The 144,179-nt window shown below is 49.0% G+C and overlaps 1 protein-coding gene across 1 annotated transcript; it reads right to left on the reverse strand.

Moving 5' to 3' along the window:
* Window positions 1–29,783: 29,783 nt before the first annotated feature.
* Window positions 29,784–92,739, reverse strand: LOC137381045 (probable G-protein coupled receptor 139). The gene is made up of 2 exons (XM_068053438.1): window positions 92,559–92,739; window positions 29,784–30,691 (listed from the first exon to the last, which is right to left on the reverse strand). Exons 1-2 carry the CDS (start codon window positions 92,737–92,739, stop codon window positions 29,784–29,786), a joined length of 1,089 nt encoding a protein of 362 aa, XP_067909539.1.
* Between the last annotated feature and the right edge of the window lie 51,440 nt (window positions 92,740–144,179).

Below are 144,179 nucleotides of genomic sequence, written 5' to 3' on the forward strand. Positions count from 1 at the left end.
CACAAACGCTCTCTCTCAAACAGACGCACACACACACACTCTAACACACATGCGCTCTCTCTCTCACATACACACACGCTCTCCATCTCACACACATACACACGCTTATACAGACACACACGCTCTCTCTCTCTCTCTTTCTCTCTCGCACGCACGCTCTCTCTCTCTCTCACACGCACACACACATACATTCTCTTTCACACACACATATACATTCTCTCTCACACATACACACACACGCTGTCTCTCACACGCACCACTCTCTTTCTCAGACTCTCACCCACTCTCTCATTCAGAAACTCACATGGTCTCTCTCACACCCACCTACTCTCTCAGACACACACACACTCTCTCACACACATACACACGCTCTCTCTCTCTCTCACACGCACACACATACATTTTCTCTCTCACACACACACACACACACACACGCTCTCTCTCTCACACTCATTTTCTAACACACCTACACTTTCTGAGACACACACAAGCATGCTCCCTTTCTAACACACACACGCTCTCTCTCACACACACACGCTCTCCCTCTCTCTCACACACACGCACACACACTCTCTCACACACGCACACTCTCTCTCTCACACTCACACGCTCGCTCACTCACACACCCACTCTCTCTTGCACAGACACACATACGATCTCTCTCTTAAACCCACACTATCTCACTCACAAGCACATAATCCGTCTCTCTCTCTCACACACACACACACACACACATACACACTCTCTCTCTCTCACACACATGCACATACATGCTCTCTCTCACACACACCCAATCTCTTTCTCAGACACACCCCCACTCTTCTTTCAGACACACACATGCTCTCTCACACACACACACTCTGTCTCTCAGACAAACACACATACTCTCTCCAGACACAGAAACACTCTCTTTCACACACACACACACGCTCTCTCTCTAACAAACACACACTCTCTCTCGCACACACTCTCACTCTCTCGCACGCACATGCTAGCTCTCTCACCGACCCACTCTCTCTTTCGCAGACACACACACAAGGTCTCTCACACTCACACACGCACACACGCTTGCTCTCTCACAAACTTTCTAACACACAAACACTCTCTGAGACAAACACACTCTCTCTCTATAACACACACACATATGTCTGACTCAAACACACACACACACTCTTTCGCAGACAAACAATACACACACACGCACTGTCCCTCTTGCACACACGCTCTCTCTCACACACACGCATACTCTGTCTCTGACACACACACGCTCTCTTTCTCTCTGACGCAGACACATACACACATGCTCTCTCTCTCACACTCACTCTCTCTCTCTCACACAAACACACACGCTCTCTCACACTCATGCACACACATGCTCTTTATCTCACACACACACGCTTTCTCTCAAACGCACACACATACACATACTCTATTACACATACACACACATACACACACATATGCTCTCTCTGTCTCACACGCCCACACATGCTCTCTCTCTCTCTCACACACACACATAGATACACACACACACACACACACATAAACACACAGACAAACACATTCTTTCCCAAACGTACACACAATCACACGCACACACTGTCTCTCTCACATGCAGACACATGCGTTTTCTCACACACACATGCTCACTCTAAAACGCACTAACAGACACAGTCTCTGTCAGACACACACACTCTTTTTCACACACAAACACACGCAGACACCCTCACAAACACACACACACACGCGCTCACTCACACAGACGCACACACTCTCTCTCACACACACACATGCTCTTGCCCTTACACACACAAACACACACACTCTCTCTCACACACTCTCCCTCTCTGTCTTGCACAGACACACATGCACTCTTTCTCTTAAACACACACTATCTCACTCATACCCACATATTCCGTCTCTCTCTCTCACACACACACACGCTCTCTCTCAAACACACAGACATACACGCATGTCCTCTCATTCTCACACAGACACACGGACTCTCTAACATGCACACGTACACATTCTCTGTCTCTCTCTCACTCACACGCACACTCTCTTACACACGCACTCTCACATACACACACACACACGATCTCTCTGAAACACACACACAGACACACGCTCTCTCTCACACACAGACTCACACACACACACGCACACACTGTCTCTCTTACACACTCACACACACTCTCATATAAACACACACGCTCTTTCTCAAGCAGACGCACGTACACACACACTCTCTCTCACACACACACGCTCTCTCTCTCTCTCTCTCTCTCACGCTCTCTCTCATACACACCCAATCTCCTTCTTAGACACACAGCCACTCTCTCTTTCAGAGACACAAATGCACTCTCTCACATACACACGCTCTCTATCTCACACACACACGCTCTCTCTCTCATTCACCCACTCTTGCTATCGCAGACACACATACACTCTGTCTCTCTCACACACACACACGCTTTCTCTGTCGCACTCTGTCTCTGTCTCTCTTTCTAATTCACACCCACATGTCTTTCTCTCATACACACACACACACCTTTTCAGGCACAATCACACACGCACTGTCCTCACACACACACACGTGCTTTCTCTCTCTCTCTCACACTCACTCTCTCTCTCCCTCACAAACACACACGCTTTCTCACACTCATACACACATATGCTCTCTCTCTTACACACGTGTGCTCTCTCAAACACACACACATACACACACACACACACACAAATGCACATACTCTCTCTCTCTCTCTATAACTCACACCCGCACATCACACACACACACAAGCACACACTTTTTCACACACACATACACGCACAGTCCCTCACACACACACATGCTCTTTCTGTCACACACACACGCTCTCTGTCTCTCACACACTCACACTCTCTCTCCCTCAGACACACACATGCTCTCTCACATTCATACACACACATGCTCTCTCTCTCACACACACGCGCTCTATCTGAAACGCGCACACATACACACACTCTCACACACACACACTCTCTCACATACATACACACACATATGCTCTCTCTCACAGATACACACACACGCACACACACGCACTGTCTCCCTCTCTCTCACACACACAGATACACACACAAACTCACACACAATCACATTCTTTCCCAAACACAAACGCTCTCTCTCTCAAACAGATGCACATACACACACTCTCTCTCTCTCTCTCACACACAAACACTCCAACACACATGCGCTCTCTCTCTCTCACACACACACGCTCTCCATCTCACACACATACACACACATACTCACACGCTCTCTCTGAAGCACACACAAATACACACACGCTCTCTCCCACACACACACACACACGCTTATACAGACACACACGCTCTCTCTCTCTCTCTCTTTCCCTCTCGCACGCAGGCTCTCTCCCTCTCACACGCACACACACATACATTGTCTTTCACACACACACACATACATTCTCTCACACACTCACAAATACACACAGACGCTGTCTCTCACACGCACCACTCTCTTTCTCTGACTCTCACCCACTCTCTCATTCAAAGACTCACATGGTCACTCTCACACCCACCCACTCTCTCAGACACACACACTCTCACACACATACACACGCTCTCTCTCTCTCTCTCACACACACACACATACATTCTCTCTCTCACACGCACACACACACACACGCTCTCTCTCACACTCATTTTCTAACACACCTACACTTTCTGAGACACACACACGCATGCTCTCTTTCTAACACACACGCTCTCCCTCTCTCTCACACACACGCACACACACTCTCACACACACACACACTCTCTCTCACACACACACACGCTCGCTCACTCACACACCCACTCTCTCTTGCACAGACACACATACGATCTCTCTCTTAACCCCACACTATCTCACTCACAAGCACATACTCCGTCTCTCTCTCTCTCACACACACACATACACACTCTCTCTCTCTCACACATGCACATACACGCTCTCTCTCAGACACACCCAATCTGTTTCTCAGACACACCCCCACTCTTCTTTCAGACACACACATGCTCTCTCACACACACACACACTCTGTCTCTCAGACAAACACACACACTCTCTCCAGACACATGAACACTCTCTTTCACACACACACACACACACTCTCTCTAACAAACACACTCTCTCTCTCACACACACTCTCACTCTCTCGCACGCACATGCTAGCTCTCTCACAGAACCTCCCTCTCTTTCGCAGACAAACACACAAGGTCTCTCACACTCACACACGCACACACGCTTGCTCTCTCACAAACGTTCTAACACACAAACACTCTCTGAGACAAACACACTCACTCTCTCTAACACACACACATATGTCTGACTCAAACACACACACACTCTTTCGCAGACAAACAATACACACACACGCACTGTCCCTCTCACACACATGCTCTCTCTCACACACACGCATACTATGTCTCTGACACACACACGCTCTCTCTCTCTGACACAGACACATACACACATGCTCTCTCTCTCTCACACTCACTCTCTCTCTCTCTCTCACGCAAACACACACGCACTCTCACACTCATGCACACACATGCTCTCTCTCTCACACACACACGCTTTCTCTCAAACACACACACATACACATACTCTATTACACACACAGACATACTCTATTACACACACACACACTCTCTCACCCTTACACACACAAACACACACACACACACACTGTCACTCGCGCACACACTCTCTCTCTCACACACTCTCCCTCTCTCTCACACACTCTCGCTCTCTCACTTGCACAGACACACATACACTCTCTCTCTCTCGCACACACACACTCTCTCTAACGCATGCACACACGCTCTCTCTCACACACACTTTCTAACACACAAACATTCTCTGGGACCCCCACACACTCGATCTCTCTCTCACACGCAAACACTCTCTCTCTCACACACCCACTCTCTCTTTCATAGACTCACACACACGCCCGCACACATGCACACACACACACGCTCTCTCTCACATACACTTTCTAACACACAAATACTCTCTGAGACTCCCATACGCACGCTCTCTCTCACACACATCCACACACGCTGTCTCTCACACGTGCACACACGCACGCTCTCTTTCTCTCTCTCTCTCTCTCTCTCTGTCTCTCTCTCTCTCTCACGCACACACGCTCTTTCTCTCTCTCTCTCACATACACACACTCACTCTCACACACACTCTCACATACACACACACACGCGCACTCTCCATCTCTCTCACAAACACACACTCTCACTCTTACACACGCACACACTCTCTCTCTCTCTCACACACACACGCACTTTCACTCACACACACACACTCTCTCACAAGCACTACACTCTCTCACACTTACACACACGCCCACTCTCTCACACACACGCACATGCCCTCTCTCTCTCACACACACAGACACTCTCTGAGACACACACACACACGCTATCTCTCTAACACACACGCACACACACACAGCCACTCTCTCACACACACAAACTCACACACAATCACATTATTTCCCAAACACAAACGCTCTCTCTCAAACAGACGCACACAGACACACTCTCTCTCTCACACACACACACTCTAACACACATGCGCTCTCTCTCTCACATACACACACGCTCTCCATCTCACACACATACACACGCTTATACAGACACACACGCTCTCTCTCTCTCTCTTTCTCTCTCGCACGCACGCTCTCTCTCTCTCTCACACGCACACACACATACATTCTCTTTCACACACACATATACATTCTCTCTCACACATACACACACACGCTGTCTCTCACACGCACCACTCTCTTTCTCAGACTCTCACCCACTCTCTCATTCAGAAACTCACATGGTCTCTCTCACACCCACCTACTCTCTCAGACACACACACACTCTCTCACACACATACACACGCTCTCTCTCTCTCTCACACGCACACACATACATTTTCTCTCTCTCACACACACACACACACACACGCTCTCTCTCTCACACTCATTTTCTAACACACCTACACTTTCTGAGACACACACAAGCATGCTCCCTTTCTAACACACACACGCTCTCTCTCACACACACACGCTCTCCCTCTCTCTCACACACACGCACACACACTCTCTCACACACGCACACTCTCTCTCTCACACTCACACGCTCGCTCACTCACACACCCACTCTCTCTTACACAGACACACATACGATCTCTCTCTTAAACCCACACTATCTCACTCACAAGCACATAATCCGTCTCTCTCTCTCTCACACACACACACACACATACACACTCTCTCTCTCTCACACACATGCACATACATGCTCTCTCTCACACACACCCAATCTCTTTCTCAGACACACCCCCACTCTTCTTTCAGACACACACATGCTCTCTCACACACACACACTCTGTCTCTCAGACAAACACACATACTCTCTCCAGACACAGAAACACTCTCTTTCACACACACACACACGCTCTCTCTCTAACAAACACACACTCTCTCTCGCACACACTCTCACTCTCTCGCACGCACATGCTAGCTCTCTCACCGACCCACTCTCTCTTTCGCAGACACACACACAAGGTCTCTCACACTCACACACGCACACACGCTTGCTCTCTCACAAACTTTCTAACACACAAACACTCTCTGAGACAAACACACTCTCTCTCTATAACACACACACATATGTCTGACTCAAACACACACACACACTCTTTCGCAGACAAACAATACACACACACGCACTGTCCCTCTTGCACACACGCTCTCTCTCACACACACGCATACTCTGTCTCTGACACACACACGCTCTCTTTCTCTCTGACGCAGACACATACACACATGCTCTCTCTCTCACACTCACTCTCTCTCTCTCACACAAACACACACGCTCTCTCACACTCATGCACACACATGCTCTTTATCTCACACACACACGCTTTCTCTCAAACGCACACACATACACATACTCTATTACACATACACACACATACACACGCATATGCTCTCTCTGTCTCACACGCCCACACATGCTCTCTCTCTCTCTCTCACACACACATAGATACACACACACACACACACACACATAAACACACAGACAAACACATTCTTTCCCAAACGTACACACAATCACGCACACACTGTCTCTCTCACATGCAGACACATGCGTTTTCTCACACACACATGCTCACTCTAAAACGCACTAACAGACACAGTCTCTGTCAGACACACACACTCTTTTTCACACACAAACACACGCAGACACCCTCACAAACACACACACACACGCGCTCACTCACACAGACGCACACACTCTCTCTCACACACACACATGCTCTTGCCCTTACACACACAAACACACACACTCTCTCTCACACACTCTCCCTCTCTGTCTTGCACAGACACACATGCACTCTTTCTCTTAAACACACACTATCTCACTCTTACCCACATATTCCGTCTCTCTCTCTCACACACACACACGCTCTCTCTCAAACACACAGACATACACGCATGTCCTCTCATTCTCACACAGACACACGGACTCTCTAACATGCACACGTACACATTCTCTGTCTCTCTCTCACTCACACGCACACTCTCTTACACACGCACTCTCACATACACACACACACACGATCTCTCTGAAACACACACACAGACACACGCTCTCTCTCACACACAGACTCACACACACACACGCACACACTGTCTCTCTTACACACTCACACACACTCTCATATAAACACACACGCTCTTTCTCAAGCAGACGCACGTACACACACACTCTCTCTCACACACACACGCTCTCTCTCTCTCTCTCTCTCTCTCACGCTCTCTCTCATACACACCCAATCTCCTTCTTAGACACACAGCCACTCTCTCTTTCAGAGACACAAATGCACTCTCTCACATACACACGCTCTCTATCTCACACACACACGCTCTCTCTCTCATTCACCCACTCTTGCTATCGCAGACACACATACACTCTGTCTCTCTCACACACACACACGCTTTCTCTGTCGCACTCTGTCTCTGTCTCTCTTTCTAATTCACACCCACATGTCTTTCTCTCATACACACACACACACCTTTTCAGGCACAATCACACACGCACTGTCCTCACACACACACACGTGCTTTCTCTCTCTCTCTCACACTCACTCTCTCTCTCCCTCACAAACACACACGCTTTCTCACACTCATACACACATATGCTCTCTCTCTTACACACGTATGCTCTCTCAAACACACACACATACACACACACACACACACAAATGCACATACTCTCTCTCTCTCTCTATAACTCACACCCGCACATCACACACACACACAAGCACACACTTTTTCACACACACATACACGCACAGTCCCTCACACACACACATGCTCTTTCTGTCACACACACACGCTCTCTGTCTCTCACACACTCACACTCTCTCTCCCTCAGACACACACATGCTCTCTCACATTCATACACACACATGCTCTCTCTCTCACACACACGCGCTCTATCTGAAACGCGCACACATACACACACTCTCACACACACACACTCTCTCACATACATACACACACATATGCTCTCTCTCACAGATACACACACACGCACACACACGCACTGTCTCCCTCTCTCTCACACACACAGATACACACACAAACTCACACACAATCACATTCTTTCCCAAACACAAACGCTCTCTCTCTCAAACAGATGCACATACACACACTCTCTCTCTCTCTCTCACACACAAACACTCCAACACACATGCGCTCTCTCTCTCACACACACACGCTCTCCATCTCACACACATACACACACATACTCACACGCTCTCTCTGAAGCACACACAAATACACACACGCTCTCTCCCACACACACACACACACGCTTATACAGACACACACGCTCTCTCTCTCTCTCTCTTTCCCTCTCGCACGCAGGCTCTCTCCCTCTCACACGCACACACACATACATTGTCTTTCACACACACACACATACATTCTCTCACACACTCACAAATACACACAGACGCTGTCTCTCACACGCACCACTCTCTTTCTCTGACTCTCACCCACTCTCTCATTCAAAGACTCACATGGTCTCTCTCACACCCACCCACTCTCTCAGACACACACACTCTCACACACATACACACGCTCTCTCTCTCTCTCTCACACACACACACATACATTCTCTCTCTCACACGCACACACACACACACGCTCTCTCTCACACTCATTTTCTAACACACCTACACTTTCTGAGACACACACACGCATGCTCTCTTTCTAACACACATGCTCTCCCTCTCTCTCACACACACGCACACACACTCTCTCACACACACACACTCTCTCTCACACACACACACGCTCGCTCACTCACACACCCACTCTCTCTTGCACAGACACACATACGATCTCTCTCTTAACCCCACACTATCTCACTCACAAGCACATACTCCGTCTCTCTCTCTCTCACACACACACATACACACTCTCTCTCTCACACATGCACATACACGCTCTCTCTCAGACACACCCAATCTGTTTCTCAGACACACCCCCACTCTTCTTTCAGACACACACATGCTCTCTCACACACACACACACTCTGTCTCTCAGACAAACACACACACTCTCTCCAGACACATGAACACTCTCTTTCACACACACACACACACACTCTCTCTAACAAACACACTCTCTCTCTCACACACACTCTCACTCTCTCGCACGCACATGCTAGCTCTCTCACAGAACCTCCCTCTCTTTCGCAGACAAACACACAAGGTCTCTCACACTCACACACGCACACACGCTTGCTCTCTCACAAACGTTCTAACACACAAACACTCTCTGAGACAAACACACTCACTCTCTCTAACACACACACATATGTCTGACTCAAACACACACACACTCTTTCGCAGACAAACAATACACACACACGCACTGTCCCTCTCACACACATGCTCTCTCTCACACACACGCATACTATGTCTCTGACACACACACGCTCTCTCTCTCTGACACAGACACATACACACATGCTCTCTCTCTCTCACACTCACTCTCTCTCTCTCTCTCACGCAAACACACACGCACTCTCACACTCATGCACACACATGCTCTCTCTCTCACACACACACGCTTTCTCTCAAACACACACACATACACATACTCTATTACACACACAGACATACTCTATTACACACACACACACTCTCTCACCCTTACACACACAAACACACACACACACACTGTCACTCGCGCACACACTCTCTCTCTCACACACTCTCCCTCTCTCTCACACACTCTCGCTCTCTCACTTGCACAGACACACATACACTCTCTCTCTCTCGCACACACACACTCTCTCTAACGCATGCACACACGCTCTCTCTCACACACACTTTCTAACACACAAACATTCTCTGGGACCCCCACACACTCGATCTCTCTCTCACACGCAAACACTCTCTCTCTCACACACCCACTCTCTCTTTCATAGACTCACACACACGCCCGCACACATGCACACACACACACGCTCTCTCTCACATACACTTTCTAACACACAAATACTCTCTGAGACTCCCATACGCACGCTCTCTCTCTAACACACACACACTCTCTCTCAGGCACACACACACGCACCCTCTCTCTCTCTCCTTCTCTCTCTCTCGCTGTCTCTCTCTCTCACACACATCCACACACGCTGTCTCTCACACGTGCACACACGCACGCTCTCTTTCTCTCTCTCTCTCTCGCTCTCTGTCTCTCTCTCTCTCTCACGCACACACGCTCTTTCTCTCTCTCTCTCACATACACACACTCACTCTCACACACACTCTCACATACACACACACACGCGCACTCTCCATCTCTCTCACAAACACACGCACTTTCACTCACACACACACTCTCTCACAAGCACTACACTCTCTCACACTTACACACACGCCCACTCTCTCACACACACGCACATGCCCTCTCTCTCTCACACACACAGACACTCTCTGAGACACACACACACACGCTATCTCTCTAACACACACGCACACACACACAGCCACTCTCTCACACACACACTCTCTCACACATACACGCTCTCTCTCTTACACAGCAACTCTCTCTCTCAGACACACACACTCTCTCTCGCACACATACACATGCGTTCACTCTCACACACTTTCGAACAGACAAACACTCTTTGAGACACACACACACACGCTCTCTCTCGAGCACACACTCTCTCTCTCCCTAACACACACGAGTCACACACACATACACACACTCTCCCTCACACACTTTCTAACATACAAACACTATCTGATACACGCATCCACACTCTCTCTCAAACACACAAACATGTCTCACACACACATACACCCACTCTCTCTCAGATACACACACACACACAAACACACGCACTTTCCCTCTCACACACTCACAGACATGTACTCTCTCTCTGACACACACGCGGTCTCTCTCTGACACACACACATGCACAAATGCTCTCTCTCTCTCTCACACACACACACACTCTCCCTCTCACAAACACGCAGGCTCTCTCTCAAACACAAACATACACTCACATTCAAACACACTGTCTCTCTCTTACACACACACACTCAGGTACACATTCTCTCTTTATCTGTCTCTCTCTCTCTTTCTCACACACACACACACTCTCTCTATCTCTCTCTCACACACTCTCTCACACATACACACACACACACTCTCTCTCTCAGACAGAGACACACGTGCTCTCTCACACACGCACACCCTCTCTTTCTCTCACGCACACACACATCCTCTCACTCTCACAAACGCACACACACTCTCTCACACACATACACACACACACTCTCTCTCTCAGACACACACACACGTGCTCTCTCTCTCACACACACGCACACTCTCTCTCACACATACACACACACACTATCTCTCAGACACACACACACGTGCTCTCTCTCACACACACACACTCTCTTTCTCTCACACACACACATATCCTCTCACTCTCACAAACGCACACACGCTCCCTCTCACACACACTCACTCTCTCTTTCAGACACACACACGCTCTCTCTCTGACACACACACACACGGACACGCTCTCTCTCCCTCACACTCACACACACGTGCACACCCACACACACACTCCCTTTCTCTGTGTCAATCTCTCTCTCTCACAAACACATGCGATCTCTCACACTCATATACACACATGCCCTCTCTCACACAGACACCCGCTCTCTCTCAAACACACACACGCACACACACACACCCAAACACTCTCTCTCGCACAGACACTCTCTCACACACATACACACACATATGCACTCTCTGTCACACACACACACAGACACAAAATCACACACTCTGACACAAAGAACAAAGAACAATGAACAGTACAGCACAGGAACAGACCATTCGGCCCTCCAAGCCTGTGCCGACCTTGATGTCTGCCTAAACTAAAACCTTCTGCACTTCCGGGGTCCGTATCCCTCTATTCCCATCCTATTCATGTATTTGTCAAGATGCCTCTTAAAAGTCTCTATGGTACCTGCTTCCACCACTTCCCCGGCAACAAGTTCCATGCACTCACCACCCTCTGTGTAAAGAACTTGCCTCGCACATCCCCTCTAAACTTTGCCCCTCGCACCTTAAACCTATGTTCCCTAGTAACAGACGCTTCCACCCTGGGAAAAAGCGTCTGACTATCCACTCTGTCCATGCCGCTTATAACTTTGTAAACCTCTATCATGTCGCCCCTCCACCTCCGTCGTTCCAGTGAAAACAATCCGAGTTTTTCCAACCTCTCCTCATAGCTAATGCCCTCCAGGCCAGGCAACATCCTTGTCAACCTTCCCTGTACCCTCTCCAAAGCCTCCACGTCCTTCTGGTAGTGTGGCGACCAGAATTTACAGACAATATTCTAAATGTGGCCTAGCTAAGGTTCTGCACAGCTGCAACATGACTTGTCTATTTTTTATACTCTATGCCCCAACCGATGAAGGCAAGCATGCCGTATGCCTTCTTGACTACGTTATCCACCTGCGTTGCCACTTTCAGTGACCTGTGGACCTGTACGCCCAGATCTCTCTGCCTGTCAATACTGCTAAGGGTTCTGCCATTTTCTGTATACGTCCCCCCTGCATTAGACCTTCCAAATGCATTACCTCACATTCGTCCGAATTAAACTCCATCTGCCATTTCTCTGCCCAAGTCTCCAACCGATCTATATCCTGCTGTATCCTCTGACAATCCTCATCACTATCCACAACTACATCAACCTTTGTGTCGTCCGCAAACTTACTGATCAGACCAGCTACATTTTCCTCCAAATCATTTATATATACTGCAAAGAGCAAAGGCCCCAGCACTGATCCCTGCGGAACACCACTAGCCACATCCGTCCATTCAGAAAACACCCATCCACTGATACACTCTGTCTTCTATGACAGAGGTAGTTCTGTATCCATCGTGCCAGCTCACCTCTAATCCCGTGTGACTTCACCTTTTGTATCAGTCTGCCTTGAGGGACCTTGTCAAAGGCTTTACTGCAATCCATATAGATAACATCCACTGCCCTTCCCTCATCAATCATCTTCGTCACTTCCTCACAAAACGCAATCACACACACACCTGTACACATGCACTCTCTCTCTCACACACACACACTCAATTGCACACCCACGCACACACAGTCTGTCTCTCTGAGACACACACACACTCTCTTTCTCTCACACACACATGCTCACACTCTCTCTTTCACAAACACTCTTTCTCTCTCTCACACACACTCTCTCACACACACAGGCAAACGCACACTCTCGCTCTTTAACACAAACACACACAGTCTATCTACACACACACAATCACGCTCTTTGTCTCTCATAGAAACACACACACACATACTCTTTCTCTCTCTCACACACACTCCCACTCCCACACATGCAAACGCACACTCTCTCTCAGACACGCATGCACTCTCCCTTTCAAACACACACACGCTCTCTCTGTGACACACACATGCACATAGGTTCTCTATCACACACACACGCACACGCTCTCTCTCTCACACTCACACACACACGCACACACACTCTCTCTCTCTCTCTCTGCCAATCTTTCCCTCTCACAAACACACGTGCTCTCTCCACACACACTCACACACACACACACACATGCTCACTCCTTCTCTCTCTCTGTCACATGCACACACTTTCTCTCTCACACGCACACTCACACACACAAACACGCGCGCTCTCTCTCTCACACACACATTCTTTCTCCCTCTCACACACACACACTCTCTCTCTCTCTCACTCACACACACACACACACACACACGCTCTCGCTCTCTCTCTCTCTGCCAATCTTTCCCTCTCACACACACTCTCTCTCTCTCAAACACACACACTCTCACACACACACGCATGCTCTCTCTCACTCTCACTCACACACACATTCTTTCTCTCACACGCACACACTCTCTCTCACATGCACACGCACTCTCTCTCTCTCTCTCTCTCTCTCTTTCTCTTCTATCATGCACACACACACACGCTCTCTCTCTCACACACACACACTCTCTCTCAGCCACACAACCACGCTCTCTATCAGACACACACCCGCTCTCTCTCATGCACACCCACGCTTTCTCAGACACACACACACACTCTCTCTCTCGCTCTCTCTCTCACACACATACACACACACTCTCTCTCTCAGATGCACACGCACACCCACTCGCTCTCAGACACACACGCTCCCTCTCACACACACCCACTTTCTCTCTCAGACACGCACCCACTCTCTCTTTCAGACACACACTCGCTCTCCCTCTGACACACTCACATGCACACATGCTCTTTCTCACAAACACACACACTCTCCCTCTCTCTCTCTTCCCATCTCTCTCTCACACAAACACATGCTCTCTCTCACACACACACCCGCTCTCTCTCAAACACACACACACACACGCATACGCACACACACACACTCTCTCTGTCACACGCACACTCTCTTATGCACATACACAATCATATGCTCTCTCTCACACACATGCACACACAGAAATACGTTCTGAAAAACATACACACAGGTACACACGCACTCTCTCTCATGCACACACACACTCAATCACACACACACGCACACAAAAACACACACGCGCTCTCTGTCACACACATACATGCACGCAGACTCTCAGACGCACTTACACACAACGTCTCTCTCAGACACACACACGCTGTCTCGCTCGCACACTCTCTCACGCACACGCTCTCTCTCACATGCACAGTCTCTCACACACACAATCTCTTGCTCACACTCTCTTTCTCAAAGACAGACTCTCTCTCTAGTACACACGCATACACACACTCTTTCACATACAAACACTCTATTACACATATGCACACACATGCTTTCTCTCTCACACATACACAAACCCATACAGATATATTCACATGCTCGCTGTCTCACACACACACTCTCTCTCACACACGCACACACTTTGTCTCTTTCCCACACACACTCACGCTTTCCCTCTCTCACACACAGACACTCTCTCTCTCTCACACACACAGGCACTCTCTTTCAGCCACACACACGCACGATCTCTCACTCTCACACACACACACACTCTCTCTCACTCACACACACTCTCTCTCACACACACCCACTCTCTCTTTCAGGCACACACACACTCTCTCTCACATGCACCCACTCTGTCTCAAACCCACACACAGAATCTCTCTCACACATACACACACGCACGCTCTCTCTCTCTCTCTCTCTCACACACCCATTCTCTCTCATAGACGCACACGCATTCTCTCTCTCACACCCACACACACACGCTCTCCCACACATACACACACGCAAGATCTCTCTCTCTCTCTCTCTCTGTCTCTCTCTCTCTCCCTCACACACACACACATACGCTCTCTCTCCAGCAGACACACACACTCTCTCTATCACACACATACACACTCACACACACACATGTGCACGCTCTCTCTCTCTCACACATACACTCTCTCTCTCAAACACACACACTCTCACTCCCACAGACGCACATGAACACTCTCTCTCTCTCACCGCTCTCTCTCACACCAACTCACTCTCTCTCGCACACACACACACAATCTCTCTCAGACACATACACACTCTCTCTCAGAGACACATATGCTTTCTCTCTCACACACTTTCTAACACGCAAACACTCTCTGAGACACACACACAAACTCTCTCTCTCACACACACACGCTCTCACTCAGACACCTACACACTCTCTCTCAGAGACACATATGCTTTCTCTCTCACACACGTTCTAACACACAAATACACTCTGAGACACACACACACGCTCTCTCTCTCTAACACACACACATGTCTCACACACATACACACACTCTCTCTCAGACACAGACACACACGCGCGCGCACTGTCCCTCTCACACACACACAAATACATGCTCTGTCTCTCACAATCGCACATACACACATGCTCTCTCTCTCTCACTCAAACACACACACGCTCTCTCTCTGCTAATATCTCTCTCTCACAAACAGACAAGCTCTCTCACACTCGTACACACACATGCTCTCTCTCTCACACACACACGCTCTCTCTCAAACACACGTACACGCACTCTCACACACACAGACATACACGCTCTGTCTCTCACACACACACACACACTCTCTCTCTCTCACACACATACACACTCTCCCCAGCACACACACATACACACATTCTTTCACACACACACAATCTATTGCACATGTGCACACACATGCTTTCACTCTCACACATACACACACCCTCACAGATACACACAAAAGCTCGCTGTCATAAAGACACAGGCTTTCACTCACACACAAACACACACAGACGCTCTCACACGCAAACAGGTTAGAACACACAGACAAACACACAAGCTCTCTCTCTCTCACACACACACACACACACACACACACTCTCTCTCTATCTCTCTCTCTCTCTCACAACCATACAATCTCTCTCTCTCACACACACGGACGCTCTCCCTCTCTCACACAGACAGTACCACTTCAGATGGAGTTAATAGAGGCCTGGATTGAAATGGCACTTTCCTGGTGTGTGAGTTGGATTCAGTGCCAGTCCCGCCGATACTAATGGATGCCTAGATTGAAATGGCTCTTTCCTGGTGTGTGAGTGGGTCTCAGTACCACTCCAGCTGGCATTATTGGAAGCCTGGATTGAATTGGCTCTTTTCCGGAGTGTGAGTGGGACACAGTACCAATCCAGCTGGTATTATTGGAGGCCTGGATTGAATTGGCTCTTTTCTGGAGTGTGAGTGGGAATCAATACCACGCCAGCTGGTAGTCATGGAGGCCTGGATCGAATTAGCTCTTTTCCTGGTTTTGTAAGTGGTGTTCAGTACCACTCCAGCTGGTATTAATAGAAGCCTGGATTGAATTGGCTATTTCCTGCTGTTAGTATGGGACTCAGTACCACTCCAGCTGGTATTAACAAAGGCCTGGATTAAATTGGTTCTTTGCTATTGTGTGAGTGGGGTTCAGTACCACTCCAGCTGGTATTAATGGAGAACTGGATTGAATTCGCTCTTTCCTGCTTTGTTAGCGGAGCTCTATACCACTCCAGCTGGTATTAATGGCGGCCTGGTTTGAATTAGTTCTTTCCTGCCATTGTCAGTGGGACTCAGAGCCACTCCAGCTGGTATTAATGGCGGCCTGGGTTGAATTGGCTCTATCCTTGTGTGTGAAAGAGACTCAGTACCACTACAGTTCATATTAATAGAGGCCGTGATTGAATTGGCGCTTTGCTGGTGAATGAGTGGAGCTCAGTATCACTCCAGCTGGAGTTAATGGAGACCTGCAGGCAATTGGCTCTTTCCCGGTTTGTGAATGTGACTCAGTACCATTCCAGCTGGTATTTGCAGAGGCCTGGATTGAATTGGCTCTCGTCTGGTGTGTGAGTGTAGTTCAGTACAGCTCCAGCTGATACTAATAGAGGCGTGGATTGAATGGGCTCTTTCCTGGTGTTTGCGTGGGACTCAGTACCACTCCAGCTGGTATTAATGGTGTCCTGTTTTGAATTATCTCTTTCCTGATATGTGCTTGGGACAAAGTACCACTACAGCTGGGATTAATATAGACCTGGATCGAATTGCCTCTTTCCTGGTGCGTGAGAGGAGCTCAGTTCCACTCTAGATGGTTGCAATAGAGGCCTGAATAGAATTGATTCTTATCTGGTGTGTGAATGGGACCCAGTACCACTCCAGCTGGTATTAATAGAGGCCGTGATTGAATTGGCTCTTTCCTGTTTTGTGAGTGGAGCTCAGTACCAGTCCAGTTGGTATTAATGGAGACCTGGATGGAAATGGCTCTTTGCTGGTGCGTGAGTGGAGCTCAGTACCACTCCAGCTGGAGTTAATGGAGACCTGCAGGGAATTGCCTCTTTCCCGGTTAGTGAATGTGACTCAGTGCCATTCCAGCTGGTATTAGCATAGGCCTGGATTGAATTGGCTCGCGCCTGGTGCGTGACTGGAGCTCAGTACAGCTCCAGCCGATATTAATAGAGGCCTGAATTGAATTGGCTCTTTACTAGTGTGTCAGTGGGACTCAGTCCCACTCCAGCTGGTATTAATAGAGGCCTGGGTTGAATGGGCTCTTTCCTGGTGTTTGCGCGGGACTCAGTTCCACTCCAGCTGGTATTAATGGTGTCCTGTTTTGAATTATCTCTTTCCTGATATGTGCATGGGACTAAGTACCACTACAGGTGGGATTAATATAGGCCTGGATGGAATTGCCTCTTTCCCGGTGATTGAGTGGAGCTCAGTTCCCCTCTTGCTGGTTGCAGTGTACGCCTGGATAGAATTGACTCTTTCCTGGTGTGTGAATGGGACTCAGTACCAGTCCAGCTGGTTGCAATAGAGGCCTGGATAGAATTGGTTCTTTCCTTGAAGTGTGAATGGGACTTAGTACCACTCCAGGTGGTATTAATAGAGGCCTGGATTGAACTGGCTCTTTCCTGGTGTGTAAGTGGAGCTCAGTACCACTCCAGCTGGTATTAATAGAGGCCTGGATTGAAGTGGCTCTTTCCTAGCGGATGATCGGGACTCAGTACCACTCCAACGGTTTTAAATAGAGCACAGGATTGAATTGGATCTTTGCTGGTGTGTGAATTGGGTTCAGTATCATTGCAGATGGTATTAATAGAGGCCTGGATTGAATTGTCTCTTCGCTGGTGTGCGAGTGGAGCTCAGTACCACTCCAACTGGTATTAATAGCGGCCTGAATGGAATGGGCTATTTTCTGGTGTGTGAGCGGGATTCAGTTCCACTTCAGCTGGTATTACTGGAGGCTTGGATTTAATTGCGTCTTTCCTGAGTGCGAGTGGGACTCAGTACCACTCCAGCTGGTATTAAAAGAGGCATGGATTGAATGGGCTCTTCCTTGTGTGTGAGTGGGATTCAGTACCTCTCTGGCTGGTATTAATGGAGGCCTGGATAGAATTGGATCTTTTCCGGTGTATGAGCGGAGCTCAATAACACTCCAGCTGGTATTAATGGAGGCCTGGTTCGAAATAGCTTTTTCCTGCTTGTGTCAGTGGGACTCAGTACTACACAAGCTGGTATTAATCAAGGCCTGGGTTGAATTGGCTCTTCCCTTGTGTGTGAGTGGGGCCTCAGTACCACTCCAAGTGATATTAATAGAGGCCTGGATTGATTTGGCTCTTTCCTGCCGTGTGAATGGGACTCAGTAACACTCCTGCTGGTATTAATAGAGATCCGGATTGAAATGGCTACATGCTGGTGTGTTAGTGGAGCTCAGTACCACTCCAGATGGAGTTAATGGAGACCTGGAGTGAATTGGTTCTTTCCTGGTTGGTGAATGTGACTGAGTACCTCTCCAGCTAGTATTAGTAGAGGCTTGCATTGAATTGGCTCGCGTCCGATATGTGAGTGGGTTTCAGTACCCCTCCAGCTGGTATCAAAAAAGGGTTGGATTGAATTGACTCTTTCCTGGTGTGTGAGTGGGATTTGGTACCACTCCAGCTGTTATTAATAGAGGCTTGGATTGTATTTGCTCTTTCCGGTTGTGTGAGTGGGTTTCAGTTCCGCTCAGGTGCTGTTAACAGAGGCCTGGATTGAATTGGCGCTTCCCTGGTGTGTGAGAGGGACTCAGTTCCTCTCCAGCTGGTATTTCTGGAGGCCTCGATTAAATTGGCTCTTTTCTGGTGTGTGAGTGGGACTCAGTAGCAATCCAGCTGGTATTAATAGAGGCCTTGATTAAATTGGTTATTTCCTATTGCGTGAATGGTGTTCAGTACTACTCAGCTGGTATTAATAAAGGCATGTTTTGAATTGGCTCTTTCCTGTTGTGTGAGTGGACTCAGTACACTCCAGCTGGTATTTGAAGATTCCTGGATTAAATTAGCTCATTCCTGATTTGTGAGTGGGACTCTGTACCACTCCAGCTGGCATTTAAAGAGGCCTAGATTGAATTGGCTCTTCCCTGGTGTGTGGGTGGGACTCAGTACCACACCAGCTGGTATTAATGGAGACATGGATTGAATTGGTTCTTTCCTGGTGTGTGAGTGGGTCTCAGTACCACTCCAGCTGCTATTAATGGAGACCTGGATTGAATAGGGTCTTTCTTGTAGTGTGGGCGCAGCTCAATACCACTCCAGCTGGTATTAATGGTGGGTGGTTTGAATTGGCTCTATCCTTGTGTGTGAAAGAGACTCAGTACCACTCCAGTTCATATTAATAGAGGCCGTGACTGAATTGGCGCTTTGCTGGTGAATGAGTGGATCTCAGTACCAGTCCAGTTGGTATTAATGGAGACCTGGATTGAATTGGCTCTTTGCTGGTGCGTGAGTGGAGCTCAGTACCACTCCAGCTGGAGTTAATGGAGACCTGTAGGGAATTGGCTCTTTCCCGGTTTGTGAATGTGACTCAGTACCATTCCAGCTGGTATTAATAGAGGCCTAGATTGAATTGGCTCTCGTCTGGTGTGAGAGTGTAGCTCAGTGCAGCTCCATCTGATACTAATAGAGGCCTGGATTGAATGGGCTCTTTCCTGGTGATTGCGTGGGACTCAGTACCACTCCAGCTGGTATTAATGGTGTCCTGTTTTGAATTATCCCTTTCCTGATATGTGCATGGGACAAAGTACCACTACAGCTGGGATTAATATAGGCCTTGATCGAATTGCCTCTTTCCTGGTGCGTGGGTGGAGCTCAGTTCCACTCTAGATGGAACGCGTTGCCAGCGGAGGTGGTAGACGTGGGTACGATAGCGTCTTTTACGATGTATCTGGACAGATACATGAATGGGCAGGAAGCAAAGAGATGCAGATCCTTAGAAAATAGGCGACATGTTTAGATAGAGGATCTGGATCGGCGCAGGCTTGGAGGGCCGAAGGGCCTGTTCCTGTGCTGTAATTTTCTTTGTTCTTTGTTCTAGTACAGCACAGTACAGGCCCTTCGGCCCACGATGTTGTGCCGACCCTTTAACCAACTCTAAGATCAAACTACCTACATACCCTTCATACTACTATCATTCATGTACCTATCCAAGAGTCCCTGAAATATGCCCAATGTTTCTGCTTCAACTACCACCGCTGGCAGTGCATTCCACGCACCCACCACTATCTGTGCAAAGATCCTACCTCTGACATCTCCCCTAAACCTTCCTCCAGTCACCTTAAAATTATGCCTCCTGGTGATAGCCCTTTCCGCCCTGTGAAGAAGTCTCTGGCTATCCACTCTGTCGATGCCTCTCATCATCTTGTAAACCTCTATCAAGTCAACTCTCATCCTTCTTCACTCCAATGAGAAAAGCCCTCGCTCCCTCAATCTTTCTTCATAAGACATGCCCTCCAGTCCAGGCAGCATCCTAGTAAATCTCCTTTGCACCCTCTCGAAAGCTTCCACATCCTTCCTGCAATGAGGCGACCAGAACTGAACATAATATTCCAAGTGTGGTCTAACCAGGGCCTTATAGAGCTGCAGCATAACCTCGCGGCTCTTAAACTCAATCCCCCTGTTAATGAAAGCCAACACACCATACGCCTTCTTAACAACTCTATCAACTTGGGTGGCAACTTTGAGGGATCGATGGACGTGGACCCCAAGATCCCTCTGTTCCTCCACACTGCCAAGAATCCTGTCTTTGAGCCTGTATTCCGCATTCAAATTCGACTTTCCAAATTGATTCACTTCACACTTTTCCAGGTTGAACTCCATCTGCCACTTCTCAGCCCAGCTCTGCATCCTGTCAATGTCCCGCTGCAACCAACAAAAGCCCTCCACACTATCCACAACTCCAGCAATCTTCGTGTCATCGGCAAACTTACTAACCCAGCCTTCCACTTCCTCATCCAAGTCATTTATAAAAATCACAAAGAGCAGAGGTCCCAGAACAGATCTCTGCGGAACGCCACTGGTCACCGAGCTCCAGGCGGAATACTTTCCATCTACTACCACCCTCTGTCTTCTATGGGCCAGCCAATTCTGTATTGGCCAACCTTCCCTGTATCCCATGCGTCCTTACTTTCTGAATGAGCCTACCATGGGGAAACTTATCAAACGCATTGCTAAAATCCATATACACCACATCCACTGCTCTTCCTTCATCAATGTGTTTTGTCACATCCTCAAAGAATTCAATAAGGATTGTGAGGCATGACCTGCCCCTGACAAAGCCATGCTGACTGTTTCTAATCAAACTATGCTTTTCCAAGTAATCGTAAATCCTGTCTCTCAGAATCCTCTCCAATAATTTGCCCACCACCGACGTAAGACTGACTGGGCTATAATTCCCAGGGTTATCCGTATCCCCTTTCTTGAACAAGGTAACAACTTTTGCCACCCTCCAACCATCTGGTACTACTCCAGTAGACGCAAAGATCATCGCCAAAGGCGCGGAAATCTCTTCCCTCACTTCCCATAAAGGGGAAAACCCGTGTGAGTGGGTTTCAGTACCACTCCAGCTGGTATTAATGGAGGCCTGGATTGAATTGACAGCTCCTTGTGTGCGAGTGTGGTTCAGTACCACGGCAGCTTGTGTTAATAGTGACCTGGATTGAATTGCCTCTTTTCTGTTGTGCGATTGAAGCTCAGTACCATGCCAACTGGGGTTAATGGTCGCCTGTTTTGAATTAGCTCTTTCCTGGTATGCGGGTGGCACTAAGTACCTCTCCAGCAGGGATTAATGAGGCCTGGATTGAATTGGCTATATTCTGGTCTGTGAGTGGGACTCAGTAGCACTCCAGCTGGTGTTAATAGAGGCCTGGATGAAATGGGCTCTTTCCGGCTGTGTGACTGGGACTCAGTACCACTCCAGCTGTTATTAATGGAGGCCTGGATTGAATGGGCTCTTTTCCGGTGTGTGAGTGGGTCTCCGTAGCACTCCAGCTTGTACGAAAAGCGGCCTGGATTGAACTGGCTCTTTCCTGCCGTGTGAATGGGACTCAGTAACACTCCTGCTGGTATAAATATAGGACTGGATTGAATGAGCTCTTTTCCGCTGTGTGAGTGGGTCTCCGTACCACTTCAGCTGGTAGTCATAGAGGCCTGGATTGAATTGGTTCTTTCCTGTTGTGTAAGTGGAACTCAGTACCACTCCAGATGGTATTAATAGAGGCCTGGATATACTGGGCTCTTTCCTAGTGTGTGAGTGCGAGTCAGTACCACTCCAGCTGATTTTAATAGAGGCCTGGATTGAATTGGGTCTTTTCCGCTGAGTGAGTGGGTCTCAGTACCACTTCAGCTGGTAGTAATAGAGGCCTGGATTGAAATTGCCCTTTTCGGCAGTGTCACTGGGACTCAGTACCGTTCCATCTGGCATTAATAGAGGCCTGGATTGAAATTGCCCTTTTCGGCAGTGTCACTGGGACTCAGTACCGTTCCATCTGGCATTAATAGAGGCCTGGAGTGAATTGGTTCTTTCCTGGAATGTGAGTGGGACTCAGTGCCACTCGAGCTGGTATTAAAGGAGGCCTGGATTCAATTAGCACTTTCCTGATGTGTCAGTGGAGCACATTTCCACTCGAAATGTTATTATTAGTGCCCTGGATTGAATTGGCTCTTTCTGTTGAGTGAGTGGGACTCAGTACCAGTCCACCTGCTGTTAGTAGAGGCTTGGATTGTATTGGCTCCTTCCTGCTGTGTGAGTGGGACTCCGAACCAATCCAGCTGGGATTAATATCGGCCTGGATTGAATAAGTTGTTTCTTTTTATTTATTTTATTTATTTAGAGATACAGCACTGAAACAGACCCTTCGGCCCACCGAGTCTGTGCCGACCAACAGCCACCCATTTATACTAACCCTACATAATCCCATATTCCTTATCACCTACCTACACTGGGGGCAATTTACAGCGGCCAATTTACCTATCACCTGCAAGTCTTTTGGCTGTGGGAGGAAATCGGAGCACCCGGGGAAAACCCACGCAGACACAGGGAGAACTTGCAAACTCCACGCTGGCAGTACCCAGAATCGAACCCGGGTCCCTGGAGGTGTGAGGCTGCGGTGCCAACCACTGCGCCACTGTGCCGCCCTATTGCGTTGTGTAAGTGGAATTCAGTGCCACTCCAGCTGTTATTAGTAAAGACCTGGATTGAGTTGACTCTTTCCTCGTGTGTGAGTGGGGTTCAGTACCACTCCAGCTGGTATTAAAGGAGGTGTGGATTGTCCTGGCTCTTTCCTGGTGTGCGAGTGGGACTCAGCACCACTCCAGCAGGGATTAATGAGGCCTGGATTGAATTGGCTATATTCTGGTGTGTGAGTGGAACTCAGTAGCACTCCAGCTGGTATTAATAGAGGCCTGGATGAAATGGACTCTTTCCTGCTGTGTGACTGGGACTTAGTACCACTACAGCTGGTATTAATTGAGGCCTGGATTGAATTGGCTATATTCTGGTGTGTGAGTGGGACTCAGTAGCACTCCAGCTGGTAATAATAGAGGCCTGGATGAAATGGACTCTTTCCTGCTGTGTGACTGGGACTTAGTACCACTCCAGCTGGTATTAATTGAAGCCTGGATTGAAGTGGCTCTTTGCTTGTGCGTGAGTAGGACTCAGAACCATTCCAGCTGGTATTAATAGAGGCCTGGAATGAACTGTCTCTTCCCTGGCGTGTGAGTGGGACTCAGTACATCTCCAGATGGTATTGATAGAGGCCTGGATTTAATTGATAATTTCCTGGTTTGTGCGTGGGGCACAGTTCGACTCCAAATGTTATTAATAGAGGCCTGGATTGAATTGGATCTTTCCTGGTGGGTGAGTGGGGCTCAGTACCATTCCAGCTGGTTTTAATAGCGGCCTGGATTGAATTGGCTCTTTCCTGCTGTGTGAGTGGGGCTCTGTACCACTCAAACTGGGACTAATAGAGCCCTGGAATGAATTTGCTCTTCCTGGTGTGTGAGTGGGGCTCAGTAGCACTCCAGCTGGTATTATTGGAAGCCTGGATTGAATTGTCTCTTTCCTGGTATGTGAATGAGACTCAGTACCACTCCGGCTGGCATTAAAAGAGGCCTGGATGGAATTGGCTCTTTCCTGGTGTGTGGGTGAGACTCAGGATCATTCCAGCTGGTATTAATAGAGGCCTCGATTCAATTGGCTCCTTCCTGGTGTGCGAGTGGGGCTCAGTATCATTCCAGCTGGTATTAATAGAGGCCTAGAAGGAACTGTCCCTTTCCTGATGTGTGAGTGGGACTCAGTGCCAGTCCTGCTTCTGTTAATAGAGGCGTGGAATGAACTGTCTCTTCCTTGGTATGTGAGTGGGACTCAATGCCAGACCACCTGATGCTAATAGAGGCCTGGAATGAACTGTCTCTTCTCTGGTTTGTGAGTGGGACTCAGTACCATTCCAGCTGGTATTAATAGAGGCCTGGAATGAACTGTCTATTCCCTGCTATGTGAGTGGGACTGAGTACCACTCCAGCTGGTCTGAATGGAGGCCTGAATTCAATTGGCACTTTCCTGATGCGTGAGTGGGGCACAGGTCCTCTCCAAATGTTATGAATAGACGCCTGGATTGAATTGGCTCTTTCTGGTGTGTGAGTAGGGCTCGGTACCACTCTACCTGGCATTCATAGAGGCCTAGAATGAACTGTCTCTTCCCTGGTGTGTGAGTGGGTCTCAGTACCAGTCCACCTGGTGTCAGTAGAAGCCTGGATTGAATTGGCTCTTTCCTGCTGTGTGAGTGGGGCTCGATACCACTCAAACTGGGATTAATAGAGCCCTGGAATGAATTGGCTCTTCCTGGTGTGTGAGTGGGGCTCAGTAGCACTCCAGCTGGTTTTATTGGAAGCCTGGATTGAATTGGCACTTTCCTGGTGTGTGAGTAGGACTCAGTACCACTCCAGCTGGTATTAATAGAGGCCTGGAATGAACTGTCTCTTCCCTGGCGTGTGAGTGGGGCTCAGTACCATTCCAGCTGGTATTAATAGAGGCCTGGATTGAATCGGCACTTTACTGGTTTGTGAGTGGGGCACAGTTCGACCCCAAATGTTATTAATAGAGGCCTGGAATGATTTGGATCTTTCTTGGTGTGTGGGTGGGGCTCAGTACCATTCCAGCTGTTATTAATATAGGCCTGGATTGAACTGGCTCTTTTCTGGTGTTTGTGTGGGACTCAGTCGCAGTCCAGCTGGTATTATTGGAAGCCTGGATTGAACTGGCTCTTTCCTCGTGTGTTAATGCGTATCAGTACCACTCCAGCTGGTATTCATGGAGGCCTGGATTGAATTGGCTCTTTCAAGGTTCGTGAGTGGAGCTCAGTACCATTCCAGCTGGTATTAATAGAGGCCTATAAAGAACTGCCCCTTTCCTGGTGCTTGAGTGGAACTCAGTGCCAGTCCTGCCTCTGTTACTAGAGGCCTGGAATGAACTGCCTCTTCCCTGGTATGTGAGTGGGTCTCAATGCCAGACCACCTGATGTTAATAGAGGCCTGGAATGAACAGTCTCTTCTCTGGTGTGTGAGTTGGAATAAGTACCACTCCAGCTGGTATTAATAGAGGTCTAGATTGAATTGGCTCTTTCCTGGTTTGTGAGTGGGACTCAGTCGCACTCCAGCTGGTATTACTGGAAGCCGGGAATGAGTTGGTTCTTTCCTGGTGTGAGCGTGGGAGTCAGTACCATTCCAGCTGGTATTAATAGAGGCCTGGAATGAACTGTCTCTTCCCTGGAATGTGAGTGGGACTCAGTACCTCATCCGCTGGTATTAATGGAGGCCTGGATTCAATTGACACTTTCCTGATATGTGAGTGGAGCACATTTACCTATCACTTGCAAGTCTTTTGGATGTGGGAGGAAACGGCAGCACCCGGCGAAAACCCATGCAGACACAGGGAGAACTTGCAAATAGAGGTCTGGATTGAATTGGCTCTTTCCTGGTGTGAGAGTGGGACTCAGTACCACTCCAGCTGGTATTAATAGAGGCCTAGATTCAATTGGCTCTTTCCGGGTGCGCGAGTGAGACTCAGTACCATTCCAGCTGTTCATAATAGAGACCTGGATTGAATTGGCTCTTCCCTGGTGTGTGAGCGGCACTCAGTACCACTCCAGCTGGTATTAAGAGAAGCCTGGAATGAATTGGCTCTTTCCTGGTGTGTGAGTGGGTCTCCGTAGCACTTCAGCTGGCATTAATGGAGGTCTGGATTGAATTGGCTCTTTCCTGGTTTGTGAGTGGGACTCATTACCTATCCAGGTGGAATTAGTAGAGGTCTGGATTGAATTGTCTCTTTCCTGGTTTGTGAGTGGGACTCAATACCACTCCAGCTGGTATTTAGAGAAGCCCAGAAAGAATTGACACTTTCATGGTGTGTGAGCGGTGTTCAGTAACACTCCAGCTGATATTAATGTAGGACTGGATTGAATTGGCTCTTTCCTGGAGCGTGACTGGTGTTCAGTAGCAATCCAGCTGGTATTAATAGAGCAGTGGAATGAACTGACTCTTCGCTGGTGTGTGAGTGGGACTCAGTACCATTCCAGCTGGTATTAATAGTGGCCTGGATCGAACTGGCTCTTTCCTGGCTTGTGAGTGGGACTCAGTCGCACTCCAGCTGGTATTAATGGAAGCCTGGATTGAATTGGCTCTTTTCTGGTGTGTGAGTTGGACTGAGTACCACTCCAACTGGGTTTTTAACATGGTTGATTTGAACTGGGCCTTTCCTGGTCTGTGAGTGTGAGTATGTACCATTTAACAGGGATTAAAGGAGTGCTGCTTCAAATATCCCTTGCACCGTAGGCATCTTAAATCTTACGTCTTGCGGCCATTTCATGTGACATGCACTGCAGCGATTTTAAGCGACATTCTGTGCAGCTGTTTGAGGTCATCTGCACAGTGGCCATTTCAAGTGACATTTGCTACGGCCTTTTTAAATGCCTTTCCATGTGATTGCTTGATATCATCTTCACTGCAGCCATTTTAAGCGACATTTGCTGTGGCCATTTTAAATGCCATTTCGTGAGGCTTTTTCATGTCACCTGCACTTTGGCCATTTTAAGTGACATGCGCTGCTGCAATTTTAATTGACATACCGTGCGGCTGTTTGATGTCACTTGCACTTCGGCCATTTTAAGCGACATGTGCTGTGGCCATTTTAAATGATATGCACTGTGGTCTGTTTGAATTGAGAGCAATACACGGCGATAATTAGTAGTGTTTTCTGCCAACGGCAGTGAATGTAATAGGTTATAAATGACAGTAAAGGCTCATAAAGGATAATAAATCATAAACAATCATAAAGGATTCTAAAAATTAACAAAGTGTTAGGAAGAATTGTAAACAGTTTGTAAAGGTTATAAAGTTCAGTCAATGTTTATAAATGATTATGAAAGATTATAAATAATTAAAAGGATTCTTTTATAATAAAGGAATTAAAAGATTATTAAAAATTCAGAAGCAATATGACCCCGCCCCCACTCCCGTCACCCTTTAAACAGACCACGCCCCCACTCCCGTCACTGGGGAAACAGACCCCGCCCCCACTCCCGTCACTGTAGAAACAGACCCCGCCCTCACTCATCCGTCACCCTGGAAACAGACCATGCCCCACTCCTCCATCAACCTGGATACAGACCCAGCCCAAACTCCTCCATAATAAAAACAAGAAATGCTGGAACCACTCAGCAGGTCTGGTAGCATCTGTGGAAAAAGAAGCAGAGTTAATGTTTCAGGTCGATGACCCTTCTTCGGAACACTCCTCCATCACTGGGTAACAGTCCCCACGCCAATCCCTGTCACCCTGGAAACAGGCCCCGCCCCCACTACACCATCACCCTGGAAACAGACCCCGCCTCCACACCCCTGTCACCCTGGAAACAGGTCCCGCCCCCATTCCTCCGTCACCAGGAGCCAGACCTCGCCCCCACTCCTCCATTACCCTGGAAACAGACCCCGCCCCAACTCCCCATCATTCTGGAAACAAACCGCGCCCCGACTCGCTGTTTCCCTGGAAACAGACCCCGCCCCTACTCCTCCATCACCAGGGAAACAGACCCCGCCTCCCCTCCTCTGTCACCCTGGAAACAGACCGCGCCTCCACTCCTCTATCACCCTGGAGGCAGAGTCCGCCCCTACTCCCCGATAGTGGGTAAACAGAACCATCCCCTACTCTGTCTCCATGGTGATAGGCCCTGCCCCCTGCTTGTCTCCATGGTGACAGGCCTCGTTCCCTTCTCTGATCATTGAATGCATTTAACAATTGTCGTAAAGGGATATTTCAGCACATTCTTCAACTGCTCTCTAAACTGAGTCTGGGTCACAGCGTAAATCGCAGTGTTTGTGCAGCAACTCAGGAGCTGCAGCATGAAGGCCAAATCGTGGAAAAGCACAGGGAGAGAAACAGACATAGTCTCCAAATACCCCAAACCCAGCATCCGGTTATGTATTGAAAACACCATTAACATCATCCACAACAGGATGAAATTCCCCGAGATAACGAACAGTAAAATTATAGATTTCCTTCGAATCGCCAACTCGGGGTCTCTGCGACTCCCCCCACTGATGTGAGCCCGGAGTCTCCTGCGTCCTCTGCTGTTCACTAAAATGTGTCTGACGGTGAGAGCGTTGAGCAGCAAAATCAGCACAAATGGGAGCCCCGGGGTTAGAATGTAATGGAGCAACTCGATTGTTGTCCAGACACGAGAGAGCAGAACATCTAATGTTACAAAACAAAACCAGGGGCTGTTCACCAGCGAATACTCACCTATTAATATAAAATACCAGAAGATGTTCTTTAAGCAGCTCAGCACAGTCACTGTTCCCACAACCACAGCCGACGTTTTCTCACTGCAATATTTACTTTTCAGCTTCTGGCAACAAATGGCCACAAATCGATCAAAGGTGAAAGTGACGGTGAACCAGACAGAACAGTCTGTGGCTGTGTAAAGCAGGACGGCGTGGATATTACACACGGGGATGGACTCCAGGAACTGAAACTGTTCCCAATAAACAATGGGAATGTGTCTCAATATCAGGTCCAGGATAATGACCAGTAGATCCGCCGCTGACATGGCCACCAGGTAGCAAGTGACACATTTGGAGAGACCGCACTTTCCCCGAGACAGGATCCCAATCGTCAGCAAGTTAACTGTGAGTAAGGGAAATAAACAGGGAAATTATACATCAGGCTGGAGCAAAGTTACCAGTTTGATTGAGGACTTATTGAGATTTATAAATGTGTTCCTGTATCCAGTGATGTATTAAAATGATTGGACCTAAATGAACAAATGGGAAGGTCTGTGATACGGTGGAAGACAGGAGAGATTAAATAATAAAAGGATGATACTGAAATTGTTAAATTGAATGTTGATCACAATCCTCCTTCTCCCTCCTTTCCCCGTCTGGTTTGAAAACTGCTCCATCTCTTATCTCTCCCAGTTCTGATGAAGGGTCACCGACCTGAAACATTAAACTATTTTTCTCTCTCAAAAGGTCCTGCCTGACCTGCTGAGTATTTCCAGCATTTTCTGTTCTTATTTCAGATTTCCAGCATCTGCAGCACTGTGGTCTTGTATAGATAGTTAAATGTTGAACTGACTGACTCTGTCTGAATGCCTGTGGTGTGATCTGTGTGTGTGTGTGTGAGTATAGATGTGTGTGCGTTTATATGCCTGGCTCAGTGCTGCGGTGTGACCTGTGTGTGTGTGTGTTTGAGCGAGAGTGTGTGTGTGTTAGGAACAGCGTGTGTATGTGTGTGCGTGTGAGGGTGAGAGTGCGTGTGATTGTGTGTGTGTATGAGAGTGTGTGTGTGTATGTGTGTGTGTTTGAGAGAGAGCGCGCTTGTGAGTGTGAGCGGGAAAGCGTGTGTGCTTGGGTGTGTGAGAGACTTTGTGTGAGAGAGAGGGAGAGAGAGAGAATGTGTGTGTGACAGAGACTGTATGCATGTGAGAGAAAGTGAGAGACTTTGTGTGAGAGAGAGAGAGCGTGGGTGTGTGTGTGTCTGAGAGAAAGAGAGAGACTGTGTGTGTGAGTGAGAGAGTGTGTGTATGTGTGTGCGTGCGTGCGTGTGAGAATATGGGTGAGAGAGCCAGCTTGTGTATGTCAGAGATTGTACGTGTGTTAGTGCATCTGAGAGAGAATGTGTGTGTGTGAGAGACAGAGAAAGTGTGTTTGTGTGAGAGAGAGACAGTGTGTGAGAGAGAGTGCGTGTGTGTGAGAGAGAGTTTGCGTGTGTGTGAGAGAGAGAGAGAGAGTGAAAGAAGCAACGTGTGTGAGAGAGAGCATGTGCGTGTGTTGCGTGTGAGAGAGAGAGAGTGTGTGCGTGTGAGAGAGAGAGAGAGTGCACGTGTGTGTCTGAGAGAGAGTGAGAGAATCTGTGTGCGTGAGATAGAGCGTGTGTGTGAGAGAGAGAGGGTGTGTGTGGCCGTGTGAGAGAGTGTGTGTGTGTGAGAGAGAGCGTGTGTGTGAGAGAGAACATGTGTGTGAGAAAGAGTGGGTGAGTATGAGAGAGACCGTGTGTGTGTGTGTGGGTGAGAGAGTGTGTGTGTGAGAGAGACAGTCTGTGTGTGTGTGCATGTGAGCGCATGTGTGAGAGAGACAGCGTGTGCGAGTTTCAGAGAGCGTGTGTGTGAGTGCGTCTGAGAGAGAGCATGTACGTGTGTACATGTCTGTGTTTGTGGGTGTGTGAGTGTGTGTGAGAGAGAGTGAGTGTGTGTGATTGTGTGTGTGTATGAGAATGTGTGTGTGAGAGAGGCTATGTGTGTGAGAAAGATTGGGTGTGTATGAGAGAGAGCGTGTGTGTGTGTGTGTGTGTGTGTAGGTGGGTGTGTGTGTGTGTGTGAGAGAGAAGGACAGAGAGCGTGTGCGTGTGTGTGGGAGAGGACATGTGTAAGAGAGTGTGTGTGTGTATGTGTGACAGAGAGTGAGAGAGAGAGTGCGTGTGTGTGTGAGAGAGAGTGAGTATGTGTGGTGTATGTGCAGTGAGAGTGTGGGGTGTGTGTGAGAGAGAGGGAGAATGTTTGTTTGTGTGTGAGTGTCTGTTTGTCTGCGTGTGACAGCGTGTGTGAGTGTGTGCGATAGAGGCAGTGTGCGTGTGTGGTGTATGTGGGGTGTATGTGTGCGTTCTGTGTGAGAGAGAGGGAGTGGGTATGTTTGTGTGTGAGAGAGAGATTGTGTGTGTGTGTGTCGGAGAGAGAGAGAGAGCGTGTGTGTGTGTGTGTGTGTGTGAGAGAGAGAGAGAGTGCACGTGTGTGTCTGAGAGAGAGTGTGCGTGTGTTTGTGTGAGTGCTTGAGAGAGAGTGTGTGTGTGAGATAGTGTGTGTGTGTTAGAGAGTGTGTGATAGAGGGAGTGTGTGTGTGTTAGAGAGTGTGTGATAGAGGGAGTGTGTGTGTGAGAGAGAGACTGTGTGTTTGTGTCTGAAAGTGTGTGTGTGGGAGGAGAGTGAGTGTGTCTGAGACTGAGAACGTGTGTGTGACTGAGAGAGTGGGTGTGTGTGCGAGAGAGCGTTTGTGTGTGTATGTGTGTATATGCGTGTAGGTAAGACAGTGTGTATGTGTGGGTGAGAGAGAATGTATGTTTGTGAGTGATTGTGTGTGTGAGAGAGAGAGAGCCTGCGTGTGTGAGTGAGAGAGAGTGTGTTTTTGTGTGTGAGAGTGAGAGCGCGCGTGTGTGTGAGAGAGAGAGCGTGTGTGAGGGAGTGTGCGTGTGTATGTGTGAGAGAGAGAGAGAGAGAGAGGCAGTGTGTGTGTGGGACAGAGCGTGTGTGTCTGGGTGTCTGAGAATGTGTGAGTGTGTGTGTGTGTGTGTCTGAGAGAGAGATCGTGTGTGACTGGGACAGCGTGTGTGCGTGTGTGAGAGAGTGAGAGAGCATGTGTGTGTGTGTGTGTGTGTGTGTGTCTGTGTGTGTGGTAGAGAGCGTATGTGCGTTTGTGAGAGAGAACGTGCGTGCATGTGTGCGTGTGTGAGAGAAGGACAGAGAGCGTGTGTGTGTGTGTGGGAGAGGACATGTGTGAGAGAGTGTGTGTGTGCATGTGTGATAGAGAGAGAGAGAGAGACAGTGTGTGTGTGGGAGAGAAAGTGTGTGTCTGGGTGTCTGAGAATGTGTGTGTGTGTGTCTTCGAGAGAGAGCGTGTGTGACTGGGACAGCGTGTGTCTGTGTGTGTGTGTGCGTGTGACAGCGTGTGTGAGTATGTGTGATAGAGGGAGTGTGCATGTGTGGTGTATGTGGGGTGTATGTGTGGGGTCTGTGTGAGAGAGAGGGAGATGGTATGTTAGTATGTGAGAGAGAGTGTGTGTGTGTGTCGGAGAGAGAGAGAGAGCGTGTGTGTGTGTGAGAGAGAGAGAGAGGGAGTGCACGTATGTGTCTGAGAAGTGTGCGTGTGTGTGAGTCTGAGAGAGAGTGTACGCGCATGTGTGAGATAGTGGGTGTTTGTGTGTAAGAGAGACAGTGTGTGCGTGAGACAGAGCGCATTTGTACGTGTTTTTGTGTTAGCGTGTGTGTGTGAGAGAGCTTGTGTGTGTTTATGTGTGTGTGTTTGAGAGAGAGCTTGTCGGTATCTGAGAGAGGGATAGAGTGTGTATGCCCGTCGGAGCGAGTGTGTGTGCGTACGTCTGAGCGAGTGTACGATTGTCTGAGAGAGTGTACGTGTGAGTGTGACACAGTGTGCGTGTGGTTCTGTGTGTGGGTGTGTGTAAGAGAGGCAGTGTGTGTGAGAGAGCGTTTGTACGTGTCTGTGAGAGAGTGCATGCATGTGTGTTTAAGAGACATAGTGTGAGTGAGAGCACGTGTACGTGTGTGTGTGAGAGAGAGGGTGTGTGTGTTTCAGAGACAGCATGTGTGTGAGTGTGAGAGAGATAGTGTGTGTGTCAGAGAGGGAGAGTGGTGTGTGTGTGTAAGGAAGAGAGAGTGTGTGCTTGTGAGTTGGCATCTGTGTGTGTGTTTGTGTGTGAGAAAGCATGTGTGTGTCTGAGAGAGACTGTGTGTGGGTGCATCTGAGAGTGAGCGTGTGTGAGATAGAGCGTGAGTGTGCGCGTGCGAAAGAGAGAGTGCGTGTGTGTGATTATGCGTGTGTGTATGTGTGTGTGTGAGAGAGAGAACGTTCTTGTGTGCGTATGTGTGTGCGTGTGATTGTGAGAGAGTGTGTGTGTATGTGTGTCTGTTTGAGAGAGAACGAGTTTAGTTTAGCTTAGAGATACAGCACTGAAACAGGCCCTTCGGCCCACCGAGTCTGTGCCGACCATCAACCACCCATTTATACTAATCCTACACTAATTCCATATACCTACCACATCCCCACCTGTCCCTATATTTCCCTACCACCTACCTATACTAGGGGCAATTTATAATGGCTAATTTACCTATCAACCTGCAAGGCTTTGGCATGTGGGAGGAAACTGGAGCACCCGGAGGAAACCCACGCAAACACATGGAGAACTTGCAAACTCCACACAGGCAGAACCCAGAATTGAACCCGGGTCACTGGAGCTGTGAGTGTGTGTGTAAGAGAGACAGTGCGTGTGTGAGAGAATGATCATGCGTGCGTGCGTGCATATATGTGTGAGAGAGCTGTGAGTGTGTGTGGAAGAGAGACAGTGCGTGTGTGAGAGAGAGATAATGCGTGCGTGCATGCATGTGTGAGAGAGAGCACGCGTGTGAGAGAGTGTGAATGTGTGTATGTGTGTGAGAGTGTGTGTGTGAGTGTGTGAGAGAGTGTGTGTGTGTTTGTGTCTGAGAGAGTAACTTTGTGTGCATGAGAGGGAGAGAGTGTGTGTGTGTGAGAGAGAAAGAGAGCATGTGTGGTTTGTATGTGTGTGTGACTGTGAGTGCGTGTATGTGTGAGAGGGAGCGTGTGTGTGTTATAGCGAGAGCGTGTGTGTATGTCTGAGAGAGAGAGTGTGTGTGTCAGAGAGCGTGTGTGTGTCGGAGAGAGTGTGTGCGCTAGAGAGTGTGTGTTTGTGCATCTGTGTGTGTGTGTGTGTGCTCGAGAGAGAGAGTGCGTGTGTGTCAGAGAGTGTGTGTGTGAGAGAGAGCATGTGTGTGTGAGAGACAGAGAGAATGGGTGTCTGTCAGTTCGAACGTGTGTGTGTCTGTGTGTGTGTGTGCGTGTATGTGAGCGTGTGTGTGAGAGACAGCGTGTGTTTCTCTGAGAGAGTGTGTGTGTGTGAGTGCATCAGAGAGAGTGTGTGTGTGTGTGAGAGAGAGAGACAGACTGTTTGTGTGTGAGAGAGAGAGAGAGAGAGGGAGAGAGAGAGCGTGTGTGTAAGTGTGTGTGTTTGAGAGAGAGTGTGTGTGTGAGAGAGAGACTGTGTGTGTATGGCAGAGAGAGAAGGGGCGTGTGTGTATATGTGTGTGTGCGAGAGAGAGTGTGTGTGTGTGAGAGACAGTGTGTGGATGAGGGAGAGTGTGTGTGAGAGAGCGTGTATCTGTCTGTGAACGAGAGACAGCGTGTGTTTGTGTGTGTGAGAGAGAGAGAGAGAGAGGGTCTGTGCGCGTGAGAGGGACAGCGTGTGTGTGAGGGAGAACGTGTGTGAGAGAGCGTGTATCTGTCTGTGAAAGAGAGACAGCGTGTGTTTATGTGTGCCTCTGTTTGTGTGTGCGTGAGAGAGAGAGAGATTGAGCATGTGTGTGAGAGAGAGTGTGTGTGTGCGCGTGTGATAGCGAAAGTGTGTGTGTCTGATTGTGATTGTGTGTGTATGAGAGAGAATGTGATTGTGGGCGTGTGTGTGTGAGAGAGAGACCATGTGTGTGTCTGTGTGTGGATGTGTGTGTGAGAGATGGCGTGTGTGTGTAATGTGTGTGCGATAGAGTGTGTGTGTGTGTGAGAGAAAGACAGACAGCACGCGTGTGTGTGTGTTTGTGAGAGAGAGAGAGGGAGATCTTGTGTTTATGTGTGTGTGAGAGAGAGAGAGCATGTTTTTACGTGCGTTGTGTGAGAGAGAAAGCGTGTGTCTGCGTGAGAGAGAGAGACAGAGCGTGTGTGCGTGTGTGTGTGCCAGAGAAAGAGCATGTATGCGTGTGTTTGTCAGAGAGCGAGCGTGTGTGTGTGTGTGAGAGAGGGACAATGTGTGTGTGTGTGTGTGTGTGAGTGTGTTTCTGAGAGAGCGTGTGTGTGTGAGACAACATGTGTGTGTGTGTGTTAGAGAGAGAGAGAGAGTGCGTGTGTTTGTGTGAGTGCTTCAGAGAGAGAGTGTGTGTGAGTGAGGTAGTGTGTGTGTGTTAGAGAGTTTGTGATAGAGGGAGTGTGTGTGTGAGGGAGAGAGTGTGTGTTTGTGTCTGAGAGTGTGTGTGTGTGGGAGGGAGAGTGTGTGTGTGTGAGACTGAGAGCGTGTGTGTGGCTGAGAGTGTGTGTGTGTGTGCGAGAGAGCGTGTGTGTGTGTATGTGTGTATATGAGTGTAGTTAAGACAGTTTGTATTTGTGGGTGAGAGTGAATGTATGTTTGTGAGTGATTGTGTTTGTGTGAGAGAGAGAGCGTGCGTGTGTGAGTGAGAGAGAGTGTGTGTTTGGTGTGAGAGTGAGAGTGTGTCTGTGTGTGTGAGATAGAGAGTGTGTGTGTGTGTGAGAGAGAGTGTGTGTGTGAGAGAGAGAGCGTGTGGGTGTGTGAGAGAGAGGGAGAGAGAGAGAGAGAGAGCGTGTGTGTGTGAGAGAGAGAGCATGTGTGTGAGATAGAGAGTGCGCATGTAAGATAGAAAGAGCATGTGTGTGTATGTGTCTGTGTGTATCTGAGAGAGTGGGTGCGTGTCTGAGAGAGTGAGAGTGTGTGTCTGTGTGTGTGTATCGGTGCTTGAGTTGTGCTGTGTGTGTGTGTGTGTGTGTGTGTGTGTTAGTTTGTACCTCACTCAGTGACCTGTGTGTAAAGAGTATTTGTGTCTGTGTTTGTGTGTCTCAGAACCTGGGTTGTGTGCGTGTCTGTTTGTGTGTGTGTATTTGTGTATTTGTGTGTGTGGGTGGGGGTGGGGGTGCATGAGTGTCTCAGGGCCTGGGTTGTGCTTTGCGTCTTCATGTATGTGCATGCGCACATCTATGTCTGTATCTGTTGGTGTCAGTTTGTGAGTTTCTCTCAGTGCATGGGTTGTGCTGCATGTTTGAGAGTCTCTGTGAGTTCCTCAGTGCTTGTCTTGTGTCTGTGCATGTGTTTCCCAGGGCATGGGCTGTGTTTTGTGTGTGTGTGTGTGTATGAGTGTGCTTGTGCGTGTGTGCATCTGTGTTTTTCTGTGGGTGAGTGTGTGTGTATGTGTCTGTGTGTGGGTGAGTGTCTGTGTGTGTGTCTCAATATTTGTGATGTACTATGTGAGTGTGTGTGTTTGTATGTGTGTCTCAAGACTGGGTTGTGCTTTGTGTCTTTGTGTGTGTGTGTCAGTGTTTGCGCTGTGCCTTGTATGTGTGAGTTTGTATATGTGTCTCAGGGCCTGTGTACTGTGTGTGTACGTGTGTGTATGTGTGCATGTACGTGTGTGTGTGTCTCGGGGCTGGGTTCTGCTTGATGTCTTTGTGTATCTGTGTGTGTATGTGTGTGTGTTTGCGTGTGTGCCTTGACCTCGTCCTCACCAACCTGCCTGCCGCAGATGCACCTCTCCATGACAGTATTGGTAGGAGAGACCACCGCACAGTCCTTGTGGAGATGAAGTCCCACCTTCACATTGAGGATACTCTCCATAGTGTTGTGTGGCACGGTGACCATGCTAAATGGGATAGATTTCGAACAGTTCGAGCAATGCAAAACTGGGCATCCATGAGGCGTTGTGGGCCATCAGCAGCCGCAGAACTGTACTCAGCCACAATCTGTAACCTCATGGCCTGGCATATCCCCCAGTCTACCATTACCATCAAGCCAGGAGACCAACCCCGGTTCAATGAAGAGTGCATGAGAGCCTGTCAGGAGCAGCACTAGGCATACCTCAAAATGAGGTGTCAACCTGGTGAAGCTACAACACAGCACTATTTGCATGCCAAGCTGTGAAAGCCGCATGCGACAGACAGAGCTAAGCATTCCCATAACCAAAGGATCAGATCTAAGCTCTGCTGTCCTGGCACATCCAGTCGTGAATGGTGGTGGACTATTAAACGACGAACTGGAGGAGGTGGCTCCACAAATATCCCCATCCTCAGTGATGGGGGAGCTCATCACATCAGTGCGAAAGAGAAGGCTGAAGCATTTGTAACAACCTTCAAAGATCAAAGAAGAAGAACAAAGAAAATTTACAGCACAGGAACAGGACCTTCGTCCCTCCAAGCCTGCGCCGATCCAGATCCTCTATCCAAACATGTCGCCTATTTTCTAAGGGTCTGTATCTCTTTGCTTCCTGCCCATTTATGTATCTGTCTAGATACATCTTAAAAGACGCTATCGTGCCCGCGTCTACCACCTCCGCTGGCAGCACGATCCAGGCACCCACCACCCTCTGCGTAAAGAACTTTCCACGCATATCCCCCCGAAACATTTCCCTCTCACTTTGAACTCGTGACCCCTAGTATTTGAATCCCGCACTCTGGGAAAAAGCTTCTTGCTATCCACCCTGTCTTTACCTCTCATGATTTTGCACACCTCAATCAGGTCCCTCCTCAACCTTCGTCTTTCTAATGAAAATAATCCCAATCTGCTCAACCTTTCATCATAGCTAGCGCCCTCCATACCAGGCAACATCCTGGTGAACCTCCAATGCACCCTCTCCAAAGCATCTACAGCCTTTTGGTAAAGTGGCGACCAGAACTGCACGCAGTATTCCTAATGTGGCCGAACCAAAGTCCTATACAACTGTAATATGACCTGCCAACTCTTGTACTCAATACCCCGTCCGATGAAGGAAAGCACGCCGTATGCCTTCTTGACCACTCTATTGACCTGCGCTGCCACCTTCAGGGAACAATGGACCTGAACTCCCAAGTCTCTCTGTACATCAATTTTCCCCAGGACTTTTCCATTTACTGTATAATTCACTCTTGAATTGGATCTTCCAAAATGCATCACCTCGAATTTGCCCTGATTGAACTCCATCTGCCATTTTTCTGCCCAACTCTCCAATCTATTTATATTCTGCTTCAGCCAGAAGTTTTGTGTTGGTGATCCATCTCGACCTCCTCCTGAAGACCCCAGCATTACAGATGCTAGACTTCAGCTAAATCGATTCACTCCACGTGATATCATGAAACGACTGAAAGCACTGGATACTGCAAAGGCTCGGGACCTGACAATATAGCGGCAACAGTACTGAAGGCCTGTGCCACAGAATGTGTCGCTGTTCAAGCTATTCAAGCTATTTAAGTCAAGCTCTTCTGGTACAGCTACAACACTGGCATATAACCTGCAATGTGGAAAATCGTCCAGGTATGCCCTGCATACAAAAAGCAGGACAAGTCCGACCCGGCCAATTACCGCCCCGTCAGTCTACTCTCAATCATCAGTAAAGTGATGGAAGGTGTCATCAACAGTATCATCAAGCGGCACTTGCTTAGTAATGACCTGCTCAGTGACGCTCAGTTTAGTTTCCGCCAGGGTCACTCAGCTCCTGACCTCATTACAGCCTTGGTTTAAAATGGACAAATGAGCTGAACTCAAGAGGTGAGGTGAGAGTGACTGCCCTTGACATCAAGGCAGCATTTGACTGAGTATGGCATCAAGGAACCCTAGCAAAACTGGAATCAATGGGAATCAGGAAAATGTTCCACAGCAGTATGTTTCCAGTCCAATAGGAAAGGAGACACTGCTGAATCTGGTTCCTGGGAATGAGCTGGGCCAAGCGGATCAAGTGTTAGTAGGAGAGCATTTAGGGGACAGTGATTATTGTATCATAAGGTTAAGGCTGTCTATGGAAAAGGACAAAGAACAATCCAGAGTAAGAGTAATTAACTGGCGGAAAGTCAACTTCAATGGAGTTAGATTGCTAACTGCCCTCTGAAATGGCCGAGCAAGATACTCATTTCAAGGGCATTTAGGGATGGGCAATAAATACTGGCCTACTCAGTGACGCCTACATCTCACAAAATGAATTAAACAGAGAATCGATCAGGGCTGAATAATTTGGAATCAAAGGTTAACAAGAAATAATTGCATGTGGATAATGGGCTGCCTCAAAGGAGAGATGTTTCAGGCACAGACAGGTTGTGTTCCTTCGAAGGGGAAAGGTCGTGCAAACAAATCCTGAGCTCCCTGAATGACAAAAGCGAAACAGATGATGATGAAGAAGAAAAATTGTCCTTTTTACAGATGTCAGGTGGTTAATACAATGGAAAACCAGGCTGAATATAGAAAGTTCACAGGGGAAGTGAAAAGCAAACAAGAGAAGCAAAGAGAGAATATGAAACGAGACTGGCAGCGAACACAAAAGGAATTCCCAAAGTCATCTGTGGGCATAGAAATAGTAAAAGGGAGTGACATAGCAAGGAAAAGGGATGAGGACCTGAAAAGCGAATATAGGCAGTTAGGTTGGAAGCAAAATGGCAGGACGATCAGGAAAGTAATCTCAGTGCAACGTGCTAGTGAGGCTAGAAACAGAGAGCGAGTGCAGCTGAACACGTGGCTACAGAGGGTGCAGGAGGGAGGGCTTCAGATATGTGGATCATTGGGATTCCTTCTGGGGAAGGTGGGACATGTACAAGAAGGACGGGTTGCATCTGAACTGGAGGGGCACCAATATCCTGGGCGGGAGGTTTGCGAGAGCTCTTCAGGAGGGTTTAAACTAGTTTGGCAGGGGGATGGGAACCGGAGCTACGGATCAGTGGATAGGATAGCTGTTGAACAGGCAGATACAGAGTGCAGAGAGTCTGTGAGGAATGTTAGACAGGTGATAGGGCAATGTTGCAGCCAGTATGATGGGTTGAAGTGTGTCTATTTTAATGCAAGAAGTGTCAGGAATAAGGGTGATGAACTTAGAGCATGGATCAGTACTTGGAGCTACGATGTTGTGGACATTACGGACACGTGGATATCACAGGGGCAGGAATGGATGTTGGATGTTCCGGGGTTGAGATGTTTCAAAAGGAATAGGGAGGGAGGTAAAAGAGGTGAGGGAGTGGCATTGCTAATCAGGGATAGTATCACAGCTGTAGAAAGGGAGATCGTCGAGGAGGGTTTGTCTACTGAGTCATTATGGGTGGGAGTCAGAAACAGGAAAGGAGCAGTCACTTTATTGGGAGTTTACTATAGACCCCCCAATAGCAACAGAGACACGGAGGAACAGATTGGGAGGCAGATTTTGGAAAGGTGCCGAAGTAACAGGGTTGTTGTCATAGGTGACTTCAACTTCCCTAATATTGATTGGAACCTCCTTAGTGCAAATAGTTTGGATGGAGCAGTTTTTGTCAGGTGTCTCCATGAAGGCTTCCTGACTCAATATGTAGATAGGCCGACTAGAGGTGAGGCTATGTTGGATTTGGTGCTTGGCAACGAACCAGGCCAGGTGGCAGATCTCTCGGTGGGAGAGCATTTCGATGATAGTGATCACAACTGCCTGACCTTTACTATAGTCATGGAGAGGGACAGGAGCAGACGGGATGGGAAAATATTTAATTGGGGGAGGGGAAATTACAATGCTATTAGGCAGGAACTGGGGAACATTAATTGGGAACATATGTTCTCAGGGAAATGCACGACAGAAATGTGGAGGTTGTTTTGGGAGCACTTGCTGCGACTGATGGATCGGCTTGTCCCGATGGGGCAAGGAAGGGATGGTAGGGTGAAGGAACCTTGGATGACAAGGGATGTGGGACAGCTTGTCAAGAGGAAGAAGGAAGCTTACTTAAGGTTGAGGAAGCAAGGATCAGACAGGGCTCTAGAGGGTTACAAGGTAGCCAGGAAGGAAATGAAGAATGGACTTAGGAGAGCTAGAAGGGGACATGAAAGTCTTGGCGGGTAGGAATAAGGAAAATCCCAAGGCGTTCTACACGTATGTGAGGAACAGGAGAATGGCCAGAGTGAGGGTAGGACCGGTCAGGGATAGTGGAGAGAACTTGTGCCTGGAGTTGGAGGAGGTAGGGGAGGTCCTAAATGAATACGTTGCTTCAGTATTCACTAGTGAGAGGGACCTGGTCGTTTGTGAGGACAGCGTGGAACAGGCTGATATTCTCGAACAGGTTGATGTTAAGAGGGAGGATGTGCTGGAAATTTCGAATGATATGAGGACAGATAAGTCCCCGGGACCAGACGGGATATACCCAAGGATATTACGGGAAGCGAGGGAAGAGATTGCCGCACCTTTGGCGATGATTTTTGCGTCTTCACTATCCACTGGAGTAGTACCAGATGGTTGGAGGGTGGCAAATGTTGTTACCTTGCTTAGGAAAGGGGATATGGATAACCCTGGGAATTATAGACGAGTCAGTCTTACGTCGGTCGTGGGCAAATTAATGGAGAGGACTCTGACAGACAGGATTTATGATTATTTGGGAAAGCATAGTTTGATTAGAGACAGTCAGCATGGCTTTGTGAGCGGCAGGTCATGCCTCACAAGCCTTATTGAATTCTTTGAAGATGTGACAAAACACGTTGATGAAGGAAGAGCAGTGGATGTGGTCTATATGGATTTTAGCAAGGCGTTTGATAAGGTTCGCCATGGTAGGCTCATTCAGAAAGTAAGGAGGCATGGGATACAGGGAACGTTGGCTGTCTGGATACAGAATTGGCTGGCCCAGAGAAGACAGAGGGTGGTAGTAGATGGAACGTGTTCAGCCTGGTGCTCGGTGACCAGTGGTGTTCCACAAGGATCTGTTCTGGTACCTCTGCTCTTTGTGATTTTTATAAATGACTTGGATGAGGAAGTGGAAGGCTGGGTTAGAATGTTTGCCGATGCCACGAAGGTTGCTGGAGTTGTGGATAGTGTGGAAGGCTGTTGTCGGTTGCAACGGGACATTGACAGGATGCAGAGCTGGGCTGAGAAGTGGCAAATGGAGTTCAACCTGTAAAAGTGTGAAGTGATTCATTTTGGAAAGTCGAATTTGAATGCAGAATACACGCTTAAAGATAGGATTCTTGGTTGTGTGGAGGAACAGAGGGATCTTGGGGTCCATGTCCTTAGATCGCTCCATGTTGCCACCGAATTTGATAGGGTTGTTAAGATGGCGTATGGTGTGTTGGCTTTCATTAGCAGGGGGATTGAGTTTAAGAGCCGCGAGCTTATGCTGCAGCTCTTTAAAGCCCTGGTTGGACCACACTTGGAATATTGTGTTCAGTTCTGGTCGCCTTGTTATAGGAAGGATGTGGAGGCTTTAGAGAGGGTGCAGAGGAGATTTACCAGCATACTGCCTGGACTGGAGGGCATGTCTTACGAAGAAAGGTTGAGGGAGCTAGGGCTTTTCTCATTGGAGCGAAGAAGAATGAGAGGTGACTTGACAGAGGGGTACAAGATGATGAGAGGCATAGATAGAGTGGATAGCCAGAGACTTTTTCCCAGGGTGGAAACGGCTATCACCAGGGGGCATAATTTTAAGGTGATTGGAGGAAGGTTTCGGGGAGATGTCAGAGGTCGGTTCTTTACACAGAGAGTGGTGGGTGCGTGGAATGCACTGCCAGCGGTGGTAGTGGAAGCAGATACATTAGGGACATTTAAGCGACTCCTGGATAAGTACATGCATGATAGTAGTAAGAAGGGTATGTCGGTAGTTTGATCCTAGAGTATGTTAAAGGTTCGGCACAGCATCGTGGGCCGAAGGGCATGTCCTGTACTGTTATATGTTCGATGTTCTAAAGATTGAATAGGACCAATTAGGGACTAAAATGGGGAATTACACATGGAGGAAGGTGGGAAGAGTTGAGGTATTAAATGAATACATCTGTCCGCACCAAGGAAGACGGTGCTGCACAGGCCACAGTGAAAGAGGAGGGAACTAAAACACTAGAAAGATTTAACATTGATAAAGTTGAATTATTAGATAGGCTTTCTGTACTTAAAGATGATAAAGTGCCAGAGCCGGATGAGATGCATCCATGGATACTGAGGGAAATGAGACTGGAAATTGCAGAGGTACTGGCCATGATTTTACAATCTTCCTTGCACACGGGGGTGGTTCCAGGCGACTCGAGAATTACAAATGTTACATCCTTATTTAAAAAAAAGTATGCGAAGATAAGCCGAGCAACTATAGGCCAGCAGTATATCTTCAGTTGAGCGCGAAGCAGAATTAACATTTCAGGTATGTGACCTGTCATCAGATCTGGCACATATTAGATAAGAATTAGGTTTTAGGTATGTTAAGGGGTGGGTGGAGAATAGTGGGGAAGAGAACAAAAGGGAAACTGTCTGATAGGCCAGAGGAAGGAGAGATTAAATAACAAAACTGACCTGAGACAAAGGCTAAGAATGTGTTAATGCTTGTGTTGAAAGACAAAGCATTAGTCCAAAGAGGGTGTTAATAGCAGAATGGTGAGTATATCTGTCTACATGAAAAACAGGCACAATGTTAAAAAAAATGAAATCGAGTCATAGAGTTATACAGCACAGAAACAGGCCCTTCGGTCCATCGTGTCTGTGCCGGCCACACAGCACTCAACTATTCTAATTCCATATTCTTACACTTGGCCCGTACGTATGCTATGGCCTTTCACGTGGTCATATAAATACTTCCTGAAATGAAAATATTAAAATATGAAAAAGGCCAGTCATGCCCTGAAATTATTGAGCTCAATGTTCAGTTCACATAGCTGTAGAGTGCCTAATCAAAAGATTAGGTGCTGTTCCTCGAGCTTGTGTTGATTTTCACTGGAACACTGGAGCAGGCCAAAGTCGGAAATGTTGCTTTGAGAGTGGGTGGGGGGAGGGGCGGGGCGTGAAGGTGGGTGTTGAAATGGCAAGCAACCAGAAGCTTGGGGTCAGACTTATGGTGAGTGGAGGTCTTCCACAAAGCGGTCACTCAGTCTGTGCTTGGTCTCCCGGTGTAGAGGAGACCACATTGTGAGCAGCGAATACAATATACTAAACTGAAAGAAGTACAAGTAAATCACTGCTTCACCTGAGAGGAGTGTTCATCTCCAACGGGACCTGGGTGCCCTTGTTCATAAGTCACCAAAGCAAACATTTTGGTGCAGCAAGCAATTAGGAAGGCAAATGATGTTGGCCTTTTTTGCAAGAGAATTTGAGGACAGGAGTAAAGAAGTCTTGCTGCAATTGTATAGCGCCTTGGTGAGACCACACCTGGAGTATTGTGTAGAGTTTTGGTCTCCTGACCGAAGGAAGGATACATTTCCAAAGAGGAAGTGCAACAAAGTACTGATCAGTCATCAGACTGATTCTATGATGGCAGTATTGTCCTCTGGGGAGAGATTGAGGAGACTGCCCCTTTATTCCCTGGAGTTCAGTCGAATGAGAGGAGATGTCATTGAAGCAAACAAAATTCTTACAGGGCTCGACAGGATAGATGCAGGAAGGATGTTTCCCCTGGCTGTGAGGTCTCATAGAAACAGAAAATAGGAGCAGTAGTAGGCCATTCACCCCTTCGAGCCTACTCCACCATTCATTTTGATCATGGCTGATCATCTAACTCAGTAAACTGTTCCCGCTTTCCCCCCATATCCTTTGATACCTTTCGCCCCAAGAGCGATATCTAACTCCTTCTTGAAAACATACAATATTTTAACCTCAACTGTTCTCTGCAGTAGTGAATTCCACAGGTTCACCACTCTCTGGGTGAAAAAATTTCTCCTCATCTTAGTCCTGAAAGGTTTACCCCGTATCTTTAGACTACGAAAATAATAAAAGCAAAATACTGCCGATGCTGGTAATCAGAAAGAAAAATCCTGAGATTATGACCCCTGGTTCTGGACTCCTCCACCATCTGGATCATCCTTCCTGCATCTACCCTGTCAAGTCCTGTTAGATCTTTATAGGTTTCTATGAGATTCCCCCCCCCCCCCGCAACTCTTCAGAACTCCAGCCATTATAATGCTAACCGACTCAATCTCTCCTCATACGTCAGTCCCGCCATCCCAGGAATCAGTCTGGTAAACCTTTGCTGCACTCCCTCTATAGCACGAACATCCTCCCTCCGATAAGGACACCAAAACTGCACAAAATCCCGAACCAGGAGACAGTCTCAGAGTGGGAGCTGGAACATTTAGTACTGAAATGAGGAGGGATATCTTCATACAGAGGCTCGTGAATCTTTGCAATTCTTTGCCGCAAAGGGCTGTGGAGGCTCAGTCATTGGGTATATTCTGGACAGAGATAGACAGATTTCTAAATATAAAAAATATCAAGGTTTATGGAGTTAGTGTGGGAAAACGCATCGAGAAAGATGATCAGCCATGATACTGACGAATGGAAGAGCAGGCTTGAGGGGTTGAATGGCCTAGTCCAGCCCCGATTTCCAATGTTCCAATGGCTGTGGATCTCCGTGCTCAAAGGCTCACACAGCAGATGCTTTAACTAAATACCAGGTTTGCTGAGGTGTCACCCAGTGGGAGTGGCAATGCCTCAGTGGAGAACCAACCTGCTGTCCAGTTTCAGTGTGATAACATTTGTACTGCATTCAATCCCACTTCACCAGAGCACTTGCTGACACCAATCAAGCAGCCCAGGATACGGATCACCATGCCGAACTAATACAGTGTGAATATTGGTCAAAGAGCCCAGGATACCGATAGCAATGCCGATCTGGCACAGTGGGAATATGGGACAACCAGCTCAGGATACTGATCGCCATGCCGAGCTGTTACAGTGTGAATATTGGTCAACCAGACCAGGATGCTGATCGCCATGCTGAGCTGGTACAGTGTGAATATGGGTGAACCAGCCCAGGGTACTGATCACCTTGCCGAACTGGTGCGGTGTGAATATGGGTCAACCAGCTCAGGATACTGATCGCCATGCGAGCTGGTACAGTGTGAATATGGGTCAACCAGCTCAGGATGCTGATCGCCATGCCGAGCTAGTACAGAGTGAATATGGGTCAACCAGCTCAGGAAACTAATCGCCATGCCAAGCTGGTGCAGTCCGAATATGAGACAACCAGCAAAGGATACTAACCGCCATGCTGAGCTGGTGCAGTGTGAATATGGGTCAAAGAGCCCATGATACTAATCGACATTCTGAGCTGCCACAGTGTGAATATGTGTCAACCAGCCTAGGATACTGATCACCATGCTGAGCTGGTACAGTGTGAATATGGGTCAACAAATTCACGATACTGATCACCATGCCGAGCTGGTACAGCGTGAATATGGGTCAACAAATTCAGGATACTGATCACCATGCTGAGCTGGTACGGTGTGAATAAGGGTCAAGCCGCCCAGGATACTGATCACCATGCTGAGCTGGAACAGTGTGAATATGGGTCAGCCAGCCCAGGGTACTGATCACTATGCCGAGCTGATACAGTGTGAATATGGGTCAAACAGCCCAGGATACTGATCACCATGCGGAGCTGTTACAGTGTGAATATGGGGCAGTCAGCCCAGGATACTGATCACCATGCTGATCTGGTACAGTGTGAATATGGTTCAGCCAGACCAGGATACTGATCAGCATGCTGAGCTGGTACAGTGTGAATATGGGTCAACCAGCCCAGGATACTGATCGCCATGCTGAGCTGGTACAGTGTGAATATTGGTCAACCAGCCCAGGATGCTGATCGCTGTGCCGATCTGGCACAGTGTGAACATGGGTCAACCAGCTCAGGATACTGATCGCCATACTGAGCTGGTACAGTGTGAATATGTGTCAAGCAGCCCAAAAAACCGAACACCATGCCGAGCTGGTACAGAGTGAATATTGGTCAACCAGCCCAGGATACTGATCACCATGCTGAGCTGGTACAATGTGAATATGAGTCGAATAGCCCAGTATGCTGATCACCATGCTGAGCTGGCCAGTGTGAATATGGGTCAAACAGCCCAGGGTACTGATCACCTTGCCGAACTGGTACGGTGTGAATATGGGTCAACCAGCTCAGGATACTGATCGCCATGCGAGCTGGTACAGTGTGAATATTGGTCAACCAGCTCAGGATGCTGATCACCATGCCGAGCTGGTACAGAGTGAATATTGGTCAACCAGCTCAGGAAACTAATCGCCATGCCAAGCTGGTGCAGTCCGAATATGAGACAACCAGCCCAGGATACAAATCGTCATGCTGAGCTGGTGCAGTGTGAATATGGGTCAAAGAGCCCATGATACTAATCGTCATTCTGAGCTGCCACAGTGTGAATATGGGTCAACCAGCCCAGGATGCTGATCACCATGCCGAGCTGGTACAGTGTGAATATGTGTCAACCAGCCCAGGACACTGATCACCATGCTGAGCTGGTACGGTGTGAATAAGGATCAAGCAGCCCAGTATACTGAACACCATGCTGAGCTGGTAAAGTGTGAATATAGGTCAACCAGCTCAGGATACTGATCGCCATACCGAGCTGGTGCAGTCCGAATATGAGACAATAAGCCCAGGATACTAACCACCATGCTGAGCTGGCAAAGTGTGAATATGGGTAAGCCAGCCCAGGATACTGATCACAATGCTGAGCTGTTACAGTGTGAATATGGGTCAGCCAGCCCAGGATACTAACCGCCATGCAGAGCTGGTGCAGTGTGAATATGGGTCAAAGAGCCCATGATACTAATCGACATTCTGAGCTGTCACAGTGTGAATATGTGTCAACCAGCCTAGGATACTGATCACCATGCTGAGCTTGTACAGTGTGAATATGGGTCAACAAATTCACGATACTGATCACCATGCTGAGCTGGTACAGCGTGAATATGGGTCAACAAATTCAGGATACTGATCACAATGCTGAGCTGGAACAGTGTGAATATGGGTCAGCCAGCCGAGGATACTGATCACCATGCTGAGCTGTTACAGTGTGAATTTGGGTCAGCCAGCCCAGGATACTGATCACAATGCTGAGCTGGAACAGTGTGAATATGGGTCAGCCAGCCCAGGGTACTGATCACCATGCCGAGCTGATACAGTGTGAATATGGGTCAAACAGCCCAGGATACTGATCACCATGCTGAGCTGGTACAGTGTGAATATGGGTCAGCCAGCCCAGGACACTGATCAGCATGCTGAGCTGGTACAGCGTGAATATGGGTCAACCAGCCCAGGATACTGATCGCCATGCTGAGCTGGTACAGTGTGAATATTGGTCAACCAGCCCAGGATGCTGATCGCTATGCCGATCTGGCACAGTGTGAATATGTGTCAAGCAGCCCAGGAAACCGAACACCATGACGAGCTGGTACAGAGTGAATATTGGACAACTAGCCCAGGATACTGATCACCATGCTGAGCTGGTACAGAGTGAATATTGGTCAACCAGCCCAGGATACTGATAACCATGCTGAGCTGGTACAGTGTGAATATTGGTCAACCAGTCCAGGATACTGATCGCCTCGCCGAGCTGGTACAAAGTGAATATTGGTCAACCAGCCCAGGATACTGATCACCATGCCGAGCTGGTGCAGTGTGAATATCGGTCAACCAGTCCAGGATACTGATCGCCACACCGAGCTAGTACAGAGTGAATATGGGTCAACCAGCTCAGGAAACTAATCGCCATGCCAAGCTGGTGCAGTCCGAATATGAGACAACCAGCAAAGGATACTAACCGCCATGCTGAGCTGGTGCAGTGTGAATATGGGTCAAAGAGCCCATGATACTAATCGACATTCTGAGCTGCCACAGTGTGAATATGTGTCAACCAGCCTAGGATACTGATCACCATGCTGAGCTGGTACAGTGTGAATATGGGTCAACAAATTCACGATACTGATCACCATGCCGAGCTGGTACAGCGTGAATATGGGTCAACAAATTCAGGATACTGATCACCATGCTGAGCTGGTACGGTGTGAATAAGGGTCAAGCCGCCCAGGATACTGATCACCATGCTGAGCTGGAACAGTGTGAATATGGGTCAGCCAGCCCAGGGTACTGATCACTATGCCGAGCTGATACAGTGTGAATATGGGTCAAACAGCCCAGGATACTGATCACCATGCGGAGCTGTTACAGTGTGAATATGGGGCAGTCAGCCCAGGATACTGATCACCATGCTGATCTGGTACAGTGTGAATATGGTTCAGCCAGACCAGGATACTGATCAGCATGCTGAGCTGGTACAGTGTGAATATGGGTCAACCAGCCCAGGATACTGATCGCCATGCTGAGCTGGTACAGTGTGAATATTGGTCAACCAGCCCAGGATGCTGATCGCTGTGCCGATCTGGCACAGTGTGAACATGGGTCAACCAGCTCAGGATACTGATCGCCATACTTAGCTGGTACAGTGTGAATATGTGTCAAGCAGCCCAAAAAACCGAACACCATGCCGAGCTGGTACAGAGTGAATATTGGTCAACCAGCCCAGGATACTGATCACCATGCTGAGCTGGTACAATGTGAATATGAGTCGAATAGCCCAGTATGCTGATCACCATGCTGAGCTGGCCAGTGTGAATATGGGTCAAACAGCCCAGGGTACTGATCACCTTGCCGAACTGGTACGGTGTGAATATGGGTCAACCAGCTCAGGATACTGATCGCCATGCGAGCTGGTACAGTGTGAATATTGGTCAACCAGCTCAGGATGCTGATCACCATGCCGAGCTGGTACAGAGTGAATATTGGTCAACCAGCTCAGGAAACTAATCGCCATGCCAAGCTGGTGCAGTCCGAATATGAGACAACCAGCCCAGGATACAAATCGTCATGCTGAGCTGGTGCAGTGTGAATATGGGTCAAAGAGCCCATGATACTAATCGTCATTCTGAGCTGCCACAGTGTGAATATGGGTCAACCAGCCCAGGATGCTGATCACCATGCCGAGCTGGTACAGTGTGAATATGTGTCAACCAGCCCAGGACACTGATCACCATGCTGAGCTGGTACGGTGTGAATAAGGATCAAGCAGCCCAGTATACTGAACACCATGCTGAGCTGGTAAAGTGTGAATATAGGTCAACCAGCTCAGGATACTGATCGCCATACCGAGCTGGTGCAGTCCGAATATGAGACAATAAGCCCAGGATACTAACCACCATGCTGAGCTGGCAAAGTGTGAATATGGGTAAGCCAGCCCAGGATACTGATCACAATGCTGAGCTGTTACAGTGTGAATATGGGTCAGCCAGCCCAGGATACTAACCGCCATGCAGAGCTGGTGCAGTGTGAATATGGGTCAAAGAGCCCATGATACTAATCGACATTCTGAGCTGTCACAGTGTGAATATGTGTCAACCAGCCTAGGATACTGATCACCATGCTGAGCTTGTACAGTGTGAATATGGGTCAACAAATTCACGATACTGATCACCATGCTGAGCTGGTACAGCGTGAATATGGGTCAACAAATTCAGGATACTGATCACAATGCTGAGCTGGAACAGTGTGAATATGGGTCAGCCAGCCGAGGATATTGATCACCATGCTGAGCTGTTACAGTGTGAATTTGGGTCAGCCAGCCCAGGATACTGATCACAATGCTGAGCTGGAACAGTGTGAATATGGGTCAGCCAGCCCAGGGTACTGATCACCATGCCGAGCTGATACAGTGTGAATATGGGTCAAACAGCCCAGGATACTGATCACCATGCTGAGCTGGTACAGTGTGAATATGGGTCAGCCAGCCCAGGACACTGATCAGCATGCTGAGCTGGTACAGCGTGAATATGGGTCAACCAGCCCAGGATACTGATCGCCATGCTGAGCTGGTACAGTGTGAATATTGGTCAACCAGCCCAGGATGCTGATCGCTATGCCGATCTGGCACAGTGTGAATATGTGTCAAGCAGCCCAGGAAACCGAACACCATGACGAGCTGGTACAGAGTGAATATTGGACAACTAGCCCAGGATACTGATCACCATGCTGAGCTGGTACAGAGTGAATATTGGTCAACCAGCCCAGGATACTGATAACCATGCTGAGCTGGTACAGTGTGAATATTGGTCAACCAGTCCAGGATACTGATCGCCTCGCCGAGCTGGTACAAAGTGAATATTGGTCAACCAGCCCAGGATACTGATCACCATGCCGAGCTGGTGCAGTGTGAATATCGGTCAACCAGTCCAGGATACTGATCGCCACACCGAGCTGGTACAGAGTGAATATTGGTCAAACAGCCCAGGATACTGATCACCATGCCAAGCTGGTACAGTGTGAAAATGGGTCAACCAGCACAGTATACCGATTACCTTGGCGAGCTGGTACAGTGTGAATATGGGGAAAATAGTCAACGATAATGATCACCATGCTGAGCTGGTACAGGGTGAATATGGGTCAAGCAGCCCAGGATACCGATCACCATGCAGAGCTGGTACAGTGTGAATGTGGGTCAACCAGCCGAGGATACCGATCACATTACCGAGCTGTTACAATGTGAATATGGGAAAAACAGTCAACGACAATGACCACCATATGCTGAGCTTGTACAGTGTGAATATTGTTCATACTGCCCAGGATAAAGATCACCACGCCGAGCTGGTACAGTGTGAATATGGGTCAACCAGCCGAGGATAGTGAACAACATGCCGAGCTTGTATTGTGTGAATGTGGGTCAAACAGCCCATGATACAGATCACCATGCCGAGCTGGAACAGTGTGAATATGCGTCAACGAGCCCAGGATAATGATCTCCTTGCCGAGCTGGTACAGTGTGAATATGGGTCAACCAGACCAGGATACTGATCACCATGCCGAGCTGGTACAGTGTGAATGTGGGTCACACAGCCCAGGAATGCAGATCACCATGCCGAGCTGGAACAGTGTGAAAATGGGTCAACCAGCACAGTATACCGATTACCTTGGCGAGCTGGTACAGTGTGAATATGGGGAAAATAGTCAACGATAATGATCACCATGCTGAGCTGGTACAGGGTGAATATGGGTCAAGCAGCCCAGGATACCGATCACCATGCAGAGCTGGTACAGTGTGAATGTGGGTCAACCAGCCGAGGATACCGATCACATTACCGAGCTGTTACAATGTGAATATGGGAAAAACAGTCAACGATAATGACCACCATATGCTGAGCTTGTACAGTGTGAATATTGTTCATACTGCCCAGGATAAAGATCACCACGCCGAGCTGGTACAGTGTGAATATGGGTCAACCAGCCGAGGATAGTGAACAACATGCCGAGCTTGTATTGTGTGAATGTGGGTCAAACAGCCCAGGATACAGATCACCATGCCGAGCTGGAACAGTGTGAATATGCGTCAACGAGCCCAGGATAATGATCTCCTTGCCGAGCTGGTACAGTGTGAATATGGGTCAACCAGACCAGGATACTGATCACCATGCCGAGCTGGTACAGTGTGAATGTGGGTCACACAGCCCAGGAATGCAGATCACCATGCCGAGCTGGAACAGTGTGAATATGGTCAACCAGCCCTGGATAATGATCACCATGCCGAGCTGGTGCAGCGTCTACATCGGAAAAAAGTTAAAAGATACAGATCACCATGCTGAGCTGGTACAGTGTGAATATGGGTCAAACAGCCCAGGATACTGATCACCATGCTGAGATGGTACTGTGTGAATATGAGTCAACTTGCCCAGGATTCTGATCCCCATGCCCAGCTGGAACCGTGTGAATATGCGTCAACCAGCCCAGGATAATGATCGCCTTGCCCAGCTGGTACAGTGTGAATATGGGTCAACCAGACCAGGATACTGATCACCATGCCGAGCTGGTGCAGTGTGAATGTGGGTCACACAGCCCAGGAATGCAGATCACCATGCCGAGCTGGAACAGTGTGAATATGTGTCAAGCAGCCCAGGAAACCGAACACCATGCCGAGCTGGTACAGAGTGAATATTGGTCAACCAGCCCAGGATACTGATAACCATGCTGAGCTGGTACAGTGTGAATATTGGTCAACCAGTCCAGGATACTGATCGCCTCGCCGAGCTGGTACGAAGTGAATATTGGTCAACCAGCCCAGGATACTGATCACCATGCCGAGCTGGTGCAGTGTGAATATCGGTCAGCCAGTCCAGGATACTGATCGCCACACCGAGCTGGTACAGAGTGAATATTGGTCAACCAGCCCAGGATACTGATCACCGTGCCGAGCTGATGCAGAGTGAATATGGGTCAACCAGCTCAGGACACTGATCACCATGCTGAGCTGGTACAGTGTGAAAATGGGTCAACCAGCCCAGGATACTGATCACCTTGCCGAGCTGGTACAGTGCGAATATCATTCAACCAGCCCAGGATACTGATAACCATGCCGAGCTGGTACAGTGTGAATATGGGCCAACCAGCCCAGGATGCTAATCACCATGCCGAGCTGGTACAGTGTGAATTTGGGTCAAACAGCGCAGTATACTGATCACCATGCCCAGCTGCTACAGTGTAAATATGTGTCAACAAGTCTAGGATACTGGTCACCATGCCGAGCTGGTCCAGTGTGAATATTGGTCAAACAGCCCTGATCCTGATCACCATGCCGAGCTGGGACAGTGTGAAAGTGATTCAAATAGCCCAGGATACTGATCACCATCCCGAGCTGGTGCAGTGTGTATTTGGGTCAAACAGCACATGATGCTGATCACCATGCTGAGCTGGTACAGTGTGATCATGGGTCAAACAGCCCAGGATACTGTACACCATGCCGAGCTGGAACAGTGTCAATATGTGTCAACCAGCCCAGGATAATGATCGCAATGCCGAGCTGGTACAGTGTGAATATGGGTCAACCAGACCAGGATACTGATCACCATGGTGAGTTCGGACAGTGTGAATATGTGTCAACAAGCCGAGGATTGTGATCAACATGCCGAGCTTGCACAGTGTGAATGTGGGTCACACAGCCCAGGATGCAGATCACCACGCCGAGCTGGAACAGTGTGAATATGCGTCAAACAGCCCTCTATAATGATTGACATGCCGAACTGGTACACTGAGATTCTGGGTCAAACAACCCAGGATACTGATCACCGTGCCGATCTGATGCAGAGTGAATATGTGTCAACCAGCTCAGGACACTGATCACCATGCCGAACTGGTACAGTGCGAATATGGGTCAACCATCCCAGGATACTGATCACCATGCTGAGCTGGTACAGTGTGAATATGGGTCAAACAGCCCAGGGTACTGATCACCTTGCCGAACTGGTACGGTGTGAATTTGGGTCAACCAGCTCAGGATACTGATCGCCATGCGAGCTGGTACAGAGTGAATATTGGTCAACCAGCTCAGGAAACTAATCGCCATGCCAAGCTGGTGCAGTCCGAATATGAGACAACCAGCCCAGGATACAAATCGTCATGCTGAGCTGGTGCAGTGTGAATATGGGTCAAAGAGCCCATGATACTAATCGTCATTCTGAGCTGCCACAGTGTGAATATGGGTCAACCAGCCTAGGATGCTGATCACCATGCCGAGCTGGTACAGTGTGAATATGTGTCAACCAGCCCAGGACACTGATCACCATGCTGAGCTGGGACGGTGTGAATAAGGATCAAGCAGCCCAGGATACTGAACACCATGCTGAGCTGGTACAGTGTGAATATAGGTCAACCAGCTCAGGATACTGATCGCCATAACGAGCTGGTGCAGTCCGAATATGAGACAATAAGCCCAGGATACTAACCACCATGCTGAGCTGGCAAAGTGTGAATATGGGTCAGCCAGCCCAGGATACTGATCACAATGCTGAGCTGTTACAGTGTGAATATGGGTCAGCCAGCCCAGGATACTAACCGCCATGCAGAGCTGGTGCAGTGTGAATATGGGTCAAAGAGCCCATGATACTAATCGACATTCTGAGCTGCCACAGTGTGAATATGTGTCAACCAGCCTAGGATACTGATCACCATGCTGAGCTGGTACAGTGTCAATATGGGTCAACAAATTCACGATACTGATCACCATGCTGTACTGGTACAGCGTGAATATGGGTCAACAAATTCAGGATACTGATCACCATGCTGAGCTGGTACGGTGTGAATAAGGGTCAAGCAGCCCAGGATACTGATCACAATGCTGAGCTGGAACAGTGTGAATATGGGTCATCCAGCCCAGGGTACCGATCACCATGCTGAGCTGGTACAGTGTGAATATGGGTCAAACAGCCCAGGATACTGATCACCATGCTGAGATGGTACTGTGTGAATATGAGTCAACTTGCCCAGGATTCTGATCCCCATGCCCAGCTGGAACCGTGTGAATATGCGTCAACCAGCCCAGGATAATGATCGCCTTGCCGAGCTGGTACAATGTGAATATGGGTCAACCAGACCAGGATACTGATCACCATGCCGAGCTGGTACAGTGTGAATGTGGGTCACACAGCCCAGGAATGCAGATCACCATGCCGAGCTGGAACAGTGTGAATGTGGGTCACACAGCCCAGGAATGCAGATCACCATGCCGAGCTGGAACAGTGTGAATATGGTCAACCAGCCCTGGATAATGATCACCATGCCGAGCTGGTGCAGCGTCCACATCGGAAAAAAGTTAAAAGATACTGATTACCACGCTGAGCTGGTACAGTGTGAATATGTGTCAAGCAGCCCAGGAAACCGAACACCATGCCGAGCTGGTACAGAGTGAATATTGGTCAACTAGCCCAGGATACTGATCACCATGCTGAGCTGGTACAGAGTGAATATTGGTCAACCAGCCCAGGATACTGATAACCATGCTGAGCTGGTACAGTGTGAATATTGGTCAACCAGTCCAGGATACTGATCGCCTCGCCGAGCTGGTACAAAGTGAATATTGGTCAACCAGCCCAGGATACTGATCGCCATGCTGAGCTGGTACAGTGTGAATATTGGTCAAACAGCCCAGGATGCTGATCGCTATGCCGATCTGGCACAGTGTGAACATGGGTCAACCAGCTCAGGATACTGATCGCCATGCTGAGCTGGTACAGTGTGAATATGTGTCAAGCAGCCCAGGAAACCGAACACCATGACGAGCTGGTACATAGTGAATATTGGTCAACTAGCCCAGGATACTGATCACCATGCTGAGCTGGTACAGAGTGAATATTGGTCAACCAGCCCAGGATACTGATCACCGTGCCGATCTGATGCAGAGTGAATATGGGTCAACCAGCTCAGGACACTGATCACCATGCTGAGCTGGTACAGTGTGAAAATGGGTCAAACAGCCCAGGATACTGATCACCATGCCAAGCTGGTACAGTGTGAAAATGGGTCAACCAGCACAGTATACCGATTACCTTGCCGAGCTGGTACAGTGTGAATATGGGGAAAATAGTCAACGATAATGATCACCATGCTGAGCTTTTACAGGGTGAATATGGGTCAAGCAGCCCAGGATACCGATCACCATGCCGAGCTGGAACAGTGTGAATGTGGGTCAACCAGCCGAGGATACCGATCACATTACCGAGCTGTTACAATGTGAATATGGGAAAAACAGTCAACGATAATGACCACCATATGCTGAGCTTGTACAGTGTGAATATTGTTCATACTGCCCAGGATACAGATCACCACGCCGAGCTGGAACAGTGTGAATATGCGTCAACCAGCCCAGGATAATGATCGCCTTGCCGAGCTGGTACAGTGTGAATATGGGTCAACCAGACCAGGATACTGATCACCATGCCGAGCTGGTACAGTGTGAATGTGGGTCACACAGCCCAGGAATGCAGGTCACCATGCCGAGCTGGAACAGTGTGAATATGGTCAACCAGCCCTGGATAATGATCACCATGCCGAGCTGGTGCAGCGTCTGCATCGGAAAAAAAGTTAAAAGATACAGATCACCATGCTGAGCTGGTACAGTGTGAATATGGGTCAAACAGCCCAGGATACTGATCACCAAGCTGAGATGCTACTGTGTGAATATGAGTCAACTTGCCCAGGATTCTGATCCCCATGCCCAGCTGGAACCGTGTGAATATGCGTCAACCAGCCCAGGATAATGATCGCCTTGCCGAGCTGGTACAGTGTGTATATGGGTCAACCAGACCAGGATACTGATCACCATGCCGAGCTGGTACAGTGTGAATGTGGGTCACACAGCCCAGGAATGCAGATCACCATGCCGAGCTGGAACAGTGTGAATATGGTCAACCAGCCCTGGATAATGATCACCATGCCGAGCTGGTGCAGCGTCTACATCGGAAAAAAGTTAAAAGATACTGATTACCACGCTGAGCTGGTACAGTGTGAATATGTGTCAAGCAGCCCAGGAAACCGAACACCATGCCGAGCTGGTACAGAGTGAATATTGGTCAACTAGCCCTGGATACTGATCACCATGCTGAGCTGGTACAGAGTGAATATTGGTCAACCAGCCCAGGATACTGATCACCATGCTGAGCTGGTACGGTGTGAATAAGGATCAAGCAGCTCAGGATACTGATCACCATGCTGAGCTGGTACGGTGTGAATAAGGATCAAGCAGCCCAGGATACTGATCACCATGCTGAGCTGGCACGGTGTGAATAAGGATCAAGCAGCTCAGGATACTGAACACCATGCTGAGCTGGTACAGTGTGAATATAGGTCAACCAGCTCAGGATACTGATCGCCATAACGAGCTGGTGCTGTCCGAATATGAGACAATAAGTCCAGGATACTAACCACCATGCTGAGCTGGCAAAGTGTGAATATGGGTCAGCCAGCCCAGGATACTGATCACAATGCTGAGCTGTTACAGTGTGAATATGGGTCAGCCAGCCCAGGATACTAACCGCCATGCAGAGCTGGTGCAGTGTGAATATCGGTCAAAGAGCCCATGATACTAATCGACATTCTGAGCTGCCAAAGTGTGAATATGTGTCAACCAGCCTAGGATACTGATCACCATGCTGAGCTGGTACAGTGTGAGGATGGGTCAACAAATTCACGATACTGATCACCATCCTGAGCTGGTACAGCGTGAATATGGGTCAACAAATTCAGGATACTGATCACCATGCTGAGCTGGTACGGTGTGAATAAGGGTCAAGCAGCCCAGGATACTGATCACAATGCTGAGCTGGAACAGTGTGAATATGGGTCAGCCAGCCCAGGGTACTGATCACCATGCCGAGCTGATACAGTGTGAATATGGGTCAAACAGCCCAGGATACTGATCACCATGCTGAGATGGTACTGTGTGAATATGGGGCAGCCAACCCAGGATACTGATCACCATGCTGAGCTGGTACAGTGTGAATATGGGTCAGCCAGCCCAGGACACTGATCAGCATGCTGAGCTGGTACAGTGTGAATATGGGTCAACCAGCCCAGGATACTGATCGCCATGCTGAGCTGGGACAGTGTGAATATGGGTCAACCAGCCCAGGATGCTGATCGCCATGCTGAGCTGGTACAGTGTGAATATGTGTCAAGCAGCCCAGGAAACCGAACACCATGACGAGCTGGTACAGAGTGAATATTGGTCAACTAGCCCAGGATACTGATCACCATGCTGAGCTGGTACAGAGTGAATATTGGTCAACCAGCCCAGGATACTGATAACCATGCTGAGCTGGTACAGTGTGAATATTGGTCAACCAGCTCAGGATGCTGATCACCATGCCGAGCTGGTACAGAGTGAATATTGGTCAACCAGCTCAGGAAACTAATCGCCATGCCAAGCTGGTGCAGTCCGAATATGAGACAACCAGCCCAGGATACAAATCGTCATGCTGAGCTGGTGCAGTGTGAATATGGGTCAAAGAGCACATGATACTAATTGTCATTCTGAGCTGCCACAGTGTGAATATGGGTCAATCAGACCAGGATACTGATCACCATGCCGAGCTGGTACAGTGTGAATATTGGTCAACCAGCCCAGGATACTGATCACCATGCCGAGCTGATGCAGAGTGAATATGGGTCAACCAGCTCAGGACACTGATCACCATGCTGAGCTGGTACAGTGTGAAAATGGGTCAAACAGCCCAGGATACTGATCACCATGCCAAGCTGGTACAGTGTGAAAATGGGTCAACCAGCACAGTATACCGATTACCTTGCCGAGCTGGTACAGTGTGAATATGGGGAAAATAGTCAACGATAATGATCACCATGCTGAGCTGGTACAGGGTGAATATGGGTCAAGCAGCCCAGGATACCGATCACCATGCCCAGCTGGAACAGTGTGAATGTGGGTCAACCAGCCGAGGATACCGATCACATTACCGAGCTGTTACAATGTGAATATGGGAAAAACAGTCAACGATAATGACCACCATATGCTGAGCTTGTACAGTGTGAATATTGTTCATACTGCCCAGGATACAGATCACCACGCCGAGCTGGAACAGTGTGAATATGCGTCAACCAGCCCAGGATAATGATCGCCTTGCCGAGCTGGTACAGTGTGAATATGGGTCAACCAGACCAGGATACTGATCACCATGCCGAGCTGGTACAGTGTGAATGTGGGTCACACAGCCCAGGAATGCAGGTCACCATGCCGAGCTGGAACAGTGTGAATATGGTCAACCAGCCCTGGATAATGATCACCATGCCGAGCTGGTGCAGCGTCTGCATCGGAAAAAAAGTTAAAAGATACAGATCACCATGCTGAGCTGGTACAGTGTGAATATGGGTCAAACAGCCCAGGATACTGATCACCAAGCTGAGAGGCTACTGTGTGAATATGAGTCAACTTGCCCAGGATTCTGATCCCCATGCCCAGCTGGAACCGTGTGAATATGCGTCAACCAGCCCAGGATAATGATCGCCTTGCCGAGCTGGTACAGTGTGAATATGGGTCAACCAGACCAGGATACTGATCACCATGCCGAGCTGGTACAGTGTGAATGTGGGTCACACAGCCCAGGAATGCAGATCACCATGCCGAGCTGGAACAGTGTGAATATGGTCAACCAGCCCTGGATAATGATCACCATGCCGAGCTGGTGCAGCGTCTACATCGGAAAGAAGTTAAAAGATACTGATTACCACGCTGAGCTGGTACAGTGTGAATATGTGTCAAGCAGCCCAGGAAACCGAACACCATGCCGAGCTGGTACAGAGTGAATATTGGTCAACTAGCCCTGGATACTGATCACCATGCTGAGCTGGTACAGAGTGAATATTGGTCAACCAGCCCAGGATACTGATCACCATGCTGAGCTGGTACGGTGTGAATAAGGATCAAGCAGCTCAGGATACTGATCACCATGCTGAGCTGGTACGGTGTGAATAAGGATCAAGCAGCCCAGGATACTGATCACCATGCTGAGCTGGTACGGTGTGAATAAGGATCAAGCAGCTCAGGATACTGAACACCATGCTGAGCTGGTACAGTGTGAATATAGGTCAACCAGCTCAGGATACTGATCGCCATAACGAGCTGGTGCTGTCCGAATATGAGACAATAAGTCCAGGATACTAACCACCATGCTGAGCTGGCAAAGTGTGAATATGGGTCAGCCAGCCCAGGATACTGATCACAATGCTGAGCTGTTACAGTGTGAATATGGGTCAGCCAGCCCAGGATACTAACCGCCATGCAGAGCTGGTGCAGTGTGAATATCGGTCAAAGAGCCCATGATACTAATCGACATTCTGAGCTGCCAAAGTGTGAATATGTGTCAACCAGCCTAGGATACTGATCACCATGCTGAGCTGGTACAGTGTGAGGATGGGTCAACAAATTCACGATACTGATCACCATGCTGAGCTGGTACAGCGTGAATATGGGTCAACAAATTCAGGATACTGATCACCATGCTGAGCTGGTACGGTGTGAATAAGGGTCAAGCAGCCCAGGATACTGATCACAATGCTGAGCTGGAACAGTGTGAATATGGGTCAGCCGGCCCAGGGTACTGATCACCATGCCGAGCTGATACAGTGTGAATATGGGTCAAACAGCCCAGGATACTGATCACCATGCTGAGATGGTACTGTGTGAATATGGGGCAGCCAGCCCAGGATACTGATCACCATGCTGAGCTGGTACAGTGTGAATATGGGTCAGCCAGCCCAGGACACTGATCAGCATGCTGAGCTGGTACAGTGTGAATATGGGTCAACCAGCCCAGGATACTGATCGCCATGCTGAGCTGGGACAGTGTGAATATGGGTCAGCCAGCCCAGGGTACTGATCACCATGCCGAGCTGATACAGTGTGAATATGGGTCAAACAGCCCAGGATACTGATCACCATGCTGAGATGGTACTGTGTGAATATGGGGCAGCCAGCCCAGGATACTGATCACCATGCTGAGCTGGTACAGTGTGAATATGGGTCAGCCAGCCCAGGACACTGATCAGCATGCTGAGCTGGTACAGTGTGAATATGGGTCAACCAGCCCAGGATACTGATCGCCATGCTGAGCTGGGACAGTGTGAATATGGGTCAACCAGCCCAGGATGCTGATCGCCATGCTGAGCTGGTACAGTGTGAATATGTGTCAAGCAGCCCAGGAAACCGAACACCATGACGAGCTGGTGCAGAGTGAATATTGGTCAACTAGCCCAGGATACTGATCACCATGCTGAGCTGGTACAGAGTGAATATTGGTCAACCAGCGCAGGATACTGATAACCATGCTGAGCTGGTACAGTGTGAATATTGGTCAACCAGTCCAGGATACTGATCGCCTCGCCGAGCTGGTACAAAGTGAATATTGGTCAACCAGCCCAGGATACTGATCACCATGCCGAGCTGGTGCAGTGTGAATATCGGTCAACCAGTCCAGGATACTGATCGCCACACCGAGCTGGTACAGAGTGAATATTGGTCAACCAGCCCAGGATACTGATCACCATGCCGAGCTGGCATGGTGTGAATATTGGTCAACCAGCCCAGGATACTGATCACCGTGCCGAGCTGATGCAGAGTGAATATGGGTCAACCAGCTCAGGACACTGATCACCATGCTGAGCTGGTACAGTGTGAAAATGGGTCAAACAGCCCAGGATACTGATCACCATGCCAAGCTGGTACAGTGTGAAAATGGGTCAACCAGCACAGTATACCGATTACCTTGCCGAGCTGGTACAGTGTGAATATGGGGAAAATAGTCAACGATAATGATCACCATGCTGAGCTGGTACAGGGTGAATATGGGTCAAGCAGCCCAGGATACCGATCACCATGCCGAGCTGGTACAGTGTGAATGTGGGTCAACCAGCCGAGGATACCGATCACATTACTGAGCTGTTACAATGTGAATATGGGAAAAACAGTCAACGATAATGACCACCATATGCTGAGCATGTACAGCGTGAATATTGTTCAGACTGCCCAGGATACAGATCACCACGCCGAGCTGGAACAGTGTGAATATGCGTCAACCAGCCCAGGATAATGATCGCCTTGCCGAGCTGGTACAGTGTGAATATGGGTCAACCAGACCAGGATACTGATCACCATGCCGAGCTGGTACAGTGTGAATGTGGGGCACACAGCCCAGGAATGCAGATCACCATGCCGAGCTGGAACAGTGTGAATATGGTCAACCAGCCCTGGATAATGATCACCATGCCGAGCTGGTGCAGCGTCTACATCGGAAAAAAGTTAAAAGATACAGATCACCATGCTGAGCTGGTACAGTGTGAATGTGGGTCAAACAGCCCAGGATACTGATCACCATGCTGAGATGGTACTGTGTGAATATGAGTCAACTTGCCCAGGATTCTGATCCCCATGCCCAGCTGGATCCGTGTGAATATGCGTCAACCAGCCCAGGATAATGATCGCCTTGCCGAGCTGGTACAGTGTGAATATGGGTCATCCAGACCAGGATACTGATCACCATGCCGAGCTGGTACAGTGTGAATGTGGGTCACACAGCCCAGGAATGCAGATCACCATGCCGAGCTGGAACAGTGTGAATATGGTCAACCAGCCCTGGATAATGATCACCATGCCGAGCAGGTGCAGCGTCCACATCGGAAAAAAGTTAAAAGATACTGATTACCACGCTGAGCTGGTACAGTGTGAATATGTGTCAAGCAGCCCAGGAAACCGAACACCATGCCGAGCTGGTACAGAGTGAATATTGGTCAACTAGCCCAGGATACTGATCACCATGCTGAGCTGGTACAGAGTGAATATTGGTCAACCAGCCCAGGATACTGATAACCATGCTGAGCTGGTGCAGAGTGAATATTGGTCAACCAGCCCAGGATACTGATAACCATGCTGAGCTGGTGCAGTGTGAATATCGGTCAACTAGCCCAGGATACTGATCACCATGCTGAGCTGGTGCAGAGTGAATATTGGTCAACCAGCCCAGGATACTGATAACCATGCTGAGCTGGTACAGTGTGAATATTGGTCAACCAGTCCAGGATACTGATCGCCTCGCCGAGCTGGTACAAAGTGAATATTGGTCAACCAGCCCAGGATACTGATCACCATGCCGAGCTGGTGCAGTGTGAATATCGGTCAACCAGTCCAGGATACTGATCGCCATGCCGAGCTGGCATGGTGTGAATATTGGTCAACCAGCCCAGGATACTGATCACCGTGCCGAGCTGATGCAGAGTGAATATGGGTCAACCAGCTCAGGACACTGATCACCATGCTGAGCTGGTACAGTGAGAAAATGGGTCAAACAGCCCAGGATACTGATCACCATGCTGAGATGGTACTGTGTGAATATGAGTCAACTTGCCCAGGATACTGATCCCCATGCCTAGCTGGAACCGTGAGAATATGGGTCAACCAGCCCAGGATACTGATCACCATGCCGAGCTGGTACAGTGTGAATATGGGCCAACCAGCCCAGGATGCTAATCACCATGCCGAGCTGGTACAGTGTGAATTTGGGTCAAACAGCGCAGTATACTGATCACCATGCCCAGCTGCTACAGTGTAAATATGTGTCAACAAGTCTAGGATACTGGTCACCATGCCGAGCTGGTACAGTGTGAATATTGGTCAAACAGCCCTGATCCTGATCACCATGCCGAGCTGGGACAGTGTGAAAATGATTCAAATAGCCCAGGATACTGATCACCATCCCGAACTGGTGCAGTGTGTATTTGGGTCAAACAACACAGGATGCTGATCACCATGCTGAGCTGGTACAGTGTGAAAATGGGTCAAACAGCCCAGGATACTGTACACCATGCCGAGCTGGAACAGTGTCAATATGTGTCAACCAGCCCAGGATAATGATCGCAATGCCGAGCTGGTACAGTGTGAATATGGGTCAACCAGACAAGGATACTGATCACCATGGTGAGTTCGGACAGTGTGAATATGTGTCAACAAGCCGAGGATTGTGATCAACATGCCGAGCTTGCACAGTGTGAATGTGGGTCACACAGCCCAGGATGCAGATCACCACGCCGAGCTGGAACAGTGCGAATATGCGTCAAACAGCCGGCTAGAATGATTGACATGCCGAACTGGTACACTGAGATTCTGGGTCAAACAACCCAGGATACTGATCACCATGCTGAGCTGGTACAATGTGAATATGAGTCGAATATCCCAGGATGCTGATCACCATGCTGAGCTGGTACAGTGTGAATATGGGTCAAACAGCCCAGGGTACTGATCACCTTGCCGAACTGGTACGGTGTGAATATGGGTCAACCATCCCAGGATACTGATCACCATGCTGAGCTGGTACAATGTGAATATGAGTCGAATATCCCAGGATGCTGATCACCATGCTGAGCTGGTACAGTGTGAATATGGGTCAAACAGCCCAGGGTACTGATCACCTTGCCGAACTGGTACGGTGTGAATATGGGTCAACCAGCTCAGGATACTGATCGCCATGCGAGCTGGTACAGTGTGAATATTGGTCAACCAGCTCAGGATGCTGATCACCATGCCGAGCTGGTACAGAGTGAATATTGGTCAAACAGCTCAGGAAACTAATCGCCATGCCAAGCTGGTGCAGTCCGAATATGAGACAACCAGCCCAGGATACAAATCGTCATGCTGAGCTGGTGCAGTGTGAATATGGGTCAAAGAGCCCATGATACTAATCGTCATTCTGAGCTGCCACAGTGTGAATATGGGTCAACCAGCCCAGGATGCTGATCACCATGCTGAGCTGGTACAGTGTCAATATGGGTCAACAAACTCAGGATACTGATCATCATGCCGAGCTGGTACAGTGTGAATATATTTGTCAACCAGCCCAGGACACTGATCACCATGCTGAGCTGGTACAGCGTGAATATGGGTCAACAAATTCAGGATACTGATCACCATGCTGAGCTGGGACGGTGTGAATAAGGATCAAGCAGCCCAGGATACAGAACACCATGCTGAGCTGGTACAGTGTGAATATAGGTCAACCAGCTCAGGATACTGATCGCAATAACGAGCTGGTGCAGTCCGAATATGAGACAACAAGCCCAGGATACTAACCACCATGCTGAGCTGGCAAAGTTTGAATATGGGTCAGCCAGCCCAGGATACTGATCACAATGCTGAGCTGGTACAGTGTGAATATGGGACAGCCAGCCCAGGGTACTGATCACCATGCCGAGCTGATACAGTGTGAATATGGGTCAAACAGCCCAGGATACTGATCACCATGCTGAGCTGTTACAGTGTGAATCTGGGTCAGCCAGCCCAGGATACTGATCAAAATGCTGAGCTGGTACAGAGTGAATATGGGACAGCCAGCCCAGGGTACTGATCACCATGCCGAGCTGATACATTGTGAATATGGGACAGCCAGCCCAGGGTACTGTTCACCATGCCGAGCTGATACAGTGTGAATATGGGTCAACCAGCCCAGGATGCTGATCACCATGCTGAGCTGGTACAGTGTCAATATGGGTCAACAAACTCAGGATACTGATCACCATGCCGAGCTGGTACAGTGTGAATATATTTGTCAACCAGCCCAGGACACTGATCACCATGCTGAGCTGGTACAGCGTGAATATGGGTCAACAAATTCAGGATACTGATCACCATGCTGAGCTGGGACGGTGTGAATAAGGATCAAGCAGCCCAGGATAAAGAACACCATGCTGAGCTGGTACAGTGTGAATATAGGTCAACCAGCTCAGGATACTGATCGCAATAACGAGCTGGTGCAGTCCGAATATGAGACAACAAGCCCAGGATACTAACCACCATGCTGAGCTGGCAAAGTTTGAATATGGGTCAGCCAGCCCAGGATACTGATCACAATGCTGAGCTGGTACAGTGTGAATATAGGACAGCCAGCCCAGGGTACTGATCACCATGCCGAGCTGATACAGTGTGAATATGGGTCAAACAGCCCAGGATACTGATCACCATGCTGAGCTGTTACAGTGTGAATCTGGGTCAGCCAGCCCAGGATACTGATCAAAATGCTGAGCTGGTACAGAGTGAATATGGGACAGCCAGCCCAGGGTACTGATCACCATGCCGAGCTGATACATTGTGAATATGGGACAGCCAGCCCAGGGTACTGTTCACCATGCCGAGCTGATACAGTGTGAATATGGGTCAAACAGCCCAGGATACTGATCACCATGCTGAGCTGTTACAGTGTGAATATGGGTCAGCCAGCCCAGGATACTGACCACAATGCTGAGCTGGTACAGTGTGAATATGGGACAGCCAGCCCAGGATACTGATCACCATGCTGAGCTGTTACAGTGTGAATATGGGTCAGCCAGCCCAGGATACTGATCAGCATGCTGAGCTGGTACAGTGTGAATATGGGTCAGCCAGACCAGGATACTGATCACCATGCTGAGCTAGTACAGCGTGAATATGGGTCAACCAGCCAAGGATACTGATCGCCATGCTGAGCTGGTACAGTGTGAATATTGGTCAACCAGCCCAGGATGCTGATCGCCATACCGAGCTGGTACAGAGTGAATATTGGTCAACCAGCCCAGGATACTGATCACCATGCCGAGCTGGTACAGAGTGAATATTGGTCAACCAGCCCAGGATACTGATCACCATGCCGAGCTGGTACAGTGTGAATATATTTGTCAACCAGCCCAGGACACTGATCACCATGCTGAGCTGGTACAGCGTGAATATGGGTCAACAAATTCAGGATACTGATCACCATGCTGAGCTGGGACGGTGTGAATAAGGATCAAGCAGCCCAGGATACAGAACACCATGCTGAGCTGGTACAGTGTGAATATAGGTCAACCAGCTCAGGATACTGATCGCAATAACGAGCTGGTGCAGTCCGAATATGAGACAACAAGCCCAGGATACTAACCACCATGCTGAGCTGGCAAAGTTTGAATATGGGTCAGCCAGCCCAGGATACTGATCACAATGCTGAGCTGGTACAGTGTGAATATGGGACAGCCAGCCCAGGGTACTGATCACCATGCCGAGCTGATACAGTGTGAATATGGGTCAAACAGCCCAGGATACTGATCACCATGCTGAGCTGTTACAGTGTGAATCTGGGTCAGCCAGCCCAGGATACTGATCAAAATGCTGAGCTGGTACAGAGTGAATATGGGACAGCCAGCCCAGGGTACTGATCACCATGCCGAGCTGATACATTGTGAATATGGGACAGCCAGCCCAGGGTACTGTTCACCATGCCGAGCTGATACAGTGTGAATATGGGTCAACCAGCCCAGGATGCTGATCACCATGCTGAGCTGGTACAGTGTCAATATGGGTCAACAAACTCAGAATACTGATCACCATGCCGAGCTGGTACAGTGTGAATATATTTGTCAACCAGCCCAGGACACTGATCACCATGCTGAGCTGGTACAGCGTGAATATGGGTCAACAAATTCAGGATACTGATCACCATGCTGAGCTGGGACGGTGTGAATAAGGATCAAGCAGCCCAGGATACAGAACACCATGCTGAGCTGGTACAGTGTGAATATAGGTCAACCAGCTCAGGATACTGATCGCAATAACGAGCTGGTGCAGTCCGAATATGAGACAACAAGCCCAGGATACTAACCACCATGCTGAGCTGGCAAAGTTTGAATATGGGTCAGCCAGCCCAGGATACTGATCACAATGCTGAGCTGGTACAGTGTGAATATGGGACAGCCAGCCCAGGGTACTGATCACCATGCCGAGCTGATACAGTGTGAATATTGGTCAACCAGCCCAGGATACTGATCACCATGCCGAGCTGGTACAGAGTGAATATTGGTCAACCAGCCCAGGATACTGATCAAAATGCTGAGCTGGTACAGAGTGAATATGGGACAGCCAGCCCAGGGTACTGATCACCATGCCGAGCTGATACATTGTGAATATGGGACAGCCAGCCCAGGGTACTGTTCACCATGCCGAGCTGATACAGTGTGAATATGGGTCAAACAGCCCAGGATACTGATCACCATGCTGAGCTGTTACAGTGTGAATATGGGTCAGCCAGCCCAGGATACTGACCACAATGCTGAGCTGGTACAGTGTGAATATGGGACAGCCAGCCCAGGATACTGATCACCATGCTGAGCTGTTACAGTGTGAATATGGGTCAGCCAGCCCAGGATACTGATCAGCATGCTGAGCTGGTACAGTGTGAATATGGGTCAGCCAGACCAGGATACTGATCACCATGCTGAGCTGGTACAGCGTGAATATGGGTCAACCAGCCAAGGATACTGATCGCCATGCTGAGCTGGTACAGTGTGAATATTGGTCAACCAGCCCAGGATGCTGATCGCCATACCGAGCTGGTACAGAGTGAATATTGGTCAACCAGCCCAGGATACTGATCACCATGCCGAGCTGGTACAGAGTGAATATTGGTCAACCAGCCCAGGATACTGATAACCATGCTGAGCTGGTACAGTGTGAATATTGGTCAACCAGTCCAGGATACTGATAGACTCGCCGAGCTGGTACAGAGTGAATATTGGTCAACCAGCCCAGGATACTGATCACCATGCCGAGCTGGCACAGTGTGAATATTGGTCAACCAGCCGAGGATACTTATCACCGTGCCGAGCTGATACAGAGTGAATATGGGTCAACCAGCTCAGGACACTGATCAACATGCTGAGCTGGTACAGTGTGAAAATGGGTCAAACAGCCCAGGATACCGATTACCTTGCCGAGCTGGTACAGTGTGAATATGGGGAAAACAGTCAACGATAATGATCACCATGCTGAGCTGGTACAGGGTGAATATGGGTCAAGCAGCCCAGGATACCGATCAACATGCCGAGCTGGTACAGTGTGAATGTGGGTCAACAAGCCGAGGATACCGATCACCTTACCGAGCTGTTACAATGTGAATATGGGAAAAACAGTCAACGATAATGACCACCATGCTGAGCTTGTACAGTGTGAATATTGTTCATACTGCCCAGGATACAGATCACCACGCCGAGCTGGGACAGTGTGAATATGGGTCAACCAGCCCAGGATAATGATCGCTATGCCGAGCTGGTACAGTGTGAATATGGGTCAACCAGCCCAGGATAATGATCGCAATGCCGAGCTTGTCCAGTGTGAATATGGGTCAACCAGACCAGGACACTGATCACCATGCTGAGCTGGTACAGCGTGAATATGGTCAACCAGCCCAGGATACTGATCGCCATGCTGAGCTGGTACAGTGTGAATATTGGTCAACCAGCCCAGGATACTGATCGCCATACCGAGATGGTACAGAGTGAATATTGGTCAACCAGCCCAGGATACTGATCACCATGCCGAGCTGGTACAGAGTGAATATTGGGCAACCAGCCCAGGATACTGATAACCATGCTGAGCTGGTACAGAGTGAATATTGGTCAACCAGTCCAGGATACTGATAGACTCGCTGAACTGGTGCAGAATGAATATTGGTCAACCAGCCCAGGATACTGATCACCATGCCGAGCTGGCACAGTGTGAATATTGGTCAACCAGCCGAGGATACTTATCACCGTGCCGAGCTGATACAGAGTGAATATGGGTCAACCAGCCCAGGACACTGATCAACATGCTGAGCTTGTACAGTGTGAAAATGGGTCAAACAGCCCAGGATACCGATTACCTTGCCGAGCTGGTACAGTGTGAATATGGGTCAACCAGCTCAGGACACTGATCACCATGCCGAGCTGGTACAGTGTGAATATGATTCAAATAGCCCAGGATACTGATCACCATGCCGAGCTGGTGCAGTGTGTATGTGGGTCAAACAGCACAGGATGCTGATCACCATGCTGAGCTGGTACAGTATGAAAATGGGTCAAACAGCCCAGGATACTGTTCACCATGCGGAGCTGGAACAGTGTCAATATGTGTCAACCAGCCCAGGATAATGATCGCAATGCCGAGCTTGTCCAGTGTGAATATGGGTCAACCAGACCAGGATACTGATCACCATGGCGAGCTGGCACAGTGTGAATATTGGTCAACCTGCCGAGGATACTTATCACCGTGCCGAGCTGATACAGAGTGAATATGGGTCAACCAGCTCAGGACACTGATCAACATGCTGAGCTTGTACAGTGTGAACATGGGTCAAACAGCCCAGGATACCGATTCCCTTGCCGAGCTGGTACAGTGTGAATATGGGGAAAACAGTCAACGATAATGATCACCATGCTGAGCTGGTACAGGGTTAATATGGGTCAAGCAGCCCAGGATACCGATCACCATGCCGAGCTGGTACAGTGTGAATGTGGGTCAACCCGCCGAGGATACCGATCACCTTACCGAGCTGTTACAATGTGAATATGGGAAAAACAGTCAACGATAATGACCACCATGCTGAGCTTGTACAGTGTGAATATTGTTCATACTGCCCAGGATACAGATCACCACGTCGAGCTGGTACAGTGTGAATATGGGTCAACCAGCCGAGGATAGTGATCAACATGCCGAGCTTGTACTGTGTGAATGTGGGTCAAACAGCCCAGGATACAGATCACCATGCCGAGCTGGAACAGTGTGAATATGCGTCAACCAGCCCACATAATGATCGCTATGCCGAGCTGGTACAGTGTGAATATGGGTCAACCAGCCCAGGATACTGATCACCATGCTGAGCTGGTACAGTGTGAATGTGGGTCACACAGCCCTGGATAATGATTACCATGCCGAGCTGGTGCAGCGTCTACATGGGAAAAAAGTTAAAAGATACTGATCACCATGCTGAGCTGGTACAGTGGGAATACGGGTCAAACAGCCCAGGATACTGATCACCATGCTGAGCTGGTACTGTGTGAATATGAGTCAACTTGCCCAGGATTCTGATCCCCTTGCCGAGCTGGTAAAGTGCGAATATCATTCAACCAGCCCAGGATACTGATCACCATGCCGAGCTGGTACAGTGTGAATATGGGCCAACCAGCCCAGGATACTGATTACCATGCCGAGCTGGTACAGTGTGAATTTGGGTCAAACAGCGCAGTGTACTGATCACCATGCCCAGCTGCTGCAGTGTAAATATGCGTCAACCAGTCTAGGATACTGGTCACCATGCCGAGATGGTACAGTGGGAATATGGGTCAAACAGCCCAGGATACTGATCCACTTGCCGAGCTGGTACAGTGCGAATATCATTCAACAAGCACTGGATACAGATCACCATGCCGAGCTGGTACAGTGTGAATATAGGCCAACAAGCCCAGGATACTGATTACCATGCCGAGCTGGTACAGTGTGAATATTGGTCAAACAGCCCTGATCCTGATCACCATGCCGAGCTGGTACAGTGTGAATATGATTCAAATAGCCCAGGATACTGATCACCATGCCGAGCTGGTGCAGTGTGTATGTGGGTCAAACAGCACAGGATGCTGATCACCATGCTGAGCTGGTACAGTATGAAAATGGGTCAAACAGCCCACGATACTGTTCATCATGCGGAGCTGGAACAGTGTCAATATGTGTCAACCAGCCCAGGATAATGATCGCAATGCCGAGCTTGTACAGTGTGAATATGGGCCAACCAGACCAGGATACTGATCACCATGGCGAGTTCGTACAGTGTGAACATGGGTCAACAAGCCGAGGGTAGTGATCAACATGCCGAGCTTGTACAGTATGAATATGAGTCGAATAGCCCTGGATGCTGATCACCATGCTGTGCTGTTACAGTGTGAATATGGGTCAAACAGCCCAGGGTACTGATCACCTTGCCGAACTGGTACGGTGTGAATATGGGTCAACCAGCTCAGGATACTGATCGCCATGCGAGCTGGTATAGTGTGAATATTGGTCAACCAGCTCAGGATGCTGATCACCATGCCGAGCTAGTACAGTGTGAATATTGGTCAACCAGTCCAGGATGCTGATCGCCATGCCGAGCTAGTACAGAGTGAATATGGGTCAACCAGCTCAGGAAACTAATCGCCATGCTGAGGTGGTGCAGTGTGAATATGGGTCAAAGAGCCCATGATACTAATCGTCATTCTGAGCTGCCACAGTGTGAATATGGGTCAACCAGCCCAGGATACTGATCACCATGCTGAGCTGGTACAGTGTCAATATGGGTCAACAAACTCAGGATACTGATCACCATGCCGAGCTGGTACATTGTGAATATGTGTCAACCAGCCCAGGACACTGATCACCATGCTGAGCTGGTACAGCGTGAATATGGGTCAACAAATTCAGGATACTGATCACCATGCTGAGCTGGCACGGTGTGAATAAGGATCAAGCAGCCCAGGATACTGAACACCATGCTGAGCTGGTACAGTGTGAATATATGTCAACCAGCTCAGGATACTGAACGCCATAACGAGCTGGTGCAGTCCGAATATGAGACAATAAGCCCAGGATACTGACCACCATGCTGAGCTGGCAAAGTGTGAATATGGGTCAGCCAGCCCAGGATACTGATCACAATGCTGAGCTGGTACAGTGTGAATATTGGTCAGCCAGCCGAGGATACTGATCACCATGCTGAGCTGTTACAGTGTGAATTTGGGTAGCCAGCCCAGGATACTGATCACCATGCTGAGCTGTTACAGTGTGAATATGGGTCAGCCAGCCCAGGATACTGATCACAATGCCGAGCTGATACAGTGTGAATATGGGTCAAACAGCCCAGGATACTGATCACCATGCTGAGCTGTTACAGTGTGAATATGGGTCAGCCAGCCCAGGATACTGATCACCATGCTGAGCTGGTACAGTGTGAATATGTGTCAGCCAGCCCAGGATACTGATCAGCATGCCGAGCTGGTACAGTGTGAATAAGCGTCAGCCAGCCCAGGATACTGATCGCCATGCTGAGCTGGTACAGTGTGAATGTGGGTCAACAAGCCGAGGGTAGTGATCAACATGCCGAGCTTGTACAGTATGAATATGAGTCGAATAGCCCTGGATGCTGATCACCATGCTGTGCTGTTACAGTGTGAATATGGGTCAAACAGCCCAGGGTACTGATCACCTTGCCGAACTGGTACGGTGTGAATATGGGTCAACCAGCTCAGGATACTGATCGCCATGCTGAGCTGGTACAGTGTGAATATGTGTCAGCCAGCCAAGGATACTGATCAGCATGCCGAGCTGGTACAGTGTGAATAAGCGTCAGCCAGCCCAGGATACTGATCGCCATGCTGAGCTGGTACAGTGTGAATGTGGGTCAACAAGCCGAGGGTAGTGATCAACATGCCGAGCTTGTACAGTATGAATATGAGTCGAATAGCCCTGGATGCTGATCACCATGCTGTGCTGTTACAGTGTGAATATGGGTCAAACAGCCCAGGGTACTGATCACCTTGCCGAACTGGTACGGTGTGAATATGGGTCAACCAGCTCAGGATACTGATCGCCATGCGAGCTGGTACAGTGTGAATATTGGTCAACCAGCTCAGGATGCTGATCACCATGCCGAGCTAGTACAGTGTGAATATTGGTCAACCAGTCCAGGATGCTGATCGCCATGCCGAGCTAGTACAGAGTGAATATGGGTAAACCAGCTCAGGAAACTAATCGCCATGCCAAGCTGGTGCAGTCCGAATATGAGACAACCAGCCCAGGATACTAACCGCCATGCTGAGCTGGTGCAGTGTGAATATGGTTCAAAGAGCCCATGATACTAATCGTCATTCTGAGCTGCCACAGTGTGAATATGGGTCAACCAGCCCAGGATACTGATCACCATGCTGAGCTGGTACAGTGTCAATATGGGTCAACAAACTCAGGATACTGATCACCATGCTGAGCTGGTACAGTGTGAATATTAGATTAGATTAGATTAGATATACAGCACTGAAACAGGCCCTTCGGCCCACCGAGTCTGTGCCGACCATCAACCACCCATTTATACTCATCCTACACTAATCCATTATTCCTACCAAACATACCCACCTGTCCCCTGTATTTCCCGACCACCTACCTATACTAGTGACAATTTATAATGGCCAATTTACCGACCAACCTGCAAGTCTTTTGGCTTGTGGGACGAAATCGGAGCACCCGGAGAAAACCCACGCAGACACAGGGAGAACTTGCAAACTCCACACAGGCAGGACCCAGAATTGAACCCAGGTCCCTGGAGCTGTGAGGCTGCGGTGCTAACCACTGCGCCACTGTGTCAACCAGCCCAGGATACTGATCACCATGCCGAGCTGGTACAGAGTGAATATTGGGCAACCAGCCCAGGATACTGATAACCATGCTGAGCTGGTACAGAGTGAATATTGGTCAACCAGTCCAGGATACTGATAGACTCGCTGAGCTGGTGCAGAATGAATATTGGTCAACCAGCCCAGGATACTGATCACCATGCCGAGCTGGCACAGTGTGAATATTGGTCAACCAGCCGAGGATACTTATCACCGTGCCGAGCTGATACAGAGTGAATATGGGTCAACCAGCCCAGGACACTGATCAACATGCTGAGCTTGTACAGTGTGAAAATGGGTCAAACAGCCCAGGATACCGATTACCTTGCCGAGCTGGTACAGTGTGAATATGGGGAAAACAGTCAACGATAATGGTCACCATGCTGAGCTGGTACAGGGTTAATATGGGTCAAGCAGCCCAGGATACCGATCACCATGCCGAGCTGGTACAGTGTGAATGTGGGTCAACCCGCCGAGGATACCGATCACCTTACCGAGCTGTTACAATGTGAATATGGGAAAAATAGTCAACGATAATGACCACCATGCTGAGCTTGTACAGTGTGAATATTGTTCATACTGCCCAGGATACAGATCACCACGGCGAGCTGGTACAGTGTGAATATGGGTCAACCAGCCGAGGATAGTGATCAACATGCCGAGCTTGTACTGTGTGAATGTGGGTCAAACAGCCCAGGATACTAATCACCATGCCGAGCTGGTACAGTGTGAATTTGGGTCAAACAGCGCAGTGTACTGATCACCATGCCCAGCTGCTGCAGTGTAAATATGCGTCAACCAGTCTAGGATACTGGTCACCATGCCGAGATGGTACAGTGGGAATATGGGTCAAACAGCCCAGGATACTGATCCACTTGCCGAGCTGGTACAGTGCGAATATCATTCAACAAGCACTGGATACAGATCACCATGCCGAGCTGGTACAGTGTGAATATAGGCCAACCAGCCCAGGATACTAATCACCATGCCGAGCTGGTACAGTGTGAATATCGGTCAAACAGCCCTGATCCTGATCACCATGCCGAGCTGGTACATTGTGAATATGATTCAAATAGCCCAGGATACTGATCACCATGCCGAGCTGGTGCAGTGTGTATGTGGGTCAAACAGCACAGGATGCTGATCACCATGCTGAGCTGGTACAGTATGAAAATGGGTCAAACAGCCCAGGATACTGTTCATCATGCGGAGCTGGAACAGTGTCAATATGTGTCAACCAGCCCAGGATAATGATCGCAATGCCAAGCTTGTACAGTGTGAATATGGGTCAACCAGACCAGGATACTGATCACCATGGCGAGTTCGTACAGTGTGAACATGGGTCAACAAGCCGAGGGTAGTGATCAACATGCCGAGCTTGTACAGTATGAATATGAGTCGAATAGCCCTGGATGCTGATCACCATGCTGTGCTGTTACAGTGTGAATATGGGTCAAACAGCCCAGGGTACTGATCACCTTGCCGAACTGGTACGGTGTGAATATGGGTCAACCAGCTCAGGATACTGATCGCCATGCGAGCTGGTACAGTGTGAATATTGGTCAACCAGCTCAGGATGCTGATCACCATGCCGAGCTAGTACAGTGTGAATATTGGTCAACCAGTCCAGGATGCTGATCGCCATGCCGAGCTAGTACAGAGTGAATATGGGTCAACCAGCTCAGGAAAATAATCGCCATGCCAAGCTGGTGCAGTCCGAATATGAGACAACCAGCCCAGGATACTAACCGCCATGCTGAGCTGGTGCAGTGTGAATATGGGTCAAAGAGCCCATGATACTAATCGTCATTCTGAGCTGCCACAGTGTGAATATGGGTCAACCAGCCCAGGATACTGATCACCATGCTGAGCTGGTACAGTGTCAATATGGGTCAACAAACTCAGGATACTGATCACCATGCCGAGCTGGTACATTGTGAATATGTGTCAACCAGCCCAGGATACTGATCACCATGCCGAGCTGGTACAGAGTGAATATTGGTCAACCAGCCCAGGATACTGATAACCATGCTGAGCTGGTACAGAGTGAATATTGGTCAACCAGTCCAGGATACTGATAGACTCGCTGAGCTGGTGCAGAATGAATATTGGTCAACCAGCCCAGGATACTGATCACCATGCCGAGCTGGCACAGTGTGAATATTGGTCAACCAGCCGAGGATACTTATCACCGTGCCGAGCTGATACAGAGTGAATATGGGTCAACCAGCCCAGGACACTGATCAACATGCTGAGCTTGTACAGTGTGAAAATGGGTCAAACAGCCCAGGATACCGATTACCTTGCCGAGCTGGTACAGTGTGAATATGGGGAAAACAGTCAACGATAATGATCACCATGCTGAGCTGGTACAGGGTTAATATGGGTCAAGCAGCCCAGGATACCGATCACCATGCCGAGCTGGTACAGTGTGAATGTGGGTCAACCCGCCGAGGATACCGATCACCTTACCGAGCTGTTACAATGTGAATATGGGAAAAACAGTCAACGATAATGACCCCCATGCTGAGCTTGGACAGTGTGAATATTGTTCATACTGCCCAGGATACAGATCACCACGTCGAGCTGGTACAGTGTGAATATGGGTCAACCAGCCGAGGATAGTGATCAACATGCCGAGCTTGTACTGTGTGAATGTGGGTCAAACAGCCCAGGATACAGATCACCATGCCGAGCTGGAACAGTGTGAATATGCGTCAACCAGCCCAGGATAATGATCGCTATGCCGAGCTGGTACAGTGTGAATATGGGTCAACCAGCCCAGGATACTGATCACCATGCTGAGCTGGTACAGTGTGAATGTGGGTCACACAGCCCTGGATAATGATCACCATGCCGAGCTGTTACAGTGTGAATATGGGTCAGCCAGCCAAGGATACTGATCACCATGCTGAGCTGGTACAGTGTGAATATGTGTCAGCCAGCCCAGGATACTGATCAGCATGCCGAGCTGGTACAGTGTGAATAAGCGTCAGCCAGCCCAGGATACTGATCGCCATGCTGAGCTGGTACAGTGTGAATGTGGGTCACACAGCCGAGGAATGCAGATCACCATGCCGAGCAGGAACAGTGTGAATATGCGTCAACCAGCCCTGCATAATGATCACAATGCCGAACTGCTGCTGCGTCTCCATGGGAAAAAAGTTCAATGTTGCTGATCACCATGCTGAGATGGTGCAGTGTGAATATGAGTCAGCCAGCCCAGGATACCTGTCTCCATGCTGAGCTGGTACAGTGTGAATATGGGTCAGCCAGCCCAAGATACTGATCAGCATGCCGAGCTGGTACAGTGTGAATATGCGTCAGCCAGCCCAGGAGACTGATCGCCATGCTGAGCTGGTACAGTGTGAATATTGGTCAACCAGCCCAGGATGCTGATCGCTGTGCCGATCTGGCACAGTGTGGAGATGGGTCAACCAGCTCAGGATACTGATCACCATGCTGAGCTGGTGCAGTGTGAATATGTGTCAAACAGCCCAGGATACTGATCACCATGCTGAGCAGATACAGTGTGAATATGTGTCAAGCAGCCCAGGAAACCGATCACCATGCCGAGCTGGTGCACTGTGAATATTGGTCAACCAGCCCAGGATGCTGATCGACATGCCGAGCTGGTACAGAGTGAATATTGGTCAACAAGCCCAGGATACTGATCACCATGCCGAGCTGGTACAGAGTGAATATTGGTCAACCAGCCCAGGATACTGATAACCATGCTGAGCTGGTACAGAGTGATTATCGGTCAACCAGCCCAGGATACTGATCACCATGCCGAGCTTGTACAGTGTGAATGTGGGTCCCACAGCCCAGGATGCAGATCACCATGCCGAGCTGGAACAGTGTGAATCTGCGTCAACCAGCCCTGGATAATGATCGACATGCCGAACTGGTACACTGAGATTCTGGGTCAAACAACCCAGATACTGATGACCATGCTGAGCTGGTACAGTGTGAATATGGGTCAAACAACCCAGGATACTGATGACCGAGCCGAGCTGGCACCGTGTGAGTTTGGGTCAACCGGTCCAGGATACGGATCACCATGCCAAGGGGTGCAGTGTGAATCTGGGTTAATCAGCCCAGGATACTGATCAACTTGCTGAGCTTGCAGACTGTGAATATTGGTCAAACAGCCATGATACTGATCACCATGCGGAGCTGGTACAGTATGAATATGGGTCAACCAGCCGAGGATAGTGATAAACATGCCGAGCTTGTACAATGTGAATGTGGGTCAAACAGTCCAGGCTACAGATCACCTTGCCGAGCTGGAACAGTGTGAATAAGCGTCAACCAGCCCAGGATACTGATCACCATGACGATTTGGTACAATGCGAAAATGGGTCAAGCAGCCCAAGATACGGACCTCCATACCGAGCTGGGACAGTGTGAATATGGGACAACCAGACTAGGATAATGATCACCATGCCGTACTGCTGGAGTGAGAAGATGAGTCAAATCGTCCAGGATACTGATCACTATGCCGAGCTGTAACAGTGTGAATATGATTCAAATAGCCCAGGATACTGATCACCATGCCGAGCTGGTTCAGTGTGAATATGGGTCAACCAGCCCAGTATGCCGATCACCTTGCCGAGCTGGTACAGTGTGAATATGCGGAAAACAGTCAACGATAATGATCACCATGCTGAGCTGGTACAGGGTGAATATGGGTCAAGCAGCCCAGGATACCGTTCACCATGCCGAGCTGGTACAGTGTGAATGTGGGTCAACCAGCCGAGGATACCGATCACCTTACCGAGCTGCTACAGTGTGAATATGGGAAAAACAGTCAACGATAATGATCACCATGCCGAGCTGGTACAGGGTTAATATGGGTCAAGCAGCCCAGGATACCGATCACCATGCCGAGCTGGTACAGTGTGAATGTGGGTCAACCCGCCGAGGATACCGATCACCTTACCGAGCTGTTACAATGTGAATATGGGAAAAACAGTCAACGATAATGACCACCATGCTGAGCTTGTACAGTGTGAATATTGTTCATACTGCCCAGGATACAGATCACCACGTCGAGCTGGTACAGTGTGAATATGGGTCAAACAGCCGAGGATAGTGATAAACATGCCGAGCTTGTACAATGTGAATGTGGGTCAAACAGTCCAGGCTACAGATCACCTTGCCGAGCTGGAACAGTGTGAATAAGCGTCAACCAGCCCAGGATAATGATCGCAATGCCGAGCTGGTACAGTGTGAATATGGGTCAACCAGCCCAGGATACTAATCAACATGCCGAGTCGGTAAATTGTGAATATGGGTCAAACAGCGCAGTATACTGATAACCGTGCCGAGCTGGTACAGTGTGAATATGGGTCAACCAGCCCAGGATACCGATCACCCTGCCGAGCTGGTACAGTGTGAATATGGGTCAAACAACCCAGGATACTGATGACCGAGCCGAGCTGGTACCGTGTGAGTATGGGTGAACCGGTCCAGGATGCGGATCACCATGCCAAGGGGTGCTGTGTGAATATGGGTTAACCAGCTCAGGATACTGATCAACTTGCTGAGCTTGCACACTGTGAATATTGGTCAAACAGCCATGATACTGATCACCATGCGGAGCTGGTACAGTATGAATATGGGTCAACCAGCGGAGGATACTGATCACCATGACGATCTGGTACAATGCGAATATGGGTCGAGCAGCCCAAGATACGGACCTCCATACCGTGCTGGGACAGTGTGAATATGGGACAACCAGACCAGGATACTGATCACCATGCCGTACTGCTGGAGTGAGAAGATGAGTCAAATCGTCCAGGATACTGATCACTATGCCGAGCTGTTACAGTGTGAATATGATTCAAATAGCCCAGGATACTGATCACCATGCCGAGCTGGTTCAGTGTGAATATGTGTCAACCAGCCCAGTATACCGATCACCTTGCCGAGCTGGTACTGTGTGAATATGCGGAAAACAGTCAACGATAATGCTCACCATGCTGAGCTGGTACAGGGTGAATATGGCTCAAGCAGCCCAGGATACCGATCACCATGCCGAGCTGGTACAGTGTGAATGTGGGTCAACCAGCCGAGGATACCGATCACCTTACCGAGCTGCTACAGTGTGAATATGGGAAAAACAGTCAACGATAATGATCAACATGCCGAGCTTGTACAATGTGAATGTGGGTCAAACAGCCCAGGATGCAGATCACCATGCCGAGCTGGAACAGTGTGAATATGCGTCAACCAGCCCAGGATAATGATCGCAATGCCGAGCTGGTACAAAGTGAATATGGGTCAACCTGACAAGGATACTGATCACCATGCTGAGCTGGTACAGTGTGAATATGGGTCAACCAGCCCAGGATACTGATCGCCATGCCGAGCTGGTACAGCGTGAATGTGGGTCACACAGCCCAGGAATGCAGATCACCATGCCGAGCTGGAACAGTGTGAATATGGGTCAAACAGCCCAGGATACTGATCGCCATGCCGAGCTGGTACTGTGTGAATATGAGTCAACTTGCTCAGGATACTGATCGCCATGCCGAGCAGGAACAGTGTGAATATGCGTCAACCAGCCCTGCATATTGATCACAATGCCGAACTGGTGCTGCGTCTACATGGGAAAAAAGTTCAAAGTTACTGATCACCATGCTGAGCTGGTACTGTGTGAATATGAGTCAACTTGCTCAGGATACTGATCCCCATGCCGAGCTGGTACTGTGTGAATATGGTTCAAACAGTCCAGGATACTGATCACCTTGCTGAGCTGGTACAGTGTGAATATCATTCAACCAGCCCATGATACTGATCACCATGCTGAGCTGGCACAGTGTGAATATGAGTCAACTTGCCCAGGATACTAATCACCATGCCGAGCTGGTGCAGTGTGAATATGGGTCAAACAGCCCTGATCCTGATCACCATGTCGAGCTGGTACAGTGTGAATATGATTCAAATAGCCCAGGATACTGATCACCATGCCGAGCTGGTGCAGTGTGAAAATGGGTCAAACAGCCCAGGATACTGTTCACCATGCGGAGCTGGAACAGTGTCAATATGGGTCAACCAGCCCAGGATAATGATCGCAATGCCGAGCTGGTACAGTGTGAATATGGTCAACCAGACCAGGATACTGATCACCATGCCGAGCTTGTACAGTGTGAAGGTGGGTCACACAGCCCAGGATGCAGATCACCGTGCCGAGCTGGAACAGTGTGAATATGCGTCAAACAGCCCTGTATTCTGATCACCATGCTGAGCTGGTATGATGTGAATATGAGTCGAATAGCCCAGGATGCTGATCACCACGCTGAGCTGGTGCAGTGTGAATATGGGTCAAACAGCCCAGGATACTGATCCCCTTGCCGAGCTGGTACAGTGTGAATATCATTAAACCAGCCCAGGATACTAATCACCATGCCGAGCTGGTGCAGTGTGAATATGGGTCAATCAGCCCAGGATACTAATCACCATGCCGAGTTGGTGCAGTGTGAATTTGGGTCAAACAGCGCAGTATACTGATGACCGAGCCGAGCTGGTACCGTGTGAGTATGGGTCAACCGGTCCAGGATACGGATCACCATGCCAAGGGGTGCAGTGTGAATATGGGTCAACCAGCCGAGGATACTGATCACCATGACGAACTGGTACAATGCGATTATGGGTCAAGCAGCCCAAGATACGGACCTCCATACCGAGCTGGGACAGTGTGAATATGGGTCAACCAGCCCAGGATACTGATAAACTTTCCGAGCTTGTATAGTGTGAATATTGGTCAAACAGCCATGATCCTGATCACCATACAGAGCTGGTACAATGTGAATAATGGTCAAACAACCCAGGATACTGATCACCATGCCGAGCTGGTACTGTGGGAATATGGGTCAACCAGCCGAGGATACTGATCACCATGACGATCTGATACAATGCGAATATGGGTCAAGCAGCCCAAGATATGGACTTCCATGCCGAGCTGGGACAGTGTGAATATGGGACAACCAGACCCGGATACTGATCACCATGCCGAACTGCTGGAGTGAGAAGATGAGTCAAATAGGCCAGGATACGGATCTCCATGCCGAGCTGGTACAGTGTGAATCTTTGTCAAGCACCCCAGGATGCTGATCACCATGCTGAGCTGGTACAGTGTGAATTTGATTCAAATAGCCCAGGATACTGATCACCATGCCGAGCTGGTACAGTGTGATTCTGTGTCAAGCAGCCCAGGATGCTGATCACCATGCTGAGCTGGTACAGTGTGAAAATGGGTCAAACAGCCCAGGATGCTGCTCACCATGCCGAGCTGGTGCAGTGTGAATGTGGGTCACACAGCCCAGGAATGCAGATCACCATGCCGAGCTGGAACAGTGTGAATATGCGTCAACCAGCCCTGGATAATGATCTCCATGCCGAGCTGGTGCAGCGTCTACATGGGACAAAAGTTCAAAGATACTGATCACCATGCTGAGCTGGTACTGTGTGATTATGAGTCAACTTGCCCAGGATACTGAGCCCCATGCCTAGCTGGCACCGTGTGAATATGGGTCAACCAGCCCAGGATACTGATCACCTTGCCGAGCTGGTACAGTGTGAATATCATTCAACCAGCCCAGGATACTGATGAACATGCCGAGCTGGTACAGTGTGAATATGAGTCAACCAGCCCAGGATACTAATCACCATGCCGAGCTGGTACAGTGTGAATATGGGTCAACCAGCCCAGGATACTGATCACCTTGCCGAGCTGGTACAGTGTGAATATCATTCAACCAGCCCAGGATACTGATCAACATGCCGAGCTGGTACAGTCTGAATATGAGTCAACCAGCCCAGGATACTGATCACCATGCCCAGCTGGTGCAGTGTGAATATGCGTCAACCAGTCTCGGATACTGGTCACCATGCCAAGCAGGTACAGAGTGAATATGGGTCAACCAGCCCAGGATACCGATCATCATGCCGAGCTGGTACAGTGTGAATATGGGTCAAACAACCCAGGATACTGATGACCATGCCGAGCTGCTACAGTGTGAATATGATTCAAATAGCCCAGGATACTGATCACCATGCCGAGCTGGGACAGTGTGATTCTGTGTCAAGCAGCCCAGGATGCTGATCATCATGCCGAACTGGTACAGTCAAAATATGGGTGAAGCAGCACAGTATACTGATCACCATGCCGAGCTGGTACAGTGTGAAAATGGGTCATTCAGCCCAGGATACCGATCACCTTGCCGAGCTGGTACAGTGTGAATGAAGGGACAACCAGCCCAGGATACCGATCACCTTGCCGAGCTGGTACAGTGTGAATATGGGTCAAGCAGCCCAGGATACCGATCGCCATGCCGAGCAGATACAGTGTGAATATGGGTCAACCAGCCCAGGATACTGATCACCATGCCCAGCTGGTGCAGTGTGAATATGCGTCAACCAGTCTAGGATACTGGTCACCATGCCAAGCAGGTACAGAGTGAATATGGGTCAACCAGCCCAGGATACCGATCATCATGCCGAGCTGGTACAGTGTGAATATGGGGAAAACAGTCAACGAAAATGATCACCATGATGATCTGGTACAGGGTGAATAATGGTCAAGCAGCCCAGCATACCGATCACCATGCCGAGCTGGTACAGTGTGAATATGGGTCAACCAGCCCAGGATACCGATCACCTTGCCGAGCTGATACAGTGTGAATATGGGTCAACCAGCGCAGGATACTGATCGCCATGCCGAGCTGGTGCAGTGTGAATATGGGTCAACCAGCGCAGGATACTGATCGCCATGCCGAGCTTGTACAGTGTGAATGTGGGGCAACCAGCGCAGGATACTGATCGCCATGCCGAGCTGGTGCAGTGTGAATGTGGGTCAACCAGCGCAGGATACTGATCGCCATGCCGAGCTGGTGCAGTGTGAATGTGGGTCACACAGCCCAGGAATGCAGATCACCATGCCGAGCTGGAACAGTGTGAATATGCGTCAACCAGCCCTGCATAATGATCACAATGCAGAGCTGGTGCTGCGTCTGCATGGGAAAAAAGTTCAAAAATACTGATCACCATGCTGAGCTGGTACAGTGTGAATATGGGTCAAACAACCCAGGATACTGATCATCATGCTGGGCTGGTACTGTGTGAATATGAGTCAACTTGCCCAGGATACTGATCCCCATGCCTAGCTGGTACAGTGTGAATATGGGTCAAACAGCGCAGGATACTGATATCCATGCCCAGCTGGTGCATTGTGAATATGCATCAAACAGTCAACGATAATGATCACCATGCCGCGGGTTTAAGTGTGAATATGGGTCGAACAACCCAGGATACTGATGGCCATGCCGAGCTGGTACCGTGTGAATATGGGTCAACCAGTCCAGGATACTGATCACCATGCCGAGGGGTGCAGTGTGAATATGGGTCAACCAGCCCAGGATACTGATAAACTTTCCGAGCTTGTTTCGTGTGAATATTGGTCAAACAGCCATGAACCTGATCACCATCCCGAGCTGGTACAGTGTGAATATCGGTCAAACAACCCAGGATACTGATCACCCTGCCGAGCTGGTACAGTGTGAATATGGGTCAACCAGCCGAGGATACTGATCACCATGACGATCTGATTCAGTGCGAATATGGGTCAAGCAGCCCAAGATTCGGACCTCCATGCCGAGCTGGCACAGTGTGAATATGGGTCAACCAGACCAGGATACCAATCACCTTGCCGAGCTGGTACAGTGTGAATATGGGTCAAGCAGCCCAGGATACCGATCACCATGCCGAGCTGGTACAGTGTGAATATGGGTCAACCAGCCCAGGATACCGATCAGCTTGCCGAGCTGGTACAGTGTGAATATGGGGAAAACAGTCAACGATAATGATCACCATGTTGAGCTGGTACAGGGTGAATATGGGTCAAGCAGCCCAGGATACCGATCACCATGCCGAGCTGGTACAGTGTGAATATGGGTCAATCAGCCCAGGATACCGATCACCTTGCCGAGCTGTTACAGTGTGAATATGGGAAATACAGTCAACGATAATGATCACCATGCTGAGCTTGTACAGTGTGAATATTGGTCAACCGGCCCAGGATACTGATCAACATGCCGAGCTTGTACTGTGTGAATGTGGGTCAAACAGCCCAGGATACAGATCACAATGCCGAGCTGGAACAGTGTGAATATGCGTCAACCAGCCCAGGATAATGATCGCCATGCCGAGCTGGTACAGTGTGAATTGGGTCAAACAACCCAGGATACTGATGACCATGCCGAGCTGGTACCGTGTGAATATTGGTCAACCAGTCCAGGATACTGATCACCATGCCGAGTGGTACAGTGTGAATATGGGTAAACCAGCCCAGGATACTGATCAACTTGCCGAGCTTGTACAGTGTGAATGTGGGTTAGATAGCCCAGGATACTGATCACCATGCCGAGCTTGTACAGTGTGAATGTGGGGCAACCAGCCTGGGATATTGATCACCATGACGATCTGGTGCAGTGCGAATATGGGTCAAGCAGCGCAAGATACGGACCTCCATGCCGAGCTGGGACAGTGTGAATATGGGTCAAACAGCCCAGGAGACTGGTCACCATGCCGCACTGGTACAGTGTGAATATGGGTCAAACAGCCCAGGATACTGATCAACATGCCGAGCTGGTAGATTGTGAATATGGGTCAAACAGCCCAGGATACTGATCAACATGCCGAGCTGGTACATTGTGAATATGGGTCAAACAGCCCAGGGTACTGATCACAATGCCGAGCTTGTGCAGTGTGAATATTGGTCAACCAGCACAGGATACCATGGATGGCGGTAGCTTAGTAATATTATCATTTTGCTAGTATCCGAGAGACCCAGGGTATTTCTCTGGAGTTATGGATTCGAATCAGGAGGTGGAATTTGAATGTAATTAATAAATTTGGAATTAAAAGCTAATGATGGCCATGAAATCATTGTCGACTGTTGTAAAAACCGATTTGGTTCACTTATGTCCTTTGGGGAAATTTGCTGTCCTTAACTGGTCTGCCCGACATGTGACTCCAGACCCACAGCAATGTGGTTAACTCTTACATGCCCTCTAAAGTGGCCTAGCAAGCCACTCAGTTGTACCTAACCGCTACGAAGTCAATGAAAAGGAATGTCCTCCTTACTAAAATCTGGGGGCTTGTGCCAATGTTGGGAGAGCTGTCCCATTGACTAGTCAAGCAACAGCCTGACATCGTCATACTCACGGAATCATACCTGACAGACAATGTCCCAGACAATGCCATCACCATCCCTCGGTATGTCCTGCCCCACCGGCAGGAGTGACCCACCAGAGTGGCGAAATAGTGGTATACAGTAGGGAGGGAGTTCCCCTGGGAGTCCTCAACATTAACTCCGGACCCCATGAAGTCTCATGGCATCAGGTCAAACATGGGCAAGTGGACCTCCTGTTGATTACTACCTATCGCCCTCCCTCAGCTGATGACTCTGTACTCCACAATGTTAAACACCACTTGGAGGAAGCACTGAGGGTGGCAAGGGCACAAAATGTACTCTGGGTGGGGACTTCAATGCCCATCACCAAGAGTGGCTCGGTAGCACCACTACTGACCAAGCTGGCCGAGTACCAAAGGACATAGCTGCTAGACTGGGTCTGCGGCAGGTGGTGGGGGAACCAACAAGAGGGAAATACATACTTGACCTCGTCCTCACCAATCTGCCTGCTGCAGATGCTTCTGTCCATGACTGTACTGGTAGGAGTGACCACCGTACAGTCCTTGTGGAGACGAAGTCCCGCCTTCACATTCAGGATACCGTCCATCGTGTTGTGTGGCAGTATCACCGTGCGAAATGGGATATATTTCGAACAGATCTGGTAATGCAAAACTGGGCATCTATGTACCGTTGTGGGCCATCAGCAGCAGCAGAATTGCACTCAACCACAATCGGTAACCTCATGGCCCGGCATATTCCCCACTCTACCATCACCATCAAGCCAGGAGATCAACCCTGGTTCAATGAAGAGAGCAGGAGGGCATGCCAGGAGCAGCACCAGACATACCTCAAAATGAGGTGTCAACCTGGTGAAGCTGCAACACAGAACTATCTGCGTGTCAAACTGCGTAAGCAGCATGCGATAGAAAGAGCTAAGCGATCCCACAACCAACGGATCAGATTGAAACTTTGCAGTCCTACCACATCCAGTCGTGAATGTTGGTGGACAATTAAACAACTAACTGGAGGAGGTGGCTCCACAAATATCCCCATCCTCAATGATGGGGGAGCCCAGCACATCAGTACGAAAAATACGACTGAAGCATTTGCAACAATCTTCAGCCACAAGTGCCGAGTTGATGATCCACCTCGGCCCGCTCCTGAAGTCCCCAGCATCACAGATGCCAAACTTGAGCCAATTTGATTCACTCTGCGTGATATCAAGAAACGACTGAAGGCACTGGATCCTGCAAAGCTATGGCCCCTGACAATATTCAGGCAATAGTACTGAAGACCTGAGCTCCAGAACTTGCAGCGCCCCTAGCCAAGCTGTTCCAGTCCAGCCGCAACACTTGCATCTATCCTACAATGTGCAAAATTGCCTAGGTATGTCCTGTACACAAAAAGCAGGACAAGTCCAGCTCGGCCAATTACCGCCCCATCAGCCTACTCTCAATCATCAGTCAAGTGATGGAAGGTGTCATCAACAGTGCCATCAAGCGGCACTTGCTTCACAATAACCTGCTCAGTGACGCTCAGTTTGGGTTCCGCGAGGGCCACTCAGCTCCTGACCTCATCACAGCCTTGGTTCAAACATGGACTAAAGAGCAGAACTCAAGAGGTGAGGGAAGAGTGATTGCCCTTGACATGAAGACAGCATATGACCGAGTATGGCATCAAGGAACTCGAGCAAAACTGAGGTCAATGGGAATCAAGGGCAAAACCCTCCGCTGGCTGGAGTCATACCTAGCACAAACGAAGATGGTTGTGGTTGTTGGAGGTCAATCATCTGAGCTCCAGGGCATCACTGCAAGAGTTCCTCAGGTTCGTGTCCTGGGCCCAACCATCTTCAGCTGCTTCATCAATGACCTTCCTTCAAACATAAGGTCAGAAGTGGGGATGTTTGCTGATGATTGCACAATGTTCAGCACCATTTGTGACTCCTGAGGTACTGAACCAGTCCGTGTAGAAATGCAGCAAGACCTGGACAATATCCAGGCTTGCACTGATAAGTGGCAAATAACATTCACGCCACACAAGTGCCAGGCAATGACCATCTCCAACAAGAGAGAATCTAACCATCTCCCCTTGACATTCAACGGCATTACCATCGCTGAATCCGCCACTATCAACATCCTAGGGGCTACCATCGACCAGCAACTGGAGTAGCCATATAAATACCGTGGCTGCATAAGCAGGTCACAGGCTTGGAGAGGTTTGAGTTTATTAAGGAAATTGAGCACAGATTTGTAAAAGGGAGATCATGCTTGACGTATCTAATTGTATCTTTGGTAAAGAAACTGAGAAAGTTGATGAAAGGAATGCTGTGGATGTTGTCTATATGGATTTGAAGAAAATGTTTGATAAAGTGCCAGATACAAAGCTGGTGAATAAAATTTAGGCTCAGAGAATAGGAGGGTCAGTGTCCAATAGGAGTAAACAAATAGCTTAATGACAGTAAACAGTTTTTGTGGTAAAAAGTTGTTGATTTCAGACTGGAGGATGGTAGAGAGTGGTGTTCCCTAAAGGGCATGACTAGGACCACTGCTTTTAGTTTGCTGTATACAAATGACTTGGTGTTAAATATACAGTGGAATTTCAACATTTGCTGATGACAAACTTGGAGGAGGGACAAACAGTGAGGATGATATGATTTGCCTGCAACAGGACATAGATATACCAGCAGAATAGGCAGAAAGGTGCAGATGGATTTTGATAAAACAAGTATGATGTGATGCAATTTTGCAGAAGGGATAGGGTGAGGCAATATAGCCTTAATGGCACCGTTCTAAAGAGTGTGTAGGAACAGAGGGAGCTGGGGTTCCATGTGCATTTGAATGTGAAAGGAAATACAGACAGATTGGGCTTCATAAATTGAGAAATAGAATGCAAAAGTAGGGAAGTTTTATAATGCAATGATATAGAGCTCTGGTTAGGCCCCAATTGGAGTTCTGTGCCTAGTTCTTGTCACCACAATTTAGGAATGATGTGAGAGTCCTTGAGAGGGAGCAGAGGAGATTCTAGGGATGGGGGCTTTTAGTTACAATGCTAGTTTGGAAAAACTGGTGTGCTTCTCACTGGTGCAAAGGAGATTGGGGGGCAATTTGATGATAACAGGCATAGATAAGGTAGACAAGGAGAAATTGTTCCCATTAACTAATGGTACAAGGGCCAGGGGACACAGGTGGAAGGTTTCAGGCGAGAGATGCAGAGGGAATGTGAAGAAGAACTATTTTTATGCAGTGGGTCGTAATGGTCGCTGCCCATAAGGGTGGTGGAAGGAAAGATAAATCAATTATTTCAAAAGGAAACTGGATGGGCACTTGAAGGAAATGTACTTGCAGGGCTATGGGGATTGTAAAGGGAGTGAACAACACACCATCCTGACTTGGAACTATATCGCCGTTCCATCACTGGCGCTAGGTCAAAATCCTGGAACTCCCTTCCTACCAGCACTGTGGGTGTACCTACCCTACATGGATAGCAGTAGTTCAAGAAGGCAATGGCAATTAGGGATGGGCAATAAATGCTGGCCTGGCCAGCGTCGCCCACAACCCATGAATGAATAAAAAAAGTTGGACTGACTCGACTGCTCTGCACAGTGACAGCATGCATAGTGGCCTCCTTCTATGTCATAAATCTATGACTCCAGCATTGGAGCAAAATGTTAGCAGTGTGTACAGTCTCCAAGATGAACTGCAGCAACTCACCAAGCCTCCATCATGAGCACCTTCCAAACCCGCAACCTCTACCAGCTGGAAGGGCAAAGGGAGCAGATACATAGGAACACCACCACCAGCAAGTTCCCCTCCAAGCAGCACACCAACCTGACTTGGAATTATATTGCCATTCCTTCACTGTCGCTGAGTAAAAAACGTTCAGGAAAGCAGATCACCTCTACCTTCTCAACGGCATTTAGGGATGGACAATAATTCCTGGCCTACCTAACGATGCCCACGTCCATGAACAAAGAGAAATGTCTACAGCCACTGGGGTAGCAGTGTGCAGCAGCATTAGGCAAGTCAGGGTGGAAAATGTCCAGGAAATGGTCGTAGACAGGATTGGGGATGGAGAGGATACAGTATTGGAACTTAGCTCAGGGTCAAAGCAATCAGCGAGGAAGTGAACACTCTGTTTCAGCCTCATGTATTGGCAGATTCGTTGGATAGAGAACAGAGTTTGTGTTGGATACTGAAAACAATGGCTTCAATCTCCCCAATACTTCAATAACAAGGGCGGTAATGCATTGAATTGTGCCTTACACACGTAATAGCTGAATAGAGTGACTTAGCAGTGTGACAACAGCAGAAAAGATGCAACAGTAAATTAAAACAATAGTAATACAATTAGCAATGGTCCTTAGAGCTAATATGTGGAGACAGATATTTACCAGGAATGACAACAGTATCAAGGTGGACAGAGTAAACGATAAGATCAGTAATGCAGTTAAACATGGTTTATTGAACTAAAAGGTACAGAGAGAGAGAGAGAGAGAGAGACTTACCAGGGACACCAACAATAGCGAGAAAGGGATAGTAAATGCATTGAATCATCTTCAATGCATCGGAGATCCGCCACTCTAATGGTATCCAATCATCGTCTGCAGTAAGACTGTCAAACCAATAAGATAAACTCTTGTCCATTGTTGTAACATTCCAATCTATTGTTCTCAGATTCTGTTCCATTTTTGTAACATTACAACTTATTGCTCTCAGATTCTGATCTTTCTTCTCCTTCTCTCTGGACCCACTGATCCATTAGTGCCAGGGATGAAGCTCCAACTGACACTTTGGGATAGCACATTGAAAGGAGCCCTTTATTAATAGAAGATGGAAACCCTCCAGTGACACAATTAGGGTCCATAGAGACGGACATTTGTTATAGTCACTGAACAAACAGGTTCAGTTAACTCCTTTCAATCCAACGCTGTTGGTACCATGATAACGAATAACATTTACGCTTTCCAGGTGGGATGTATGAGGGTTGCTGATGGAAAGAATGGTGGAAATAGCAGAGGAAATGGCCAGCATCTTGCAATGCTCCTAGGATATTGCAGTGATGATAAATTACTACAGATTGCCCAATGTGACACCCTGTTGAAAACCAGAGAAATGGATAAACTCTGGAATTCCAGTTCTAGCCGTCTAACATCAATGTAAATTTGGGGAAACTATGACAGTCTATAAGCTGGGACAAATCATTTTAGCCTTGAAAAACAGGAGTTTATAAATGACAAGCATCCTGGATATGTTAATGCCAATCATGTCTGAGAAACTTGATCGAGTTCTTCAATGACGTCAAAGAGTGGCTTGTTGAAGGCAGCATGGCTGATGTTATTTATACGGACTTTCAAATGTCATCTGATCAAATGCCATGTCATGGACTTGTTAGGAAATCTACAGCCCATTGATTAAATGGGCAGTGACAGTGTGGATATGAAACTGCCTAAGAAACAGAAAGCAGAGAGAAGTTGTGAAAAGTTGTTGTTCCGACTGGATGGGGGTATACTTTCGTGTTCCCCATTGATCAGTATTCGGATCACTCCTCCTTTTGTCACATATTAATGGCACAGACGTATACATAAATGGCATAATTTCAACGTTTGCAGATGATGTGGAGCTGTGAAATGTAAACTGTGAGGTGGATAGTCAGAGCCTTCAGAAGGACATAGTTACCAGACCCGAGAAGTCGTGGAAGGGAAGGGAAGCGTCTGAGATGGACTATGTAAAGGTGAGAGAAGGGTGGAAATTGGAAGCAAAGTTGATAAAGTTTTCCAGTTCGGGGTGGGAGCAGGAAACGGCACCGATACAGTCATCAATGTACCGGAAAAAGAGTTGGCAGAGGGGGCCTGAGTGAGACTGTCTCCATCTCTGGGGATAGATTGTCTACTAATGTCCAGAATAAGCCCTCGGACTCCCACAGCTACCTCGACTACACTTCTCACGCCCTACCTCCTGTAAGGACTCCATTCCATTCTCCCAGTCTCTCCGTCTCTGACGCAACTGCTCTGATGATGCCACCTTCCATGACGGTGCTTCTGATATGACTTCCTTTTTCCTCAACCGAGGATTCCCCCCATTGTTGTTGACGGAACCCTCAACCGTGTCCGGCTCATTTTCCGCACCTCTACCCTCACCCCTTCCCCTCCCTCACAGAACCATGACAGGGTTCCCCTTGTCCTCACTTTTCATCCCATCAGCCTTCATATCCAAAGGATCATCCTCCGCCATTTACGCCACCTCCAGCGTGATGCCACTACCAAATACATCTTCCCCTCTCTTCCCTTGTCAGCATTCCGAAGGGATCGTTCTCTCTGCGACACCCTCTCTGCGGCACAGTGGCGCAGTGGTTAGCACCGCAGCCTCACAGCTCCAGCGACCCGGGTTCAATTCTGGGTACTGCCTGTGTGGAGTTTGCAAGTTCTCCCTGTGTCTGCGTGGGTTTCCTCCGGGTGCCCCGGTTTCCTCCCACCTGCCAAAAGACTTGCAGGTTGATAGGTAAATTGGCCATTACAAATTGCCCCTAGTATAGGTAGGTGGTCGGGAAATATAGGGACAGGTGGGATGTGGTAGGAATATGGAATTAGTGTAGGATTAGTATAAATGGGTTATTGATGGTCGGCACAGACTCGGTGGGCCGATGGGCCTGTTTCAGTGCTGCATCTCTAAACTAAACACGGTCCACTCCTCCATTACCCCCACCACCTCGTCCCCGTCCCATGGCACCTTCCCCTGCAATCGCAGGAGGTGTAATACCTGTCCATTTACCTCCTCTCTCCTCTCTATCCCAGGCCCCAAACACTCCTTTTAGGTGAAGCAGCACTTGACTTGTACTTCTTTCAATTTAGTGTGACCGCAGTGTGGTCTCCTCTCCATTGGGGAGACCAAGCGCAGACCAGGTGACCATTTTGCGGAACACCTCCGCTCAGTCCGCAAGCAGGAACCCGAGCTTCTGGTTGCTTGCCATTTCAACACTCTCCGCTGCTCTCATGCTCACATCTCTATCCTGGCCTTGCTGCAGTGTTCCAGTGAACATCGATGCAAGCTCGAGGAACAGCATCTCATTTATCGATTAGGCACACTACAGATTGCCGGACTGAACATTCATTTCAATAATTTCAGAGCATGACGGGCCCCCCATTTTACTTTTATTTTTAGTTATTTTTTCTTTTTTTCTTTTTTACATTTTTTACAACATTTTATGTTTATTTTATTTCATCTTAGTTTGTTCAGCTTGCTTACCCACTGTTATTTTCATGTTTGCACTTGCTGCTGTTCAATCTTCAGTCCGTTCACACCATATCTGTACTAATGCTTTGTCTTTCAACCCACCATTAACATACTGTTTGCCTTTGCGACATGACCTTTTGGTCAGCTATGTGGCCTTGTCCAATCTACACCTTCTCCTTTGTTATCTCTTGCCCCACACCCACCTCACTTGCTTATAACCTTTGACATTTCTAATATTTGCCAGCTTCGAAGAAGGGTCACTGATCCGAAACGTTAACTCTGCTTCTCTTTCCACAGATGCTGCCAGACCTGCTGAGTGGTTCCAGCATTTCTTGCTTTTATTTCAGATTTCCAGCATCCGCAGTATTTTGCTTTTATTTTACTGTGGAACTTTTCAAGACTCGAAGACCTGCACGTCATTTTGGAGAGGTGGGTGTTGGAGCACCAAAGAATTGTATGTTGTTTGGACAGTTGTGGGAGGAAGGAGACACCGGAAGATCCAGGGGTGGGGCTGCCAAATTCTACAGGGAGCCCCCGTATTTGCACTTGTGTTTATCTGCCATCCTGCACAAAAGGGGCTCCCTCCCCACCCCCAACTGTGTGGCTCGGGACGGCTGGAGCTGCCCGGCTGAAGAAAGTTTTCATAGTCTTTACAGAACAGCGGAAAAGGAGAGAACTGAGCGGCTCTAACGGACCCGGGCGAAGAACCCTCCCCCAACTGGAAGACAGGACTGTGAACTCTGAAGTAAGGTGTTCCAACTTTCGAACCACAGTAACATCCTCGCAGCTCATCTCTCCCTTCCAACACTCGGCTGTCTTTCATCTCCTCTCCTTGTCCTTTTCCTTTGCACCCCTATTCTCCTCTACCCCCACCCCTCCCATCATATTGCTTTAGCTTAAACGAAGCTGTTAGTATATTTCTTAAGGGTGGGAGTGGCTCTGCGACCACACGGCAAGTCCCTCTTCACTGGTGGTGCGGCATTCTCGCACGTATGCTGCTGTGGCTACTGCAGCTGTTGCCCAATCACCGTTTGCACGAATAACATCAAAGCATGGGGTCAAGAGCTACGTCAATCCAAACATGACGATAGAGGCATATGTTAAAGCAATGGCCGAGGTTGTCGGCCCTTCGGCCATTGTTGCAGCTTCTAAAATGTATGGGAAGGTAGTGTTTTTCCTGAAGATCGAGCGGGCGGTGTCCCTGGCTCTGAACAAGAGGCTCGCCGTGGGCGGGACCTTTCTGCCAGTGGACCCTCTGGAGGTCACTGTGCAAAGGGTCATTTTGTCAAATATCCCGCCCTTCATTCCTGGTGAACTCCTCCTTCCCACCTGCACCAACTGGGGGAGGTAAAGACGGGGCTCATCCCAGTCCCGCTCTGACTTCGGGAGTACAGCCTCCGGCATGTGTACTCCTTCCGCCGCCAGCTGTTCATGCAGCTGGTGCGGGAGGAGGTCATATATGGCCTTTTCAATGTAGAGTTCCACTGGAAGGCCTACTGCATCTTCTGGACCTTGTTCTTAAGAGCTGCCCCAACCTCCCAGCTGCCAACTCCTCCTCGGCAGCCCAGGGTGTCGCCGCTGCACCTCCTCTCACCTTCCCTACACCTCCACCAGATACCATTCAGTCGGTGCAAGAGGCTGTGGTTTTCACAGCCTCCGGCGTGGTGCAGAGTGCCCGTCCAAGTGGAAGAAAGGTGCGGAGGAAAAATAAACAACGAGGGCCACGTCCCCTGGACACTGTGACACAACCCAAGCCTGAGCTCAGCACTAGGCCCACTTCCAGTGAATCCACCTGCCCCAGGGCTAGGCTCAGGCCCAGGGTAACCAGATAGAAGGTGGGTTCGGAGGCAGAGGCCCCTGATGATATGGAGGTTTCTGAGCTTCCACGCCCCTCCCGAAATAAGAGGAGAAGACGGCCCTCCTCTGACGAAGGCCCTGAACCACTGGCTCCTTCTCCTGGCGTGGGTCCTCAGGCTCCCCTTCCCACCAGCACGATCAGGGCCTCGAGCCCTGGGCGGGAGCCCTCCACCCCTTGGAGCGTAGATGAGGGAGATATCCCTGTGATTTTGTCATCTCCTGAGGTGGGGGTCCCGCCCTTGGTAGGGGAATCGGTGGACCCCACGGGAGAAATCATTCCTTTGTCCGATGAGTCTGGTGTCCTGGGTGACAGCGAGACCCGTGATGGTCCACCCTTCCAACAGCCTGACGCTGCCGCCAGGGAAGTGCCCAACCCAGAGGACAACCTGTGTAATTCCCCATCTGCTGGTCGTGTGGGCGTTGGCGCGGCAGGAGATGGCTTCCTCTTCCGCCTCCGGTCCCGGCTCCGGCTGGATTTCTGGAGTCGGGAACTTACATTTCCCCTGGACCACTCATTGGCCTGGCAAAGGAAGTGGAGGGGAGACCTGAACTGCTGGTACCCACAGGTTCCAATTCCATCCGAGAACCCAGAGAGGACTCCTCCGCCATCGATCCTGGGGGTGGGATCTTTATGGAGGCGGGACCAGATGGCGCGGCCGGGACGTCCGTCCCACAGTGTGAGGTGGGTGTGTCGGCCGCTGGCGGTGACGACCCGGAGAAGGGTGGAACACGGTGTGGGCCATGGAGGATGACCTTGATTGCATCGCAGGTGAGGTGGTGGAGTCCCTCGTGCCTCGCACCGAGTCTTCTCTCATCCCCATGGCGGAACTACGGGATTTCCTCGCGATGTGCAGTGGTTGCTGCAATAAAGTTCAGCTGTCCCTGGGCCATTGGTCGAATCTGGCACTGATCATCTGGTCCGTTCCTGCCGCTCTCAAGAAAGCGGGCAAGGGCACGTTCGTGAAACTAGTTGAGAGGCGCCGTTTTAATGCGTTCCTCAATGGGTCGCTGGGGGAGTGGAAGGCCAGGTGCACTTCCGCTCCCTCCTCACAGTGAGAGGTGACTGTTTTTTTTTAAGTTCCTTTGACATGGCCAGCCTCAACATCACAAGCAGCAGGGGGGTCTCACCACACATTGCACAATCTCTCAGTCCTCAGGGAAGGGAGATATGCTGGGAGCTTTCTGCAGGAAACCCACACCGTTCTAGGAGATGAAGCCACTTGGTTCCTGGAGTGGCAGGGTGGTGTCTACATGAATCACCTCATCCCTATTTCTAGTGGGGTGGCTATCTTGTTGGCCACGACTTTTCAGCCGGAGATCTTGGGGGTCAAGCAGGTAGTGCCGGGCCGCTTGCTCCACCTCGCAATTCGTCTGGGTAGCGTGCTGCTCTACCTTGTGAAGGTATACACGCCCAGGCCCGACGCATTGCAAGTGCGCTTCTTTGAAGAAGTGTTCGCTCTCTTGAGCTCCATCTATAGCGGCGAGTGCATCACCTCATGGGGGATTTTAACTGTACCCTCGAAGTGGGAGATCACTCCGGTCCCCAGCGCGGCCAAGCGTCGGTGGAGAAGTTGAGGGGACTGATCAGCTCCCTCAACTTGGTGGGCGTCTGGCGGAATCTCCATCCCGCCTCCAGCGCCTTCACGTGGCGGTCTGGAGGAGGATGGTCCCGAATCGACCGCCTCTACTTTTCACAGGCGTACATCTCCCGAGTGTCGGTGGACTCCATGCGGCTGGTGGCGTGGTCGGACCGCCACCTGGTGTGGGCGGAGTTCATTCCGCTCCACAGGCGGGCAGAGTCCACCTACTGGCACTTCAACAACCGGCTGCTGGAAGACCAGTGATTCCGGGACTTGTTCCATCGATTCTTGACCGACTGGAGAAGGAAGCGGAATAGGTGGGCTACCCCTCATTGAGGCTATGGTGGGAAGTGGGTAAGACTCATATTCGTGTCTTCTATCAGGAGTAGGCTAAGGGGTCGGCCAAGAGGCGGGAAGCCGAGTTCGGGTGCCTCGAGAGGGATGTACTCGACTTGGAGTCCCGCCTCGGTCATGCCGTCGCAGACCAGGCCCTGTGGCAGGTGCACAAAGAGAAGAAGGGTGCGCTGAATGACCTGCAGCTCATCGGGTCCCGAGGCGCGTACGTGAGGTCACGGTTCCAGATCCTGGAAGATTTGGACCGCGCCTCATCCTTCTTCTACTCGCTGGAAAAATGGTGGGGATTCCATAAGCAGCTCGTCGAGCTGCTGGCCGACGACGGATCCTCCATCACGGATCTGGAGGGAATGGGCCTCCTGGTCTATACCTATTAAAGTCCGTTGTTCTCTCTGGCTCCGTCCAGTGAGGACGTGTGCAGAGTTTCGTGGGAGCACCTGCCGCTGGTCAGCTGGGCGCCGAAGGATTGGAGGCTCCGCTCATATTGGTGGAGCTAATCGGCGCCCTGCACCAGCTCTCAAGGGGCAAATCCCCGAGGCCGGACGCGTTGAGCGTGGAGTTCCTCAGGGCGTTCTGCGACATTCTGCGGGACGATTACGCACGTGTCCTGGGGAAAAGCCTGGCGACCGAGGAGATGCCCCTCTCGTGGCGCAGGGCAGTCATCGTCCTGCTGCCGAGGAGGGGCGATCTCTGCCTACTTAAAAACTGGCGTCCGGTCTCCCTCCTCAGCATGGATTATAAGATCCTTGCCCGGGCTATGTCTACCCGCCTGGGCTCCGTGCTGGCCGACATGATCCACCCCTACCAGTCCTACATAGTCCAGGGCCGGTCCATCCAGGACAACATCCACCTGGTCCAGGACCTGATTCCGCTTTGCCGGATCACTGGTCAGTCAATGGCCTTTCACTCCCACAATCAGGAGAAGGCGTTCGACAGGGTGGATCACGAGTACCTTTTCGGGACTCTGCATGCTTTTGGACTCGGGCCGCATTTTGTGGCCCGTGTCCGACTTTTACACGCCGCCGCAGAGTGTCTAGTCATGGTTAAAGGGTCCTTGACGGCGCCCCTTCGATTTGGGAGAGGAGTGCGTCAGGGTGCCCCATGTCCAGCCAATTGTACACCATCTGCGTGGAGCTGTTCTGTGCCTGCTTCGCAGGAGATTGACGGGATTGGCTTTGCGCGAGCTGGCCATGCGGGTTATCCTCTCGGCTTATGCCGATGACGGGCTCCTCGTGGTCACATATCCCGTTGACTTGATGAGGATGCGTGACTGCCAGCAGAACTCTTCTGCTGCGTCCTCCACAAGGATCAATTGGGAGAAATTTTCCGGTCTCCTGGCGGATCAGTGGCAGGTGGACTCCCTGCCGGAGGAGTCAACACCTTTTGCGTGGAGCACCACACACCTCCTCTATCTGGAAGTCCACCTTGGCCCAGCTGAGGAAGACTGGCTGAAAAACTGGCAGGAGTTGGAGGCGAAATTCACCACTCGGCTGGGACGCTGGACAGGACTGCTCCAAATGCTTTCCTACAGGGGCCGAGCGCTGGTCAGAAACCAACTGCGGCCTCGATGCTGTGGTACCGGTTGGTCACATTGGCCCTGCCCCCTGCATTCGCCACCAAGATCCAGAAGAAACTCGTCGATTTCTTCTGGGGCAAGAGGTAACACTGGGTCTCTGCCGCTGTCCTGAGTCTCCCAATCTACAAGGTCTGCCAGTCGCTTGTGTGCATCCTTCAGACCCTGCAGAGATACCTGGACGTTGAGTGTCCTCCCAGATGGTGGGCGCTGGCGACATATTTTTTCTGCCACTGTCACAGCCCTCAAGATGACACGCAGTTCCCGGCTGAGACCATTAGCCGCGCCTCTCTGAGGGAGTTGCCTGTCTTTTACTGGGATCTATTCCGAGTCTGGATCATGGTCACCTCCAGTCGAGGCGCTCCCCCGCCAGCGGAGGAAAGCGCCTCGGCTGTCCGGGCGGCCGACTCCGTGGACGGACCAGTGGGAGAGCCCCCACTGCTGGAGAGCTCGGGAGAGCGGAGCGCTCCCAGCATAGCTGACCACCGCTAGGCCGGAACTGCTCATCGGACCCAAGCCCCGAAACCCTCCTCAGGAACCGATCACGCACAACCCGAGCCGCCTCTCGGAAATGCCTTCCATGCCATTCCAATCGGCGCTGAGGGGTTTCCTGCCCGGGCTGCTGCTGCACACTCTCCACTTCCTCGCGCTCGTCAGCCGGCCGGACACGCCCTGGCGGTCCGCGTTGCCATACGGCGGCGAGGGGAAACGCCGATGGAGGCCTCTCTATGCGGGAGCCTTCCCCCTTTACATTGGGGACCTGGGGTGGAGGGTGTTGCACAGGGCAGTCCTGTGCAATAGACATTTAAGCTGGTTCACAGACTCCCAGGCCGCCTGTACTTTCTGCGGCCTGCAAGAGTCCGTGTTCCTTGTATATGTGGAGTGTGTGAGGTTGCAGCCCCTGTTTGATGGTATGTTGGCCTTCACAACGAGAGGATTCGAGCACAGGAGCAGGGATGTTCTTGCTGCACTTATACAGGGCCTTGGTGAGGCCACACCTGCAATATCGTATGCAGCTTTGGTCTGCTTATCTGAGGATGGATTTTCTTACTATCGAGGGAGTGCAGCGAAGGTTCACTAAACTGATTCCTGGGATGGTGGGACTGACGTATTGAGTCGGTTAGGATTATTTTTGCTGGAGCTCTAAAGAATGAGGAGGGATCTCATAGAAACCTATAAAATTCTAACAGGACTTGACAGGGTAGATGCAGGAAGGATGTTCCCAATGGTGGGGAATCCAGAACCAGGGGTCATAGTCGAAGGATGCGGTGTAAACATTTCAGGACTGCGATGAGGAGACGTTTCTTCACCCAGAGAGTGGCGAGCCTGTGGAATTTATTAACATGGAAAGCAGCTGAAGCCAAAACATTGTATGTTTTCAAAAAGGAATTAGATATAGTTGTTGGGGTGAATGGGATCAAAGGATATAGGTGGAAAGCAGGAACAGGTCACTGAGTCGGATGATCAACCATGATCATAATGAATGGCAGAGTAGTCTCAAAGGGACGAATGGCCTACTCCTGCTCCTATTTTCTATGTTTCTATGTTGACAAAGGCACAGATGATGGTTTATGTAGCAGATGAGCTGAGGCAGTTGGGTGATATTACAGTAGTGATAGTAGGCAGGGCTGGTGATGGAGAGAATAGGGGGTGAGAACTCAGCTCGGGGTTAAATAGAATGCAGAGGATGAAAACTGTCTTTTTCAACCTCAGACTTTAGCCATTTAGGGGTACGTGTTCATAGATAGGGGACAGAATTTCCAATGGAGACTGATGACACAAGCTCCACTCTTCCCAAAATTAAAATTGCAAGAACATTATTTCAGTGAAACAGGGTTTAGAGATCACATAGCGGGAAATAGGGATTTAGCAGGGACACCAACTGCAGAAAAGATGGTAGAATAAATTACAAGAACTCTAATACAAGTAACAAAGGTTTATAGAGCTGACAACTCGAGATAGAGTTTTGCCAGGGATAACAAAAGTAACAAAGAGGGCAGACTAAATGACAAGAACAGTAATGTTGTTAAACTTGGTTTATAACATTAATAGCTGGTTAGAGAGACTTACCAGGGACACCAATAATAGCAAGGTTAGGATAGTAAATGTATTGAATAATCTTCAGTGCAGGATAGATCCGATAGTCTAATGATAACCGGTCATAATATGCAGAAAGACGGTCAAACTCCCAAATGTAACTCCTGCCCATTGTTGCAACGTTCCCATCTATTGTCAGATTCTGATCCCTTGTTGCAACATTCCCATCTATTGTTGTCAGGTTCTGATCCATTGTTGTAACATTCCAATCTATTGTTCTCAGATACTATCCTCTCTCTCTCTCTCTGGAGCTGTTGATCCCTATTAGTGCTGGGGTTGATGCTCCCACTGACACTATGTGATAACACATTGAAAGGAGTCCCTTATTAATAGAAGAGGGATACGCTCCAGTGAGACAATTAGGGTCCATGCAGGCTGACGTTAATTACAGTCACTGAACAAACAGGTTCAGTTAACACCTTTCAATCCAACTCTTTTTGTACCACAATAAAGTAGAACATTTGCCAGTCTGGATGGATGTATAAGGATTACTGAGGGAAGGAATGGTGGAAATAGAAGAGGCACTGGCCAGAATATTTCAATTTTCCTTGGATATGGGAGCGATGGCTGAGGACTGGAGGGTTACAAGTGCTTAGAAAAAAGAGAGATGGAATAAACCCTGTAATTACTGAACAGTCAATTTGACGTCAGTGGTGGGGGAATTTCATAACCCAGCACAGAAATATTTGTTGCTGGAAAAGCATACCATAATAAATTTCAAGCAGCACAGATATGCTAATGACAATTCATGCCTGGCAAAGTTTAACAAGAACTTATCCCAAGGTACTTCACATCAGCATTATGCAACAAAGTATACCACTGAACCACAAAGGGATATATTAGGTTAGGTTACCAAATGCTTAGCCAAAGAGGCAGGTTTTAAAGGAGTGTCTTAAAGGATAAAAGCGAGGTACAGAGCTGGAGCTGTGTGGGGAGGATATTCCAGAGCTTGGGGCCGAGACAACTGAAGGTGTGGCCACAAATGGTGGAGTAATTAAAATCAGGGATGCACAAGAATCCAGAATTAGAGGAGCAGAGATATATCAGATGTTTGTGGGGCTGGAGCAGATTATAGAGATAGTGAGGGGTGAGACCATGGAGAACATGTTTGAGAATTTGAATATCAGGACATTACTTCACTGTGAGCTGATGTAGGTCAGTGATCGGGGATTGGGGCTTGTTGTGAGTTAACACACAGGCAGCAGAGTTTTAGATCACCTCAAGTTTACAGATAGTAGAATGTGGGAGAATGAGTTGTAATAGTCTAGTCTACAGGTAATGAAAGCATAAATGAGAGCTTCAGCATCAGATGAGTTGAGACAGGGTTGAAGTTGGGCGATGTTATTGAGGTGGAAATAGGTAGCCATAGTGATGGCACGAATATAAGGTCAGAAGCTCATTTGGTGTCAAATGTCACAGAATCACAGAATTGTTACAGCACAGAAGGTGGCCATTCAGTCCATCGTGTCTGCGCTGGCTCTCCAAAAGAACAATTCATCTCGTGCCACTCCCCTGCCTTCTCCCTGTAACGCTGCACAATCTTCCTTTTCAGATAGCTATCCAATTTCCTCCTGAATGCCTCGATTGAATCTGCCTCTACCACACTCTCAGGCAGTGCATTCCAGATCTTAACCACTTGCAGCATGAAAAAACTTTCCTCCTGTCACTTCTGCTTCTTTTACCAATTACTTTAATTCCTTGCCCTCTCGTTTTCGATTCTTTGAGGAGTGGGAACAGTTTTTTTCTTATCCACTCTGTCCAGACACCTCATAATTTTGAAGACCTTTTTCAAATCTCCTCTCAGCCTTCTCTTGTCGAAGGAAAATGTCCCAACTTCTCCAGCCTATTTCATAACTGATATTCTTCATCCCTGAAACCATTCTTGTGAATGTTTTTTCACACACTCCAATGTCTTCACGTTACCTAAACTGTGGTGCCCACAACTAGACGTAATACTGCAGCTGAGGCCGAACTAGTGTCATTTACAAGTTCAAAATATCCTCCATGCTCTTGTATTCCATGCTGCTGTTAATAAAGTCCAGGATACTGTATGCTTTATTAACTGCTCTCTCAACCTGTCCTGCTACCTTCAATGACCTATGCACATATACACTCAGGTCTCTTTGCTCCTGCAACCCCTTTCGAATTGTAACCTTTATTCTATAATTTCTCTCCATGTTCTTCCTACGAAATGAATCACTTCACATTTCTCCACATTGAACTTCATCTGCCACCTGTCTGCCCATTCCACCATCTTGTCTAAGACCTTTTGAAGTTCTACACTATCCTCCTCACAGTTCACAATGCTTCCACGTTTTGTATCATCAGCAAACTTTGAAATTGTGCCCTGTACACCAAAATTTAGGTCATTAATATATGGCAGGAAGACAAAGAGTCCCAACACTGATCCTTGGGGACCTCCACTACAATTCGCAAATAAAAAACAAAACGTGCTGGAAAGACTCATTAGGTCTGGCAGCATCTGTGGAGAGAGAAGCAGAGTTAAAGTTTCAGATCTGTGATCTTTCATCAGAACTGGAAAAGGTTAGAAATGTAATAAGTTTTCAGCAAATAAAGCAGGGATGGTGCGAAATGGAGCAGAAGGTGTGTTGATGAGACAGAGGGCCAGAGAGATTAACTGACCAGGAGGTCATGGGGCAAAGGCAATGAGAGTGTGCTCATGGTGTGGTGAAAGACAAAGCATTAGTGCAGAGCAGGTGTTAAATGACAGAATAATGAACAGCCCGAGCGAAAAGCACCAACATAAAAATCCCAGTTTAAGACTGGCACATGGTAAATAAAAACTGATGAAGCAAAATAATTATAAAAATGGACCAGTCATACTCTGAAATTATTGAACTCAATATTCAGACCGGAAGGCTGTCGAGTGCCTAATAGGACAATGAGGTGCTGTTCCTCGAGCTGGCGTTGATGTTCACTGAAACACCGCAGCAGGTCAAACACAGATTGGGTGTCCAATTTGTGGAACACCTCCGCTCAGTCCAAAAGCATGATCCCGAACTTCCACTCGCTTGTCATTTCAACACCCTCCATTCCCCACCCCCGCTCTAATGCCCACATTTCTGTCTTTCTGTTTACACCCTGCACTCCCGCTTTGCTTGCTTAAAACCTATTTCATTTCTAACCTTGGCCAGTTCTGATGAAAGGTCACAAACCTGGAACATTAACTCTGTTTCTCTCTCCACAAACACTGCTGAGTATTTCCAGCATTTTCTGTTTTTATTTCAGATTTCCAACATCTGCAGTATTTTGTTTTGATTCCACTACAAACTTTTCTCGAGCCCGAAGAGCATCCATTCATCACTAATCTCTGTTTCCTGTCACTCAACCAGTTTAGTTTCACGTTGCTACTGTCCTTTTTATTCGATGAGCTATAACTTTGCTCACAGGTCTGTTGTGCGACACTTTATCAAATGTTTTTTGGAATTCCATTTGCACCACATCAACAGCATTGCCCTCATAAATCTTTCTTTTTACCGCTTCAAAAAACTTCAGCAAGTTTGTTAAACACCATTTTCCGTTAACAAATCCGTGCTGGTTTTCCATAATTAACCCACATTTGTCCATGTTCCTATTAATTTTGTCCCGAATATGACACCAAGGTTGTAAACAGATTGTCTGAATCTCAGACTGTTACCAGGGAGAGGGAAATTATCAATAGCAAGGGAACAGAGTTGGAGTGGGGAGTAAAAACAATGGCTTCAATCTTCCCAATATTTAATTGGAGGAAATTTCTGCTCATCCAGGACTGGATGTCGGATAAGCAGTCTGATAATTTAACAACAGTGGAGGAAAGGAGAAAGGTGGTGGTGACGTAAACTTATTGGAGTTCTTTGATAAAACAATGGAGAGGGTTGATGAGGGTGGTGTGATTGAATTTATATTGAGAGACTTTCTAAAGGTGTTTATCAAGTATCATTCAATAGACAGATTAGGAAAACTGAACCCGATGCAGTTCTTTGACAAAACAATGTAGACGGTTGCTGAGGGAAGGAATGGTGCAAATAGCAGAGGCACTGGTTAGAATCTTCCAATCCTCCTTGGATTTAGGAGTCATGAGAGAGGACTGGAGGGCTGAAAATGGTACTCCCTGTTACAAAAGGAGACATTAGATAAATCCTGTAACTCGTGACCAGTCAGTCTAATGTTGGTGGTTGGAAATTACAAGAAGCCTGAACCTAGCAGAAAAATATATCCTTCTTGGAAAAACATGGGATAATAAATGACAAACAGCACGGATAGGTTAATGGAAAATCATGTCTGATAATCTTGATCAAGTTCGTTAATGACATAACTGTGAGTGTTGATGAGGATAACATGTTTTGTGTTATGTATATGGACTTTCAAAAGGCCTGTGATCATAGACTTGTTATGAAAAATGGAAGACATGGATTAATGTGAGAGTGATAGTGTGGATATGACACTGACTCAGGGACAGAAAGCTGAGAGAAGTGGTAAACAGTCATTATTCAGACTGGGGGATGGGGAGTATACAGTGCTGTTTCTCAGGAGTCGGATTTAGAACCAGTGCTGTTCCTGACATATAGATAGATATATAAAAGACACCAACGTATACGTTAAAAAAAAAACATAATTTCTACTCTTGCAGATGCATGAAACACATAACTAAGGGTGGGAAAAATGCAGACCAGAGAATTATTCAACCTCACAGACGTTTTGTTTAAACTTATTTATTCTGGACGCTCATCCATCACAAATTTATTTCTCACTCTAATTTATTTGTGTATGATTCTCATGTGAGTGTGTGCGTGAATGTGTAGCGTATATTTTTATTATTTTATTTAGATCCAGCTTAGATTGTTAAGTACAATAATCCCACCTCTTGTTTAAACTCTAGAAAACCTGTCCTGTTGGTTCTTTCACGATCGTAATAAAGATAAAAGGTAAAATACTCACTGAGGTGCTCAGCACGTCCACTGCTAAAAAAGAATACACTCTGTTGCGGTAAAATAAGACATAAGACAAGTGGGGGGCCTGGGACCCCTCCTCACCTGGCTGTAACAGAAATATGGAGGTTCTTGTGATCGTAAACCAACAACAAATGAGAAATTGGAAGTGGGAAAAACAATTGACCCTGAGAAAAAATTCAAAATGTCAATGCAGGTTTTATTGTGGTTTTTCGTCGCTGGAGCACTGAAATGCCCACGTCCGAAGACAGAGCATACGAACACATGAACATATGAATTAAGAGCTGGTGTAGGCCACTCGGCCCCTCACGACTGCTCTGCCATTCATTAAGAACATGACTAATCTGATTGAAACATCAACTCCACATTATCACCTACCATCTATAATCTTTCACCCACTTGCGAATCAAGAATCTATCTATCTCTCTCTTACAAGTACTTAAAGACTCTCTTCCATTGCCTTTTGAGGAAGAGAATTCCAAAGGCTCACAACCCTCAGAGAAAAAAAATTCTCCTCATCTCTGTTTCAAATGGCGACCCCTCATTTTTAAATAGTGACCTCTAATTCTAGATACACACATCTTTCGACATGCACCCTGTTAAGACCGCTCATGATTTTTTTTGATTTATAGATACAGCACTGAAACAGGCCCTTCGGCCCACCGAGTCTGTGCCGACCATTAAACACCCATTGATACTAATCCTACGTTCCTACCACATCCTCACCTGTGTCTATATTCCCCTACCACCTACCTACACTAGGGGCAATTTATAATGGCCAATTTACCTATCAACCTGCAAGTCTTTTTGGCTGTGGGAGGAAACAGGAGAAGCCGGAGAAAACCCACGCAGACAGAGGGAGAAGTTGCAAACTCCACACGGGCAATAGCCGGAATTGAACAGGGGTCACAGGAGCTGTGAGACTGCGGAGCGAACCACTGCACAACTGTGCCGCCCCGATCTTAGATGTTCAAATCAAGTCGCCACTTACACTTCACAATTCCAGTGGATCTAAGCCAAGCCTGTCCACCATTTCCTCATAAGACAGCCCACACCATTCCAGGTATTCGTCCAGTAAACATTTTCTGAATTGCTTCCAATGCATTTATATCCTTCCTTAAATAAGGAGACCAGTACTGCACACAGTACTCCAGATGAGGTCTCACCAATGCCCTCTGTAGCGAAGCATAACATCCCTACTTTTGTATTCAATTACCCTTGCGCTAAACGATAACATTCTATTAGCTTTCTGAATTACTTTCCGAACATGCATACTAACCTTTTGTGATTCATGCACGAGGACACACAGGCACTGAGGCAGACAGATATACAAACACACACACACACCAATCAGACGCCAGGCATTAAGGCAGACAAATAGACAAACACACACAGACCAATCAGACCCCAAGCACTGAGGCAGACAGATATACCAACACACACATACACCAATCAGACGCCAGGCACTAAAGCAGACAGATTGACAAACACACACACCTATCAGACACCAGGCACTGAGGTAGACAGATATACAAACAGACACACACACTGATCAGACCCCAGGCACTGAGGCATGCAGATATACAAACACACAAACACAAACCAGTCAGAACCCAGTCACTAAAGCAGACAGATAGACAAACACACACAAACACACACACACCGATCAGACCCCAGGCACAGAGGCAGACAGATATACAAACACACACAGACACCGATCAGACCACAGGAACGAAGGCAGACAGACAGACAAACACACACAAACACCGATAAGACCACAGGCACTGAGGCAGACAGATATACAAACACATCGATTAGACCCCAGGCACTAAGGCAGACAGATAGACAAACACACACACACACCAATCAGAACCCAGGCACGAAGGCAGACAACAGACAAATACACACACACACCGATCAGACACCAGGCACTGAGACAGTCGGATACACAAACACACACACACAACGATCAGACCCCAGGCGCTAAGGCAGACAGAGAGACAAACACACACAAACACTGATAAGACCCCAGGCACTGAGGCAGACAGATATACAAACACATCGATTAGACCACAGGCACTAAGGCTGACAGATAGACAAATACACACACACACACACACACACACCGATCAGACACCAGGCACTAAGGCAGACAGATATACAAACACACACACACATGCATCAGACACCAGGCACTGGGGGAGACAGATATAGAAACAAACACAAACACCAATGAGACCCCAGGCAGTGAGGCAGACAGATATACAAACACACAGACACACACCGATCAGACCCCAGGCACTAAGGCAGACAGATAGACAAACACACACACACCGATCAGACCCCAGGCACTAAGGCAGACAGATATACAAACACACACACACATCCATCAGACACCAGGCACCGAGACAGACAGATATGCAATCACACACAGACACAGATCAGACCCCAGGCACCAAGGCAGACAGAGAAACAAAAACACACAAACACCGATAAGACCCCAGGTACTGAGGCAGACAGATATACAAACACACGCACTCACAGCGATCAGACACCAGGCACTGAGGTAGACAGATATAGAAACAGACACACACACCGATCTGACCCCAGGCACTACGGCAGACAGATATAAAAACACACACACACGCACAGCGTTCAGACCCCAGGCACTAAGGCAGACAGATAGACAAACACAGACACACACACAGATCAGACCCCAGGCACTAAGGCAGACATAGAGACAAAAACACACAAACACCGATCGGACACCAGGCACTGAGGTAGACAGATATAGAAACAGACACACACACCAATCAGACACCAGGCACTGAGGCAGACAGATATACAAACACACACACACCAATCCGAAACACAGGCACAAAGGCAAGCAGATAGACATACACACACACACATCGATCAGACACCAGGCACTCAGGCAGACAGATAGACAAACACACACACACACCGATCAGACACCAGGCACTGAGACAGACAGATATACAAACACACACAGACACCGGTCAGACCACAGGCACGAAGGCAGAAAGATAGACAAACACACACGCGCACACATACCTATCAGAACCCAGGCACTAAGGCAGACAGATAGACAAACACATACCCACACCGATCAGACACCAGTCACTAAGACAGTCTGATATACAAACACACACACACACCAATCACAACCCAGGCACTAAGGCAGACAGAGAGACAAACACACACAAACACCGAAAAGACCCCAGGCACTGAGGCAGACAGATATTCAAACACATCGATTTGACCCCAGGCACTAAGGCAGACAGATAGACAAGCACACACACCCACACACCGATCAGACCCCAGGCATTAAGGCAGACAGATATACAAACACTCACACACACTGATCAGACCCCAGGCACTAAGGCAGACAGATATACAAACACACACACACACACCGATCAGACCCCGGGCACTAAGGCAGACAGATATACAAACACAAATACACACCGATCAGACCTCAGGCACTGAGGCAGACTGAAAGACAAACACACACACACACACACCGAACAGACACCAGGCACTGAGGTAGAAAGATATAGAAGCAGACACACACACCAATCAGACCACAGGCACTCAGGCAGACAGATATACAAACACACACACACCAATCCGAAACCCAGGCACTAAGGCAGGCAGATAGACAAACACACACACACCGATCAGATCCCAGTCACTGAGGCAGACAGATAGACAAACACACACACGCACACACACCAATCAGAACCCAGGCACCAAGGCAAACATTTAGACAAACACAGGCAAACACCGATCAGACACCAGTCACTGAGGCAGACAGATAGACAAACACACACACACCAATAAGATCCCAGTCACTGAGGCAGACAGATAGACAAACACACACACACACACACACACCAATCACACCCCAGGCACTAAGGCAGACAGATAGAAAAACACACACACACACACACACCAATCAGATCCCAGGCACCAAGGCAAACATTTAGACAAACACAGGCAAACACCGATCAGTACCCAGGCACCAAGGCAAACAGATAGACAAACACATACACACACCGATCAGACACCAGGCACTGAGACAGTCGGATATACAAACACACACCCACACCGATGAGACACCAGGCACTAAGGCAGACAGAGAGACAAACACACACAAACACCGAAAAGACCCCAGGCAATGAGGCAGACAGATATTCAAACACATCGATTAGACACCAGGCACTAAGGCAGACAGATAGACAAACACAGGCACACACAGATCAGACACCAGGCACTGAGACAGACATATGTACAGTCACACACAGACACAGATCAGACCCCAGGCACTAAGGCAGACAGAGCGACGAAAACACACAAACACCGATAAGTCCCCAGGTACTGAGGCAGACAGATATACAAACACACGCACTCACACCGATCAGACACCAGGCACTGAGGTAGACAGATATGGAAACAGACACACACACCGATCTGACCCCAGGCACTACGGCAGACAGATATAAACACACACACACACGCACAGCGTTCAGAAACCAGGCACTGAGGCAGACAGATATAAATCACGCAGACACACACCGATCAGACACCAGGCACTGAGGCAGACAGATATGCAAACACACACGTACACCGATCAGACCCCAGGCACTGAGGTAGACAGATATACAAACAAATACACAGACCGATCAGACCCCAGGCACTAAGGCAGACAGATAGACAAACACAGACAAACACCAATCAGACCCCAGGCACTAAGGCAGATAGATAGACAAACACACGCACACCCCAATCAGATCCCAGGCACTGAGACAGGCAGATATACAAACACACACTCACACACCAATCAGACACCAGGCACTGAGGTAGACAGATATGGAAGCAGACACACACACCGATCAGACCCCAGGCACTGAGGCAGACAGATATACAAACACACACACACACCAAACCGAAACCCAGGCACTAAGGCAGGCAGATAGAATAACACGCACACACACCGATCAGACACCAGGCACGAAGGCAGACAGATAGACAAACACAGGCACACATCGATCAGACACCAGGCACTGAGACAGACAGATATACAAACACACACAGAACACCGATCAGACCCCAGGCACAAAGGCAGACAGATAGACAAACACACACAAACACCGATAAGACACCAAGCACTGAGGCAGACAGATATACAAACACACACACACACACCGATCAGACACCAGGCACTGAGGTAGACAGAATTAGAAACAGACACACATACCGAACTGACCCCAGGCACTGAGGCAGACAGATAGACAAACACACACACACACACTGATCAGACCCCAGGCACTGAGGCAGACAGATATACAAACACACACACACACACCGATCAGACCCCGGGCACTAAGGCAGACAGATATACAAACACACACACACACACCGATCAGACCTCAGGCACTGAGGCAGACAGATAGGCAAACACACACACACATCGATCAGACACCAGGCACTGAAGTAGACAGATATCGAAGTGGACACACACACCAATCAGACCCCAGGCACTAAGCCAGACAGATAGACAAACACACACACACACACACCGATCAGACCCCAGGCACTAAGCCAGACAGATAGACAAACACACACACACACACACACCGATCAGACCCCAGGCACTAAGCCAGACAGATAGACAAACACAGGCACACACCGATCATACACCTGGCACTGAGACAGACAGATAGACAAACACACACACACACACTCACCAATCAGACCACAGGCACTAAGGCAGACAGAAAGACAAACACAGGCACACACCGATCATACACCTGGCACTGAGACAGACAGATATACAAACACACACACACACCGATCAGACCACAGGCACGAAGGCAGACAGATAGACAAACACACACACACACACCAATCAGAACCCAGGCAATAAGGCAGACAGATAGACAAACACACACACACACACACACCAATCACACCCCAGGCACTAAGGCAGACAGATAGAAAAACACACACACACACACACCAATCAGATCCCAGGCACCAAGGCAAACATTTAGACAAACACAGGCAAACACCGATCAAACACCAGGCACTGAGACAGACAGATATACAAACACATACACACACCGATCAGACGCCAGGCACTAAGGCAGACAGATAGACAAACACACACACACACCAATCAGTACCCAGGCACCAAGGCAAACAGATAGACAAACACATACACACACCGATCAGACACCAGGCACTGAGACAGTCGGATATGCAAACACACACCCACACCGATGAGACACCAGGCACTAAGGCAGACAGAGAGACAAACACACACAAACACCGAAAAGACCCCAGGCAATGAGGCAGACAGATATTCAAACACATCGATTTGACCCCAGGCACTAAGGCAGACAGATAGACAAACACAGGCACACACAGATCAGACACCAGGCACTGAGACAGACATATGTACAATCACACACAGACACAGATCAGACCCCAGGCACTAAGGCAGACAGAGCGACGAAAACACACAAACACCGATAAGTCCCCAGGTACTGAGGCAGACAGATATACAAACACACGCACTCACACCGATCAGACACCAGGCACTGAGGTAGACAGATATAGAAACAGACACACACACCGATCTGACCCCAGGCACTACGGCAGACAGATATTTACACACACACACACGCACAGCGTTCAGAAACCAGGCACTGAGGCAGACAGATATACATCACGCAGACACACACCGATCAGACACCAGGCACTGAGGCAGACAGATATACAAACACAAACGTACACCGATCAGACCCCAGGCACTGAGGTAGACAGATATACAAACAAATACACAGACCGATCAGACCCCAGGCACTAAGGCAGACAGATAGACAAACACAGACAAACACCAATCAGACCCCAGGCACTAAGGCAGATAGATAGACAAACACACGCACACCCCAATCAGATCCCAGGCACTGAGACAGGCAGATATACAAACACACACTCACACACCAATCAGACACCAGGCACTGAGGTAGACAGATATGGAAGCAGACACACACACCGATCAGACCCCAGGCACTGAGGCAGACAGATATACAAACACACACACACACCAAACCGAAACCCAGGCACTAAGGCAGGCAGATAGAATAACACACACACACACACACACCGATCAGACACCAGGCACGAAGGCAGACAGAGAGACAAACACACACAAACACCGAAAATACCCCAGGCACTGAGGCAGACAGATATTCAAACACATCGATTTGACCCCAGGCACTAAGGCAGACAGATAGACAAGCACACACACCCACACACCGATCAGACCCCAGGCATTAAGGCAGACAGATATACAAACACTCACACGCACTGATCAGACCCCAGGCACTAAGGCAGACAGATATACAAACACACACACACACACCGATCAGACCCCGGGCACTAAGGCAGACAGATATACAAACACAAATACACACCGATCAGACCTCAGGCACTGAGGCAGACTGAAAGACAAACACACACACACACACACCGAACAGAGACCAGGCACTGAGGGAGAAAGATATAGAAGCAGACACACATACCAATCAGACCACAGGCACTGAGGCAGATAGATATACAAACACACACACACCAATTCGAAACCCAGGCACTAAGGCAGGCAGATAGACAAACACACACACACCGATCAGATCCCAGTCACTGAGGCAGACAGACAGACAAACACACACACACGCACACACACCAATCAGAACCCAGGCACCAAGGCAAACATTTAGACAAACACAGGCAAACACCGATCAGACACCAGTCACTGAGGCAGACAGATAGACAAACACACACACACCAATCAGATCCCAGTCACTGAGGCAGACAGATAGACAAACACACACACACACACACACACCAATCACACACCAATCACACCCCAGGCACTAAGGCAGACAGATAGAAAAACACACACACACACACAACAATCAGATCCCAGGCACCAAGGCAAACATTTAGACAAACACAGGCAAACACAGATCAGACACCAGGCACTGAGACAGACAGATATACAAACACATACACACACCGATCAGACGCCAGGCACTAAGGCAGACAGATAGACACACACACACACACACCAATCAGTACCCAGGCACCAAGGCAAACAGATAGACAAACACATACACACACCGATCAGACACCAGGCACTGAGACAGTCGGATATACAAACACACACCCACACCGATGAGACACCAGGCACTAAGGCAGACAGAGAGACAAACACACACAAACACCGAAAAGACCCCAGGCAATGAGGCAGACAGATATTCAAACACATCGATTAGACCCCAGGCACTAAGGCAGACAGATAGACAAACACAGGCACACACACATCAGACCCCAGGCACTAAGGCAGACAGAGCGACGAAAACACACAAACACCGATAAGTCCCCAGGTACTGAGGCAGACAGATATACAAACACACACACTCACACCGATCAGACACCAGGCACTGAGGTAGACAGATATAGAAACAGACACACACACCGATCTGACCCCAGGCACTAAGACCGACAGATAGAAACACACACACACACGCACAGCGTTCAGAAACCAGGCACTGAGGCAGACAGATATACATCACGCAGACACACACCGATCAGACACCAGGCACTGAGGCAGACAGATATACAAACACACACGTACACCGATCAGACCCCAGGCACTGAGGTAGACAGATATACAAACAAATACAAAGACCGATCAGACCCCAGGCACTAAGGCAGACAGATAGACAAACACAGACAAACACCAATCAGACCCCAGGCGCTAAGGCAGATAGATAGACAAACACACGCACACCCCAATCAGATCCCAGGCACTGAGACAGGCAGATATACAAACACACACTCACACACCAATCAGACACCAGGCACTGAGGTAGACAGATATGGAAGCAGACACACACACCGATCAGACCCCAGGCACTGAGGCAGACAGATATACAAACACACACACACACCAAACCGAAACCCAGGCACTAAGGCAGGCAGATAGAATAACACACACACACACCGATCAGACACCAGGTACGAAGGCAGACAGATAGACAAACACAGGCACACATCGATCAGACACCAGGCACTGAGACAGACAGATATACAAACACACACTGAACACCGATCAGACCCCAGGCACAAAGGCAGACAGATAGACAAACACAAACAAACACCGATAAGACACCAAGCACTGAGGCAGACAGATATACAAACACACACACACACACCGATCAGACACCAGGCACTGAGGTAGACAGATATAGAAACAGACACACATACCGAACTGACCCCAGGCACTGAGGCAGACAGATATACAAACACACACACACACACCGATCAGACCCCGGGCACTAAGGCAGACAGATATACAAACACACACACACACACCGATCAGACCTCAGGCACTGAGGCAGACAGATAGGCAAACACACACACACATCGATCAGACACCAGGCACTGAAGTAGACAGATATCGAAGTGGACACACACACCAATCAGACCCCAGGCACTAAGCCAGACAGATAGACAAACACACACACACACACACACACCGATCAGACCGCAGGCACTAAGCCAGACAGATAGACAAACACACACACACCGATCAGACCCCAGGCACTAAGCCAGACAGGTAGACAAACACACACACACACTCACCAATCAGACCACAGGCACTAAGGCAGACAGAAAGACAAACACAGGCACACACCGATCATACACCTGGCACTGAGACAGACAGATATACAAACACACACACACACCGATCAGACCACAGGCACGAAGGCAGACAGATAGACAAACACACACACACACACACACACACCAATCAGAACCCAGGCACTAAGGCAGACAGATAGACAAACACATACACACACCGATCAGATACCAGGCACTGAGACAGTCGGATATACAAACACACACACACACCGATCAGATCCCAGGCACTAAGGCAGACAGAGAGACAAACACAAACAAACACCGAAAAGACCCCAGGCACTGAGGCAGACAGATATTCAAACACATCGATTTCACCCCAGGCACTAAGGCAGACAGATAGACAAGCACACACACCCACACACCGATCAGACACCAGGCAATAAGGCAGACAGATATACAAACACACAGATATACAAACACACACACACACCGATCAGACCCCAGGCACGAAGGCAGACAGATATACAAACACACACACACACCGGTCGGACCCCGGGCACAAAGGCAGACAGATATACAAACACACATACACACCGATCAGACCTCAGGCACTGAGGCAGACAGATAGACAAACACACACACACACCGAACAGACACCAGGCACAGAGGTAGACAGATATAGAAGTAGACACACACAAGAATCAGACCACAGTCACTGAGGCACACAGATATACAAAGACACACACACCAATCCGAAACCCAGGCACTAAGGCAGGCAGATAGACAAACACACACACACACACCGATCAACCCCCAAGCACTAAGGCAGACAGATAGACAAACACACGCACACCCGGATCAGACCCCAGGCACTAAGTCAGACAGATAGACAAACACACGCACACCGATCAGACCCCAGTCACTGAGGCAGACAGACATACAAACAAATACACGGACCGATCAGACCCCAGGCACTGAGGCAGGCAGACATACAAACACACACACACAACGAACAGACTCCAGGCACTAAGGCAGACAGATAGACAAACACACACACACACCGATCAGACCCCAGGCACTATGGCAGACAGATAGACAAACACACGCACAGTCACACACCAGTCAGACCCCAGGCACGAAGGCAGACAGATAGACAAACGCAAACATATACTGATCAGACACCAGGCACTGAGACAGACAGATATACAAACACACACACTCACCGATCAGACCCCAGGCACTGAGGCAGACAGATATACAAACACACACACACATACCGATCATCCACCAGGCACTGAGGTAGACAGATAAAGAAACGGACAAAAACACCGATCTGACCCCAGGCACTGAGACAGACAGATATACAAACAAACACGCACACCAATCAGACCCCAGGCAATAAGGGAGACAGATGTACAAACACACACACACACCGATCAGACCCCAGGCACTAAGGCAGACAGATATACAAACACACACGCACACCAATCAGACCACAGGCACCAAGGCAGACAGATATACAAACACACACACACAGCGATCAGATCCCAGGTACTGAGGCAGACAGATAGAAAAACACACACACACACCGATCAGACACCAGGCACTGAGGTAGACAGATATAGAAGCAGACACACACACCGATCAGACCACAGGCACTGAGGCAGACAGATATGCAAACACACACACACCAATCCGAAAACCAGGCACTAAGGGAGGCAGATAGACAAACATACACACACACACCGATCAGTCCCCAGGCACTAAGGCAGGCAGATAGACAAACACACACACACACCAATCAGGCCCAAGGATCAAAGGCAGACAGAAAGACAAACACAGGAACACACCAAACAGGCCCCAGGAAATAAGGCAGACAGATAGGCAAAAACAGGAACACACCGATCAGACACCAGGCACTGAGACAGACAGTTATCCAAACACACACAAAATCCGATCAGACACCAGGCACTGAGACAGACAGATAAATAATCAAACACGCACACCCATCAGACCCCAGGCACTAAGGCAGACGGATAGACAAATACACACACACACCGATCAGTCCCCAGGCACTAAGGCAGACAGATAGACAAACACACGCACACACACACCAATCAGGCCCCAGGAACTAAGGCAGACAGATAGACAAACACAGGAACACACCAATCAGGCCCCAGGAACTAAGGCAAACAGATAGACAAACACAGGAACACACCGATCACACATCAGGCACTGAGACAGACAGTTATAAAAACAAACACACACACCCAACAGACCGCAGGCTCTCAGGCAGACAGATATACAAACACACACAGACACCGATCAGACCCCAGGCACTGAGACAGACAGATAAACAAACACACACAGACACCGATCAGACCCCAAGCACTGAGGCAGACACATATCCAAACACATCGATTAGACCCCAGTCACTGAGGCAGACAGATAGACAAACACACACACACCAATCCGAAAGCAGGCACTAAAGCAGACAGATAGACAAACACACACACAGACACCGATCAGACCCCAGGCACTGAGACAGACTGATTTACAAACACACACAGACACCGATCAGACTCCAGGCACTGAGGCAGACAGATAGACACACACACACAAAGACCGATAAGACCCCAGGCACTGAGGCAGACTGATTTACGAACACACACAGACACCGATCAGACCCCAGGCACTGAGACAGACTGATTTACAAACAAACACACACACCGATCAGACCCCAGGCACTAAGGCAGACAGATATACAAACTCACCCAGACACCACTCAGACACCAGGAACTGAGGCAGACAGATAGACAAAGACACACACACACCAATCAGACCCCAGGCACTGAGGCAGACAGATAGACAAACTACAGCAAACACCGATAAGACCCCAGGCACTGAGGCAGACAGATAGACAAACACATTGATTGGACCCCAAGCACTGAGGCAGACAGATAGACAAACACACACAAACACCGATCAGACCCCGGGCACTGAGACAGACAGATATACAAACAAACACACACACCGATCAGAGATCAGGCACTCAGGCAGACTGATAGACAAACACACACACATCAATCCGAAACCCAGGCACTAAAGCAGACAGATAGACAAACACACACACAGACACCGATCAGATCCCATGCACTGAGACAGACTGATATACAAACACACACAGACACCGATCAGACACCAGGCACTGAGGCAGACAGATAGAAAAACACACACAAAGACCGATAAGACCCCAGGCACTGCGGCAGACAGATATACATACACATCGATTAGATCCCAGGCACTGAGGCAGACAGATAGACAAACACACACAGACACCGATCAGGCTCCAGGCACTAAGGCAGACAGATATACAAACACATCGATTAGACCCCAGTCACTGAGGCAGACAGATAGACAAACACACACACATCAATCCGAAACCCAGGCACTAAAGCAGACAGATAGACAAACACACACACAGACACCGATCAGATCCCATGCACTGAGACAGACTGATATACAAACACACACAGACACCGATCAGACACCAGGCATTGAGGCAGACAGATAGAAAAACACACACAAAGACCGATAAGACCCCAGGCACTGCGGCAGACAGATATACATACACATCGATTAGATCCCAGGCACTGAGGCAGACAGATGGACAAATAGACACAAACACCGATAAGACCCCAGGCACTGAGGCAGACAGATATACAAAAACATCTATTAGACCCCAGGTTCTGAGGCAGACAGATAGACAAACATACACAGACACCGATCAGACCCCAGGAACGAAGGCAGACAGATATACAAACTCACACACACACCAGTCAGACACCAGGAACTGAGGCAGACAGATAGACAAACACACACAGACACCGATCAGGCTCCAGGCACTAAGGCAGACAGATATACAAACACATCGATTAGACCCCAGTCACTGAGGCAGACAGATAGACAAACACACACACATCAATCCGAAACCCAGGCACTAAAGCAGACAGATAGACAAACACACACACAGACACCGATCAGATCCCATGCACTGAGACAGACTGATATACAAACACACACAGACACCGATCAGACACCAGGCACTGAGGCAGACAGATAGACAAACACACACAGACACCGATCAGGCTCCAGGCACTAAGGCAGACAGATATACAAACACATCGATTAGACCCCAGGCACTGAGGCAGACAGATGGACAAATAGACACAAACACCGATAAGACCCCAGGCACTGAGGCAGACAGATATACAAAAACATCTATTAGACCCCAGGTTCTGAGGCAGACAGATAGACAAACATACACAGACACCGATCAGACCCCAGGAACGAAGGCAGACAGATATACAAACTCACACACACACCAGTCAGACACCAGGAACTGAGGCAGACAGATAGACAAAGACACACACACACCAATCAGACCCCAGGCACTGAGGCAGACAGATAGACAAACTACAGCAAACACCGATAAGACCCCAGGCACTGAGGCAGACAGATATACAAACACATTGATTGGACCCCAGGCACTGAGGCAGAAAGATAGACAAACATACACAAACACCGATCAGACCCCGGGCACTGAGACAGATAGATATACAAACACACACACACACCAATCAGAGACCAGGCACTCAGGCAGACAGATATACAAACACACACACACCAATCCGAAACCCAGGCACTAAAGCAGACAGATAGACAAACACACACACAGAAACTGATCAGACCCCAGGCACTGAGACAGACTGATATACAAACACACACAGACACGGATCCGACCCCAGGCACGAAGGCAGACAAAGAGACAAACACACACAAACACCGCTATGATCCCAGGCACAGATGCAGACAGATATACAAACACATCGATTAGATCCCAGGCACTGAGGCAGACAGATAGACAAACACACACAGACACCGATCAGGCTCCAGGCACTAAGGCAGACAGATATACAAACACATCGATTAGACCCCAGGCACTGAGGCAGACAGATGGACAAATAGACACAAACACCGATAAGACCCCAGGCACTGAGGCAGACAGATATACAAACACACACACACCAAACCAAAACACAGGCAACAAGGCAGACAGATAGACAAACACACACACACACCGATAAGACCCCAGGCACTGAGGCAGACAGACAGACAAACGCACACCGATCTGAACCCAGGCACTAAGGCAGACAGATATACAAACACATACACACACGCACAGCGATCAGATCCCAGGCACAGAGGCAGACACATATACAAACACATACACACATCGATTAGACACCAGGCACTGAGGTAGACAGATATACAAACACACACACAAACCGATCAGACCCCAGGCACTAAGGCAGACATATAGACAAACACACACATACACCGATCAAACCCCAGGCGATAAAGCAGACAGATAGAGAAACACACACACAAACCGATCAGACCCCAGGCACCAAGGCAGACATATCGACAAACACACACACACACCGATCAACCCCCAGGCATTAAGGCAGACAGATAGACAAACACACAGACACACCAACAGACACCAAGCACTGAGGCAGACAGATGCACAAACAGACCGATCAGACCACAGGCACTAAGGCAGACATATAGGCAAACACACACAAACACCGATCAGACACCAGGCACAAAGTCAGACAGATAGACAAACACACAGACGCACCGATCAGATCCCAGGCACTGAGACAGACAGATATACAAACACACACACACACACCAATCAGAGCCCAGGCACCAAAGCAGACAGATAGACAAACACACACACACACACTGATCAGGCCCCAGGCACTGAGACAGACAGATATAAAAACACACACACACACTGATCAGGCCCCAGGCACTGAGACAGACAGATATAAAAACAGACACACACACCGATAAGACCCCAGGCCCTAAGGCACACAGATATACAAACACATCGATTAGACCCCAGGCACTGAGGCAGACAGATGGACAAATACACACATACACCGATCAGACCCTAGCCATTGCGGCAGACAAATATAAAAACACACACACACGCACAGCGATCAGACCCCAGGCACTGAGGCAGACACATATACAAACACATACACAGACCGATCAGACCCCAGGCACTAAGGCAGGCAGATATACAAACACACACACACAACGAACAGACCCCAGGCACTAAGGCAGACAGATAGACAAATACACAGGCACACCGATCAGACCCCAGTCACTGAGGAAGACAGATATACAAACAAATACACAGACCGATCAGACCCCAGGCACTAAGGCAGGCAGATAGACAAACACACACACACAACGAACAGACACCAGGCACTGAGATAGTCAGTTATACAAACACACACACACACCCATCAGACCGCAGGCACTCCGGCAGACAGATATACAAACACACACCGACACCGATCAGACCCCAGGCACTGAGACAGACAGATATACAAACACATCGATTAGACCCCAGTCACTGAGGCAGACAGATAGACAAACACACACACACCAATCCGAAAGCCAGGCACTAAAGCAGACAGATAGACAAACACACACACAGACACCGATCAGACCCAAGGCACTGAGGCAGACTGATATACAAACACACACAGACACCGATCAGACCCCAGGCACTGAGGCAGACAGATAGACAAACACACACACACACCGATAAGACCCCAGGCACTGAGGCAGACAGAGAGACAAACACATCGATTAGACCCCAGGCACTGAGGCAGACAGATGGACAAATAGACACAAACACCGATAAGAACCCAGGCACAGAGGCAGACAGATATACAAACACATCGATTAGACCCCAGGCACTGAGGCAGGCAGATAGACAAACACACACAGACACCGATCAGGCCCCAGGCACTAAGGCAGACAGATATACAAACACATCGATTAGACCCCAGGCACTGAGGCAGACAGATGGTCAAATAGACACAAACACCGATAAGACCGCAGGCACTGAGGCAGACAGATATGCAAACACACCGATCGGACCTCAGGCACTCTGGCAGACAGATGTACAAACAAACACACACACCGATCAGACCCCAGGCACTAAGGCAGACAGATATACAAACACACACACACACATAAATCAGACCCCAGGCACTAAGGAAGACAGATAGATAAACTACAGCAAACACCGATAAGACCCCGGGCACTGAGACAGACAGATATACAAACACACACACACACACACCGATCAGACCCCAGGCACTCAGGCAGATAGATATACAAACACACACACACACACACCAATCCGAAACTCAGGCACCAAAGCAGACAGATAGACAAACACAAACACAGACACCGATCAGACCCCGGGCTCTGAGACAGACTGATATGCAAACACACACAGACACCGATCAGACCCCAGGCACTAAGGCAGACAGAGAGACAAACACACACAAACACCGATAATATCCCAGGCACTGAGGCAGACAGATATACAAACACATCGATTCGACCCCAGGCACAGAGGCAGACAGATAGAAAAACACACAAACAACGATGACACACCAGGCACTGAGACAGACAGATAAACAAACACATCGATTAGAGCCCAGGCACTGAGGCAGACAGATAGACAAAAACACACAAACACCGATAAGACCCCAGGCACTGAGGAAGACAGATATACAAACAAATACACATACCGATCAGACCCCAGGCACTAAGGCAGGCAGATATACAAACACACACACACATCGATCTGACCCCAGGCACCACGGCAGAAAGATAATCAAACACACGCACACTCACACACCACTCAGACCCCAGACACTAAGGCAGACAGATGGACAAACGCAAACATACACCGATCAGACACCAGGCACTGAGACAGACAGATAAAGAAACGGACACACACACCGATCTGACCCCAGGCACTGAGGCAGACAGATATACAAACACACACGCACACCGATCAGACCCCAGGCACTAAGGCAGACAGATATACAAACACACACACACCAATCCGAAACCCAGGCACGAAGGCAGGCAGATAGACAAACACACACACACACACCGATAAGACCACAGACACCGAGGTAGACAGATATACAAACACACACAGACACCGATCAGACCCCAGGCACTGAGGCAGAAAGATAGACGAACACACACAAACACCGATTAGACCCCACGCACTGAGGCAGACAGATGGACAAATAGACACAAACACCGATAAGATCCCAGGCACAGAGGCAGACAGATACACACACACACCGATCAGTCCCCAGGCACTAAGGCAGACAGATAGACAAACACACACACACACACACCAATCAGGCCCCAGGAGCTAAGGCAGACAGATAGACAAACACAGGAACACACCGATCAGACACCAGTCACAGAGACAGTCAGTTATACAAACACACACACACACCCATCAGACCGCAGGCACTCAAGCAGTCAGATATGCAAATACACACAGACACCGATCTGACCCCAGGCACTGAGACAGACAGATATACAGACACACACAGACACCGATCAGACATCAGGCACTAAGGCAGACATTTAGACAAACACACAGAAACACCGATAAGTCCCCAGGCACTGAGGCAGACATATATAGAAACACATCGATCAGACCCCAGGCACTGAGGCAGACAGATCGACAAACACACACACACCAATCCGAAACCCAGGCACTAAAGCAGACAGATAGACAAACACACACACAGACACCGATCAGACCCCAGGCACTGAGACAGACTGATATACAAAAACTCACAGACACCGATCAGACCCCAGGCACTGAGGCAGACAGATAGACAAACACACACACACCAATCCGAAACCCAGGCACTAAAGCAGACAGATAGACAAACACACACACAAAGACCGATAACACCCCAGGCACTGAGGCAGACAGATATACAAACACATCGATTAGACCCCAGGCACTGAGGCAGACAGATATACAAACACATCGATCAGACCCCAGGCACTGAGGCAGACAGATATACAAACACATCGATCAGACCCCAGGCACTGAGGCAGACAGATATACAAACACATCGATTAGACCCCAGGCACTGAGGCAGACAGATGGACAAATAGACACAAACACCGATAAGATCCCAGGCACAGAGGCAGACAGATATACAAACACATCGATTAGACCCCAGGCACTGAGGCAGACAGATGGACAAATAGACACAAACACCGATAAGATCCCAGGCACAGAGGCAGACAGATATACAAATACACACACACACCAATCAAACACCAATCACTAAAGCAGACAGATAGACAAACACACACACAAACCGATCAGAACCCAGGCACGAAGTCAGTCATATGGACAAACACACACACACACCGATCAACCCCCAGGCACTAAGGCAGACTGATAGACAAACACACAGACACACCAACAGACACCAGGCCGTGAGGCAGACAGATGCACAAACAGACCGATCAGACACCAGGCACTAAGGCAGACAGATAGGCAAACACACACAAACACCGATCAGGCACCAGGCACAAAGTCAGACAGATAGACAAACACACAGACGCACCGATCAGATCCCAGGCACTGAGACAGACAGATATACAAACACACACACACACACCAATCAGACCCCAGGCACCAAAGCAGACAGATAGACAAACACACACACACACACCGATCAGGCCCCAGGCACTGAGACAGACAGATATAAAAAAACACACACACACCGATCAGACCCCAGGCACTAAGGCAGACAGATAGACAAACACACGCACACTCACACACCAGTCAGACCCCAGGCACTAAGGCAGACAGATAGACAAATGCAAACATACACCGATCAGACCCCAGGCACTGAGACAGACAGATATACAAACACACACACTCACCGATCAGACCCCAGGCACTAAGGCAGACAGATATACAAACACACACACACATACCGATCAGACACCAGGCACTGAAGTAGACAGATAAAGAAACGGACACACACACCGATCTGACCCCAGGCACTGAGGCAGACAGATATACAAACACACACGCACACCGATCAGACCCCAGGCACAGAGGCAGACAGATGTACAAACACACACACACACAACGATCAGACCACAGGCACTCAGGAAGACAGATATACAAACACACACGCACACCGATCAGACCCCAGGCACGAAGGCAGACAGATACACAAACACACACACCGATCAGACCCCAGGCACTGAGGCAGACAGATAGACACACACACACACACACCGATCAGACACCAGGCACTGAGGTAGACAGATATAGAAACAGACACACACACCGATCAGACCACAGGCACTGAGGCAGACAGATATACAAACACACACACACCAATCCGAAACCCATGCACTAAGGCAGACAGAAAGACAAACACAGGAACACACCAATCAGGCCCCAGGAACTGAGGCAGACAGATAGACAAACACAGGAACACACCGATCAGACGCCTGGCACTGAGACAGACAGTTATACAAACACACACAAACACCGATCAGACACCAGGCACTTAGACAGACAGACGAACAAACAAAGACACACACCCATCAGACCCCAGGCACTAAGGCAGACAGATAGACAAACACACACACACACACCGATCAGTCCCCAGGCACTAAGGCAGACAGATAGACAAACACACGCACACACACACCAATCAGGCCCCAGGAACGAAGGCAGACAGCTAGACAAACACAGGAACACACCGATCAGACACCAGGCACTGAGACAGACAGTTATACAAACACACACACACACCCATCAGACCGCAGGCACTCAGGCAGTTAGATAGACAAACACACACACACACCGATCAGTCCCCAGGCACTAAGGCAGACATATAGACAAACACACACACACACCGATCAACCCCCAGGCACTGAGGCAGACAGATAGACAAACACACAGACACACCAACAGACACCAGGCACTGAGGCAGACAGATGCACAAACACCGATCAGACACCAGGCACAAAGGCAGACAGATAGACAAACACACAGACGCACCGATAAGATCCCAGTCACGGAGACAGACAGATATACAAACACACACACACACCAATCAGACCCCAGGCACCAAAGCTGACAGATAGACAAATACACACACACACACACCGATCAGGCCCCAGGCACTGAGACAGACAGATATAAAAACACACACACACACCGATCATACCCCAGGCACTACGGCAGACTGATATACAAACACACACACACATACCGATCAGACACCAGGCACTGAGGTGGACAGATAAACAAACGGACACACACACCGATCTGACACCAGGCACTGGGGCAGACAGATATACAAAGACACACGCACACCGATCAGACCCCAGGCACTAAGGCAGACAGATATACAAACACACACGCACACCGATCAGACCACAGGCACTAAGGCAGACAGATATACAAACAAGCACACCGATCAGACCCCAGGCACTGAGACAGACAGATAGACAAACACACACGCACACCGATCAGACCCCAGGCACTAAGGCAGACAGATGCACAAACACACACACACACACAACGATCAGACCCCAGGCACTAAGGCAGACAGATATACAAACACACACGCACACCGATCAGACCACAGGCACGAAGGCAGACAGATATACAAACACACACACCGATCAGACCCCAGGCACTGAGACAGACAGATAGACAAACACACACACACACCGATCAGACACCAGGCATTGAGGTAGACAGATATAGAAGCAGACACACACACCGATCAGACCACAGGCACTGAGGCAGGCAGATAGACAAAAACACACACACACCGATTTGTCACCAGGCACTAAGGCAGACAGAAAGACAAACACACGCATACACACACCATTCAGGCCCAAGGAGCTAAGGCAGACAGAAATCCAAACATAGGAACACACCGATCAGACACCAGGAACTAAGGCAGACAGATAGACAAACACAGGAACACACCGATCAGACACCAGGCACTGAGACAGACAGTTATACAAACACACACAAACATCGATCAGACACCAGGCACGGAGACAGACAGATTGACAAACAAACACACACGCCCATCAGATCCCAGGCACTAAGGCAGACAGATAGATAAACACGCACACACACACCAATCAGGCCCCAGGAACTAAAGCAGACAGATAGACAAACACAGGAACACACCGATCAGACACCAGGCACTGCTACAGACAGTTATACAAACACACACACATACCCATCAGACCGCAGGCACTCAGGCAGTCAGATATACAAACACACACAGACACCGATCTGACCCCAGGCACTGAGACAGACTGATAGACAAACACACACAAACACCGATAAGTCCCCAGGCACTGAGGCAGACAGATATACAAACACATCGATTAGACCCCAGTCACTGAGGCAGACAGATAGACAAACACACACACACCAATCCGAAACCCAGGCACTAAAGCAGACAGATAGACAAACACACACACAGACACCGATCAGACCCCAGGCACTGAGACAGACTGATATACAAACACTCACAGACACCGATCAGACCCCAGGCAATGAGGCAGACAGATGGACAAACACACACACACCAATCCGAAACCCAGGCACGAAAGCAGACAGATAGACAAACACACACACAGACACCGATCAGACCCCAGGCACTGAGACAGACAGATAGACAAACACACACAAACACCGATACAACCCCAGGCACTGAGGCAGACAGATATACAAACACATCGATTAGACACCAGGCACTGAGGCAGACAGATGGACAAACACACACACAAACCGATCAGACCACAGGCACTAAGGCAGACATATAGACAAACACACACACACACCGATCAACCCCCAGGCACTGAGGCAGACTGATGGACAAATACACACATACACCTATCAGACCCCAGCCATTGCGGCAGCCAAATATAAAAACACATACACACACACACCGATCAGACCCCAGGCACTACGGCAGACAGATAGACAAACACACGCAAACTCACACACCAGTCAGACACCAGGCACTGAGGCAGACAGATAGACAAATGCAAACATACACCGATCAGACACCAGGCACTGAGACAGACAGATATATAAACACACACACTCACCGATCAGACCCCAGGCACGAAGGCAGACAGATATACAAACACACACACACATACCGATCAGACACCAGGCACTGAGGTAGACAGATAAAGAAACGGACACACACACCAATCTTACCCCAGGCACTGAGGCAGACAGATATACAAACACACACACACACCGATCAGGCCCCAGGCACTGAGACAGACAGATATAAAAACACACAAACACATCGATCAGACCCCAGGCACTGAGGCAGACACATATACAAACACACACACACACACCGATCAGACACCAGGCACTGAGGCAGACAGATATACAAACACACACATATACCGATCAGACAACAGGCACTGAGGCAGACAGATATACAAAAAATACACAGACCGATCAGACCCCAGGCACTACGGCAGACAGATAGACAAACACACGCAAACTCACACACCAGTCAGACACCAGGCACTAAGGCAGACAGATAGACAAATGCAAACATACACCGATCAGACACCAGGCACTGAGACAGACAGATATATAAACAAACACACACACCCATCAGACCGCAGGCACTAAGGCAGACAGATAGACAAACACACACATACACACCGATCAGTCCCCAGGCACTAAGGCAGACAGATAGACAAACACACGCACACACACACCAATCAGGCCCCAGGAACTAAAGCAGACAGATAGACACACACAGGAACACACCGATCAGACACCAGGCACTGCTACAGACAGTTATACAAACACACACACATACCCATCAGACCGCAGGCACTCAGGCAGTCAGATATACAAACACACACAGACACCGATCTGACCCCAGGCACTGAGACAGACTGATAGACAAACACACACAAACACCGATAAGTCCCCAGGCACTGAGGCAGACAGATATACAAACACATCGATTAGACCCCAGTCACTGAGGCAGACAGATAGACAAACACACACACACCAATCCGAAACCCAGGCACTAAAGCAGACAGATAGACAAACACACACACAGACACCGATCAGACCCCAGGCACTGAGACAGACTGATATACAAACACTCACAGACACCGATCAGACCCCAGGCAATGAGGCAGACAGATGGACAAACACACACACACCAATCCGAAACCCATGCACTAAAGCAGACAGATAGACAAACACACACACAGACACCGATCAGACCCCAGGCACTGAGACAGACAGATAGACAAACACACACAAACACCGATACAACCCCAGGCACTGAGGCAGACAGATATACAAACACATCGATTAGACACCAGGCACTGAGGCAGACAGATGGACAAACACACACACAAACCGATCAGACCACAGGCACTAAGGCAGACATATAGACAAACACACACACACACCGATCAACCCCCAGGCACTGAGGCAGACTGATGGACAAATACACACATACACCTATCAGACCCCAGCCATTGCGGCAGCCAAATATAAAAACACATACACACACACACCGATCAGACCCCAGGCACTACGGCAGACAGATAGACAAACACACGCAAACTCACACACCAGTCAGACACCAGGCACTGAGGCAGACAGATAGACAAATGCAAACATACACCGATCAGACACCAGGCACTGAGACAGACAGATATATAAACACACACACTCACCGATCAGACCCCAGGCACGAAGGCAGACAGATATACAAACACACACACACATACCGATCAGACACCAGGCACTGAGGTAGACAGATAAAGAAACGGACACACACACCAATCTTACCCCAGGCACTGATGCAGACAGATATACAAACACACACACACACTGATCAGGCCCCAGGCACTGAGACAGACAGATATAAAAACACACAAACACATCGATCAGACCCCAGGCACTGAGGCAGACACATATACAAACACACACACACACACCGATCAGACACCAGGCACTGAGGCAGACAGATATACAAACACACACATACACCGATCAGACAACAGGCACTGAGGCAGACAGATATACAAAAAATACACAGACCGATCAGACCCCAGGCACTACGGCAGACAGATAGACAAACACACGCAAACTCACACACCAGTCAGACACCAGGCACTAAGGCAGACAGATAGACAAATGCAAACATACACCGATCAGACACCAGGCACTGAGACAGACAGATATATAAACACACACACTCACCGATCAGACCCCAGGTACGAAGGCAGACAGATATACAAACACACACACACATACCGATCAGACACCAGGCACTGAGGTAGGCAGATAAAGAAACGGACACACACACCGATCTGACCCCAGGCACTGAGGCAGACAGATATACAAACACACACGCACACCGATCAGACCCCAGGCACTAAGGCAGACAGATGTACAAACACACACAAACACAACGATCAGACCACAGGCACTAAGGCAGACAGATATACAAACACACACGCACACCGATCAGACCACAGGCACTAAGGCAGACAGATATACAAACACACACAGACACCGATCTGACCCCAGGCACTGAGACAGACTGATAGACAAACACACACAAACACCGATAAGTCCCCAGGCACTGAGGCAGACAGATATACAAACACATCGATTAGACCCCAGTCACTGAGGCAGACAGATAGACAAACACACACACACCAATCCGAAACCCAGGCACGAAAGCAGACAGATAGACAAACACACACACAGACACCGATCAGACCCCAGGCACTGAGACAGACTGATATACAAACACTCACAGACACCGATCAGACCCCAGGCAATGAGGCAGACAGATGGACAAACACACACACACCAATCCGAAACCCAGGCACTAAAGCAGACAGATAGACAAACACACACACAGACACCGATCAGACCCCAGGCACTGAGACAGACAGATAGACAAACACATCGATTAGACACCAGGCACTGAGGCAGACAGATGGACAAACACACACACAAACCGATCAGACCACAGGCACTAAGGCAGACATATAGACAAACACACACACACACCGATCAACCCCCAGGCGATAAAGCAGACTGATAGACAAACACACACACAAACCGATCAGACCTCAGGCACTAAGGCAGACATATAGACAAACACACACACAAACCGATCAACCCTCAGGCACTAAGGCAGACAGATAGACAAACACACAGACACACCAACAGACACCAGGCACTGAGGCAGACAGATGCACAAACAGACCGATCAGACCACAGGCACTAAGGCAGACAGATAGGCAAACACACACAAACACCGATCAGACACCAGGCACAAAGTCAGACAGATAGACAAACACACAGACGCACCGATCAGATCCCAGGCACTGAGACAGACCGATATACAAACACACACACACACACCGATCAGCCCCCAGGCACTGAGACAGATAGATATAAAAACACACAAACACATCGATTAGACCCCAGGCACTGAGGCAGACAGATGGACAAATACACACATACACCGATCAGACCCCAGCCATTGCGGCAGCCAAATATAAAAACACATACACACGCACAGCGATCAGACCTCAGGCACTGAGGCAGACACATTTACAAACACACACACACACCGATCAGACACCAGGCACTGAGGCAGACAGATTTACAAACACACACATACACCGATCAGACAACAGGCACTGAGGCAGACAGATATACAAAAAATACACAGCCCGATCAGACCCCAGGCACTACGGCAGACAGATAGACAAACACACGCAAACTCACACACCAGTCAGACACCAGGCACTAAGGCAGACAGATAGACAAATGCAAACATACACCGATCAGACACCAGGCACTGAGACAGACAGATATACAAACACACACACACATGCCGATCAGACACCAGGCACTGAGGTAGACAGATAAAGAAACGGACACACACACCAATCTGACCCCAGGCACTGAGGCAGACAGATATACAAACACACACGCACACCGATCAGACCCCAGGCGCTAAGGCAGACAGATGTACAAACACACACAAACACAACGATCAGACCCCAGCACTAAGGCAGACAGATATACAAACACACACGCACACCGATCAGACCACAGGCACGAAGGCAGACAGATGTACAAACACACACATCGATCAGACCCCAGGCACTGAGACAGACAGATATAGAAGCAGACACACACACCGATCAGACCACAGGCACTGAGGCAGACAGATGTACAAACACACACATCGATCAGACCCCAGGCACTGAGACAGACAGATAGACAAACACACACACACACCGATCAGACACCAGGCATTGAGGAAGACAGATATAGAAGCAGACACACACACCGATCAGACCACAGGCACTGAGGCAGACAGATATGCAAAAAACACACACACACACCAATCCGAAACCCAGGCACTAAGGCAGGCAGATAGGCAAACACACACATACACCGATCAGTCACCAGGCACTAAGGCAGACAGAAAGACAAACACACGCACACACACACCAATCAGGCCCAAGGAACTAAGGCAGACAGAAATACAAACACAGGAACACACCAATCAGGCCCCAGAAACTAAGGCAGACAGATAGACAAACACAGGAACACACCGATCAGACACCAGGCACTGAGACAGACAGTTCTACAAACACACACAAACACCGATCAGACACTAGGCACTTAGACAGACAGATAGACAAACAAACACACACACCCATCAGACCCCAGGCACTAAGGCAGACAGATAGACAAACACACACATACACACCGATCAGTCCCCAGGCACTAAGGCAGACAGATAGACAAACACAAGCACACACACACCAATCAGGCCCCAGGAACTAAAGCAGACAGATAGACAAACACAGGAATACACCGATCAGACACCAGGCACTGAGACAGACAGTTATACAAACACACACACACACCCATCAGACCGCAGGCACTCAGGCAGTCAGATATACAAACACACACAGACACCGATCTGATCCCAGGCACTGAGACAGACAGATATACAAACACATCGATTCGACCCCAGTCACTGAGGCAGACAGATAGACAAACACACACACACCAATCCGAAACCCAGGCACTAAAGCAGACAGATAGACAAACACACACAGACACCGATCAGACCCCAGGCACTGAGACAGACTGATATACAAACACTCACAGACACCGATCAGACCCCAGGCAATGAGGCAGACAGATGGACAAACACACACACACCAATCCGAAACCCAGGCACTAAAGCAGACAAATAGACAAACACACACACAGACACCGATCAGACTCCAGGCACTGAGACAGACAGATAGACAAACACACACAAACACCGATACGACCCCAGGCACTAAGGCAGAGAGATATACAAACACACACACACACACACTGATCAGACCCCAGGAACTGAGATAAACAGATATACAAACACACTAACACCGATCAGACCCCAGGCACGAAGGCAGACAGTTAGACAAAAACACACACACACACCGATCGGACCCCAGGCACTACGGCTGACAGATAGACAAACACACACACACAACGAACAGACCCCAGGCACTGAGACAGACAGATATACAAACACACACACTCACCGATCAGACCCCAGGCACTAAGGCAGACAGATATACAAACACACAAGCACATACCGATCAGACACCAGGCACTGAGGTAGACAGATAAAGAAACGGACACACACACCGATCTGACCCCAGGCACTGAGGCAGACAGATATAAAAACACACACGCACACCGATCAGACCCCAGCCACTAAGGCAGGCAGATGTACAAACACACGCACACACCGATCAGACCCCAGGCACTGAGGCCGACAGATATACAAACTCACACACACACCAGTCAGAACCAGGAACTGAGGCAGACAGATAGACAAACACGCACACACACACCAATCAGACCCCAGGCACTAAGGCAGACAGATAGACAAATTACAGCAAACACCGATCAGACCCCGGGCACTGAGACAGACAGATATACAAACACACTCACACACACCGATCAGACCCCAGGCACTCAGGCAGATAAATACACACACACACACACACACACCAATCCGAAACCCAGGCACTGAAGCTGACAGATAGACAAACACATACACAGAAACTGATCAGACCACGGGCACTGAGACAGACTGATCTCCAGCACACACAGACACCGATCAGACCTCCGGCACTAAGGCAGACAGAGAGACAAACACACACAAACACAGATAATATCCCAGGCACTGAGGCAGACAGATATACAAACGCATCGATTAGACCCCAGGCACTGAGGCAGACTGATAGAAAAACACTCACAAACAACGATCAGACACGAGGCACTGAGACAGACAGATATACAAACACACAAAGACACCGATCAGACATCAGGCACTCAGGCCGACAGATATGCAAAAACACTGATAAGACCCCAGGCACTGAGGCAGACAGATAAACAAACACATCGATTCGATCACAGGCACTGCGGCAGACAGATAGACAAATACACACGCACACCGATCAGACCCCAGTCACTGAGAAAGACAGATATACAAACAAATACACAGACCAATCAGACCCCAGGCACTAAGGCAGGCAGATATGCAAACACACACACACACCGATCAGACAACAGGCACTAAGGCAGACAGATGGACAAACGCAAACATACACAGATCAGACACCAGGCACTGAGACAGACAGACTGACAAACACACACACTCGCCGAACAGACCCCAGTCACTAAGGCAGACAGATATACAAACACACACACACATACCGATCAGACACCAGGCACTGAGGTCGACAGATAAAGAAACGGACACACACACCGATCTGACCCCAGGCACTAAGGCAGACAGATATACAAACACACACGCACACCGATCAGACCCCAGGCACTAAGGCAGGCAGATATAGAAACACACACATACCAATCCAAAACCCAGGCACTAAGGCAGGCAGATAGACAAACACACACACACACCGATCAGACCCAGGCACTGAGGCAGACAGATAGAAAAACACACACAAACACCGATTAGACCCCAGGCACTGAGGCAGACAGATGGACCAATAGACACAAACACCGATAAGATCCCAGGCACAGAGGCAGACAGATATACAAATACATAGATTAGACCCCAGGCACTGAGGCAGACAGATAGACAAACACACACAGACACCGATCAGGCCCCAGGCACTCAGGCCGACAGATATACAAACACATCGATTAGACCCCAGGCACTGAGGGAGACAGATAGACAAACACACACAAACACCGATAAGGCCCCAGGCACTGAGGCAGACAGATAAACAAACACATCGATTAGATCACAGGCACTGAGGCAGACAGATAGGCAAATACACACGCACACCGATCAGACCCCAGTCACTGAGGAAGACAGATATACAAACAAATACAAAGACCGATCAGACACCAGGCACTAAGGCAGGCAGATATACAAACACACACACACAACGAAGAGACCCCAGGCACTAAGGCAGACAGATAGACAAACACAGACACACACACCGATCAGACCCCAGGCACTACGGCAGACAGATAGACAAACACCCGCACACTCACACACCAGTCAGACCCCAGGCACAAAGGAAGACAGATAGACAAACGCAAACATACACCGATCAGACACCAGGCACTGAGACAGACAGATATACAAACACACACACTCACCGATCAGACCCCAGGCACTAAGGCAGACAGATAGACAAACACACACACACACCGATCAGACCCCAGCCACTAAGGCAGACAGATGCACAAACACACGCACACACCGATCAGACCATCGGCACCAAGGCAGACAGATATACAAACACACACGCTAACCGATCAGACCACAGGCATGAAGGCAGACAGATATGCAAACACACACACACACCGATCAGACCCCAGGCACTGAGGCAGACAGATAGACAAATACACACGCACACCGATCAGACCCCAGTCACTGAGGAAGACAGATATGCAAACAAATGCACAGCCCGATCAGACCCCGGGCACTAAGGCAGGCAGATATACAAACACACACACACAACGAACAGACCCCAGGCACTAAGGCAGACAGATAGACAAACACACATACACCGATCAGATTCCAGGCACTAAGGCAGACAGATAGACAAACACACGCACACTCACACACCAGTCAGACCGCAGGCACAAAGGCAGACAGATGGACAAACGCAAACATACACCGATCAGACACCAGGCACTGAGACAGACAGATATACAAACACACACGCACACCGATCAGACCCCAGCCACTAAGGCAGACAGATGCACAAACACACGCACACACCGATCAGACCATCGGCACCAAGGCAGACAGATATACAAACACACACGCTCACCGATCAGACCCCAGGCACTGAGGCAGACAGATAGACAAACACACACACACACACCGATCAGACACCAGGCACTGAGGTAGACAGATATAGAAGCAGACACACACACCGATCAGATCACAGGCACAGAGGCAGACAGATATACAAACACACACACACCAAACCGAAACCCAGGCAGTAAGGCAGGCAGATCGACAAACACAGGAAGACACCAATCAGACCCCAGGCACTAGGGGGGACAGATAGACAAACACACACACACAAACACCGATACGACCCCAGGCACTGAGGCAGACAGATATACAAACACATCGATTAGACACCAGGCACTGAGGCAGACAGATGGACAAACACACACACAAACCGATCAGACCCCAGGCACTAAGGCAGACATATAGACAAACACACACACACACCGATCAACCCCCAGGCGATAAAGCAGACAGATAGACAAACACACACACAAACTGATCAGACCCCAGGCACTAAGGCAGACATATAGACAAACACACACACACACCGATCAACCCCCAGGCACTAAGGCAGACAGATAGACAAACACACAGACACACCAACAGACACCAGGCACTGAGGCAGACAGATGCACAAACAGACCGATCAGACCACAGGCACTAAGGCAGACAGATAGGCAAACACACACAAACACCGATCAGACACCAGGCACAAAGTCAGACAGATAGACAAACACACAGACGCACCGATCAGATCCCAGGCACTGAGACAGACAGATATACAAACACACACACACACACAAATCAGACCCCAGGCACCAAAGCAGACAGATAGACAAACACACACACACACACCGATCAGGCCCCAGGCACTGAGACAGACAGATATAAAAACACACACACACACCGATCAGACCCCAGGCACGAAGGCATACAGATATACAAACACATCGATTAGACCCCAGGCACTGAGGCAGACAGATGGACAAATACACACATACACCTATCAGACCCCAGCCATTGCGGCAGCCAAATATAAAAAGACATACACACGCACAGCCATCAGACCTCAGGCACTGAGGCAGACACATATACAAACACATACACACACACCGATCAGACACCAGGCACTGAGGCAGACAGATATACAAACACACACATACACCGATCAGACCCCAGGAACTGAGATAAACAGATATACAAACACACTGCACCGATCAGACCCCAGGCACGAAGGCAGACAGTTAGACAAAAACACACACACACGCCGATCAGACCCCAGGCACTGAGGCAAACAGATAGTCAAACACACACAAACACAGATCAGACCCATGGCACTTAGGCAGACAGATAGACAAATACACACGCACACCGATCAGACCCCAGTCACTGAGGAAGACAGATATACAAACAAATACACAGCCCGATCAGACCCCAGGCACTAAGGCAGACAGATAGACAAACACACGCACACTCACTCACCAGTCAGACCCCAGGCACAAAGGCAGACAGATGGACAAACGCAAACATACACCGATCAGACACCAGGCACTGAGACAGACAGATATACAAACACACACGCACACCGATCAGACCCCAGCCACTAAGGCAGACAGATGCACAAACACACGCACACACCGATCAGACCATCGGCACCAAGGCAGACAGATATACAAACACACACGCTCACCGATCAGACCACAGGCATGAAGGCAGACAGATATGCAAACACACACACACACCGATCAACCCCCAGGCGATAAAGCAGACAGATAGACAAACACACACACATACCGATCAGACCCCAGGCACTAAGGCAGACATATAGACAAACACACACACACACCGATCAACCCCCAGGCACTAAGGCAGACAGATAGACAAACACACAGACACACCAACAGACACCAGGCACTGAGGCAGACAGATGCACAAACAGACCGATCAGACCACAGGCACTAAGGCAGACAGATAGGCAAACACACACAAACACCGATCAGACACCAGGCACAAAGTCAGACAGTTAGACAAACACACAGACGCACCGATCAGATCCCAGGCACTGAGACAGACAGATATACAAACACACACACCAATCAGACCCCAGGCACCAAAGCAGACAGATAGACAAACACACACACACACACCGATCAGGCCCCAGGCACTAAGGCAGACAGATATACAAACACATCGATTAGACCCCAGGCACTGAGGCAGACAGATGGACAAATACACACATACACCGATCAGACCCCAGCCATTGCGGCAGCCAAATATAAAAAGACATACACACTCACTGCCATCAGACCTCAGGCACTGAGGCAGACACATATACAAACACATACACACACACCGATCAGACACCAGGCACTGAGGCAGACAGATATACAAACACACACATACACCGATCAGACAACAGGCACTGAGGCAGACAGATATACAAAAAATACACAGACCGATCAGACCCCAGGCACTCAGGCAGACAGATAGACAAACACACACAAACGCCGATCAGACCCCAGGCACTATGGCAGAGAGATATACAAACACACACACACACACACACACCGATCAGACCCCAGGAACTGAGAGAAACAGATTTACAAACACACTAACACCGATCAGACCCCAGGCAAGAAGGCAGACAGTTAGACAAAAACACACACAAACACAGATCAGACCCCAGGCACTTAGGCAGATAGATAGACAAATACACACGCACACCGATCAGACCCCAGTCACTGAGGAAGACAGATATACAAACAAATACACAGACCGATCAGACACCAGGCACTGAGGTCGACAGATAAAGAAACGGACACACACACCGATCTGACCCCAGGCACTAAGGCAGGCAGATATACAAACACACACATACCAATCCGAAACCCAGGCACTAAGGCAGGCAGATAGACAAACACACACACACACCGATAAGACCACAGGAACTGAGGCAGACAGATATACAAACACACACAGACACCGATCAGACGCAGGCACTGAGGCAGACAGATAGAAAAACACACACAAACACCGATTAGACCCCATGCACTGAGGCAGACAGATGGACAAATAGACACAAACACCGATAAGATCCCAGGCACAGAGGCAGACAGATATACAAATACATAGATTAGACCCCAGGCACTGAGGCAGACAGATAGACAAACACACACAGACACCGATCAGATCCCAGGCACTGAGACAGACAGATATACAAACACACACAGACACCGATCAGACCCCAGGCACTCAGGCCGACAGATATACAAACACATCGATTAGACCCCAGGCACTGAGGCAGACAGATAGACAAACACACACAAACACCGATAAGACCCCAGGCACTGAGGCAGACAGATAAGCAAACACATCGATTAGATCACAGGCACTGAGGCAGACAGATAGACAAATACACACGCACACCGATCAGGCCCCAGGCACTACGGCAGACAGATAGACAAACACACGCACACTCACACACCAGTCAGACTTCAGGCACAAAGGAAGACAGATATACAAACAAATACACAGACCGATCAGACAGCAGGCACTAAGGCAGGCAGATATACAAACACAAACACACAACGAACAGACCCCAGACACTAAGGCAGACAGATAGACAAACACACACACACACCGATCAGACCCCAGGCACTACGGCAGACAGATAGACAAACAAACGCACACTCACACACCAGTCAGACCCCAGGCACAAAGGAAGACAGATAGACAAACGCAAACATACACCGATCAGACACCAGGCACTGAGACAGACAGATATACAAACACACACACTCACCGATCAGACCCCAGGCACTAAGGCAGACAGATAGACAAACACACACACACACCGATCAGACCCCAGGCACTGAGACAGACAGATATTAAAACACACACACACCGATCAGTCCCCAGGCACGAAGGCAGACAGATATACAAACACATCGATTAGACCCCAGGCACTGAGGCAGACAGATATACAAACACACACATACACCGATCCGACAACAGGCACTGAGGCAGACAGATATACAAAAAATACACAGACCGATCAGACCCCAGGCACTAAGGCAGACAGATAGACAAACACACACAAACACCAATCAGACCCCAGCCACTAAGGCAGAGAGATATACAAACACACACACACACACATACACCGATCAGACCCCAGGAACTGAGATAAACAGATATGCAAACACACTACACCGATCAGACCCCAGGCACGAAGGCAGACAGTTAGACAAAAACACACACACACGCCGATCAGACCCCAGGCACTGAGGCATGCAGATAGTCAAACACACACAAACACAGATCAGACCCCAGGCACTTAGGCAGACGGATCGACAAATACACACGCACACCGATCAGACCCCGGTCACTGAGGAAGACAGATATACAAACAAATACACAGACCGATCAGTCCCCGGGCACTAAGGCAGGCAGATATACAAACACACACACACAACGAACAGACACCAGGCACTGAGACAGACAGATATACAAACACACATACACATACCGATCAGACACCAGGCACTGAGGTAGACAGATAAAGAAACGGACACACACACCGATCTGACCCCACGCACTGTGGCAGACAGATATAAAAACACACACGCACACCGATCAGACCCCAGCCACTAAAGCAGACAGATGTACAAACACACGCACACACCGATCAGACCATAGGCACCAAGGCAGACAGATATACAAACACACACGCTCACCGATCAGACCCCGGGCATTAGGGCAGACAGATATACAAACACACACACACACCGATCAGACCCCAGGCACTGAGGCAGACAGATAGACAAACACACACACACACCGATCAGACACCAGGAACTGAGGTAGACAGATATAGAAGCAGACACACACACAGATCAGATCACAGGCACAGAGGCAGACAGATATACAAACACACACACACCAATCCGAAACCCAGGCAGTAAGGCAGGCAGATCGACAAACACAGGAACACACCAATCAGACCCCAGGCACTAAGAGAGACAGATAGACAAACACACGCACACACACACCAATCAGTCCAAAGGAACTAAGGCAGACAGATAGACAAACACAGGAACACACCGATCAGACACCAGGCACTGAGACAGACAGTAATCCAAACACACACAAACACCGATCAGACACCAGGCACTGAGACACACAGATAGACAAACAAAGACACACACCCATCAGACCCCAGGCACTAAGGCAGACAGATAGGCAAACACACACACACACCGATCAGTCCCCAGGCACTAAGGCAGACAGATAGACAAACACACGCACACACACACCAATCCGAAACCCAGGAACTAAGGCAGACATTTAGACAAACACACACACA

This window comes from Heterodontus francisci, chromosome 21, assembly GCF_036365525.1.
Source record: "Heterodontus francisci isolate sHetFra1 chromosome 21, sHetFra1.hap1, whole genome shotgun sequence".
NCBI classification, from domain to species: Eukaryota; Metazoa; Chordata; class Chondrichthyes; order Heterodontiformes; family Heterodontidae; genus Heterodontus; species Heterodontus francisci.

Bases quoted from the DNA above. Each gene is read 5' to 3' on its own strand.
- LOC137381045 (XM_068053438.1), bottom strand. From the start codon at position 92,739: ATGGAACAGAATCTGAGAACAATAGATTGGAATGTTACAACAATGGAC. The intron at 30,692-92,558 runs GTAAGTCTCTCT...CCTTACTCACAG, and splicing joins CGCTATTGTTGGTGTCCCTG to TTAACTTGCTGACGATTGGG.